The sequence below is a fragment of the Diceros bicornis genome, chromosome 14, assembly GCF_020826845.1.
Source record: "Diceros bicornis minor isolate mBicDic1 chromosome 14, mDicBic1.mat.cur, whole genome shotgun sequence".
In the NCBI taxonomy this organism is placed as follows: Eukaryota; Metazoa; Chordata; class Mammalia; order Perissodactyla; family Rhinocerotidae; genus Diceros; species Diceros bicornis.
The window spans coordinates 29,436,196-29,577,572 of record NC_080753.1 but is presented as its reverse complement, the minus strand read 5'-3'; the positions used below and the strand labels follow the sequence as shown (position 1 = coordinate 29,577,572).

Below are 141,377 nucleotides of genomic sequence, written 5' to 3'. Positions count from 1 at the left end.
AATTATGAAGCACACTCAAAGAGTTAGCCATTATAATCCAGGACAAACCCCTACTTTTCCTTCAGTAACTTTTAAAAATCTCAATTATTTGGTTAATTGTACTCCAAGTCAACTCATTCAGTACAAGAAACCCCATCCTCCTCTCTAACTTTTGATTCCCTCCACATGTTGAGTGCCCATTGATCAGTCAACGTGATTGGGCATCAGATACATGGACACAGCCCAGGAGAATGACCAACTTGTCAGTCTACCTGGGACTGTCCCCGTTTGGCACTGAAAATCTCATGTACCAGGAACCCCCACCCCCAACCCCCGGCAAACTGAGATGGTTGGTCATCCTACCAGGTCATCACGCTAGTTAGAAAGTGCTGGTTACCAGTTCCTGACAAGCAGCTATTGACCCAACATGGGCATATCATAGAAGAAGAGGCATGGCGATGTGGCAGAGGAGCACTGGTCAGGGAGTCTTACGACCTGGCTCTTGTTCCTGGCTCTCCCACTATCTATTGACTTCAGATCAGACTTGTGGCCTCAGTTTGTTCACCTGTAAAGGGAGGGTGTGTGATGCAATGCCTTTCTCACCTTTTCCTCTAGGAGAAATGGCCAGAAGACTTGCGGAGCAACTCGCCCAGACCCCTGAGGGATGCTGTGTGGTTTTTAGCAAGAGAGGCCAGTCGTGGGAACATGCTGGAGACCTAAGTCCATCTCTGCCTGTGGGATTCAGCTCCTAGTGCCCCTTGAGTCCTTTAATCCCCTTTCTGTGTGAGCAGCAAGCACATGGCTGGGAATGTGGCAGCCCTAAATTAACAGCTGAGTGCTGTACATCATTTTTTAGGTCACTTTCCTTCCTAAAATGGCCACATTATACCCCTGAGACTCAAAACTTTTCTTTTCCAAGGCTGGGTTAGATTCGAGTTTGGCAAAATGGAGCACTGAGTCCAAAAATTACAACAATTTAAAAGATCTGTGCTGCTTCCCTCATCACAATTTACTAAGCTATACCTTTTTTTGGTGTGGTTTTCTGTAACTGTATTTTATTTTACAATATAAAAGTAAAGAAAAATGCCTGCTGTTAAAGGAAGCGAAACCACTTTAATTATATATATGTTTTCACTTCGTTGTCCAGGTTCTTGAGCCGAACCACCACTGGGATCCCCTCTTTGTCTGACCCAGCCAGACAGGGGAGATCATGAGGGTTGGATTGTTTTGGTGGTGACGCTTCCTTTTGGGGGTTGATTCTTTTAAAGTGCCCATGACAGGAGTTTATGATAATGAAAGCAGTTTTCTCATGACAGATCAGAACCTGGCCTGTAGAGCATTTAAAAAAACAAAAATTTACATTGAGAAGAAATGGGGAACAATGATTGAATCAAAGCCGCCTCGGCAGCCTGCCCCCACTCCGCCCCCTCTGAAAACAGCCCTGTTTCAATTTCACTGCTGAGCTCAGCCTGCCTGCTCCAGACGTCCAGACCTCACACTCTATAAATCGTCTCTGCCCTTGCCCCGGAGTTGCTGACTATATGTATTTTTGGGCTTGGCATTAATTCCCTCATCCTTGGCTGGTGACATTAAGATTTGTAACTGATAGAATGTGTTTTTAATGTATTTCCTGCAGGTTACTATTAAAGAAATCTAATTCTTCTGAACTTGCAAAAGGTTCTGCTTCCATTAGAAAAAAAAAAAGGTATTACGGGAAGAATTTCCCTACAGCCTCCAGATGGACTGGGCAGCCAGCGGGCTCTGGGGCTCCGGAATTCTCTGCTTAGCTCTGCCACTCACTCTTCCTCCTCCCTCCCAGTCTGTTCTCCTCTCTGCACCTTTGTTTTCTTGGGTATGAAATGAGGATAAATATTTGTCTACGAGATGAGGGTGTTGTAAGGATTAATTGGTTGGTGCTTCAGGAAGCCTTTGAAGATGAAAGACGCTCTCTGCAGATGCTAAGTAAACTCGTAATGTGTCTGGTTTTAATGAGCCAGGTGAAGCCAGTGGGGAAGGCTGGAGATTAACTGTGCCTAGTCCAGAGCCTGCCTTGGTGGGCTGGGCTGAAGACTGGGTGGAGCTCCCCCTGGCTCCCTGGTTCCTAGCACAGGGCTGGCACACTGGTGTCTATCAATATATGCAAAAGGACCTGAATTGGGATTTAACCCAGACTCTCATGTCACAGAGAGCAGGGCCCCAGACTTCCCAAAGCATTCTGATTGCCCACCATTTTAGTACATGGCCTGGGCAAGTTACTTAACCTTTCCAAATCTCAGGTCCTCATTTGCCAATGGGGATTGTCAGAGTCCCCATCTTGTAGGGTTGCAGTGAGGATTTATTGTAAAAGTGGCTAACAGCAATTGAGCACTTCTAAATGTCAGACAGGCTGCAAGCACTTTACACTCGTGAACTCACTGAACTCTCACACCAATCCAATGAGGGAGGAACTATGGTTATCATCCCCCTTCTACAAGTGACAGAATTGAGGCACAGAGTGGTTACTTGGTGGCTTACATAAGGCCCACGTTCTCGAGCACTAGCTAGACTATTGTTCATGAAACACTTAGCAGAGTGCACTGGACACACCCTGAGTGCACAACAAACAGGTTGGTTGAGGAGTTCTTAGACTTTGCCTGACTTGCCCAGCCAGCAAAGAGATGCCCCATGGGGGTGTGACACAGGACAGGCCCTGGGAAAGCAGGAGCCAGGAGAGAAGGGCCAGAGTAGACACCAACAGGGGCCCAGAGCTACAGGAGGATGCCAGGTGTGTGTGTGCAACCAGCCAATTTGCAAGTTTCGGTAAGACAAGTCTGGGCCTGCTCAGGGTGACCACAGTTGGGACCCATGATACTTCATCAAAAACATTTAATGGCAAATCCTGGTACCTCAAAGGCAGTCTGAGCTATGAGCTTCGAACGCTGAAATATGGGAATTCCTGGGCAGGAGGTATCTTGGAAGGTGGGGGCTGTATTGCTACTATTCAGGCAATCAACAAACCAAAGGATCAGAATGAAGCAAAATAAGACCCTGGCCCAAGCAGTCCTTTGAGTCCATGTGAGGAGCCAGAAGGGGAAACTGAGGCCCATGGAAGAATGATTTCACACCCCAGTATATGACATCACAGCCCAGGCTCTGACACAGTAAGGGAACCAGCTAAAACGCGGGTTGGGGAAGCCTCTGGTTGGAACAGACATATCTTCAGCAACTGCTACTGGTGATGGAAAGGTGGAAATGGAATTTTGTTTAAATATTATGTTGTTTTGAAAAGTCTGACTAATGTGAAAGTCCCTATTTAAAAAGCAGTTGACTCTACATTGAAACTGGTTGGCGTCTCCACGCCCACATGTTGACTAAGGCCTTGGAAAACAAACTTCCTGGTAGATCCTGATTCAAATCACTCCGGAGTGAATGCTTCAAGGTACAATCCCTGAGCTGTGAGCAGAGGGGCCTAGCCAAGAAAAACCCTGTGTCTGTGTTTACGAAAAGGCAAACAGATCCCAAAGGGAGGCCCAAGTCCTAGCTGGCTTTGGGCACAGGCCCTCCAGGAAAGAACACACGGATTCAACGGAGGCCCCAGCACAGCTTCTCTGGGACCCCAGTTAGCCCCATTTCAGAGCCCTTCTCAGGAAGACAGAGAAAGGCAACATGGAGCCTTTTCTTACTGAGCACCCACTAAATGCTGTGTCATTCACCGCATCTTCAGCACAGCCATATGAAGCACGTGCATATTAAAATCGCAATGTCCATTTTCTCAATGCAGAAATAGGTTCCGGGAGGTTAAGCAGGGTGATTTATGTCCCAGTCTCCCTCAAATAGTCACGGTTTATGCTGTTGCCCCAGCATAATTAATAATAGCTTTCCCTTCTATTCTCAAAAGTGCCCCTATTTGGATGATAAATTATATGGACATCCTAGGTTAAGTGAATTGCCCAAATTCACCCAGCTAGTGAATAGCAGAGTTGGGATTCCTCAGTTCAAAAAGCAGATACTGAGGGAGTTACTCCTCACTCACAATACTAACAAAGACTGACAGGAGCGTTAACCACAAAGCACGGACAGCCCTTTGGGAGCTGCATGCTTGCTCCCCCCGCCCCCTTCACCTAGGGCCTCCCCGAGCCTGTCTGATGTGTCTCTGTGCAGGAAGGAGCACACCAGTTGGCGTCAGGCTCAGCAGACAAAACACACACCTTCACCAACAACCCCCCTTGGTGTGTTTGTCTTGTCTGCTGAGCACATTTCTACCAGCTCCTGCACGATAAAAATGCAAGAACTGGCTTCCGCATTTGGGCCACCAGCCCAGCTCCTGAGCCCTGACTGCCAAACCAGGACCACTTCAGCCCACCCCACTAAGAGGACCTCCTTTCCCCGGAAGGCTGCCTGGGGCCCACCCTCAGCCTTCCTTCCACTCCCTCTGTTTCTCCAACACTTGCCTCTGAGACATAATTAGGGTTTGTCTGTCATCCCACATTCCTCTGAAATATCTGTTTATGTTTCAGGACCACAGGACTGATCCAATCCAAGCTCATTTTTACCAGTGAAGAAACTGAGGTCCAGAGAAGGCACATGACTGGCCCAAGGGCACAGAGCTGAAAGTTGAAGCCAAAAGACAAGGTCTCCAGACCCTGAGGCCAGTGTTCTTTCGAGCCAGGTTAGTTCTCAGCTTGGCCTGAGGCAGCCTGGTAAGGGGTACCTCCAGTAACAACTGGAGAAGTCCTTTATATGATGAGACTTGTTGGGTGCAGAGACAAAGATGTGTCTGCTTGACTGGGTCCCTCAGCCCTGAATCTGCCAAAATCTCAGGGTTAGCAGCAGGGGCCTTCAACCACCTACTGAATCCACTTGACTGCCTCCCTGCCAGGTGCTTATGCACAAACACCCTCAAGGTCAAAGAAATCACTAGTCCTGAGGTGGCCTGCTGTCTTCAGACTCTGGCTGCTAGAAATGTCTTCCTTGCATTGAGTGGAAGATAGTGTCCTTTCACCCTTCAGTTTTAGTTTCTCCCAACCACCCAATGCAGGGCAAGTCTGATCCCCCTTCTCCCACATATTCTTAAAATAGTTAAAAACTCACAGCTACTAGTCTTTTGATTGTTCATCACATGGTGTTGTTTGGTGGCAGAATTGGTGGAGAGACCCAAGGTTGAAGCCCACTTCTGCCCTTTATCTGTTGTGTGGCCTTGGACAAGTCATTTAACCTCTCTGAACTTCAGTCTGCTCATCTGAAATATGAGATCACGATAGTGTTTACTTCATTGGTATTATGAGGATCAGATGAGATAATCCACATGACTGGCTCGGTCCAGTGTCTAGCACAGTAAGCACTTATAAACAGTAACTAATATCCTCACTTTTCTTCAACTTCGTATTATATTTCTCTAAGTGCAGCACCAAAGCTTTAGTTTCTCTGGAAGCCACATCACATGACTTTTATCATCAAGTAAAACCCATGTCCCTTTTTCACACACAAGGCTGCTAACGTTTCACCCATGAGCTGTCACTCACAAATTTGCTTTGTTCTCTCCCTCTGAGCGTGAGGCTTGCAGCTCCTCAGATTGTATTTCACCTTATTAGAGGCTGCCTATCTTTGTGGCCCATCAGGACTGTCTTTTTGGATTCGAGATTTGGAGATGAGGGGAAGACGATAACCACGTGAAAACTACAAAGGCTCAACCACGTGAGGTTCCAGCCTGCCTCCTTTTTCTTTCTCCCATCACGGGTCCGTAAAAGCCCGCCCAGCTGCCCAATGAGGTGACCCTTCCAAGCCTGACCTGCCGTGTTGATGGTCCTCTGGCAATTGTCTGCAGAGGAGCCCTTGTGCCCCTTTTGAAGTTCAGCGGAGTGAAGTGTGATCTAAGTGAGCTGGAACACATTTTGGTAAAGCAGCTTCCACAGCCGGGGGCTCCTTTCGGCAAAGCCATTAACATGGGAAGCTGAGCTGAGGCTAAGCTTTCCTGTCTGAGTCCTCCAGCCCTTCTGCTGGCCTTTGATCACAAGACATGAGGACATTAGTGCTCAAAGGGAAAGCCCTGTACAACCCCCTTGTTTTACAGATGAGGAAACTGAGGCCCAGAGAGAGGAAGTGACTTGCCTGCGGTCACACAGCTCTGAGGGCCAGAACCAAAGCCGGGACCCTTGTCCACACTGGCCAGGCCCTCCTAAGGCTGTACAAAATGGTGGGTGGTCAGTGAGGAAAAAGAGAGAGGACAATGCAGATATGGAAGAATCAGGATCCCTACTTGGAGAACACCAGCGGGCCCCAGCGTCTGCACGCAGGCTGGGCCAGCTGAAGAAGGGAGGAATAACAGTATAAGGCTGGTTAATACCCACAACCTCTTCAAAGCACCGTTACATTGCTGGTCTCACAACACCAGGAGGAACTCGTCAGGGCTGGTGTCTCGCTGATAGGGTGTCTGCCCGAAAGGCGAAGGGACCTGCCCAAGGCCTCACAGAGCAGGCAGGTGCTTCTGTGGGAGTGTTTTGCCCTGGAAAATGGCTTTACGATCCCTTGGATAATGAAGAGAGTAATACCAGGATCAATCTCACGAGGAGGTTGTGAGGATTAAATAAGTGCTCAGAATAGCGCCCGACACATCCTCGGTAGGGCTAGCTGCTGTCATCATCCCCAGTCCCACCACCACCAGGACATCTGTTGTTCTCACTCACCCGCAGGGCTGATTCAGCCAACGAGGCCATGTCCCCACCCTCCCTCACCTCGGGAGAAAGGAAGGTTATTTTGGCAAAGGGTGGACTTGCAGCTGGGCTTCTTGCCCAGATTCCAAACCCACTGGTCAGGGGGCCATAGGAGCACCCTATGGAGACTCTGGACCAATGGGTGGCCCCCCACAGTGGGGAGGTCTGGCTGTGTGTCCTGAGGTGTCCAGTCTGTCCTCTGGCTCTCCAGATGCCCCTCCTAGCTTCCAGAGCACCTGAGGAAGGGAACCATCCTGTCCTACATGTCCTCTATTCCTGGTTTCTGGAGAGGCTTCTCAAGGGTAGAGGGCTGGAGAAGGGCACCCCAGCCCTGAATGCCAGCAGGTCCCCCAGAACAAGACATACGAGTAATTCTTACCACGTGGGGGAGTCAGGGTAGAGAGGCAGGGGGACCTGGTCTTTCTTTTTAGCCTTGGAATCTCGGTGTGCAGCTCTCAGCAGCAGATTGTTCTTCCTAATTACGACCTCCTCAGGGTGCTGTGAGAATGAAGTGGCATTCCTAGGGACTGATGGGGTGAAGAGAGTCCAGAGCCTGCTGAGGGCCTCAGGAGACCCACTCGACAGATGATCCACAAACACGGAGTGTCCACAGTTCATCTCCTTGTATGTTCTATATTTGACTTCTTCTTAGGTTCCTCCTGGAGGCTTTAAGAACCAAACCCAGGACATTTCCTTTCTGTGAAACTTCTCACAGCAACTAGCAACTGATTTTCACCTTGGACACCTGAAGGGATGAATAAATTGTGAGCTGGTTCTCGCACTTTGCAGCATCTTTGCACCCTCTCTTTCCTCCCTTCTTCAGTAAGTACCATGTTGTACATCACATTGATCAGTGAAGAGACAGAGGCAAGGAAGACAGAGTCCTGTCCTCAAGGAGCTCCCTCATGTAGACACCACACTTCATATAGTGTGGGAGGTGCCATCACAGGATGGCACAGATGTGGAGGGAGCACAGAGCAGAGGGACCAGGTCTGACTGAGAAGAGTATAGTCAGGGAAGGCTTCCTAGAGTAGAAGATGACTGAGTGGAGTCCTGCAGAAGGGTTCTGAGCTGGCAGATTTAGGGGGTAGGGATTTGGAAGGGTGTTAGAGGCATCCCAGCCCCAGGGGGCTGCCTGAGCAAAGGTGTGGACGTAGGAAAGAGCAGGCAAGCCTGGGACCACCAGGAGATGAGCAAGGCTGAACGTGGGGTGTGAGGAGAGCAGAGACAGTGCTGGGTGGAGACAGGAGCAGGGCTTTGTGTGACAGGTTATCCTGCAGGTAGGGGCGTCCTTTTCGGAGCCTCATGTCTGCCTGGTCTCTCAATCAAAGGAACAGAGTGGTGCAGGGGAGTCTTTCAAGCCGAGGACTGAAACCGGGCTCTGTCCCTTGCTGGCTGTGTGGTGTGGACGAGTCACTCAACCTCTCTGAGTCTTGGCCTCCTCTTCTGGAAACACAGGGATAATAGTCCCTCTCCTGTAGAGTTACTCAGAGAATTAAGCAAATAAAAGCAGAAAACCCCTATCACAGTGCCTAGAACTTAGAAGGGGCTCCCTAGAGACATGTTCATTCCTTTTTTCCTTTATTTATGCATTCATGTTCTCCTCACTGCTGGTTTCACACTCTGTAGTCAGCAAAGGAGGTGATAAACTCCTTATGTTAATTAGGACATAGTTTGGCTGCTGTGATAAAAGCCAAAATAACAGTGGCTCCAACAGGACAGGACTTAATTTCTCTCTCTCACATAGCAGTTTAAGCATAAGCAACAGGGTGGATACGACCACTCCACATCGCTGGCCACCCACCCAGGCTCCTCTGTAGCTGCTCTGCCACCTGGACCCACAGCTTCCATCTCTCAGCTACTGGTGCTGTGTTCACATTCCAGCCAGTGGGAAGGGGAGAAGGGAAGTAGAGGGCCTGCTCTGCCCTTTAAGGGAACCCGGCAGTTGGTCACACGACACTTCTGCATGTTCCAAGCCACATGCCATTGGCCAGAACTTCATTACATGGCCACACCTAGCTGCAAGGGAGGCTGGGAAATGTAGTCTCTAACTCAGTAGCTCTCCACCAGGGAGATTTTCAATGCCAGGGGACACTGGGCAATGTCTGGAGATATTTTTGGTCACAACTGGGAGGGTGCTAATGGGTAGAGGCCAGGGATGCTGCTATATGTCCCACAATGCACAGGACAGCCTCCCGCCAGAAAGAATCATACAGCTCAAAATGTTTAACAGTGCCAAGGTTGAAAAATCCTGCTCTACCTGGGCAGCCAGAATTCGGGAGTTATATTACAAAATGAAGATGGAGAGCGAGGATCCTGGGGGATGACCAGCAATTTCTGCTAAAGTCACATACATCGAGGGTTACAGGAGTGAAGGGGATTAAGTGGTATCTTTTCCCAGGGTATCTCACTCCCGCAGGGATCAAAGCTTTAAGTCAATAGGCTTTGAGGACTATCAAGAATTAGGAGGATTTGTGGCTGGGCAGCCCTGAAATCTCACCCCCTGGGTGGCCCACCCAGAGCCATGCCACCAGGGAGGCCGGAACCCACAAGCCTCCCAGGGAGATGGGGCCCCACAGGTGGGGTTCACAGCCTTGCCCTGCAGCACTTCAGCCTCCAGAAGGTTCTTCTTGAGATAACCTGGGACCTTTTAAACCCCATTTCTGATTTGTTGTTTTCCTAGGAAGTGAAAACTGGGCTGAGCAAAAAGGAGACTGAGAGATAAGGGACCTTAATTTCCAGGAAAGATACCATAGTAAAATTTTCAGGGTATTCACCTGACAACACTAAATTACTTGTCTTAAACCCCAGCATGAGAACCTGGCCACCAGAGAGGAGTAAGGATTCGGATATATTGTAAAGAACTATCCCGCTGATACCCTATTCTACTGCACTTTCTCAGTATCAGTGGTTCACTGGGCATCTACAACATTCCAGACACTGTCTTTAGCACTTTACAGATGTTACCCCCTTTAATCTCTCCACCAATTCCTGAAAAAGCTACTATTATCCCCATTATACAGAGGGTCAGAGAGATTAACTTGTCCGAGGCCACACAGCTAGGAAGATGCAGACAGACAAGTTGTGGCCTTGGGAATGTCTGGCCCTAAAGCTCATGCTCTTTCCGCAGCCACCTCTCTCTCTGCCAGGATGGCCAAATGGGGATCCAACCTACTGTTAAATGTCTGCACCTCCAAGGAAGGAGGTTCACCCCATCTCGGTCACCTGCTCAATTGTCTAACCCATAAACAAACCTCAGTCTGTGGATAAATGCTGCAAAGAATGGTGTCATCCATTCTCTAATTTGCAGCTGGGAAAACAGGAGCACAGAGTGGTCAAGTGGCTTGTTCAAAGCCACACAGCAAGTCAAAAAGTAACTCAAAAGCCCTGCCTCATTCTGTTCTAACAAACAAACAAACAAACAAACAGCTATGGTGCTGCAGCCCCGGCTACCCTGTGGATTTTGCCGGGAAAACTGAGTTGTTAATGTGGGGAAGAGGTCCAGGAGAGAAGAGACTCCAGGTTTTCATAGCTGTGGGACTCCTGGGGGCTGCACAGAGGAAACCAGCAGGAGAAGAAAGGTTGTTTTTGCTGGTATAAAGGAAACAGCAATGACTCAAAGACACACGTGCTCCAAATCCATTGAGCAGAAAGGGCCCATTTTAGATAAATGCTCTTTTGAGCCTTAACCACACCCGATGCCACAAGCCGGCATTTGTCAACAGGAAGCCCATCCCAGTGATGGGTATTCTGCTCCCTCACGCTGGCTGCCAGGGGGTGACTGCTGGGGGTCGGGGAGAACCAGAAGCAAGGGGCTGGGACAACAGACGCAAGGAGCCAAGCCCAGGGAATAACCTTCAGGCCTCTAAGGAAGGCAGTTGTGTCCAGCAGCCAGGACCTCAGATTTTCCCAGGCCAGGTCTACCACAAAGGGGCCTGAAATAGCTCTGAGGTTCTGTGCCCACGGGGCAGGGAGGGCAGTGGCAGGGACTGTGGGCAGTGGGAAGGAGCACAGCACCGCTTTGTTGGGGGGGCAAGGAGCTCTGCCTCCACCAGGCTGTTCCACCTGCCAGCAGCATAGCTGGGCAGAGACGCCGGCCCATGGCTGGGCTCAGCAGAAAGAGAAAGCCATTTGTTAGGCCATGATAATTAATCATGAGAAGAACAATCAGACCATCCAAATGGAGGGACATTCTGCAAAATAACAGCCTGGACCCAAAAATGTCAATGTCATAGCAGCATTATGCATAATGGCCAAAAAGTGTAAACAACCCAAGTGTCCATCAACAAATAAACAGATAAACACAATGTGGCATATTCCTATAATAGAATATTATTCAGCCATAAAAAGGAATGAGGTACTGATCCATGTTACAACATGGATGAACCTTGAAAACATTACGCTAAGTGAAAGAAGCCACACATAAAAGGCCACATATTGTTTGATTCCATTTATATGAAATGTCCAGAATAGGCAAATCCATAGAGATAGAAAACAGATCAGTGATTGCTTTGGGCTGTGGGGGCTGGGAATGGGGAGTGACTGATAATGGATACAGGGTTTCTTTTGGGGATGATGAAAATTTTCTGGAATTAGGAAGTAGTGATAGTTGCACAACTTTGTGAATATACTAAAAAACCACTTTAAAAGAGTGAATTTTATGGCATGTGAATTATATCTCAGTAAGAAAAGTTTTTAAAACATAATAACTAAATACAATGTGTGGTCCTTGATTGGACTCTATACTGGAAAAAAAAGACAGCTACAAAGGACATTATTGAGAAAGGGACATTTGAAAATAAACATTGTATTAGATGATAGTATTGTATCAGTGTCAAATTTCCTGAGTTGATGAGGATGATGAGGTTATATTGGGAAATGTCCCTGTTCTCACTAGAGACATGCTGAAACATTTAGAGTGAAGTGTCTTGATGTCTACAAAGTACACTCAAATGGTTCTACAGCAACAAAAGCCACGTTTGGAGGATTCCTACCAGGGCTACAGCATGGGACCAGGAGTCCCATGACAACCTTGTCCTCATGACAAGGTTACATAACTTGCCCAAGGTTGCATAACTAAAAAGAGACAAAGTTAAGAAATTAGGTATCATCTAGTGTAGTGGTTAAGAGCGTGGGCTATAGAGCCAGACTGCCTGGGCAAACATGCAGCTCTGCGCCTTACCAGCTGTGTGACCTTGGGCAAGTTACTTAACTTTCTCTGTGCCTCAGTCTCCTCATTTTAAAAGTGGGAATAATGATGATAACAATAATAGTATCTACCTCCTGGTGTTATGTGAGTTAAAACATGTGAAGCCCTTAGGACAAGGCCTAGTACACTGAAAGTGCTCTGAACTTGTTTTGGGGAAAAATCTGAAACCAAGTCTAGTCTGTAGGAGAGACCAGATCTTCATGCCACCTCCTTTCTAGAGAGATGATGGAATCTCAAAGGACGCGGGGATAGAAAGCACTTTCAAAGGGGCAGGGTAACCAGAGGGCGGGGAACTGATGGGTCAACAGGCCGGAGAAAAGGAAGGCAAGCACAAGGGCAGGACCTCAGAAATCAAGTCTAGGGGGCACAGGGAGGGGAGCAGGAGTGCGGAGAGACCAGGCAGAGAGATGTCACATGAGTTGGGACTGACAATGGGGATGCCCTAAACTGAAGGAGAGGGGACAGTCTTAGGACCTTCTAGCCCAACCCTCCCATGTTCCAGTTGAGGAAACTGAGGCTGAGAGAGTGGAATAACAGGAGGAGGGGCTTACAGCAGACAGTGCAAAGCTGAAAATATCAGCAGGACTCCTGGCCCCATGCTCTAGCCCTGGTAGGAATCCTCAGAACGTGGCTTTTGTTGCTATAGAAATGAAAAACACCTGGATACTTAAATGATGGGCATTATTAAAATGCTCTTTGAGGAATTACCATTGCTTTCAATACTTGAACACTCCCCACCACCATCCCCTGCCCCATGAAAGGGAAGCTGTCACTGAAGAGAGACATAATATCCAGTATTCATCGTTTCTTACGAGGTGCTGAGGACCATGCTGGGAAACACACAAAACCCCACCAACTGGGCTCTATTCCTATCCCCATTTTGCAGATGAGGAAAGCGAGGCTTAACAAGACTAAGGAGTTAGACCAAGGTTGCAGCTAATAAGCAGCAGAGACAGGATTTAAACTCAGTACTTCTGAGAGGCTGCAGAGGCTGTGTCCTTTATGCTCCACCAGTGGTCTCCAGGTGGGTGCTTGTGCCCCGGAGTTGTGTGGGAAATAACGTCAGAATGTCTATTTTTTATCTCATCCCCTTAAAATCCCTATTTTTTAGTGTTGGTCTTATCATGTACTAATGCACGTGCATTGCAGACCCTATGGGGTGGCCACCCAACAGCCATTCTATTCCCACCTCCATCTTCTCTGGTTGCCTGATACTTTCCCAGACTCCTTTGTGACCCGTGAAGCCAGGTGACCCAGTGCTGGCCAATGAGGCAGAAGGACACACTCACCAGAGGTTTCTGGAAAAGACATTTTGCTTCTTAGAAAGAGGATGAGTGCCAGAGCAAGGCAGGCTGGCACTGCCCGCCCCCTTTTTCTGCTGAGAAAGCAGATACAATTTGAACATGTGACCTTGAAAAGACAGACTTGAGAACAAAACCAGCACATAACCTAATGACATCTGTGACCTGAGGAACAAAGCTGAGCCCACCCTCCCTGACCAGTCAAGGTGCCCAAGTTAGCCGTTACCGCCCAAGCCTTCAGTTACTTGCAGCTCCCACATCCAGATGAAGAGGAGTGAGTCTATAATTCCTACATCATTAAACATGCATCTATTAGGGGTGTATGCTCCAAATTTCTCACTGGTAAAGAGTCATGTGATAGGGATCATAAAAACATGGACTCGACCTTTCTCTGCTGTGCTTTGGGGGCAGGAATGCAGATGAGGAGTAGGCCCCAAATGATGAAACCTCTGTCCCACCCTCAGGAAGGCTGAGGGGAAGAGGGGGGTTGGAAGTGTGTGTGTTGGTAAACCATCCCTCAGAAGAATCCAATCTATGCAAACTGCTGAGTGCTTGGAATTCTCAGGTGTTCTCCCCGCTGCGTAGTTTCACCTGGCTATAGGAACTAACAGAAGAAACTGTGTCATATGTCATTCTCTAGAACTCTCAGCAGGTTCAAGGGACCCAGAAAGGTGCCTGCCTGGGATAGCTCTCGTGACTCAGGCCCAGCAGGTACATACTAGGAGAGCTGAGAACTATGAGGAGAGAGCCCCCTGCATTCCAAATGGGTGAGCAGGAAGGGGAGTAGGACAGACTATGTATCACCAGAAATGGGTCCCTGAATCAGGAGAGATTCAACTTGGCTGCAAACAGAAAACCATACAGCAGTGGCTTAAACAAGATAGAAGTTTATTTCTGTGTCATGTAAAAGAAGTCTGGAGGTAGGAAATCTGGGCTGATATGGTGGCTCTCTGGTCATCTGAGACTCAGGCCCCTTCTATATTTCTGCTCTACTCTCTTAGTGCATGGCTTTCTCCTCAAGGTCACCTCATTTTCCAAGATGGCTATGGAGCGCCAACCATTACATCTGAACTCCAGGCAGTGTGTAAAGGTAAAAAGGGTCCATGCCCCTACCCTCCCCATTTAAGGAGTTTCCCTGAAGTTTCTGCTTACAAATCACTGGCTGCAAGTGAGGCTGGGAGTTTTTCTTTTGCCTGGGCACAATGCTGCCTTGAATAAAATTGAGGTTCTGTTGCTAAGGAAGAAAGAGGAATGGATTTGGGGTGGCAACTGGCAGCCTCTGCCCCAGTCTCCAAAGGCAAGAAGGCATCTTGGGTCAGAGGAGAGAAGACAGGACCAAAAATTAAAAGATATGCTCTGACCTTTATGAGTCATGACCTTGGTTAAGTTCCAGAACCTCCCTGAGCCTCAGCCCCAAACAGAGGGCTGTGGGAGTGTCATGTGACCAGATGCTGTGAAAGGGCGTCATAAACCATAAAGCACTATTTCTGAGTAGGGAATTATGTTGCTGCTACTGCTATCATGAATACTAGGAGTGGCTGGCTGTTTGCTGCAGGGAGAAAGGCAGAGGAGCCTGGGGGGAGAGGACAGCATTTCCTGGGAACAATAGAAAGATGCTGCTGATACTCAGGCTGTGCACGACTTATACCCCTGCGAGCAGTCTGCTCCCCCAAGGCCACGTGCCCCAGGTCTCGTAAAAACCCAGGGACTGGCAAAGGCCCACGCTGCCTTCTCCAGCCCTCAGGGCCCCAGACAGGCAAGTAAACAAACACAATACCTGGGGGAGGCCCAGACACCCAGGAGAGAGGGGAAGGCCTCCAGGAGCAGAAACCGAGTTCTGGGTCTCCACAGGGCCAAAATAACTGGCCAACTGAGTCAATAGGCCAACACATTGGTCACACTGGCGGGGGAGAAACCAAAACCCCAGCCAGATCTATTATTTAGCAGTTTGTCACCAAGCAAAAATATAAATTATCCACTCCCCCCAATCCCAACTGCAGGGTTGTTTGGTGTCGGGAGTCACTTTGGGTCAGCCCAAGCCAAGTCAAATGCTTGGGATCAGCTCTCCCCACAGTGACCAGTAGGGCAGGTGGGAGGGGGACTCCCAATGTCGAGGGAAGGGGCAACCTCTTCTCCAGGTCCCCAGGCCCTCTGTCCTTGCAAGCAGCTCCCCAGGGGGATGCAAACAGCCCTTCGCTGGCTGGGGATAGTGGGATCCCAGGGGGGCACTCGAAGAATTTTTATGACACAGTCCACCCACAAGTATTTGCTGCATGCCTACTGTGTGCTTGCAAGCCCAGGGCAATGGTGGATTTTGCTCCAGAGGCTGTGAGCTCAGGGATCAGGGCCTCACCTTGGGGCTGGGGTGTCCCCCATTCCCCTCCAGATCCCTGGCAGTGTGAGCTGTGCAAAGTCGGCTGTTGACAGTTCAAAAGCTAATTGGTTACAGCTCACGGAGGCCTGGAGGGGTGGGGAAGCAATACAAATCACGAGCACCGAGCACCGTAGAGCATTATAAATCTAGTTTCATAGTCCCTCAGGCTAGGCGCAGATTAAGAGTGTAAATAAGGCTTCTGTAGCTTTACTTTCTAGTTCACCATTCCCTTCACTCAAGACTCGAACCCGAACCTTAAAAAAAAGTTTTGTTGAAGTAAAGATATATACAGAAAAGAACACACATGGTAAGTGTAAAATAGCTTGGAGAATTTCCTCAAAGTGAACATACCCCAGTAACAGCATCTAGATGAGGAACAGAACGTTGCCAGCCCCCAGGAGCCCCCTCGGCCCCCTTCCAATAATCACTCCCCAAGGGTAACTCTATCCTGACCTCTAGCACCATGGATTCGTTTTGCCTGGTTTTGAATTTTGTATAAACGGAATCATACAGGACGTCCTCTTTGGTGCCTGGCTTCTTGCACTCAACATCACGTCTGTGAGATTCACCCAGATCGTTGTGTGTGGTTGTCATTTATTCTCACAACGGCATAGCATTCCAGCGTGTGAACAGACAACACTTCATCCATTTTACTGTTGATGGACATTTGGGCTGTTTCCATTTGGGAGGTATCACAAAAGTGCTCCTAAAAACAGAACTTTCTTTTCACAGTCAGATCCCACAGCCTTTTTTCTGAAAAATGTTTTATTGTGGGAAAATATGTATAATATAAAATTTGCCATTTTAACCATTTTTAAGTGTATAATTCAGTGGCATTAGTTACAGTCAGACTGTTGTGCAACCATCACCACTATCTATTTCCAAAATGTCTCCATCATCCCTAAACAGAAAAATCTGCACCCGTTAAGCAGTAACTCTCTATTTCCCCTCCCACAACCCCTGGTAACCTCTATTCTACTTGCTGTCTCTATAAGTTTGCCTATTCTAGGTACCTCATGTAAGCGAAATCACAATATTTGTCCATTTGTGACTGGCTTCTTTCACTCAGTATAATGTTTTCAGGGTTCATCCATGTTGTAGCATGGATCAGAACTTCATTCATTTTGATGGCTTAATAATATTTCATTGTATGGATATACATAATACCACATTTTGTTTATCCATTCATCTGTCGATGGACACATGGGTTGCTTCCACCTTTTGGCTGGTGTGAAAAATACTGCAATGAACATTGGCATGCAAGTAGCAGTCTGATCCAGTCTTTTACTGAGGACCTGCTGTGTGTAGGGAACTGAGATCGGTACTCATCCATCCATTAGCAGACTACCATGTGAATGAAGTGGGATTATTATCCCCAGGCTACAGATGAGGAAACTGAGGTTCAGAGAAGCCAAGGAATTTTCACAGGGTCAAGGAGCTGATCTAAGCGGCTAAGAGCACAGCTCACATCCAGACCTTTGACCCCAAGTTCTTTCCTTCCTCCCCTCCCCCTGTTTCTCTCTTGCAACTTTCTGGTCACAGAGGAAGTTAGAAGATTTTGGGTTGCAGCCTAGTTCTTGCTTTAGTTCCAGGTAGAAAATCTTTCCCTTGGAGCCACTAAACCCAGACTTGGGCTTTCTGGAAGCATTTTCCTCTCTCCTGGCAAACAGCCCAGGGCAAGGGAACAAGAGAAGCTTCTTGGCCCCCTCAATTCAACCCTTAAACTTTGTGCTCTAGTTTTTTTTAAAAAAGCTACAAGTTTTGTCACACCTCTGCTCTCCTGCCACCAGGCCTCCTGAGCTGCCCAGGGTCAGTCTACATTTCTTAGCTCCTCTCTTGGTACAAACAACAGATTATCTAAGACCTAATCAGGTTTTTATTCAAGGGACATGGAGAGAACTGCTTAACTCAAAGTGTCCTCTTTCTCAGCCCTGCCACAGTAAATTTTGGAGAAAGACACCTACTCTGTGTGGGGCTGTGTATAATTTTGTTCTGGGAAGTAATCAAACGTGTCTGATACAGTCCCTGTCCTCAGGGCAGCCCTGTCTGGCTGGGGAGGGTTGCGGGGAGGGAGGCAGGACACAGTCCAAGAGCAACAAGGATGGAGCCCATGGAGGGGGATCCTGATGGTACAGGAATGCTGCCCAGGGTTCTGGAGGGAGCATGGGGACACCAGAGGGGACATCCTCAGACATCACCTGCTGAAGGCCCTTGTCATTCACCATGCAAACGTTGCTTGAGTGTATACAATGTACCAGGCACGGTGCCAGACCTTAGGGAAGGGGAGCCACAAACACGGACAGTTCCCAAGAGCTGCCCAAGCCACTCTTGGGCTCTAAAATGAGGCAGCCCTGTGCGCAAATCTTGTGGCACGTTGGGCATGAGCTCCCAGCCCCCCTTGCAGGTAATACTCGCCTCTGCGCTGAATAGGGGCTTCGGGCCTCTCACCGAGCTTCAGGAGAATCGAGCCGACTGGGCCAGCTGGGGGATCCGAGGCGCGGCCCTGGGGTGCCCAGCGGTGTCCCCCTACCCCCAGGCCTCGCTGTCCCCGCGCCGCGCCGGCCTCCCCGGGCCGACAATGCGCCTTTCAGGAGCCTCCGCCCCCACTGGAAAATCCCCGCGCGGTCTCCCCGGCCGGCGCCTGTTTCCCTCGAGGTGAGGGACTCCGCGCCCCCGACGAGGTGCAGCTGCAACGCGCCCACAGGCGCCGGGACGAGCCGGGTCTGCCCACGACTCCCCGCCCGGGAGCGCGCAGCCTCCCGCCCGCCGGCCCCAGGGGACCGGAGCCAGGAGCTGGGCGGCGGGAAACCCGCTGCCTCCTCCCCAGCTCGGCTTTGAGAATTAAATTTTTAAAATTTTAATTTAAACATATACCCACATATTTATAAATGTTGCATAAGTGTATACATTTTATATCACATAATGTTAAAGTCCGTTCTTTTCTTTTTCTTTTCCTTTTTTCTTGGCTCTTCCTTGGTCCTCCCCGCGGCATCATCTCCACTCCCAGGAATCCCATATTAAGAACCTATAATGAACTCTTCTATATTTTTCTCCATGTTCATATAAGCATATGCAAATATCTCCCTCTGTATTTACATATACACAAATACATATAAATGGAATCTTGTTAGACATATTTTTCTGTATCATAGGAACTGTTATGATTGTTAAGAGGTCTTTTTAAAAAATTATTATTATTATTATCTACATACAATAAAATTCACCTTTATTAATTTATTAAACTACCTCCTTGGGACAGGCATCCATTGTGTTTCCAGTTTTTTGCTACTGTGAGCAATGGTATGATAAAATCCTTGTTACATATCTATATGTATCCAGAAGTGGAATTGCTGAGTTGAGGTGTCCCTGGGTTTAATTTTAGAAGATATTACAGATTGCTTTTGCACAAGGTCTAACACCCCATATCCCTGCCCACAATGAGTGAGGATGTCCTTTCCCCTACACCCAGCAGCCATACATAGGTGGCACAGTGCTTGACGATTCCTACCAGTCTGCTGGGACCACCCTGAAGTATCTCGCTGTTACTTCAATTTTTACTTCCCTGACCCCCTAATGAACTTGAGCATATTTTCATCTGCTTGGTGGCCACTTGGCTTTGCTTTTCCAGGAACTGCATCCTCCTGGTACATCTTTATATGCTTTAAGCATTGAAATTCCCATTTGCCCAGAAGAGCTGGAGAAGGAGGTGCTAGGGTTAATGGAATGGTCTAGTTAGTAGAGAGTTCCCTCATTTGTCACACCCAATTATGAGCTTTCAAAAGATGAGACCATAAGCAGACATGTGTAGTAATAGTCTGTAACAAATATGAGAGGCTTGTGGAGAATGGAAAGTGAGTGGCCTTTGCTATTTGGCAAGTCACCTAACCCCTCTGAGCCTCAGTTTGCTCATCTGTGAAAGAGGGATAATGATGACTGTGCTGTCTACTTCTTTGTGGTTGTTGTAAAGCTTGGCAGTAATTTATGTAAAGAGTCTGCAGCGTAGTAGATGGTCAATAAATGGTAGTCAGTGATGATCAGCCTGGTTTAGGCTTTCCTCTGATGGTTAAATAGGCCTTTCAGAGGCCTAGGGTCAGCCTGAACGTCAGTGAACATTGCATGGATCTGACTGAAACTGGGATTAAGTAAGTTTCCTGTGAGCTCAGTGATCAGATCCACATAAACCAGGGTTTTGCAACCTCAGCACTACTCACATTTTGGGCTGGATAATTCTTTGTTGTGGGGGGCTGTCCTGTGCTTTGTAGGATGTTTAGCAGCATCTCTGGCCTCTACCTACTAAATGTCAATAGCACACCCTATTACCCCAGTCACAACAATTAAAAATGTTCCCAGACCTGCCCAAATATCCCTTGTGGGGCAATATTGCCTCTGGTTGAGAACCACTGATTTGAATCCTCTGAGAGAAACTTCTTGAGGGTCTACATAGCAATGGGAGAAGCCTCTCCCATATCCCTGCTCCCTCTCCACAGGGCAGCCTCCCACTTTTCATCTCCCGGAATTTCCCAGCAGGGCCTCAATGTCAGCCAGATCTGAGCAGGGTGCATCTGGGTGGGGAGGAGCAGATGGAGGATGTCTTCCCTATGGGCATCCTTGAAATGCTCAGCTCTCAGCTTGGGCACAGGACGGAACTGGGCATGCTGCACTTAACAGGTACCCTCCGAAGCTGCCCACAGGTTCGAGGAGCTGCGGTGCCCGCCCTCAAAGATCCTACAGACTGTCTGGGAGGCTGGGGGAGCCCAAATGAAGGTACAGAGTGATAACAGACAAACGATGGCCTGTAATTTTTTCTTTTGCAAGCTGCTCTTCCCTCTCTTCCCCCCTAGCTGTAGACTTGACCCAGGCTCAGCCACGGCCTTTCCCTAGAGCCACGGTTTGCTGACCTCTCTGGGGCTGACCAGAGAATCTATGTATTCGGCCCTCCCTTCACATATGTTTCACTCCTCTGTTTTGAAAAGAATGTTTCACGCCTTCAAATACAATTCCTTATCTCTCCTCCTGACCCAGTTCAAGTCAACACGTATTTATTGAGTGCCAGAGCCAAAACTGCTGATTGCTTCCCACTGTCAGTCCTTCCCTTCTTCACGAGTAACAGAGCCCTGGGCAACATGTCCTGCTAAAAACTACACTTCCAGGTCTCCCTTGCAGCTTGGTGTAGCCGTGTGACTAAGTTTTGGTTGATAAAAGGCAAGCAGGACTTCTAGGTAGGGTGGGGGGCATATATGCTTTTTGTCCTGTTTTTCTCTTGTTTCTGGATTCAGATGTAATGAGTGGGAGTTCCTACTCCTAATGAGTAGCTATTCTGGGGTATGAGGAGAATTTGCGGATGACAAAGCAGAAAGCTAGAAGGGTCCCAGTGACTATGGAGCAGCTGCACCAGCCCTGGAGCTATGGACTTGTACATGAGAGAAGAAATCCTTGTGTGTATAAGCCACTGTGACTGGACTTGTTATCAGCAGTGCCCTCCCAAGTCCATGCATCTGTCTTTGCCATTCTCCAATTCTCCCTGGCCTCAGGCTGAATACCTTAGAATTGTCATTGATTCATATTTCTCCAGCCAGTCAGCCACCATGATCTGTCACTTTTCTGCACTGAGTACCTCTTGTACCTGTCTTTTCCTCTTCATCATTCTCAGCTTGGTGAGGGTGGGCAGGATTCAGGGACATGTGGGACTAGTGGCTGGGATGCCCAGCTGGGCCAGGAGACACCACGAGGGGCAGGCACAGAGGTGATAACAATTGTTTTCTCAGTTACGACTCTTGCTTACCCTGTGTACCAGAGCTAGCATGGTGCCTGACACATACTAAACTCAAAAAAATATCTGGGAGATTAATTAATTGATTGATTGATTAATTGATTGGTTAATTAACTCGACATATGCACGTACATGCATAGATATGGCCTCTATTTTTGCCGTTCATGTGCATACACATTACCTTTCATTACGGAGACACCAGGTTACAAAGAAAACCCTCAAGAGTGTGCTGTTGACTTGAGCCATGTCACTTGTAAGAAGGACAAAATATGTATGCGGTCAGCTTGAAACCCAGGCCCACTACTAGAAATAAACTAACCCCTTGTTGAAATCGCACAGGAAAACTGGAGGGAGGTGGGAGAGACGGGTGGCAGGAAAAATGCCTGAGATCTTACACAACTTGTGCAAACAGAATGACAGGGCTGGGCAGCCCTGGGAGTCCAGGAATTAATAGCCCCGCTGAGGCTCCGGGGGCTCCGGAGATGGAGCTATTTAAAGCCAAGAAATGTCATTTCCACCCACAGAGGTTGCCCCAGTTGCGTTATCTGGACCCTCTTCAGCCCCGGTGTTCTGGCAACCTCCCTGGCCTGACCTCCCAGTGGCGAGACCACAGGGCTCACCGCCAACCTGTCGTCACTGTTCTGTGGGAGGGGGGCTGAACTTCACCTCTCCCGGATCCTCCTCCTCTCTGCTCAGGCCTCACGACAGGCTGAGTGGAGACTCAGGGCCCAGTTCACCCCTCTGCAAGGGCAGCTGAGAGCAAGGAGGCTGCTGCCCACACAGAGAGGCCAGCCAGCCCAGCAGGGTGGCCTGGGGTCAGGGTGGGGAAGATGGGGTCTGGAGACAGAGACCCTTGCCCACCAGAATCATATCCTTGTCCTGCTCTGTGACCTCAGGCCATTTGCTTACTCTCTCTGGGCTCCCATTTCCTCATCTGGACTGAGAAATGAGAGAATCTTCCCCTCTTTGCCCTGTTTCTGGAGTAGGCCGCAGGAGATCAGAGAAGGGGAAGTCTTTTGAAGTCTTTAGGAAGAAAAGCACCATAGAAATCCAGGTATTACCTGAAGCTCCTTCTCCCCTCCCCTCCAGTCAACGTAATCCAACACTTCCTCCGGAGGTGAGAAGGCAGGAGGCTCGTGTTTGAAGTGTCTGTGGGCTCCAGACTGTGTGAGAAGGCAGGAGGCTCGTGTTTGAAGTGTCCGTGGGCTCCAGACTGTGTGAGAAGGCAGGAGGCTCGTGTTTGAAGTGTCCGTGGGCTCCAGACTGTGTGACGGAGCCCCCTGGCCCCAAGCCCCTAGGAGCCCAGGCTCACGTTCTTGCCAGGCACCTAAGGCAAGAACTTCCTCATATCCTGTCTGCTCTGATCTCATGTATCTGCTCTGGCTGATGTTCCTGCAGCTTAAGGGAGGAGGAGGACTCAGAAGCCTGGAGAATGTGCCAACCTGCAGGTGTCTAATGCCCAGCGATGGCTGGGCTTGTTTCCTGAAGCTGAAGGCTGGCCAGGGGAAAGCACAGTGGTGCTAAATGGGTTCCTACGGATGGTGTAGTGAAATGCCGGGGGCATTCCAGCCTGAAGTCTCCCCGAATTCATTGCTGAGCTTATTCATCGCCACCACTCAAGGTGCAGAAGGGAGCCAGGAAATGGCTTTTTTTTTTTTTTTTTTAAGGAAACAGAAATGGAAACTAAGACTTACAGCCCCTTCTCTTCTATGCCCCCTTTTCTTGTCAAATCTTGGCACTTGCCTGAAAGGTATGGATGTTTTTCCTCATTTCAGTTTTTTAATTGAAACATTCTAGACACACTGAAAGGTATGTATCAGTCAGAACGTCTAGATTATGCTGCAGTAACAAACAACCCTGATATCTCTGTGGCTTAACACACTTCTGCTTCTGCTACTTGCTGCTTCTTGCTTCTGCCACACGTCCTTCAAGGGTGAGCAGGGGCCTCTGCTCACTGAAATCACTCAGGGACCCAGGCTGATGAAACAGACACCAGCTCAAACATTGTCAGAAAACAGAAATCTGGAGGGTCTCAGAAAGGCAATTTAATGCTCTAGCTCACAACTCATTGGCCAGAACTAGTCACAGGGCCCCTCCCAACCACAGGGAACCAGGAAGTGCCATCCTACTATGCGCTTAGAAGGGGAAGGAGCCACAAATGTCTGGTGAACAACAGTAATGGTGACCACGGAATAAAGAATTACATCACAAACACCATGTACCCACCACCACCCAACCTAGGATATATCACTTTGCCAATTCTGGTGAAACTTTCTGTGTACCTGACTCAAGTACATCTCTCTGCTCACCCCACCAAGGTGATCATTCTCCTGAATTTGATGTTTATCATTCTGTATACTTTACTATATATTGTTTCTATCAATACATAGTAAAATATATACATATATATATATACCCTTTGCAGAGGGGTGAACTGGGCCCTGAGTCTCCACTCAGCCTGTCCTGGGGCCTAAGATATGTAATTAACAATATATAGTATTGTTTTGCATTTATTTAAAGACTACATAAGTGGCATCATACTATATATATCGATCTGTAACTTACTTTTTTATTTTTTTGAGGAAGATCAGCCTTGAGCTAACATCTGTTGCCAATCCTCTTCTTTTTTCGCTGAGCAAGATTAGCCCTGGGCTAACATCTGTGCCCATCTTCCCCCACTCCATATGGGACACCGCCACAGCATGGCCTGACAAGCAGTGCATCAGTCCATGCCCAGGATCTGAACCAGCGAACCCCGGGCCGCTCAAGACGTGCACGCGAACTTCACCACTACGCCACTGGGCCGGCCCCTGTAACTTTCCTTTTTGATCTACTTTATGCTTCCGAGAGTCATCCGTGTCAATGAGTGAAACTGTGATTGATTCTGTCCTATATGTAGTCCCTTTTGTGACTACCATGATGTCCATTGTGGATGGACACACAGGTCATTTCTAGCTTTTTGCAATTACATATAACAATGCAATGAACATTCTCGTGCACATGCAAGAGGCAGTCTCTCCAGAGTAGAGACTTAGGAAGGCATCTATCACTTAACGAGATATTGCCAAACAGCTCTCCAAATGGTTGGACCAGGTCACACTCCATCAGCTGTATATAAGCCTTCTGGTCTCTCTGTATCTTCATCAACAGCTGGTACAGTCTGATGAGAGTGGAACACCTCCCCCATAGTTTTCATGAAATTGAACTCATTAATTAGTCCATAGACATTTACTGAACACCAACTATGTGCCAGGCACACAGCTAGGAATTGAGGATAATGAAGAAAGGTAGCATTTGATCCCTGCTCTCAGCTTATAGCCTGGTAGGCAAGACAGATGCACTCACTCAGGAATCATTAGAATCGACTGGAAAACATAAAGAGACAAATAAAAATCACCCCATCCTGCTACTCACAGGCAGCCACTATTTTCTTTTTTAAGGACATGCTCATGAGCTTGGGATAAAACAGAGAAGCTTGGGTAGAAGGACAGGGCCCAGCATCTAAGGGGCCCAGACACCTTGCGCCATAACTCGGCAAGATGGTTAGGACCTTAGCGCAGAGGCAGTAGCCCATCAGGTGGGACCACTGCCACGTGGCTTCTGGAACAGTGTGGCTGGGAAGCTCAGCCATGGTCTGGTGAATCAACCTTGGGTAATAGTGCCCCTGCATTCAGGGGTTCAGGGAGGAGCCTTCAACTCTCAAGGTGAGTGATTGGCAAGACGGGGCAGGGAGCTGGCGTATGAGGGATCTGTGATCATAGCAGTACTTAGTGATGGTAACAGTCATATCAAAGCAATCCTGCAAGATAGGCTGCGTGAAGAATCAAGTATGTCTCCTTGATTTGGGCCTGAGTCACTGGGTAGGGGGACCAGGTTGGAGGCAAGGCCAGAGAAGGCAGTTTTATTTTGGCCATGTTGTTTGAGGAGCCATGTCAAGGCTCCTCAACCCACCCAAGGTGGTTGGGTATACAAGCTGAGAGGGCTCTTGGCTATAGCTCTAGGTACAGCTTAACTCAGTAAATCAATCCACAAATGCATGTGAAACCAGGTGTGAGCAGGATGTGACTCTAGACTCTGTAAGGGATACAAAAACATTTTTTAAAAACCACATTCATCAAAGCATAATTCACATACAATAAAATGCAACCATTGTAAGTATATAGTTTGATGAGTTTCAATAAATGCATACATCTGTGTAAGCACCATCATGATCAAGATAGAGAACATTGATAAGAATACTTTAAGATCCCTGTGATTTTCCCCAAGGAGTTCTTCATTTGCTGCAAGATACAGATACTTAAGAAAGATAGTGACATATACAAGGCGGCAAAGCATAAGTTCCAACAATTGGCAAAGGTTATGGGGGATGGGGGCTGGAGGAGGCAACTCCTTGGGAAGTACCTGGTCCTAATGCAAATATACTTGGGGCTGGAAGCTCTCCATCATCCACAGAGGGGCAGGGGAGATGTAGGCCAGCCACCACAAGACTTGCTTGTCCCAAAATATCTCACCGGCCTGAAATGCCACCGTGAGTCACCCCTTCGGTTTAAAACATTTGGTATTCCTTTTGGAATACCTATATTAAAATGCACATAAATTATCTAAGAGACAGCCTTTGAGGTGTGTGGAAAGCCAGTCCTCTACTAACATGTAGAATAGTTGTCAGATTTGCCGGCTACCACCTCAGGAGAGCGTAGGGCTGCTCCAAGACAAACGGGGAGACAGAAAAAGTAGTTGTTCCGTGTCCTCTCATCTCCTTTTTTTTTTTTTTTAATCTGGTGAGAGTGTGGGTTCCTTCCTTTAGGACATCTCAAATTACCACACAGAGGCAAGCCCCATCTGTAAGATTATGACATCCATTTTGATCCAGAAAGAGGGGAAATTTTGTCATGTGAATGAGTTCAGCAGGGGTTTGGGGAGAGGCTCAGCATGGGGATGTGGGGGAACACCCGAAGTTCATGATAATCGGGGCATTAAAGCACTGGAGGTTAGGACAATAGGTGTTTCCCCCTGGAAAAGAAAAGGCCACAGAGGCAGGAGATTGCTGCCTTCAAATATCTGAAGGATGGCTGTGAGGCAAGAGGACTGGAATAGTGTTATGTGGTCTAGCTGGGTCCAGTGTGGGGAAAGCCAGAAGGTGGCAGGTATTAGCTCCACATGAGAAAGAACTTTCTTATGGTCAGAACTCTCAGGATAGGGAACGGGTTGCCCCTGGAAGTGGTGAGATCTCTGTCACTAGAGACACGTAAGCTGAAGCCAGACATCTTTTGGCAGGAATTCAAGCTCTGATCATTGGATTCAATCTCTTTGGTCATTGGATTAGGTCTTTTCCATCACTGAAATTCTCTAATTTGGCCCATGGCCAGCCCTTGAGAATCTCCAAACAAACAGATATTAATTGAGCAATTTCTTTGTACAAGGCATGGTGGGGGAGGAACCAAAGAACAAAAGCCTTGGCCTCTGTCCTCCGTGTCACCTGGCAGATGGTATAGAGGCAAGGTGTGTTTGGAATCACCAAAGGGATAGAAACACACACTTTTGGTGTTTAGAAGCAGGAGATTGTGCCAAGGGCTAGAGTGGTCCAGGGGGGCACCAAGGAGGAGGTGAGATGGCAACAGGCTCTGAGAGATACTTCAGAATTTAGACAGGTAGAAAGAAAGGGAAGAGTGCTCCAAGAGGGAGGAACGGTATGGGCAATGGCCAGGAGGTAGGAAATTACAAGGCACCACGCAGGCTGGAGGAAGGGAGTATGAAGGAATAAAATGAGATGCTGGAGCCAGAGCTGAAGAGGCTGAGAGGAGAAGATGGAGAAGAAACAGGCCCGGGAAGGACGAGGAGAGGCACAAGTCCCACAGAGAAGAGGCGTGTGGCCTGGGTCCAAGGTGCCCATTTAGGGCACAGAGGATGCTATAGGGGGCAGATTTCTCCCCCACTTCCAATTGTGCTGCAGACCACCAGGCATAATGCCCTAAGAATGCCTCTCACCCCCTTCCCTCAGCCCCACCATGGCCTCCGTCCCCGCTCCGGGCAGTGAGTGCTAGAGAAAGACGGGAAAACCCACAAAAATCTTCCAAATAAGACAAATATGTGGTGCAGACAAAGCCGTGCTGGGTGGGATGAGGTTTCAGTTGCTTCTCAATGGGGCGGACCCGTCAAAAGTGGCTTGTGGCCACAGAAAAATGCGTCATCTCCCGCTCTCAGTGGAGCTCACTGTCTCAACTACCCCCCAAAAGAGCCAATGCTGGGGGTTCCCACAGTGAGGGAACTGGGGGTCAGTCACTGGCCTCCAGGTCACCCACATGGTCCTGTCTACTCCTCAGCAGGGGGCTCCAGGGCTTCTCAAGGAACTTTAGAGTGTTGGTGGGGTTGTTTTAAGCTGTCCCCTGGTTGTGGTTCCTGGTCTTCCCAGTGTAGGGTGAGTGTCTGGGGTGCCACTGGGGTGGGTGAGAGGGCAGCCTGTGCAGCCTCTCGGGGCCCCACGAGAGCTTGAGGGGTGGGGGCAAGTGGTGTTCCAAATGGAAAAGTCAGCTGCCCCAGTAGGTGCCTCAGGGGGACAGGGGCTGCAGACGGGTGATGGGAGGAGGTGGTGGGGAGAGGCTCTCCCCAGATGTCTGCCCTGTAATCCCCTCCCCACCCCCACTCCCCTCTGGCTCCCAGACCCCTGGGGTTCATGTTCCATTTCTGCTCCAGTTCCGTGGCTGTTAATGGCCATTGTTCCGTGGAGAAAGACAAAAATGTTTTCAGTTTAGAGGCATTGTTTCGGACTTTCTCTCCGTGGGCCAAGGGCTGGGGATGGGAGGCCTCCCCTTGGCAGGATGGCCCCAGGCCAGGAGGAATTGCATTTGATGTGGGAGGGGCAGCCTGGGTGAGGGGATGAGTGGACTCATTTGTCTGTCTGTCTGTCTGTGCTGGGTGTGCACAGGGAAAGCTCTGAGAGGGGCCAGCACTGCCAAGAGGGCAGTGCCCTTGACACTGCTTTGGTTCCATCCTGCCTTCTGACCCCTCCTGGCCCCCAGCCCCACCCTAGCTACTTTAGCCCCTGCTGACTTGTCTACTTAGGCTCCCCCTCTTTGGATGAGAGAGCAGCTCTCTCTAGGCTCCAATTTCTCATCTGTAATATGAGAGGGTTCCAAGAGTCTTCCTGGTTCTAAGCCTCAGCACCAACAAGTCAGTCACACCAACAGCCCCTTCTTCACTCCAGGACTCCAGTGGTCAGAGCTGGCCTAGAATCTGGCTGAGTTGATGGCCACCTGGACAGTGGGCTTTCTGCCCCTGGTACCTTAAATATTTTTTAACTTATTTTGTAGTCTGGAATTCCACCAATAGAGATTCACTCCTTTGGAGTCTATTTCAAAAGCCATTTGCAATAAAATGAAGAGGATAACTGCTAACACCTTTTAACACTGACTAAGAATAATCCTTTGCTTATATATTTCTCTTCACAAGGTTGAAATCACTTTCAGATATACGATCTCATTTGGGACGGCAACAGCCCAGGAATTAGTTGACCATTGGTAGGTTAATAAGAGCCTGGACACAGGTGATCTCTCCCCAGGAATTACCTGCATTTTAACAGAGGAACGTCCTGAGGGTAAGACTAATCACAAAGGAATGCCTCTCTGGTGGCTGGAATTTCAAGCCGTGGGACACCAGGCAGCGGAAGGTGTCTAGTGTGGCTGGGAATGAGGATGTCACCCTCAAGTGACCGGTGGGTGAGTGACCGGTTGGTGTGTGCCCACTCAGCCTGGAGGTGGGCTGGGCTGCTCACCGGCTGCGCCTGCCCACTGTTGTCAAATCAAGTGACCAGCCCTCAAGGTTCACTGGACCCCCTGTGGGGGCAGATCTGTTGGACAGGTGTCTGGGTTTACAGGAAACACCCGGAGAACAGTAATGACTTGAAAAACAGAGTAAGAGAGAGTGTAAGTGCAGAGGGGAGGACGAGGGAAGCAGAAGTTAGGGAGGACTGGGGCTGGATGAGAGGTACTATGGAACCTGGAAGGCTACAGAAGGTAACTGCAGAAACAAGCGGGTAGGGCAGTGGTGGTCTTCTCCGTGAAGGGCTACCTGGGCACAAAAGCTCATTTGAAACTGGCCAGTAGTAACGGGAGACCAACCCTGGAACAGATTTCGTGTCCACAATGAAAAAAAATGACTATTTGTCAGGGCTCCTAGATCCTAGACAGTTTCTGCGCCCTGTCTTGTTTGAGCCTTGAACTACCCTAGAGGTGGACTTTATCATCCACAGTTTTACAGAGAAGCAAGCTAAGGTTCAAAGAGAGCATGGAACCTGCCTGAAGTCATACAGCTAGTAAGTGGCAGAGCTGGAAGTCAAACCCAAGTCAACCCGGGCCCCAAAGCCTGTCTTCTGACCACTTCTGCAAGGGTGACAGCTCTCTACTAATACTGCCTCCTCTTCCCCTAGAAGGGCATTCTTGAGGCACAAAGAGCATCCTTGCTATTCACTGCATAGGCCATTCCTAACCATTTATTTTTCATGCAGCTAGTGGTGATAGGGGTTCCTCTCCAGCCCTGGTTTGGTGATGACAACAAGAGGAAGAAAGTATCTCTACACTCTGAACTCTAGTGTTCAGCAAACTTTTTCTGTAAAGGGCCATATAGTGACTATTTTAGGCTTTGTGGGCCATGTGACCTCTGTTATGACTCCTCAACTCTGGGGAAAGCAGCCATAAACATTATGTAAATGAATGGACGTGGCTGTGTTCCAATAAAACCTTATTTACAGTATATGTAATTCATACATTTACCCATTCATTTATCTATTCATCTGATTGTTTATTCATTCAAAATATTTTTGCTGAGCACCTTCCATGTATTAGGCACTGTTCTAGGTGATGGGAATGTACTAAACAAGACAACCCCCTGCCCTCTTGGAGCTCACATTCTTTATTTGTACCCTTCAAATAGAGTAGAAGCTCTATTGATTACAGGTGGGGGGAGATTAGGTATTATTTTGTGTTGTGTTTTTTTCTCTGAGGAAGATTGGCCCTGAGCTTACATCTGTTGCCAATCTTCCTCTTTTTCTTTTTTCTCCCCAAAGCCCCACTACATAGTTGTATATCCTAGTTGTAGGTCCTTCTATTCTTCTATGTGGGACGCCACCTCAGCATGGCTTGATGAGTGGTGAGTAGGTCCGTGCCCAGGATCCGAACTTGCCAACCCTGGGCTGCCGAAGCAGAACGTGCGAATTTAACCGCTACGCCCCCGGGCCAGCCCTTGACTTGTTTTTGACCTAGAGGAAAAAGGCAAGTCACACCTGAGGATGAAAGACACACAGGACAGCGGTTAAGTACAGGCATGTGTTGCTTAACAACAGGGATATGTTCTGAGAAATGCATCGCTAGGTGGTTTCTTCATTGTGTGAACATCATAGAGTGTACGTACACACCTAGGTGCTATAGCCTACTACACACTAGGCTATATGGTGCTAATCTTACGGGACCACTGTTGTATATGCTGTCCATCATTGACCAAAACATTGTTATGGGGTGCATGACTGTATAGATTCCAGAGCCGAAATGCCTCTGCCACGTACTAGTAACACAAGTTACTTCACCTCTCTGTGCCTCAGTTTCCTCACCTATACAATGTGGATGATAACAGCAGTACCTAACTCCTAAGACTGTCTTGAGAGTCAACTGAGTAAAATTTACATACAAGTAAAAAACACATACAAGAATGCCTGATTTAGAGGAGGCACATTATAAGCTTCTGTTAAATAAAGGAGATGTCCATGAGAAAGAAAAAAACAACTGTTAGGAATTAGATCACAAGACGGTGATTACTAATTCCAATTTTACCCGCACACTACATTGGACAAATACATTAATCTTCCTTTGCTCCTCTTACCTCATTTTAAAGATAACTATAATAACATAAACTCCCACTGCCTCTTTCACTCAGGTAGAGTGAATCTGAATGACTTCCTGATCCCAGAAGACAGGAAAAAAACCTTTATTTATAAAAATAGGGGCCAGGCCAATTATGGCCCTTGAGCCGTAGTTCACTGGAGTACACAATCAGGTCAAGGAGGCAACATTTACACAGGTAGAACAGTTAAGGAAAAGGGCATGAGTTAAGCAACAGGATGAGTGTCACAGACCAAGGAGCATCCATTAGGGGGTGAGTATACCAAGAGTTTGTGGCATGTGCATGTTGGAGGAGAGTGGGAGGTGGGAGAGGAAAGGCAGGCTGGGGTCAGACTCTGGAGGGCTTTGAATGCCAGGCTGAGTTTACGTATAATTTTATTTATTTATTTATTTTTTCCCCCCAAAGCCCCAGTAGATAGTTGTACGTCATAACTGTACATCCTTCTAGTTGCTGTATGTGGGACATGGCCTCAGCATGGCCGGAGAAGCGGTGCGTCGGTGCGCGCCCGGGATCCGAACTCGGGCCGCCAGCAGTGGAGCGCGCGCACTTAACCGCTAAGCCACAGGGCCGACCCGGGGCTGAGTTTATTTAGACTTTACTCTCAGAAGCAGAGGTTCACAATAATGTTCCCCCCTTTGGGATACCATGACAGGTGATAATCACATGTGAGACTCAATCCATAAGTATACACTAGAATGTGCTGTAGCAGAGATATGCTATATTTTGAGTTCCAAGGAATTCCCTGTGAATGAGTTTACCTTTCCAAGTAGATATAGAGTCCCACTCCACCCCACTCCACCATTTTAATGTTAATTGCTTATTTTCATGTATTGTGGACAGAGAAAATGGCTAGTATAATCTGTTTTTTTCTGAATTTGTTGACTTTCTTGTGTGTGAATACTAAAAATGTATTTGGAAAAAAAATGTGTTCTCAGTTTGTAGGGTATAACATATATTAGTAAACCTTGTTAATTATGTCACTCAAATCTCCTACTCTTCTCATTATGACTTTTGTCTACTTGACCTGTAGATTTCTGAGCCTTCATCCACGGCCACAGATTTGTTCATTTCTCCTTGGTTTCTACCAGTGTTTGCTTTATATATTTTGAAACTGGATTGTTAAGAATTATAGAAATTATATATTTTTGTAAAATTATAACTTTTATCAGTATATCTCCTTTGTTTCTTCTAGTGTTTTTTGCCTGGAATTCCATATCGTCTGATGCTAATGTTACCTGCTCTATTTTTGTTATCATTTGCTTGGTATATTTCCCCCAACTGTTCATATTAAAAATGTTTTTGTCATTTGGTTTCAAATACATCTTTGTAAACAGCATGTAGCAGAATTTTGCCATTTAATAGAGGAATTTTCTCTTTTTTCATGTATTATTAGTGATATTTTTAATAATTTTATTTATTTATTTTTTCCCCCAAGGCCCCAGTAGATAGTTGTATGTCATAGCTGCACATCCTTCTAGTTTCTGTATGTGGGACACGGCCTCAGCATGGCCGGAGACGCAGTGCGTTTGTGTGCACCCGGGATCCGAACCCAGGCCGCCAGCAGCGGAGCGCGAGCACTTGACTGCTAAGCCACCGGGCCGGCCCATTAGTGATATTTTTAGACTTCTCCTGTCATTTTATTTTATGCTTCCTCTTTACCTTGCTTTCTTCTCCTCTTTTTTCCTGCTTTTCATTAGATTAAGTTTTCTTTGCCCCTCATCCCCTTTTTAATTCACTCTTGATTTGGAAGTTGATTTTCTAATTTCCCTTCTTCTGTTGGTTACTCTTAAATTTGAATCTTATATTCTTTAACTCATGATTTTCCATCAACGTCTAGAGCTAATCATGAACTTTTCTCCATTAATACACTTTAACCTTCCTCTTCCTCCCCTACTTGCCACCTCCCAAATTGAGATCCTCTGGGCAGATTATGGTTCCAAGCTGTTGTTTTTAAAATGTTTACATTATGCCTCAATAATTACTCAGACTTCACTAAGAGTTTTACCGGTTTCTTTGTTCACCACAGTTTCAGCATCCCACATCTTCCTCTTTCTTAACTTACTATTTTTTTTTTAATTGAAGCCCCTCTCCCAGGAATTCTTTAAAGAGTATGAGGGTGGCAAACTTTCTCCTTATAAGGCAAAAAAAAAGTCTTAATTTTTCCCTCCCACTTGAATACTTTATTTCCCTTTAGAACTTTGGAGATAGTGTTCCATTGTTTTTTAACATCCAGTCTGATGCCAATTTAATATTATTTTATTGATGACCTGCTTTTTCTCTCTGGAAGCTTCTAGGGTTTTATTCTTTATCTTTCTTGTTCTGAAATTTCACTGTAATGTGTCTAGGTGTGGGTATTTTTTTCCAGGGAACATTCAATCTAATGATTAATTTCTTTCTCCAACAACTGGGAAATTTTCTTTTATTAGTTCTTTAATTATTTTCTCTTGTCTATGCTCTGAAATTCTCTCTTTCAGTAATGGCTATTAGATAGATGTCTCTTAACTTTTTCTCTCAGACTTTCCATCTTTTTATCCTTTGCGCTGTGTTTAAGGAGACTTCTTCAGCTCAATCTTCCTGATAACCAGATCATTAAATCCATCTCAAACCATCTACTGTTTCAAATTCTGATTATCAATTTTTAAATTTCTAAGACTTCTGGTTGATTTTTAAAATGGACTTATTGGGCCAGCCCGGTAGCATAGTGGTTAAGTTCGGTGCACTCCACTTCAGTGGCCCGGGGTCGGAAGGGTCAGATCCCAGGCAAGGACCTATACCACTTGTCAGCAGCCATGCTGTGGCAGTGTCCCCCATACAAAATAGAGGAAGATGGGCGCAGATGTTAGCTCAGGGCCACTCTTCCTCAAGCAAAAAGAGGAAGATTGGCAACAGGTATTAGCTCAGGGCCAATCTTCCTCACCAAAATAAATAAATAAATAAACAAATACATGAATGAATGAAGGAAGGAAGGAATAAATAAATAAATAAATAAATAAATAAATAAAATGGACTTATTATTTTGAAGATAAATACTATTCTTCAACTAAACTGGTTTTTGTTGTTGTTTATTCTATTATCTCTATTTCTTTGGGTGTTAACTCTTCTATATGTTAAGTTTAGAGCTATGCTATCCAATACAGTAGCCACTTGCTATTTAAATTTAAATTAAAATAAAAATTAAAAATTCCGTTCCTCAGTTGCAACAGCCATATTTCAAGGGCTCAATAGCCACATGTAGTGTGTGGTTACATATTGGACAGCTCAAATATAGAACACTTCCAGAAAGTTCTGTTGGATAATACTGGCTTAGAGTTTCTCTGTACCATAGTTTTATTTTTCCTTAAATCTTTAGTGATTCTTAATGTTCTGCTCATCTTTGTGTTTGAGAATACCTATTTGCCAGCTTTGTGTTCACTACAGCCTGTCACTGGTTATTGAGTGGGAGGGAGATGAGTGGCCTGCTGGCAGCTTTTGTCCTGAATGAAGGTTCCCTCCCTATTTCTCTCTCAGAGTGTCAGTAGCTACTTGGAGCATTGCTCTGCCTCTCTAGCCCCAGCACGTTGGGGCAAATCCACTGTTGCCGACTACGGAACGCAATTTGTGTTCAGGAAGCAGCAAGGAACAGCCCTGGACCTCCTCTGCTTATTTTGAGTCTGTTGTCTCAGGCTTGGAGCCCCCCAAGCCCCTCTACCCTCCACAGCATTCTTCTTCTTCATATGTTTTAGCTGTGGTTTCTCCCAGTTTAATTTCTTTATAGCTTTGATGCTATTTGTTCTTTATCTTTCTGGGTTCTTTTTGATATGCTGACAGTTCTCTCTTGTTTTCTCATACTGTAATATAGTTATTATTCTCTTTTCTAAAGTTTTTCTGTCATGTTGTAGATTGGGGTAAGAGAGAGGGTCTTCTGCCAGCTTGACCCAAATTTCATTAAACCTTTGAATAAGAATCGCTCTGCTTCTTGTAGACACATTTCATAACTAACATTTCACTCAACCTGGTGATTCCCACATTCAGACAGGTGCTGGCTGGCTGCATGAGAATCACCTGAGAGAGGCTGGCTTGGTGGCACAGCGGTTAAGTTTGTGTGTTAAGTCAGCGGTTAAGTCAGTGGCCGGGGGTTCGCTGGTTTGGATCCCGGGCACGGACCTACTCACCACTCATCAAGCCATGCTGAGGCGGCATCCCACGTAGGAGAACTAGAAGGACCTACAACTAGGATATACAACTATGTACTGGGGGCTTTAGAGACAAAAAACAAAAAAAGAGGAAGATTGGCAACAGATTTTAGCTCAGGGCCAATCTTTCTCAAAAAAAGAAAGAAAGAAAGAAACACCCGAGAATCCGTGGGCCCTACTCCTAGGGGCTTTGAATGCACAGCTCAGTTTGGGAATCATCGGCCTACTTAGTGGGATGGGTGGAAAAGAGACTCAAGTGCTTAAGATAGGCCACCTACTTTGCAGTCTAGTTTGTGGCCAATACCCAAATGCCCGGGATTTCTAATAGCCAGATCACTATTTCCATGAATGAATGAGACACGGGTGGGTGTGGAGATGGGGAGTCTAAGGGACCTCTTTCTCCTTGGACTGAAGGAGGGTGAGAAGTTGCAAAACCCACTGGGGACAACTCAAGGACAAGAGAGAGACAATAAGTACAACTGAAAGGAATTGAAATGAATGATTGCTGTAGGCCTCTCTCCCTCCCACAGAGATATCAACTCTGCAAACCCCGAAGATCAAAATGGGGCCAGAAAATTCCCCTATCTAGAGATTTTTTTTTAAACTTTAATTGCCATCCTACTGAGGGGCCCAACTCCAGCTTTGAAGAGATATATTTACTGGTTAGATTTGCAGTAATGATTATTATTGTTACTGTTAAGAAGAATACACTCATTGTATCCAGTGAGCTCACAATGCTGCACAAACATGACCTCATTTCTCCTCTGAAAGGGGCAGGTATTGTTAACTCTGTTTTCTAAAAGAAGGACACGGAGGTCCATTGCAGTCCAACCCCTTGAGCAGGGCCACACATCAAGAGAAGGAAGGAAGATGGAACCAGGCCACAGGCCTCTTCCATTTGGGTCCCAGGGCTCCCCGCACTGATCTAGGCTCACATGTCTGGTCAGTCCCTTGACTTCCCTTATAGCCACAGAGTTAGTTCCAGGAGTCTGAGGGGATCAGAGCAGTCAGAGTCACCAACACGAGATACCACAAGAGGAAAAATCATTACTTTTCAGAGGTTCAGCCAGGTCTAGACTCCAGGCTCAGTAATCAAAACCTTCCCTGGCTTGGCCCCAGTTTCACTAGGCTCCAACCTGGCTGACTTCTCTCCCCATATCTTCATCAACGGACTCAAGTACCTCACTCCTGGATCCATGCAGACCCAAAAATCATATTCACACCAAATTTGTCCTTCTACCTAGGAGAAGTTTCTGCTGCCTGCATGTCCCTTGTGTCAATTGAAGTACATTTTGGCCACCGTGCTTTCTTTGGGCTTTTGCTTTCGCCATCCCCCAAGCCCTGTCCCAGAACACATTTTTCCTTTCCTTCCCTCTACCCTTCCTACCCAAGTTTCAAGCCTCAACATGGCCAAGAAACCTTCTCTTGACCTTCGAGAAGGGTCCCTCTCTCTCTCTGAACTCCTGCTGCCCTTATTCATTCATTCCACAGATAATTATTCAGGACCTACTGTGTGTGGCAGGCACTATGGGAGATGATGGGGATATAACAGTGAACAAGCCAGACAAGGTCCCTGCCCTCATGGAGTTTACACTCTAGTAGAGGAGACAGAAAAAACAAAAGTAAGCAATTCTGTAAGTCAAATATAATTTATGAGTTGTCATAAATGTGTATGAAAAGGCCACCAAAACATACCCCAAATCTGCCAATGTCTCTCTGTCTTCCACTCTGTCCGAGAAAGAGCTTGGCTTGTCTAGGTACGTCAAAAAGGTTCATGTGGCCAAAAGGTGAAGGGGGACAAAAGCAGAGGGGCACAAGTGGGGCTGCAGAGGGAGGCAAGGCTAGCCTACACAGGGCCTTGAAGGCCACACCAAGCTGAATTTCATGCTCAGAGCAATGGGAAGACATTGCAGGATTTTAACCAGGGAGTGACATGATTTCATTTTTTACTTTATGACAGAGATTCTCAATAGGGTGGGAGGTGAGGGAAGTGCAACTTTCTCCCCTCTCCCAGGGACGCTTGACAACGTCTGGAGATATTTTTGTTGTCACAACGTGGGGTTGGGGGGGTGACAGTGCTACTGTCATCTAGTAAGTAATAGCCAGTGATGCTGCTAAACATTTCATAATGTGCAAGACAGCCCCCACAACAAACGTCAATAGTGCTGAGATTGTGAAACTCTGCTTTAAGATGACACTGGCTGCTGTGTGAAGAACAGACTCTCAGGCTCAACTCATCTTTCCAAGAAGCTCTTTTATACTTTAACAGGGGCATTCTGGTGATAATGCCATAACCCACAAGAGCAGTCAGGCTGGCTGAGGAGGGGAGGAGCCATTCTGAGGCATCACTGTGCAGAGGCCACTGCTCTGGGGGGAGGATGGTGGGTTCCAGAGACCAGCTCCAAGCATGCCCTCTTCCCCTATAGTCACAGCTGCGACCTTGTCATGACAGCTGCTGCCAGAGTCAGTGCTCTCCTCCTCTCTGACCTCCTGAGTGCCAGGCCTGTACGGGGCTGCAGAGAATCTGGGCACCAAAGGTATGTGATGCCTGGCACTTACAGCAAGTTTATGAGTATTTACAACAGCATGTAAACCTATCATTTACAGCGTCGTCATAGAAATCAACATAGCGTTAAAGGGCTCTCCTCTTGCCCCTGCCTCCCAACTTGAGGTTGGTGTTAAGATTTAGGAAAGGCATGATTGAGCTGTGCTGACAATGGGAGGTCTGTGGAGGAAATGTCTCCAGAGGAAGAGAGGACCAGTACCTCCTCGGGGGTGGGGCTGGCCAAGCAGACGGCGCAGGTAGGAGAGTCTGTCTTCTGCGCCCCAGTTAGGGACCATTCGTCTTCCGCTTCTACAGAGGGTTTTTTTTAACCTTTTTTTTAACCCACTCCATCAGTGGGTTGAGACGTATTCTAAAGGGGATGGGAAAGCATCTCCTAACTTCTGAAGTCTTTCCACATCCTTGCTGTACCTACATATAAAACTTGGTTTGGAATAGGGGAAGCAACAGAGGGAGGAAGGGCAACAGGGGCTGTTTTTAGGCTAGTTTGGAATCAGAGGCCACCTGAGACTTGACCCAAAGGAGCTTGTTGGGAACCCAGTATCAGATATTCCTGGTCAGTCCAGAGGATCTAATCTTGTTAATGGGCCAATAAAAATTAGAGAGACAAAGGCCAAGCCCTGGCAGCTCAAATGAATCTTCTCTGCAAGAGGGAGCAATCTTGTAAAGAGTTGTAACTGAGCAAACAGAGGAATCATTACATTGTGTTTCATTAACTTTAATAGTGCTTGTTAGGTTGGCTTCCAAGGGATGTGGGACAGGAGAGAGAAAGCCACACTCATCATCAGGGCTTGAGAGCAGGCTGGCTCGCGTGGACTCTCCCTGAGGCCCCCAGCGCTGAGCTGGAAGTGGCTCCTCTTGCTACCCCTATGGGCTGCCCAGACACCCTGGCTACGTAGGCAAGGAGCCCAGGCCTCAAGAGCTCAGAATGTTTCCTGCCGGGGTGGGGAAAGAAAGGAACAAAGAGCTTGAGGCAAACCATCTCTGGGCTTGGGCAAGCCACCTGGCCCTGGGTGCCCATATAAAGGCCCTTCCCAGAGACATCAAAAGTCCAGTTCTGGGGCCGGCCTGGTGGCGCAAGCGGTTAAGTGCGCGTGCTCCGCTGCGGCGGCCCAGGGTTCGCTGGTTCGGATCCCAGCGCACACCGACACACCGCTTGTCAAGCCAGACTGTGGCGGCGTCCCATATAAAGTGGAGGAAGATGGGCATGGATGTTAGCCCAGGGCCAGTCTTCCTCAGCAAAAAGAGGAGGATTGGCAGATGTTAGCTCAGGGCCGATCTTCCTCACAAAAAAAAAAAAGTCCACTTCCAGTGCCCACAAGCTCCCACTACAGGATCCCACCAGCCCAGAGCCCGGCCCAGGGACCATTGTCAATGCCAGCCACGCCCCTGACCTCCTCCTTCTTCTCTACCCCAGACATGTCCACTACCAGAAAAACAGAAAACAAACAAACAGAGCCAGCAGAAAACACATCACCAAACAAACCCACCTCACATTGTCCTCTGTGGTCGGCCAGGGCCTGCAGCCAGAGGCTGCTGGCCTGGAAAAGCCCAAACAGGTCCCTGAGTACAGCCCTCAAGCAGAACCTCCTCCCAGTGCAGGGTCTGCTTTGCCTCTCCCCCTGCTGCCTCCTTCATTTTCTCCCTCTCTTCTTTCTCCGTCTTTCTTTTCCTTCTATCCATTCTTTCCCTACCTTTCACTTCTTTTTGTGTCCCCTTTCCCCTCTTCTCCTCTCTGTTCTCTTCCTGCACCCATGATGAAATAAATTTGCTAAATACTGAAGAAATCCAGCAGAGTACATAAAGCCTAGAGTATATAAAGCCAATTCATGACACGAGCTGGCCATGCTGCTGCCTTTCTTTAAAGTCATCAGGGGTCCCGGAGCCTATGCAACAGTGTCAACCCCTTATCATTAAATGGAAACAGGCTCTTCATCATCTGGCCTATCCCACCTCTCACATCTTCCTCCCCACCCCCTTAAATATTTGTCTCTAGTTGAACCACATTGTTAATTCCCTGGAGATGTTCCTCCCCCCAAGTCCTTGCTCACCTCGTTCCCACCACCTGGAACCCCCTTGCACTCTTCACCCAGCTCCATGTATGGGAATCCTATGTATTTTCTGAGGTCATCTTTAAACTCTCTCCTCCTCTGAGTCATCCTCAAGCTTCCAGCTGGAATTTACCTGTCTCCTTTATGCCCTCGTTAGAATTTTATGTTGGCACCTTCATATTTGGGCATTTACTATGTTCTGCCTTATATTCTAATCATTTAGATGCAAATTTCTCTCTCCTATCTAATTATGAACTTGGAACGGAAATCTTTGAATTCTCTTATCCTTTAAGTTCCTGGCACATAGTAAATGCATAATGAATGTCACTCATTAAAAATTGAATCTGTGGTTACAAAGAAACACACATACAATTAATTCCACATCTTAACTTCATCGATGTGGGTTTTATAATAATTACATCTCATTTATAATAATTTCATTTGCAAATTTGTTTGAGGCACTGCGTTCCTCAAGTAGGGTCCCCAAGGTCTGATTTCAGGACTTCACCAAGGGCTGCAGGATGGTATGTTAGACGGCGGCACCTACTGGTGAAGGGGGGCATTACAGCGTGGGTCTGCCAAAGAGAAGCAACCAAATTTCTCAATCCCCCAAGGCCTGAGGGGCCAGTGAGGGCAGAAGAGGACCAGGATGAGTTTCTCTCCCTCCTCAGTAGCCCTTAGGCTGATCAAGGGTAGAAGCATCCCTGAGTCAGAGTCAGGGCTTATTCTCCTCCAGTGCACTGCAGCCTCCTGCAGACTGATTTTTGCAGGACCAGAGTGGGCCAGCAAGGAGTCCCAGCCTGGCTGTGATGCCCCTTAGCTTTGCCGAGCCAGCTCGGCATGATGCCTAAAACAGCTTTCCACCTAAGACAGAGGAGAAGAGGTGGCATGAAGAAGGGAGAGCCTCTTGCTAAACAAGGGAGGCAAACTTTTGTAAGGATATAGACACTCAGCATAAGCACACAGCTGGCAAACATTCTGACCCCTTCCTCGCTGCGGGTTTTCTCTTCTAAAAGGACTCTCAATCCTATGGGAGCCCTTCTTGGAAAATATAATAGAAGCTATTGGGGAACTGAGTTTTATTTTATAGCAATTCATTTTATGAACTGGTTCATGAATACCTTGAACTCTGCCCCAATACCTCCACTCATCCTTTTTTTAATCCAGGATACCCATAGGAAATATACATCAGATGGAGAGGTCCTCCTCTGTCTCTCCATCTTTTTCTCTGGGGAGGGAACCCAGTGGGAATCTGGGGGAGGAGAGCCATAAGGAAATGGCAGGAGAAGCAAAGCCAAGTAGCTCTCAGCAAAGTTAGGAAGTTCATTTCATGTCCCTATAGCCCCCACTCTGGCACACCTTCATTAAGCCTTCAACTGATAACTAAAGTTTTAACTGGCCAAGGCTTAATCCTGTCACCCTCTCTCACAGGGATATTTGTTTGGGACCCAAGGAAAACAAAGTTTAGCTCAAAGGAGTGATCCTCTAATGATGGGATTTTAAGCATTAGTAAGAAAGAGCTTTGATGAAGGGGTGGAGATGATGAGGGTTCTGCCTCCTGAGTCCCTTCCTCAAGGTTTAGATGGTAGCTGCCTGTGGACCCCACCCCATACACTTTGGCCCCATGCCTCTGATCATTCCTCCTCTCTCCAGTCTCCTGCCTCTGGCTGCTTTATCCAGGCTGCCATCAGCCAGTTCTCCAAACCTTTGGGGAGATCCTGAGCTCTAGCTTGAAAGGTTCCAGCTCTGCTTCTTTGTCTTCCAGAATCTAAGAGTCTCTGGCCAGAGTCCCCTCCTAGGACCCCTGAATCTCTATGGTTTTTCTTCAGTTTGGCATCCACACTGCCCCTTCATTTAACACTCTCTGCTGCCACCAGTCTTTTAGGCAACCTGAAGCATTCTCAGGCTGGTGGGAGGCAAGGAGACAGGTCAGGGGATGCTCTGCCTCTCTTTGGGATTCCCATGAGCTCACCATTTCTTCCTTCATTCAACAAACATTCATTGAGCACAACTATGTGCCAGGCATATGCTTGGGGCTGGGGATACAGTGGTAATCAATATTGATCTTGCCCTCAAAGGTCTGACAGACTATTGAAGGAAAACAGCATAGCCAGGGCCGTCACAGGAGTACGTTTCAAGGACCACCGAGCTCCAAGCCTGCTGGGGCAGTAAGAAGACTTCATAAACAAGGTACATTTAAGCTGGATCTTGAAGGGTAGTAGTGATTTTCCAGCTGGCAAGAACATGGTATGTGCCAGGCATGGTGTGGCTTGGGCATAGTGATGGTGAGATTAGAAGAGAAACATGAAATGTCCTTGGAGAGAAGGGTTCAGGACTGACACAGAGGGCCACATATGCCATGCTAAGGAGTTGGAACTTAACCCTGTCAGGTAATGGTCCACAGAAGACACACTGAGTGCCTGAACTGAGGCAGCAGCAATAGAGGTAAAGAAGAATTGATTTGAGGGAGGTTTCAGAAATTTCACCCTCAGGATCTGGTGGCCTGTTAGATGAAGGAGGAGGAAAGAGTCCTTACAAACTCTGAGAAGTCCAGCTGGGGCCGCTGAGTGAGTTATGGGGCCATTAACGCCAAGGTGGAGATCACAGGAAGAGGACAGGTTTGGGGAGAGTGTTGAGAGGAACAGTGAGTTTGGTTAGGGGTTGGTTCAGCTTGAGGTTTTGAAAAATACCACTGGAGATGTCTATCAGTAGGCAGAAATATAGGACTACATAGAAAAGAGAGGGGGGAGCTAGAGATTTGTTGTTAGCGCCATTGAGTTGATCCTACTCCTAGTGACCCTATGTACAGTAGAGCGGAACCCTGCCCAGGCTTTTTGCGCCATCCTCTCACCTTCTGGCGCTACATCAGACAATGCTCCACGGCTATTCATAGGGTTTTCATGGCCAATTTTTTCGGAAGTGGGTGGCCAGGTCCTTCTTCCTAGTCTGTCTTAGTCTGGAAGCTCCTCTGAAATCTGTCCACCATGGGGGACCCTGCTGGTATTTGAAATACCATGCAGCCGCCACAGTATGACAACCAATAGACAGTGTGGTGTGGTTCCCTGACCAGGAAATGAACTTTGGCCGTGGCAGTGAGAGCACCAAATCTTAACCACCAGACTACCAGGGCTAGCTGAGCTATAGATCTGAAAATTGCACATATAGAATTAGAGCTAGAAGAAAAGTGGGGGCTAGAGATATAGATTTGGGAGTCATCACCACATTGGTGGAATCTGGAGCCATAATGCCCCATAATGTGGAGCAAACTGATCACCCACTTTGTGCTGGACCTTCCACACAACTTATCAGCGGTAACCCTCCAACCTGCCAGGTCAGAACTGTATCCTCCCCACTTTCTAGATGAGGAAGTTGAAGCTCAGAGAGGTGAAGAAACTTGCTCAAGCTCACCCATTGATGGGGGTGGGACTTAAACTTAGAACTGTCTGACCACAAAGCCAATATTCTTTCCAACACCCTTGCTGTCCTTGGGTGAGAGTCCCTAGGGAGGTCACATAGTGTGAGAATTGAGAAGAGCCAAGCTAGAAGCACCTAAGAGGCCAGTGGAGGGAGAGTGGCCATTAGGAGATTTGGGAAATAAAGGGCCCCAAGAAGGGGAAGGAAAATGTTCAGAGGCTTCTGATGATGCAGAGAGGTCAGGCTAGATGACTGGCAGGCAGTGCTGGATATGGAGATGTGGAAGTTGCTGGAGACCTAGCAGAGGGATGTCAGAGGGGGCCTGGGCCAGATTGCACTAGGGCGAGGGGTGAAGGGAAGCAGTGAAGTGGAGAGAGGGAGCAGGCGTACACCTAGGCAGAAGTTCAGGAGCCTGGAAGGACAAGAGGCAGCAGGGTCTGGGGAAGTTTGTTGTTGCTGCTGTAGGATGTTGCAGGTTATATTGTGTTTATAGGAGGAGAAGCTGAAGTGAGAGCCTCGAAAAACAGAGGGGATAACTGACAGCGCCAGCTTCTTGTAGGGGCAAGAGGGGATGGGATCCTTGCACACGTGTGTGGGATTGGCCTTGGCCAAAAGGAAGGACCCCTCTTCCAGTAGTGGAAGGAGAGGGGTAGGGGATTGAAAATTCATGCCAGATGGCATCTGGCTTCTCAATGAAACAGGAGTTGAGGGTGCTGACTGGAGAAGTAAGGCTGAGGTTGGCAGAGGGGAAAGAGAAGTTTGGAAGAGCAGCTGTGTGGAGGGGACAGGGCACAGGCTCAGGGCAGTTTGGAGACTTGCCTTGTGATGTGGAGGGGTCTGGAACCACACATCGGTGTTGATGCCAACTGGCAGGTTGGAGATTTTTGTTTCCTTCATAGAAGCAGCCAGGGAGCAGCAGGTGGGGAGGAAGCAGGTGGCAAAGTGACTCAGGTGTGCGAGTGGGCAGAGAAGAAGGGCTGGGAGGACACTGGGATGAGGGGGCAAAGAGGCCACCCAAGTGGCCAGAGGAGAGGCTGGAACAGGTGTGGGCAGCTTGGACCAAGCTACACCTCTCCCAAGTCCTGGCAGGGCTGCCAGTGGACCTCTCTGTAAAGGCAAGACTGAAGACATTGGAGCAAGTTACTCCTAGAATCCTAGGGCTGGAACAGACTTTGAGAGTGTCACTTCCAGTTCTCTCTATATATGGCCAAATGGCTCCTGAGCCATCCTGGACAAGTGGGAAACAAGGACTGAACAGGATCAACCTGTCCACTGACCTAGCATGATCCCCACCTCCCTCTTTTCTTCTATTTCTTTTGTTGTTGCTGTTCTAACTATTCTCTTTTTTTCTCTCTCCATCTGTCAATCACTGATTTTTGTTTATATTTCTATCTTGTCCATCTATTTCTTTCTGTTTGAGTGTCATCAAGATTCACCTCAAGGGGGCCGGCCCTGTGGCTTAGCGGTTAAGTGCACGCGCTCTGCTACTGGCGGCTTGGGTTGGATCCCGGGCGCGCACCAACGCACCGCTTGTCCGGCCATGCTGAGGCCGCGTCCCACATACAGCACCTAGAAGGATGTGCAACTATGACATGCAGCTGTCTACTGGGGCTTTGGGGAAAAAAAGGAGGAGGATTGGCAATAGATGTTAGCTCAGGGCCGGTCTTTCTCAGCAAAAAGAGGAGGACTAGCGTGGATGTTAGCTCAGGGCTGATCTTCCTCACAAAAAAAAAAAACAAAGATTCATCTCAAGTCCCTCCTCGTCCCTGAAGCCTTCTTGGATGATCGACTTCTATTTCCTCCGAGTTTGTGTGGCACTTTCTGTATGGATTGCTTGATGTCGCCTCCAAATGTTCTGTTCTGCTTGTACAAATGTTGCCTTCCCGGTAAGACTCAGGGCATTTGGGGGGTTTGCCTTGTGATGCGGAAGGGTCTGGAACCATACACTGGTGTTGATATATCTCTCTGAGCGGGAATCACGTTTTCTATTCCTTTTGTACACCCTAGAGGGCCTACGACAGTGTTTGTTGGGCGGAAGGTGTGAGATAAGTACCATATGCCACTTGATGAAAGGATTCGTGACTAACCAAATCATCAGGAAGAGGAAGAGAGGGGACTGGCAGCTCTGAGGGTACTGGCTAAGGAGCATTGATCCAGGAGTCAGAAGTCAGGGGAGACATGGATTCTGCTTCTAGCTTTGCCTCTTAAATATGTTGTGAGACCTTGGGCAAGTCATGTGACCTCTCATCATCGGACAAAGGTGACCTCTAAAGTCTGAATTCTACTCCTGTACGATCCTCCAGTGCAAGGGTACTGCCCTACTACCTCTTGTGTGTGAGGTGGCTAGTCAGTGACCCCCAGCCTGACACAAATGATTAAAGAGTAACAGTGACAAGAACATGTCAGGTCTCTGTGGATTCAGAGGAGGCAGTGTAGAGAATGAAGGAGGTACACAAGCTTCAGAATCAGGCCTGGGCCCACGTCCTAGCTTTGTCTCTTCTCAGTCAGTCATCTGGGTAGGTTGACCCACCTGAGCCTCAGTTTTCCCATCAACAAAATGGGATAACAATTCTTGTCTAATAGGCTTGTGGTGGAGTACCTGGCACATAGAAAGCACTCAGTAAATGGTAGCTATGAGCTTTAATTTGTGTCTCAGACTGTCTGTGGCTTCTGAAGGCAAGGTAGGAATGCAAGGTGGTAGGAAAAGAGGGATTCCAGATACCTGGCAGGTGAGTTTCCTTCTAACTCTCCAACTTGGAAGTGCTGCTGACAAGGGCAGTGCACTGGAATGCATGGCATTTTTGGAAGCTTCTTGGTAGGAATGTGTGACCGACAGGAACCTATTGGGCATAGGCTGTGCTCACACCTAGTGGCATCAAAGTCTGGCCTGGGACAAGACCCCTTCTTCCCAAGCACTACCATACCTTTACTATCACACACTGTGGGCTTTGTTCCTCCTCAGAAGTAGTAGAAATAACAACGATAGCCACCACCTATTGAATACCTACTATGTGCCAGGGGTTTTCATTCATTATCTCACTTAACACCATAACCCTATGAGGTGAGTGTTTTTATTCCCTTTGTCAGAAGGGAAACCTGAAGCTCACTGAGACTGAGAACCTTATCTGAAGCCACACAGCTGAGACGTGAACGGCAGGTTTATTTTACTCTAGGCCCCACGTAGTTAGACAGTGATGTATGCCTCACCTTTGAGGTCATATGACCATCCTCATTTTCTAGATGAGGACGCTGAGCCTCAGAAAAATGAAATAACTCATCAAGAATAGATTGATGGCTGGGAAATGGTAGGGCCTGACACTGGCCTTGGGGTAGTCCAGTTCCAACATGTACAAGTTCTGCCTGTCAAGGTAGGGTCACTGGACTCGTTTCACAGATGGGGAAGCTAAGAAGCAGAAAGAAAAAGAAAAGGATCATGGAAGGAGACTTGGTAGAGGAGGGTAAGTCCCTGAGTGTTGTGGAGCCCCGAAAGAGGTATCCCTAAGCAGCATCAGAATCGATATATTACCAGCTATGGGCCCTCCAGCCCAGTCCTCTCTCTAGACATTTGCAGGAGAAATTAGAATGAAATGAATGTTAGAAGCATCCCTGAAGGAAAGTGAAGCCCAAAAGCGAACTGCAGCCTGAGAGGTGAGTGTAGGAAGCCCAGAGAACCCAGGGACATTTTGCCCCTGCCAGTGAGGGTATAGTATGTACTGCTGCTTTTGTAATACCACTTGCAAGAGCCATCTTGTTATTCCTTCCTTGTCATCTTCTTGAGTCCAGTTGTGAGTCCCTGCAAAGTGGACAGGACATAGGGCAATGTGACCAGCACCCCAATTCACAGTGGCTCAATGACATAAGCCCTGCTTCTGCTCCTGTAGAATCCTCTGAAGGGCTGGGGGTGGGCTGGAACCAGATTTGATGGTGGGGAGCAGGGCAGGGAACTGTCTCTTCTGCCCAGATGTGCAGGAAGTTCACCTGGTCCTAGAAGATCAGAGGAAATGAACAGAGGAAAAGCTGACAAAATGAGAAAAAAAAGGAAACCAAAGTAAAAGATACTGAGCCTCCCAGAGACAGAGCGGCTAAGGTGGGGCAACCCAGCCAAGCCTCCCTCCCCCTACACCAGGGCAATGCCCACACTCAGAGGACCAGGAAATCACACTGAACTGGAGAGAAGGTCTGAGATAACCTATTAATCTGCCCCTACAGTCCTCCATGCCCACCTTACCTGTGGTTTAGAGAGTGGGCTGGAGCTCTCCTCCCTAGGGACCCAGAGGAGCTCACACCAGTGTCCAAAGCAAGGCAGAGACAAAGCAAGGCAAAGTGCAATCTCCCTTCCCTGTGCTGGGGGCTCCTCAGCTCTCTCTCTGTGCCCCCATGGGGATCAGGCACCGTCTGGCAACCTCCAATCTTTCTTTTTTTTTTTAAAACCACTCTCTTGTTTAGGGCAGAGAGGATGGCAAGTTTGCACTTGTCCTCCAGCCCTACACATAATTGGTGGCAGCAGGCAAAGCTGCTTCAAGGGGAGGGATTTGCCAATGGAATGAAGGAGGGAGGGAATCCTAGAGTGACAAGGGCTAGAAGGGACCTCGGAGATCATCTGACCCAAACATTTTGTGGCCTCCACACCATTCCTATGATCTATGTGGTCCCATCCCAACCATTATCTCTCACGCCACGCAGGAGTTCTCAAGGCCTCCTCCCCCAGGTTTCCTAAGAGCACTGTCTCCTTTCCATTAGCGAGCTAACCCACCCTCTTGTTTTCTAGATGAGGACACTGAGGCCCATTGAGATGTGACTTGCCCAAAGGTAATCTTCATCCCAGGATACAGTCGGGACAAGAAACCCACATCCCTGAGTCTGTTTCCATCCTCCTACTTTTCCACTCAATCCCTAGGGAAGAAAGGGCTCAGTTCTTCTCCCCAGGGCCTAAGGAGGCCTCTGACAAAGTCCACCTGTCACCCCAGCTGATGTGGGCTGCCAGTGTCAAGGGCCTAAGAACTGAGTTATTTTCAGAGAGATTCTGGTCATTGTGTCTTCCCCCTTGGTTCCCTGAAGGCTCTGTGAGGTTAGTCTGGGTGTCTTCCCTGCAGAAAATTGGCTCTGAAGAATAAGTAACTGCGTGGAGCCTGGCATAGTCTCAGTCTGACCAAAGCTGCATACTCCAAGAAAGCCCTCACTGCCTTTCAAGAGGTCTTTCCTCATTCCCCTAGGATGGAAGCAGAGAAGATGCAGAGCTGGTAAATGTGTCAGGTTCAGGCACACTGCTCCTTTGGCACACTTTGCCCCTATTTTTTAAAGTATCGTTTATCTTTCCTCTGCTGCCCCTGCAGTTGGAGGGATGAAGGCTTAATGGACTGGTCAGGACCACCTCTTGAAGCTGTGAGGGCAGGTTTTGGAGGAGTGTGTTGTGCATATCTTTTGTGTTTACACACATAGGCATGTTTCTGTGGGTTAGTTTTCGCCCCTGTGCTGAGCTCATAAGAGTGTTTTACATGTGAGCCCAGGTCTATACGGGTAGGGTGGCTCAGTGGGCTACCTCCAAGGCCTTAACTGCAAGGGAGTCTGCCCTGGAGCCAGCAGTTTTAGCTAGCGGAAGGCTGTTTTCTTCTTGGTCCTCAACTAAAGTGGGCTCAGCACTGGGAATGGAGATTGAGTCCAGAGGGTAGGGGTGTTGGTGGAGGTAAGAGTTCGGAGGACGTTACTCGGCCGGTTGTTGGAGCCGCTCTCAGTTTTTCGAGGTCCTATGTGTCTGTGTCCCGCGTGTCAGGCTGTGTCGGCAGGCATGCCTGAGTGCCAGTGCGTTCCCGTCCGCCCCAGCCTCCCTGACACCCTGCGCTCTCTTTGTCTCCTCGTGGAGGTGTGCGTGCAAACCTGCGTCGCACGGCCCTCATCGCGTGCGAGCGCGGGGGGCGCACCCTAGCTCCCCCACTCTTTCCGCGGCGAGAGAGGACGAGCCGCAGCCCGGTGCTGTTTGGTCTGGAGCCGAGCGGGGCTTGCATTGATCCATTGATTGTGCGCGGTCTGCGCCTGACCTCCCTGCTCCCGGGGAAGCCGTCTCCATGGAGACTGGGCCCGCTCCCCCAGCGCCGGATTGTAAATTCCTGCAGGCAGCGGCCCGGCAGCCTGGGGAGGGGGCCGCCGCGCCCGGGCGCGCAGGGGGAGCGGCCGCCGCGCCGAGGCCCCATTTGAAAGAAAAAAGGGCAAGAAAAAGGAGGTGGTGGTGGAGGAGGAGGGGGAGGAGGAAGAAAACGAAAAGGAGCGAAGAGAGGAGGAGAAAGAGGAGGAGGAGGAGAAAGGCGAAGAAAAAGACGGAGCCCGAGAGACGGAGAAAGAGCGAGAGAGGAAGAAAGAGAGGCAGAAAGGGCGTGTTTCTGGCGCTGCGTTTCCCCTCCCCTTTCTCAGGTCCCTCGCTCGGGCTCTGCGCGCTCTCCGGCTCCAGCTCTCTCCGGGCGAAGCTGGGAATTGGGTGGGATTATACGAAGCAGCCCCGCTGCCGCCGCTAGCAGAACCCGGCTTGGAGAGGGCGGGGGTTCCCCTCCGTCAGCGGCGCCGGGCGCCCCCAGCCTCGTCGCTCTCTTCGCCTCGCTCTCCCCGGCGTCGGGCCGGGAGAAGCCGGCAGCATCGGGAGTCTCCCGCCGAGGGCGCCGCGGTCCGTGCCCCGCGCCCGCAGCCTCCGGCCCGGCCCCAGTGGGGCGCCCCCTCCCCTCCCCCCTCCGGCGCGCGGGGGCCCGGCCCGCTTCCGCCCTCCCCGGACTGCGAGACCGGCCCCGGCCACCGGTAGCACCAGCCATGGGCTCGGGGCTCGTGCCCGGACTCTGCCTGCTCGTCCTGCTGGTCCACGCCCGCGCCGCCCAGCACAGCAAAGCCGCGCAAGGTAAGGAAGGAAGGGCGCGTGGCCGCGGGGCTGCAGGGGCTGCGGGGCCCGAGGGCGGGGGCGCGATTTCCGAGGGGTAGGGCAGGTGCCGAGAAGCGTGCTGCTGTCAGGACCGGGCACTTTGCACCCGTACTTCCCGGGTGGGGACCTGACCTCTGGGCGCTGCGCCCCGGCCGAAAGGCTAGAGGAACTAGGGGCGGCACGGATGAGTGAGAAGGTTGAGGGGCCCTGGGCAGAAGTGACCACGCATCTCAGAATTCTGCCCGACTTCCCCTGCCACCCCAGCATCTTCGAAAGACTTCTTGTCCTCCAAAAGTATGAGACAGTCTTCTCTCCAACATTGCCAGAAACTTAAGTTGTGGCCTGGCGAGACTGGGAATGAAAACTTTTCAGCCATGCCATATATTTTTTTCCCCTGACCTCCAACCCTCATGCAAAGTGAGAAGTTTCGAAGTTGTCTTATCAGTAGAAAAATAGAATCTTTTATGTACAAACCAACTCGTCTCTCACTGGATAGTAGGGCGCTGAAGAAGAGAAGAAAATTTCTGTGACTCTGGCTCCCAGCAAGAATTTCGCGTTTCTCCCTCTTTGGGGGGAAATCTCTTTCGTCTTGCATGGCTTTCATTTCTTATCATAATATTTATTTATTAAGGCCTCGGGTTTCCAATTCCATTTAAATCCAGGTCAGAATTGCATTAAAATAACAAAGTAAAATTCCAGGCCGGAGAACTCTGACAGATTCCTCTAGGAATTAAAGAGAGAGACAGAGAGGCCCTCCTGCCCCCATCCCTGACCCCAGGCTCATTGCCTGGCCAGTCCCAAGGCTGTGCTGGCAGAAACCAGGCTGGTGGGCTACAGTACTCTTGGGACAGCCTCCCCTCCCCCTTGACCTCTTGCTACACCCTTCCCCCATCATGTCCTCACCCAGGAAGAGATTTATGTGGACAAAAAGAAAATTCCTCTTGGCAAGGCTTTGCCCAGGAGGATATGATTCTGCCTATTGTCCCAGGGGCTCCTGAAGCCAAGCTGGGATGTGGAGGTGGCTGGGCCAGAAGGGAAAGTTGAACTTGGGAGTTGGGGAAGCCTGAGTCTCTGGCAGTCAGGTCACTGTGTCCTGGAGCCTGAGCGCTTGGCTCTTAAGCTGCTCTGGGTACTGGATGGGCTTCCACTCTGTTAAAAGAAAGGTGCTATATCAATTCTATCTTCTTCTCCCAAAACACTGCCTCTTTAACTACCCCCTTCCTCCTCCAACCTGTCCTTCAACAGAACCTAAACACTAGAGACCCTCAGCTGTCAAATACCAGACCCCACCCCACCCCCTTCCAACCCCAAACTGCCTCTTCTCCAGTTCTGGTCCAGACAGCCCACTCCCACTGCCACCCCTAGACTGGGAGCAGCCCCTCTTCCCCTGTGGATTTGCTTGTGTTTTCATAAACAAAGCTGGCTTTTGTAGTGCGTGCTGACTTACTCATAACATGGAATTAGCTAGGGAGTTTAGTCTGAAGGAAGGAACAGATTTCATGCAGTAATCTAGAGACAAGATAAGGGCCTCTTTCAAGTTGGAGCCAGTGTCTGTAGTGGTCTAGTGAGACTAGGGGGTTGGGGGCAAAAGGGGGAGCAAGCAGTATATTCAAGGGGATTCCTGGGGCAGATGGAGACTCCTAGGAGGGACAGGTGCCATCAAGCCAAGGCTTTCAAGCCTGGGAGATCAGCCCATGGTTCAGGGACAGGACTCAGAATCCCTCCAAGGTACTCCAGAGCTCCCTCTGTCATCATACACCCTGTTGGGTGCTGTGGGGGAAATGCAGCCCTAGTGGAGGTCCCTGCCCTCAAGGAACTTACAGACTAACAGTTTTGTTCACTGCTTATCCCATATTCGGGCCACACTTGCTCTGATTGGGCTGTAATTAGCTTTGCATCTTCCTTCTTTCTGATCCCTGAGTCTAGCGGGGCATAGAATTGAAGCCTGTTATTTCAGCTGCCTTTGACCCTGCTATTCAGGAAATTTATCAACCTGGTCTGCCGGAAATTGCCTAACAACAAGTTTGCTGGGTTAGAGGGATGTCTCTGGACCTAAATCTGCAGGCCAATGCCGCAGAAAGGACAAGTACTGACCAGGCAGGGCAGCCTTACCCATAGACAGAATGCTGTGGACATCCTTTGCTCCCAAATGTATCTCCTAGGTATCACCAGTGCCAGAAAGTGTGCCTCTAACGCCACATGCTTTTAAATGAAGGTCTTTAAAATACAAAGACCCTTGGCAAGTATCTTGCACAGAGTCTCTGTCCCTCTTCTGCAGAGATTCCCCAGGGGTGAACAAAGTGGTATGGCATGGGAAGGAGGGGAGGGACAAGGAAGGGAGCCCATAGTGCGCATGTGTGTGCATGTGCGCGCGTGCGAGGTTCACCACGATCACCCACAGGTGACATAGCTGGGTGTCTGTGTCTATTGTTACTTAGTTGTTAAGCATGAATACGGATGTTTTAGTGTCTTTGAGAACTGTGTGTGGATGAGTGGGTGGGTAGGCTTGTGTAACTGGGAGTGAGTGAGCGAGCATGCGGGTACATGGTTTTGAGTGTTTTTCAAGTGCCTGACTGTGTATTTTAAAGTAGACAGACTGGATAACCAAGATAATTGTTAACTTAAAAGCATTAATTTGCTTTGCTTTTTTTGGGGGGGGGGGGACGTGCAGCAGTGGTTAAAAAGACCTAATCCTCGCATAGGGCTCAGGTTACAGCTGAATGGAAAGGTCCCGGGGAAAATTTGTCCCCAGGGTAGGCTCAGGGAGAGCCAGCCTGGCCATTTAGTTTACCTGGTTGTTTTCTCTCCTCATTAGGGATAGAATTTTGATAAAGTCGTGTATTTAGAGTTTCCAAGTAACACCATCCCTGGGACTGAGAGTGTCCATCTAGCAGCAAACAGTGTCTCTCTGTCTTGGTGCGTCTCTCCGGGTCTCTGTCTGGGTATATGTGTGTCTCTCTCTTTCTTTCCCCCACCCCTCTCTTCCTCTTTAATGTGGCTGTTTCCTCTCCTCCCCGCTTCCCTGGGCTCCTGTGGCCAGCTCTTACAGTGAGGGGACTGTTCCTCCTAGCCCCTCCCTCCAAAATATGAAATGAAAACCATAACCGTGTCAGCGGGTAAGGGTGGCCCCGTGGGCAGCTGGCTATTGCCCGTGCCCCATCCAGGCCACACTGGGGAGAGAGAGAGAGAGTCAGTCCCCACTCTTTGGAGCCTGATCTTCAATCAGTTCCCTCTAAGCCCACCCCCCCCTCATTTTTCCAGAAGGGTGGAGAAGTGGGGTGGACTGCTTAGAAATTCCTCAGGAATCCCTTTGACCTCTCTTCTCTCAGTGACATGTCCCCCAGGGGGTGGGGAAAGCCTGAGGCCGGGGCAGAACTTTTCCACTTCTTACCCCTCATCTCCTTGAGTCTCTGCAGGGTGGAATGAGAAAGAAGGGACTAGAAGACACGGAGGCCAGAATTACTACAGGCAGAGAAAGAAGAAAGTTATCAGCAACCCCTAAATGAGATTGCTTTCTGAAACCTTCAGGAATCTGAGAGCATGAGAACCGGTTTGAGATGTGAGCGGCTGGGACCTGTTGTAAAAGGAGCTGGCCCTGGGTGTGAGTTTGAGAATACGAGATGTGCATTCACTGGGGCATGTGAGCGTGCGTGTGCATGACTCAGGGTGTGTGTGTGTGTGTGCAGTGCTCCAGTGAGAGGAAAAAGGAAGCGGGGCAATGTGCGTTTTGTTTTCGTTGGAGAAGTAAAGAAGTGGAATGGCTTGGTCCAGTGCCTTGAACTGAGGGTGGGGGAAGGGAATGGATGGGTTCAGACCCTCTTAAGAAGATGGAGGTGGAGGAGCTTGCTGCCTGAACTCACCCCAGTCCCTGCCCCCAGCTCTGGTCCCTGAGTGTCAGGGTGTGGGCCTCCTTTGACATCCTGTACCCCTAGCACATGACCACTTCTAAGAAAGAGTCCCTGTCAGCGCTGGAAACTGCGGAGCTGCTCTAAGGCTGGCAGTGCCCACAAGAGGCCCAGACCTGGGGACAGCTTCTTCAGGCTGAGTTATAAGACAGGAGTCTGGAAACAGAGGGACTGTTGGTCTTTGCAGGGCAAAGTGATACAACTGCCAACCCAGGGATGTTTGAGGGGTAGAGGAGCTAGTCGCCTGGGCTAAGAGGGGACATGGACCCTCCCCTCCTCCCGACCCTCCCCTCCTCCCCATTGGCCCCTCTATCACCAGATTGGCCACTCCCCTCTTCCCATGCCCACATACTGCTAGCCCCAAATGGCATGGGGTAGGGAGTATGGTGCCAGCGGGTTTAAGTAAATGCAGAGCCTAAGGATTGGGGCCTCTGAGGAAATAACTGAAATTCTCCTCCTCACTTGTAAAATGGACTAGAGTATCAGCAGGTCCCTTTCAGCTCTGAGATTCTGCACATCTCATCAAAATCCTTCCTGCTGAAGGCAGGAGACACTATAGCACGCCTCAGTCCTGCAGCCAGGCCTGCCCAGGCTTCCTACCTGAATCTCAGGACCTCTTGTCCCTGGGCCCTGCTCCACTACTCCCTGCCCAAGTCTGTGTCACTTGGCTACTCTTCCTGTCTTCCCCTACCCCAGTATCCTGGGGCCCCAAGTACCTGATCATTCTTACTGTGTCCTTAAGTGGGGTATTTCCCCCTGGCAACAGCCCCTGCAGAACAAGTGTTTCTGTGTGTGTGAATGTGTGTGTATCCAACAATGTTGGGAAGTGGACCTGAAATGTTTGTGTTCTGGGAACTGAATACTATCTGGGTGAGGCCCCAGGGCCCCAGTCCTTGGTCCCACACCATATATTCTCAGCTCCAAGACTAGCCCTCTGTATTCTGTTCCCCTTTCAGAGGGACATCTCCCCTTTTCTGACCAAGGCACTGTTTTGTAGTTGCCATTGGATGCTGTGATTTGGTCCCAGAGGCGGGATGGTGACACCTAAATAGGATGCTGTGACCCTCACTCTTACCTATGGTTTCCCTGTGGCTGTAACCATAGCCCTAGAGAGCTGTGGGATTTGGATTTCAGAGCCCCAGGCCAGGAGCTGTCCGCATCTGGTCACTGACGGTGACAAGCTGAGGAAAGACCTGGGCAGGAGCTGCTGGGCTGGAAGGAAGATCCAGAATAAGGAAACAGATCTAAGGAATCCCTGGGTGAGGGTGGAGTGTCAGGATATGTGGGCATGGGGGCGCTGGGAGAAGGGGAGCCACTTAAAGGTTAGACCCTGGGGAGCAGGTTTACAGAGAGGACGTTTTTACAAGTTTCTAATTATATTTATTTGGAGTTTTCCTCTGGTGGTTTGAAGCTGTTAACAGCAGGAACCTGTATCCCTGGTGTTTGTTTTTGTTTCTAACCAGCTGCTTGGACCCGCATAGTGAATCCAAGGGCAGGAGACACCTGCCCACTGTTGCGCTGTCCACCCCTTTCTCACTGCAACTCTGTCTGCGCCCATCATGGTGCACCGCCCTCCTTCCCTGCCCACCACTCAGCCTGCCCTCCTCCCTGCTGCCTGCACACCCAAAGCCTCAGAGCATCCTCATGTCTACTGTTGATTTCCTACCAGGAGCATCCAAATGTCAGTTCCAGGACATCCCAAGGTTATGTATTGGATGCTTGCGTCACGCTGAACTAAGTGCTGAGTTGGGGGGGGCGGGGCACAACAACGAGTAAGGCATGGATTCCTCCCTCAACTGTTTATAGAAGACAGTGTGTAGTGAGAGAGCACTGGACTGGGAGTCAGAAGACCTGGGTCCCGGCTCTGCACTAGCTGTTTGCTCTTCCCCAAGATACCCTCTTTGGGCTTGTTCCTCATCTGTATAATGAGAGACAGGACCATTTGTGGACCAAATGAAATAACTTACCTGAAAGAACTTTGCACATCTAGTGGAATTATACATCAGTTGACATTCATCGAAGGGTACTTTTTTTAAAAGAAGAACATGCTCCGTCTCTCCTTGGGATCATCTGTGCAGTTTCCTGGACTCTCTCCAGGCCTCTCGCACACCTGCCTGGCTTTGTCCAGGATGAGGATGGGCCCAGGCTCCAGCTAAGGTCACAGAGTCTCAGTCCAGTTCCAAATCAGGAAGACAGCCTGAGAAGCTGGAGCCAGGAAGCCAGGTTCCACCAGTTTCCCTCGTTGCCCTTTTGATCTAGAGGTAGAGCAGATGTGCACAAACGTAGGTACATGTGCACATGCTGCAGGTTAGGGTGTCATGGCCAAAGCCTGGGCTGGTTCTACTTTGGATGTTACTTAGATGTGGGAGGCAACATCAAGGAAAGGATAAGGGAACCGACAAGGAGCAGCAATGGAATGCTGGTCTCAATTGGCCCCTGGTGCCCTGTCATCAGGTGTTAGTCAGCATTGAGGCTGGGGAACATCTATCTGACAAGGATGATCTGAAGAGATGCCTGAGCAGCCTCAGATAACGTCTGAAGACCCTAAGATCCTGTGGATCCCATAGGATTCCCTAGGAATCCTATCCTAGATTCATTGGTCCCAGTCTCTTCTGGCCTCAGCATCACCAAATGGATGCCTTTAAGCAGGTATCTTCCCTTCCCTGAGTTTCCTGTCTCTCTACCCTTAAGACTAAACTTCCTGGGACTGCCCTCCCCCTAGAACAGTTGTGGGGTCACAGGAGAGTAAAGAAGTGGACTTTTTCTCTGTGGTAACAGAAAAGAGAGGATGCCACAAATATGGACCTCATCCACTCACGCACCAACCCATCCATCCATCCACCCATCTGTTTAACAAATATTTACTAAATGCCTTCAACATATTAGTCTGTCTTGTTCACTGCTAAATATACAGCACCTAACACAGTGCTTGGCATGTTGCAAATGCTCAATATCTATTTGTTGAATGGTTGAATGAATATGCTCAACTCTATTCCCTGCTGTATAGGTTTCAAAGATTCAGAAGCCATGGCCTCAGGGAGCTTATAGCTTCAGTAGGAAGATAAGAAACATAAATTAAACGTTAAATAATGGTACAAGGTAGCATATAAAAGGCATCACAAGATAGTGGTTGGTCAGGCAATCAGAGAACTTGACAGTAAAAGCCATAAGAGTTAGAGAAAGAGTAGATCAGAGAAGGCTGGAACAGTCACAGGTAGCTTGCCACCCAGCAGTGGCACCTGAACTGGGTCCTCAATGATGGATGAGATTTGAAGGCATTTAAGGAGAGGAAAATAGAGATAGACACACCAAACATCCTGGGTTAACCTGGCCGGGCCAAGAAGGATGTCACAGCCATGTGGACACATTAGGACACCAGGCAGGCTGCTTTGGACCTTTTCATTGGGCCCAGCAAATTTGCCCACAACTATCCCCACACCCTGTGACGGGTAAGGTAACTACTGTGGTAATATAATGGTGGGCTAGACTCTATCTAGGAGTGTCTGCTTATCTGCAGCCTGCATTCCTGCTCATTTCCATTTGTTGTTATTCCTGAGCTGCACCTGGGCAAAATTTTGAAGTAGATGAAGTGTTTACTTGGGACTCCTCCTGCTTGCCTTTTAGGGTACACTTCCCCATCCTCAGAAGGGAATCTTAGGAGTGCCTATGTTATAATAATCCACCCTTTCTGGTCTGCCCTCTAAGGCTCACATTCCCCAACCCCCACCTCAACCTTCCTCCCTACATTTAGCAGAGTTTATGGAGCGCTCTGCTAGGCACTGAAGCAAATCCAGAAGAAATGTCAGATGGCGCTGGGAAAAGCTGCTGCAGCTACAGACCTGTGCATTCATGCCAGGAGAGGGTGAGGCAGGGAGGTCTTGCCTCATCTGTGGTATCTCTGTAGCTGCCACTCTCCCCCAACTCAGCTTTTGATCTAGCCCAGTGCCTGGGTTGGGGGTAAGGGCACAAAAGGATAGCCTTCACAAAGGATTGTGGAGGGCAGCTTTTTGGTTCCCAACTGGCCTCTCACCCACTTCCCCCTCCTCCTTGGGCAGTTCTCAGCATGGTGGAATAGGCAGTGGAGCAGGTACCTTTAGGGATGTCTCCCCAAAATTCCCTGTACCATCACATGCTCCCCTGGTGCTGCATTTCCCTACACCAGGCCTGAAATGGGACTTTGATAAGGGGAAGCAGGGAGGGGAGAGGAGTTCAGAAAGGATACTGGGGAGAAGGTTGGAGAAAAGGAATAAAAATAGCAAATCTTTATTGAGCACTTACTATATGCCTGCATTGCAATGCTAAGTACTTAATAAGTATTCACTCATTTGAATGTTCATGGCAGCCCCATGAGGAGGTGCTATTATTATTATTCCCATTTACAGAGGAGGGAGCAGGTAAATTCAGAGGCTGGCTCAGGACCACACAGACAGGTGGAGCTGGCATTTGACTGACACAGTATCACTTCAGAATTCCTTTTCTCAAATACTCTGTCATGTGGCTGCCCCCAGTCTCTTCCCAGCTTGGGCAAATAGTCTATTCACATTACTTGAGTTGGGAAGGGAAGACAGACAGCAGCCCAGCCTCACTCTGGAGATGCTGATGCAGCTCGTCTAGGAGAGTGCCTGGACAGTCACAGTTTTTAAAAGGCCCCCAGGGAACCCCAGTGTGCAGCCAGGGTTGAGAACCACTGGTCTAAACCAGTCCATGCCCAACAGCATCCACTAGTTTGTGAGGCCAGTAGTAGATACCTGCATCCTGAGAGAATGAGCTAAGATAAGACTGTGCCCATGGGTGTTGAACGGATCCCTGCACGGACAAATTATGGGTGGGCAGATGTGGAGGGAGGGAGCTCTGAAGGAATGAACTGGAAAAAAGAGGAGATGCTGGGTATAATTTGGGGCCCTGTTTCAGAGCTCTGTTTTAGGCCTGTTTTTCTTTGAAAGATTACATCCAAATAGTTGAAGGGTCCCTTCCTCAGCAAGTGACCAGCCAAGTGAGGAAAGCTGCACATGCCACATGATATGGCTTTAGAGCATTAGCAGAGCAACTCAGCAATAGCTGCAGGTGAGCTGAGGCAAACTGAGGCCCCAGGGCCAGGAACTCACCAGGAATAAGGGCTTACCAGGAAGAGCTTTTGGGAAGACTTTTTTTTTTTTTTTTAACTGAGGAAGATTAGCCCTGAGCTAACATCTGTGCCAGCCTTCCTCTACTTTGTATGTGGGATTTGTATGTGGGTTGCTACCACAGCATAGCTAACAAGTGGTGTAGGTCCACACCCGGGATCCGACCCTGTGAATCTGGGCCGCCGAAGCGGAGCATGCCAAATTAACCACTAGGCCACGGGGCCAGACCCTTGGGAAGACAATTTTGAGCCAGATTTGGGAAGCTGGGCACAGTGTGGCTAGAAGAGAAACGAGAGGACTGCATCTCAAATGTGAAGAATGAGATGTGTGTGAATGTGTGGGAAGGGGTAGTAGAATGGTTAGGTGTTGTAGAGGGAATAAGGAGAAGATAAAGTTTTCCAGAGCAGAGACTCTTTGGTGAAGGAGGATAAGCGTAGTGAGCAAGGGAGAGGGGTAAGATGGCGGGAAAAGCCCAGCTGATGGAAGGGTCTAAAGGCCCTGCCAGGAAGCCTGAGTTTGCTGCAGTCAGCATCAGGGTCTACTCTAGTACTGGTGAGCACTGAATTGGAGGCAGAGGAAAGAACTAGGAACCCAGATAGCCTGATGCAGACCCTAGTGAAGCACTGGCTGGTTCAGAGACGGGCGAGTATACCCCTGAGATGGCCCTAGAGGAAGAGCTTCCAGATTAGTTTCCAGGTTGCCCTGCTGGCTTCTGGGGAAAGGATGGAAAGAGACAGAAGGAGAAGAGAGCTCAAAGCAGGATGAACAGGATGATTATTAGTCACTAGCATTCCAGTGAATCCGTGAGGTCCAGTGCCTCAGGCTGCCTCTAAGACTCACAAGGGTTACCACAGAGAAGGGGGTGATCATCCAGTCCCTCCTCCAGGGACCCAACATGAACATATAAACCTAAGCCTTAAGCCATTCAGAAATTAGAATTAGTTGTTAAGAAATATTTTTCCCCACCGTGGAGGGCACATGTAAATGTGGGGGCAAGAAGGACTTGGACCTCTGGGTGCCTTGTCTTTCTTCATGCATTTAACCACACTTGAAATTTCCTCTTTCCTCTTCTGACTAATGCTTATCAAACCTCCAAGACTCAACTTGAATCCCAATCCTCAGGAAGTTTTTTTTGGTCCACCCAGGCCCAGAGGTATCCCTTATTCAGAACTCCTGGAGCAGTACTGTCCCATAGAACTTCCTGCCAGAACTTCCTGGAAATGTTCCAGATCTGTGCTGTCTACTATGGTAGCCATTAGCCACGTATGACTATTGAGCACTTGGCCTGTGGATAGTACAACTGAGGAACTGAATTTTAAATTAATTTAAATTTAAATAGCCACATTTGCCTAGGGGCTACCATCTTAGACAACACAGTCCTAGAGCATCTGTTGTCTGAATCAGTGATTTAATATTTATCATCTCACACTTCCATATATTGGAAACCTACTATTTACCAGACACTTTATTGGGTTCTTTACACAAATTATCTCATCAACTGTTCACAGCCTCTTATGAGGAGGTTTTATCACTCCCATTTCAAAGAGGAAGAAATAAGGGAATCAGAAAAGTTCTTATGAACTAGTCTTCCATGGCCCCTTTTCTCCATTCTTTCACTTTGGGATAACTTCCCAGAGTGGGGCAGCAGGCAGACACCATGACTGCAGAGCCTGAGTGAAGTGGAGAATAAGTGTGAATTACAGCAGTTAGAATCACTGGGCATGGTGGACTGCTGCAGAGGAGTCGGAGAGAGTTGGAGGGTAGAGTGCAGAGCTGAAGAGAAGCCTGGGAGATTTGAGGCAGAGTGTTTGGGGGCACTCTTCCAAATTTCAGTTCTCTTCATAGCCCCAGGAAGCTTCAGTCCTGACCCCAAAGTACTTCTTGAAATATGAAAGCAGAGGACAGTTAACTGTTTCAAGCTAGGACTCATGGGTGTCTATAAATTGGAGCAATCACTGGTCCACTCATTCATTCATTCAGTAAAAAATGTATCGAGCACCTTAGGATTTGGATTCATTAGGTCAGTGATAAGGCCTAAAAATCTGCATTTTAATAAAAGCCAGGCAATTCTACAGTCCACAGATCACACTTGGAAGTTGGTCTTGATTTCAAATCCCTTTTCTTTTACTTGCGGATTGCTACTATGTTGAGTTTCCCAGTTCACAGCTAGAAGTAGTCTCTTCCTCCTCTGATCTTCCTTTTAACAAAGATTCTGAAGCCTCGCTGCACATTAAACTCACCTGGGGAGCTTTAGAAAAGTACTGATGGCCAGGACCCAGCCCAGACTAGTTGACCAGAATCTCTGGGGGTGGCACTTGAGCATCTCCTAGGGGAGTTGACTGATGTGCAGCCAGCGTTGAGGACCCCCTCACCTTATCTCTAATGCCTTCTTGGCACTCAACCCCATCCTGCTTCATGTTATTTGTCTCTTCTTTTGGCTGGGCCCAGCCTCCACAGCCTTCAGTGTAGCACCTTTCACAAACACACTTTACAAAGCATTTTCAACTGAATGAAACATTTTTCCTTATTTCAGTTCAGCTTTCTGGGCATCATAACATTGCCCCAGAAGTTGGACTCTTGCTCAAAGATGATAAATGATTCTCTTTCCTTTCTCCTTTCTGAACCACCTGTTTTGCTAGACCTTGGGAGACCTCTTCTTTAGCATAGCTCTGTGAGTAGCACCTGGTGTCAAAGCAAGGGCCAGGAGAGAGAGCACCTGGGGTTAGATGAAAGCGCTCAGGGCGGCGGGATGGGTGGGCTTGCCTGAGTCAGCTGGAGAGCCACAGGGCTGCACTTATCAGGCTTCAGGTTGCTAGTGCCAGCCCTGCCAGCTCCTGGTCCCTCTGATGTTGACAGCATAGGGGCTGAGGGAAATCTTCCAGCATGGAACTTCTTTCCTCTAAAGATTCTTGGTGCCATGGTGGGCAAGTGAGAGCAAGCCTGGTCTCAAGCAGAATTGTGAAGGAGATGAGGATTCCTCAGATGCCCCGTCTCCCTTCCTTCCTCCTTTAATTATCAATGGCTGGTGGACTCTGCCACTTTCTCAGAGGCCACTGTCCCCATGCCTTTTCTCTTCCCCCTCCCCCTAAGCCTCCTCCTAAGAAAGGAAAACTAATTCACACTAGGTTGAATATTTCTAATCAAGTTAAGTGTGCTATCCAGTCCAAGGGTTTTTTTGTTTGTTTTTAAATCAAAGAGGAGTGTTTCAAATGATGGAATTCTAGCTGTCATTGTGGATTAAGTATTTTTGAGAGGAGTAGGGGTTCTTTCTGAATTCCTGAAATTACAAAGTCGGCCCACTCTGAAATCAGAGGGGAGTGGAAGAGCACCTGCTTCTGGAGGGGATTTTCCCATTGGGGAACCACCTTCAAGACACCCCTTGGGAGGCACCAGCAGGGGGTCTCATGTGTCTCCTCTGCCCCTGCCAGATGTGGACGAGTGTGTGGAGGGGACCGACAACTGCCACATTGATGCTATCTGCCAGAACACCCCGCGGTCGTACAAGTGCATCTGCAAGTCTGGCTACACAGGGGATGGTAAACACTGCAAAGGTGAGGCTGGGAGGGAATCTGGAGAAGGTGGACCTGCCGGAGAGGGGAAATCCGTGCCCTCAGATGGCCACACTGCGCCGGCATGGGGAGGGGAGTTGGGGGGCAGCTATTTCTTCCCAAGAGGGCGCTATTTTCTAATTAGCACAAAGGCACTATATAGGCTCGCTGAGGCCCTGGTGGGAGTAGTTCACAGCCATACAACCTGGCTGGGTGGGGGGATTAGAATCATGGGACTAAGGCCTGAGGTTCCCTGACATTGGAACTTCCATCTTTAGACTCTTACACCATGCCCATAAAGGATGAGAACAGACTGTTTACCCCAGGGGAAATTCATACAGTATACAAACACATCTTCTCATAATTAAAGCAATGCAAATGAAAGCAGTCTTGAGATGTTATTGTAAATTTCTGACCTTCGGTGTTGGTAAGATTTCAGTGGACAAGGTACACTCGTAAATTCCTGGTGACATTATAAATTGAAAAGTGGTTTTGTCATACCTAGCAGGGATCTTAAAAGGTATTTATACCGTTTAACCCAGGAATTTTACTCTTAAAGATTTATTCAAAGGAAATTCAAAGAAACAAAATAATATATGGGAGATGTTCTTTGATGCATTATTTATGATAGTAAAATAAATGGAAGAAATCTAACAATAAAGAAAAAGGATTAATAAATTATGACATAGCAACACGATGGAATATTCTGCAACCATGTACAGTGGTAGTTAGACTGAGTGGAAACGTGAAAATGTTTATGACAAATTTAAATGAAAATAAAATGCAAAATGATTTGTAGGCTATGAAAGCAACTATGTAAACACACACACACACACACACACACACACACACACACAGAAGGCTATGTTTTTTTAAAAAACCACCACAAGGAGGAGCACGGGTGGACAGTAGGGGGCACGCAGGTGGGTCCAGCTGCCTCAGCTCCTCTTTGCCCACAGATGTGGATGAGTGTGAACGAGAGGATAATGCAGGTTGTGTGCATGACTGTGTCAACATCCCTGGCAATTACCGATGCACCTGCTATGATGGATTCCACCTGGCACATGACGGCCACAACTGTTTGGGTGAGCAAGGGAGAAGGATGTGGGTGGAGGTGTCTTGTGGGGAAGGAGGTGTTTTCAGCATTTCCCATTTCCCAGGCAAGGAGAGGAAAGTGATCAAAAAGCTGCATTCCCACAAAACAGAGAACAAGGTCAGCCTCCCCTTTGAGACTGGGCACTGAAATGAAATAATCCTGCTGCTGGATGAAAAACATCAGAGGAGATGCTGCTGGAAAGTGCTCCCAGGGCAAGGGCCAGGAGATGACATTAGTAGGTTTAGCCACAGGGGATGGAGTGTGGTGGGAAGGTGATTTGGCTCCAGACAGATCCTGGCTCTCTCTGCTGCTTACTAGCTGTGGGGCCTTGGGCAAATCAACTAATCTCTGGGAATCTCAGCTTCCTCATCTCTAAAATGGAGATGGTAATATCCCACTCAGAGGGCTGCTGAGTGAATCACTATGAGAGAACATGTGTAAAGAGCCCTGTACAATCCCTAGCACACAGTAGGTGCTCAGTAAAGGAGAGGAATGTTGTCGATGCTGCTACTGCTGCTTCCCTGTACTCTGTGGAGCCTCTGACCCTTAAAGGCTGGTTTTCTCCCAGCTCCTCCTGCAATCTCCAGGCGCACCCTCCTCACTTGTGAGGCGTCAATCTGACCTCATCTCCTTTGTCCCAGGAGCTGGATAAGAGATAGGAGAATCTCTAGGGAACTAAACTCAACTTTGGTCTGTGTCATTTTGGAAAATTACTGGGACCATGTCAGATTCTTCCCCAAGTAGAAAAACTGAAGCCCATAGCAGAAAAAGGTTTGAGATGAGAACCCAGGGGTTCTTTCCCAAATTCCTTCTCTCTGGTGCCAAAACAGAAATATGAGACTGGAAATAGAAGACCAGGAAAGGAAGAGAAGCAGAGGAATGATGCCTGGAAAAGCAGGCTAGGCTGCTCCCCCACCCACCACCTGACCAAACAGATGAATTATCTGAGGTCCCATCGGCCTAGGAGAGCCTCCTTACTAGAGATGCCTCTGAACCCAGTCATATTCCATCCTTGGACCTTATAGGCTTATAGGTTTCTGCTCCCAACTCAGGCCTCTAAACCCTGATCCCTGCTGGGCCCTTCCCCCCAGCCCTGGCCACCTCTCCTACCACTGTAGCAGTCAGGGAAGGACCTTACTACTCATCTGCCCAGTCACCTGTGACGGCCTCTTTGGGGACTCCTTTGGAAAAAGAAGCTGTGAAACTTGGACCAGGACGGCAAACATCAGCTTCTGAGTTCTTTGGTTGCCTTCGACCTTTCTAGGCCCCCAATTCTCACCAAGTCTAGTTTTCCTATAAGTGTTTTGGGGAAAACTAACCAGAGGGATAAGAGAATGGGTAGGTATGGAATGGGGAGCAAAGGTCTATCTAACCCTAACCCTAGGGTTGGGGTTCAAAGTCTTAACCCTACCTTTGGTTTTTAGGGGAACCTTGCGTAAGTCATCTATGCCCTGGGCATCAGTTTCCCCACTGAGAATTGGAAGGAAGAACTTGGCTAGAATAGCAAAGTCACAAGGTTGGAATAGAAGGGAGCAAACAGAAGGATGGAAATGTAGGATGGGGTAAGAACAGGAAGACGGATGGGGAAAAGTCAGGGGTCTAGTGAGAGATGGGACAGAGACAGGAATAAGGCAAAGGAAAGTATACCTCCTTAGCTTTCCCAAAGGTGCACCTCTGTTAGGCAGGAGCCTGCTGGATCTGGGCCCCTCTGCCCTTGGCAGAAGGGGAAAGGACAGGGTTTCAGGGCTCAGCAGAGAGGATGGGAAGAGAGGAGCAGATGAGGCCCTCAGAAGCCCAGATTCCAGCTGCTCCATTTGGGGACCAATCTCCATGATACCTCCTGGGCCAAGGAAAATTGAGAAGGGCTGTGGACTTGGGAGGGCAGGAGGTAGCATAGAGATGGAGTCAAGGCATTAAAGTGGGAGCCCCAGGATGAGCTGGGCTCTGGGACCTGGGGGTGGTGATTTGGGGTGGTGATTAGGGTGTGGCCTGGCAGCTCTCTCCTCACCCCTCCCCGACAAGCTACCAGACTTTGTTTTGTTAAACCAAAATAGGAGAAAGTCTAGGGAATATGGCAGCAAGCCCAGGCATGGGGGGAAGGGAAGAAGGACGGAGCTGTGGCCTGTCCATAGAAATGGTCCCTGCCCCGCAAGGAGTTGAAGCTTGCTGCCTTTCCCCACCCTGCTCCTTTGACCTCAGCACTATGGCCATAGTTCTCCTTGCACATGAAGTCTTTACTGAGGTTCTCTGATTCCCTAGCTGCTCATCACAACTACCTGCCCCTAGTACCTCTCCCCGACCAATCTCTATTCTTATCTTCATCTCTGTTCCTCTTGCTCTGGCTCCTTTCCTGGTTTCCTCTGCCCTCAGACCCAATTTCAACAGGTTAGGAAAAGGGAGACAACTCTTCACCTAAGTGAGCCATGCTCAAATGTCCTCTCCCCACCAGCTGCACACCTTTGCCCTCTTAGGGTGGCCTCTTGTGAGCAGTGGAACATTAGCTGATTAGTGAGTGAGAACTGCCTGGCCTAAGGCTGGGTGTTCGACTCGGGGGATGGGGTGTGTGTGCTAGATTCTTAAGACTGCTCTCGGCCCTTGCTGCTGAAGTCTCAGGGCATATCCTAGACCCTGACCTGCACCCCACGGCCTCACCAACCACCTATCTTGCACAGATGTGGATGAGTGTGCCGAGGGCAACGGCGGCTGTCAGCAGAGCTGTGTCAACATGATGGGCAGCTATGAGTGCCACTGCCGGGAAGGCTTCTTCCTCAGCGACAACCAGCACACCTGCATCCAGCGGCCGGAAGGTCAGCCCATGACCTGGGAGGGTCCAGCCCTGCACTCCCAGGCTTCTCTCTCAGTCTGCTTCGGAGCTTTCCTTCAATACCCCCTAGGTCTCACCCTCTGTTCTCAACTCTGCTAGCTCCTCCTTCTCTTGTCCCTCAACCCAATCACATTCTAAGGGCTCCATGGACAGATGGTCTGTGTTAGAGCAAAATCTGGGAGAGTTCATTTGGGGTTGGGGTCAGTGTGGGACTGAGGCTACTATGGGGCATCCTCTGTGTCCATACCCAAGGTGGATGTTGTACCTAATTGTAGATGGCCGAGCTCTAACCTGCTGTTATCTGAGAGGGCCTCACTGATGCCTCATTCTTTGGATTGGATTGGGAGGGTCAGTCAGGAATAGTGGAGTATGTGTTGTCTGTTTCTGTGACTCTGCTCTCTTCCCCTCTGAGGGCAGGGACTATGTCTAATTCATCTTTGTATTCCAAGAACCTAATATTCTTCCTTGCATGTAGTGGGAGTTTAATAAATATTTGTCAAATAAAATCATATAGTAATTATCTGTACCAATTACTCCTCACTCACATTATAAATGTTATTTATCTTCTTCCCAGTTTGACTGTAAGCTCTTTGAGGAAAGAGATCATGTCTTCTATTTTTCTGAGTCCTTCCTAAATCCACCCACTAACACAGTACCTAGACACTATTTTTTGGTTGTTTGAAGGATAGGGTGATCATATGGGTTTTCTTGGGGCTGGGTATCAATACCTATACATCATTCATAATGGCACTGAGCTCTGCTCCTTAGCACCCAGCTCTCTGGGCAGGACAGGGGCCCATGAGGGGAAGAGTCAGTCTCCTCTCTGTGTTGCAGCCTCAGTGGAATTCTCTCATTTCCCTAGGCCCAAACTATCCCTTCTAGTTCCTCTTCTTCTAGGTGTCCAGGACTACAGAGCATTCACCACCCACGTCTTCCCTTTTAGAAGGAATGAATTGCATGAACAAGAACCATGGCTGTGCTCACATTTGCCGAGAGACACCCAAAGGTGGTATTGCCTGTGAATGCCGCCCTGGCTTTGAGCTCACCAAGAACCAACGGGACTGTAAATGTGAGATAATTGGGATGGCAGTAGGGGAGAAGGGGAGACAAAGAGGAGGGGAGTGGGGGCTCAGCAGCAAGAGGTGGGAGGAAAAGGGAGCATGGGAGAGGCAACTAGATAAAAGGGCCAGTATCCGTGTTATGGAGAACTGTGGTACCCAGGGAGAAGCAAGCTGACAGGCCTCCTGCCCTCTCTGCACAGTGACGTGCAACTATGGTAACGGTGGCTGCCAGCATACGTGCGATGACACAGAACAGGGTCCCCGGTGCGGCTGTCACGTCAAGTTTGTGCTCCATACCGACGGGAAGACATGCATCGGTGGGTGAGGACAGTGGAGAACTCAGTCCACCTGGGTGGGGGTGGGGGTAGGGACCTGTGGGAACCAGGGGAGTGGGGAGCACATGGGTCCCAGGTGCTGGATGCAGAGTGACTGGTGAGTGAGTTGAAGACCCAGACAATGTCAGATCTAGTGAGGGACAACTCTGAGAGATTGAAGGCCTCACCTGACCCTCTTCTCCTGCCTCACCCATTGGTTCTACTGCCCTCCCCCCAGGAGCCTCACCATCCTCTTTATCCAGGATAAAGTGTTGTCAAACTGGGAATAATTAGCAAGGTGCTTGTTGACTAAGGCTGTGGTTGAGAAGGGGGAGGAGAGCTGGGGCAATGCAGCGGATTAAGCCAGACCAGAGGCCCTGGTTGACCAGTGTGGTAGATGGGAGCTATCACAGCCCACTGTCCCCACTCTGGAACTGAGGGTGGGACAGTGCTCTTTCCTTGAACAACCAGCCCTGAACTGAGAAATGGGGTTTCCTGACTCCAGGTATCTTTTTCTTGTTTATCCTTTCTCTCCTCACTCTCCTCCTATAAATCCCCTTTCTGCTCCCCTCGTCCTAACTCCCATTTCCTTCTTTCTTCTCCACATTCCAGTGGTACTCCCTCTCTGCTCTGCCTGTAGCCCTCTCAATTCCTCCCCAACTCTAGCTTTCCATCCTTCTTGCCCTGGTTTGGGGCCTTCTTAACATCTGGATCCCTTTTCCTGAATTCTTAGGCCTTACCTTATGTATCTTCAGGTACCATAGATGAGTTTAATTCCTTAAGTTTAATTCCTAATTCCCTAAATCTTTAGGTCTTTCATGAAGGCCAATTACTATGTGCTCACAGGGTGCTGAGAAAGATGATGGGATAAGGTGTCCCCTTGGAGAAGTGGAAACTGAAAGGGAAGTGTTTGGTTAGGGGGAAAGGCTATGTCTTGAGCCAGGCCGGGGGCGAACTTGTTCTGTGGGCACGAATATTTATGGATGGCCGTTCATCTCATGGGCTACAACATGCTAGGGATGAGGAGATGTGAATGCAGTCAGTCTGTGTGTATTTTAGAAACATGACATTCAGCCTAAGAACCAGACTCTCCCCCATCTCACTCCAGAGACCCACCCCATCTCTGCAGACAGCACTGAATTTCCCCCAGACACAAGAACAGGGGAGCAGTTGATGCTCTTAAAGGTCTCCCCCAGGTACCTGCTCGAGGGACTTGCACTCATGGTTCTAAAGTTCCGTAATTAAAATCTCTCCTGCTACATGTTTCCCTCTAAACTAACTCTTCAAATATCCTGGAACATTTTTAGGTCTTTATGTTGCCTTCTCCAGGCTGGTTTGTTCCAGTTCATTTTTCCTCATAAGTCTAATTCTTCTGCTTTCTAAACCTCCCACCATCCCCTGGACACACTCACACATCCCCAGAGTCTCCCCCAAAGAAACTGCATGCAGTCCCCAAAAAGCTGCATGTATCAGGACAGAGCTTGGGGCCCATGGATGTGGGGCTGGGTCCCTCTCTGGTTTCTTTCTGTTCAGATAGTCCTGGGCACGGCTGCTTTTGAAAATATCCCTATTAAGCTTGAGCTTTTCCCTAATGCAAGACCCATTCTGCCTTCTAGGCCACGGCCAAGTGAGGCAGAAGAGAGCAAATGAGGCTGTTCTAGGGTTCACAGCTATGTTCTTTCTGAGTTCCTCTCCCTCTTCTCCAATAAAATTTATTTTACCTTGCCCTGTATCTCATTTTTCTCCCCAGCCCTGGTAGGAGGAAACTTCATTGTTCGGGGCCATCAGGACATTCAGAATTAGTGGGGAGACTGAGAGGGCAGTCTAGTTTAGCAGAAAGGGTGGGCACCCTTTGGGATTTGGCAGCTCTGCCTTTGGCATGCTGTGTGGTACTGGGCCCATGACTGCCCCTCTCTGAGACTCAGCTTCCCATCAGTCACTTGGTGGGAACCCAGCTTCTTTGAGGATACCAGGCAGGACAAGGCTGGGGAATGAAATGTGGGAGTCTCAGGACTCATCACTTGGGGCTAGTGGTTTGGACCTGCAGGGTGGAGGAGGAGGGCGGGAAGGGGGCTGGGGCACAGTGGGCCACAGTGGCTCCTGCCTAGCATCTAAACAGCTTTTTTACAATGTCAAACAGGGGAAAGGCGGCTAGAGCAGCACATCCCCCCTCAGGCCGTTTCTAATGGTAAATATGTCTGCTCTCTCGGCTTGCTCTCACTGGCTTGCTAGGGGAAGGGCTAACCCGCTGGGGCTCCCACTAACTGCATGCCCATTGGGCCCAGCCTGACTGGGCTCCAGCCTGCCAGCAGGGCTCGCCTGGCAGCCTGGGTACTGGGCCCGTTGGGTGACAGGAAACCTGCATCCCCATGAGCTGGCCCAAGAGCCTTCATGTTGGTTTTGTCTTTGATCCTGTCACACTCCTTCTCTCCTGCTGCCTCCTCCCACCTTCTCCCTCACCCACCTTCTAACACCTCAGCCCTTCCCAACCACATGCCCCCTCCCTCTCTCTGCTTTCTACACAGCTAAAGACCCAGCCAGCTCCATCTTACCCATCGTGCCCATTGTGCCACCTGAGATAAGGGTGGGATAGGGTGAGATGCCATCGCCTCCTTGGGGCTTCTTTCTTAGATTCTTACCCACATTAGCTCACAGTCCCAGCATCACTCACCATTCTCTCCCACCATAATGGTTAAGAGTATCACATTTGAGTTCAGACAGATCTGAGTTTGAATCCTGGCTCTGCCACCTTCTAACTATATGATCTCAAGCAAGCTACTCTCTGCTCTGATCCTTAGTTTACTTTTCTATAAAATAGGGAGAATAAGAGTTCTCCCTGGGGTTGCTGTGATGATTGAGATAATGCGTGTAGAGCATCTAGTAAGCACCTGCCACAGAGTAAGCACAGAGTAACTTGTGGTTTTAACACTGTGACCTGAAGAACAAAGGGTTGAGGCCAGGCCATCCTGCTGCCCCAACCTGCCCTGGAGAACACTGCCCTACAGGGGTGGGCAGCTATGCTCAGCTGCCTGGTCCAACCTGGGATGGACATTGTGCCAGCTCTGCTGCTCCCCATCCTGCATTCCTCAGAATCAACCTAGACTTGGCGCAGGCTGTCTGTTCCCCTCTCCCTGCTCAGGGCTTGAGGGACCTCTTCTCATGCTAAGAGCACTCTTGGGTGGATGGCTGGGCTTGGGGCCTGAATTCAAGGTTCCCTCCCAAGATCCTTCCATGGTCTTGGGGAACCCCAGGAGAGACAAAGGTGGGAGTGGTACATAGGAGATCCCACTGTGGCTGCTCCCAAACCTGCGCATTTGTGGGACCAGGGCATGACCAGGGACCCACTGGCAGAGTTGGCCTTCTCCTGGATTCTTTGCCTTGCTGGTCTCCTCAGTGACAGGGTTGGGCATGAGTTTTAGGAGTCAGAGATTCAAGACGATGATAGTACTCTCCGCTGCTTTTCTCATTCAGCTCCCCTGATTCTGAGAACCACTCTCCTCTCTTCCCTAGCAGAGGCCTCCAGATTTTGTCTCTCTAATGGGAGAATTCTAGGCCCCCCAGAGGATGGCCTACACCTCCTCCACAGTCCCTTTGTCAGGGCCTTGCACTATTGGAGGTGGTGGTTTTTCCCTGGGCTCCCCTGACTCTCCTGAGCTACAGTTTAAAGCTGTTTTTTCTCCTGCTCTGAATTCAGAAAATAGGGAGAGTGACCCATCCATACTCGCCTCACTCTGACCACTCAGCAAAGGGAAAATCTTACTAGCCAAGAGGGGTTTCGGAAGAGATTTAGGTCTGAGGTTCTCTAATTCTTTCACCTACCTTCTTATGCTGTTCCTTCTCTTCTAGATTCTTCTTCTCCTTTTGCCCCTTACCCTACCCTAGACAACATCTCCCCAATAGGAGAGTAAAACAACAACAGAACAGCCAGCTTATCTCCATCTGGAACTAAAAGGAGGGCCCGGGAGGAGTTGGAGGTAGCTGGGAAGGGGCTGAGAAATGATCAAGTACGTGCTGTCTCCTCTGAGGATGAGCAGTGAGTCCTGGAACTGGGATCTTTCTTAAGACAGCTGGGCAAGGAGGAAGGGGAAGATGAATTGATGGCCATCCCTCAGCTGTCCTAGGAATCACCAGGCTCACTCTTCCCGAGATTGTCTCACCATGACCCCCCACCCACCAAAGAGATAGTTGGTGTAAAGAGGAGGAAACTCCTATCTGTCCCTTTTCATTCCCTGGCAGCGAGAACCACCCTTACTTAGCTCCCATTCCTCCCTGCGCCCTCCCCTCTCCACCTCCTCCACCCCCTCAGCACATTCCTGCCTGACAGCTCTGGCTTGTACCTGCCTCACTGCTGTCCACCTTGTTTCAATCAAGTAGGGGGCAGGGAAGTGGACTGCTTGGCTGCACTTGTGAGGGGATGGGGGCTGGGAGTGATGGGAGGAAGGGGGCTGGGAGCCTCTGCTTAATGCTCCCTCTAAAGCACAGCGAGGCAGCCAGGGCCTTCCCTCGGGCCTCTGTGCTCTCCACTACCCTCAAGTTTGGGACTCCTCCAAGCCAATAACCCAGTTACCATCCCCCACCTCCCTCCTAAACAGAGACCTGTGCTGTCAATAATGGGGGCTGTGACAGTAAGTGCCACGATGCAGCGACGGGTGTCCACTGCAGCTGCCCCGTGGGCTTCATGCTGCAGCCAGACAGGAAGACCTGCAAAGGTAAGGGATTTCAGAGGACAGGAGCTTGAGGGTAAGGGGCTGAGGTTGGGACCAGAGATAGAGCACCTATTATGGGACCTCCTCAACCCCCTGGAGGACACGATTATAAAGAACTGAGGACATTGTCTCCTGTCTACCTTTCCCATCTCAGTTCAAGGGGCACAAAAGTCCAGCCAGTTCCTTAGTGCCCCCTGCCCCTACCCTACCTTGTTTTCTCTGTTCTCATTCCTGTCCCGCTACGGGTCCCTAACCTTCGTAGTTAATGAACATGCCATTCACATTTGTCCCTGGGTCTAGAAGGATATTTGAGTCCAGATTGTGTGTGCACGAGGTCACAGGTGTGTTTCATAACCTTCTTAACCCACATTCCCCAGACCTTCCCAGTGGAAAGGCTATACTGGTCAGAGGGACCATAGGATAGCAGCTGGGGGCACTGATGCTGGAGCCTGGCTACCTGGGTTCAGATCCCAGTTCTGCGATCTGGGCAAGTTACTTAGTATCTCTGTGCCACAGTTTCACCATAATAATGGTGCTTGTCTCATAAGAATGTTGTAAGGATTAAATGAGTTATATATAAATTATATATAAAGTACTTAGAACAGTGCCTGGCAAATGGTAAACACTTTGTGTTAGCTATTATTATTACTATTTCCCACATTACCCATTCTATTTCCCCTCCTTTTAATTAGCCAGGCCTGGGGGAAAGGTGGAGTGGAGGGAGGAAAAAGGGAAGGTGGCCATACTGAAAATAATGATTCATCAGGTCTATGTCCCCTGGTCACAAGGAGTGGGGACTAGAAGGAGGACTGGACTTGCTCTTTGTGTCTTTTGGCCCAACAGCTGGCAGCGAGGACTAGGGGAGGGCTAGGGCAGTAGGTCAGCCAGCCAGAGTTGAAAGGTTTCCTGCTGGGAAAGACTGTTGACAGGTATGCTAAGAGTGAAGTGGAAGGCTGCCCTCTCTGCCCCCTCCCCCAAGTAGGGGTGAGTAGCCTGGGTCCTGTCTGCCACCAGTTTGGGGAACTTGACCTCAGGAAGGAAGCCGCTTACCCGCCCCCCCTTCCCTTCTTAGTGCTGAAAGCTGCCTCAGGCCTGAGTCTCTCCAGACCTCTCCCATTCCAGCCCCCTGCCTGGCCCCCACCCCTCCCCCATCAGCTACCCAGCCTCACTGGCTCTCCTGGAGGTCCTCCCTGCCTGGCCTCTCTCCCAGCTCCTCCTCCCTGAAGGGCTGCCCCTTCGAATCTCCACCTCTCTGTGCCATACACTCCCAGGACTCCTGTGACTGGCAGGGGTGGGGGGCAGGAAAGGGATAAACCTATCCACCAGCCTTTTGGGGAAGGGCCATCAGTGGCAGAGTGAGGGACATGGACTAGCCCTGTAGGTCACATGCCCACCTACTTCCTGCTCCAGGCAATTCCCTGAGGGCCTGACTCTGGTTCCCATCTGTCTCCTAAGAGGACTCGGTCCCAGAAAAGAAGGTATTACTAATGGCACAGATCCCCTGAACAGGGAAGAAATGGAAATGGGAGACTGAGAGGAGTCAGAAGGGGCAGATCCAGGGCTCGACTTGATTTTCCCTGGCTCTGTGAGGGAGGGAAGGATCTTGTCTCCTTGTTGGTCCCCAGCCTTCAGTATTACCTTTGATTCTCTCTACTTTGTCCTGCTTCCCCAGACATAGACGAGTGCCGCTTGAACAATGGAGGCTGTGACCACATTTGCCGCAACACAGTGGGCAGCTTTGAATGCAGCTGCAAGAAGGGCTATAAGCTTCTCATTAATGAAAGGAACTGCCAGGGTGAGCAGATACGGGCCAAGGGGAAAGCCGTGGGAGAGGTTCTTGGGATAAATGAGCTTCAAGTAGGCCAGAGGGCCAGAGTCTGAGAAATTCAATAGACACTGTGGTGAGTCTCCACAGATGGTCATGCTGTGAGTTAACACATGTACCCCTTCCTCTTGGTGAACCAGCTCCACACTGTGGCACGTGGCTTGGGAAGGAATGAGGGATGGATTTCACCCCAATTCATATCCTTTGCAGGGTTTGACCTGCATAACCACACATAGTGGCCCTGAACCATAGGCACCAGATCTCGTAGTTCCTCACTCCAAGGACTGACTCCAAGTGGAGGGGGAGGGGGCACAGGGGATGGTATGCATTGATCCTAGGTCTGGGCCATGAGTAGGGACTCTTTCAATTTAAGTGAGAGAGCCAAGGCCCCTCACTTGGGTCCTTCACCTGAGCAAGGGGTCCCAGAGTCAAGTCCCCCAAGACAGATTGAGTGGCTTGAATCCTTGCTCTTCCAGATATAGACGAATGTTCCTTTGATCGAACCTGTGACCACATATGTGTCAACACGCCAGGAAGCTTCCAGTGCCTCTGCCATCATGGCTACTTGCTGTATGGTGTCACCCACTGTGGGGGTAAGCCAGCAAATTTGGACCCTCAGCCACTTGGCCCCTCTCAGCTCCTCACCCTTCAATTGAACAAGTCCCTGATTTGGCTTGTGGCTATGGCAATCAATCCCCAGGTGCATGTGCCATGTCTGCATCCATTGTGATGAAATGGGAGGAATTAAGAGAACTGGGAGACTAGGGTATCAGGGAACAGCATCCTGCCTCCAAAATTTGTCTCGCATCCCTATCACTGCCCCTTGACTCCCATCCTTAGTTCCCAAATTACAGGCCCACTGGTAGGTAGGAGTGGAAGGCTTTAAAAAGCTCATCAGCTTGGCCCCTTCCCAATCATTCTGTTGATTAGGGTCAGAGATAAGGGAAAGAGGTTCTAGGTTTGAGCTCTTCTCAGGCCAGTAGTCATCTTGGAGTGCCTGGAACTCTAACCAAAGGTCCTCACTCACTGCCGGCTCCCTGGCTCCTACTCCTCCCCCACCATTGTTTGTCTATGTCTCACTACTCCTTTCCCCAGATGTGGATGAGTGCAGCATCAACCAAGGAGGTTGCCGCTTCAACTGCATCAACACTCCTGGCAGCTACCAGTGCACCTGCCCAGCAGGCCAGGGCCGGCTGCACTGGAACGGCAAGGATTGCACAGGTGGGCAGTGCCCTCTGCTGGCTGCAGCTGGCACTGCAGTGTCAGGGGGATGTTGGGGTTCTACGCTGAGGAAGGTATGAGGTAGTGGGGGATGGACAACGTAGCCATTTGAGTTAGAGACATGAAGTTTCTGGTAAATAATCCCTTCATCAGTCTCTGGGTACAATTACAGTTCCGCATGTAGTTAATTCTCTTCCTCCAGATTACCCAACTGAGGGGGAGAGGGTGGGAGAGGAAGGCCCTCTCCTCCTCAGGCCTCTCTCCCCTTCCTAGAGCCAGTAAAGTGTCAGAGCAGTCCTGGTGCCTCAAAAGCCATGCTCAGCTGCAACAGATCTGGCAAGAAGGACACCTGTGCCCTGACCTGCCCCTCCCGGGCCCGGTTTTTGCCAGGTACATAGAGGCGGTTGCTGGAGGGCTGGCAGGGAGGAAAGCTGGCTATTCAGGCAGCTCCTCTGCTCCCCTTGGATTCCTCCATCCAGTGGGGGCTGGGGAGCAGGTCAGATCTGTGACAGCCCTCTTCTCTCAGAGTCTGAGAATGGCTTCACAGTGAGCTGTGGCACACCCAGCCCCAGGGCCACTCCAGGCCGAGCTGGCCACACCGGGAACAGCACAAATTCCAACCACTGCCATGGTGAGCACCAGCCTAGAGGCCTTGTCTCTTGCTTATTAACCTCTATTTCTATTCTTCATTAATCCTCCTGGCCTTACTTTTTCCTGGATCCCTTCTTTGCTCTGTAATTCTCCAGCCCTGCTGCCTTGCTCCCTCTGCCCCTAACGTTGATTTCCTTGGCTTTCGTAATCCCTCTCCTCCAGCCAAGCCCCTGGCTTATTGCCCAGCTTCTCAACACCCTCCACAGCAGCCCCCACCCCCATGGGACCCCCAGGCTGTGCTGAGCTTCTACCATCCCTCTAGAGGCTGCAGTGCTGTCAGTTAAACAGCGGGCCTCCTTCAAGATCAAGGACGCCAAATGCCGTTTGCACCTGCGAAACAAAGGCAAAACAGAGGAGGCCAGCAGAATCCTGGGGCCAGGTCTGGACTGGGGACCCCACTCCAATGGGCCGTCTGGCCACCAAACCTTCCCACCCCTCAGCTTCTCTGCTTAAGGAGATCTCCAAAAACCCATGGGTACCCTGAACTCTGGATAGAGCAGGGGAGGAAGCAGTTGTAGGGATAGGGCCCAAGGAAGTCCTAGGATATTCCCCGCCACCCAACTAATTAGTGTGCTAGACTCAAAGAGAATTGAAACAGTTGTAGTCAGAGATCTGGTGAGGTCTGTCTGGGTTGGAGGAGAAAAGTGAGAGCTGGGAGTGAGAACTTTCCCTGTCCCCAGGGGGTGCCCCTGAGGTTGACAAGGCCTCTCCCCCAGGTGGTGCCCCCTGCTCTGACTGCCAGGTCACCTTCATCCACCTCAAGTGTGACTCCTCTCGGAAGGGCAAGGGCCGGCGGGCCCGGACCCCTCCCAGCAAGGAAGTCACTCGGCTCACCCTGGAACTGGAGGCAGAGGTCAGAGCCGAAGAAACTACAGGTGGGACTAGGGGCACTCCTGGGAGGAGGGTGGAAAGAGGAGGGCAGAGGTGGGGAAACCACAGGTCTCAGCAGCAAAGGAAAGGGGCAGAACCTGTACTAAGGGCAGACGCTGCCTAATGCCAAGCCCAGGAGCCAGTCCCTCTTACCACACCCCTCCTAGCTCCTCGCTTTGCTCCCTTACCCTCCTGCTCACAACCACTCTTTCTTTTTCCTCCTTCCCTGACTCAAACCACCATCCACCACCAGCTAGCTGTGGGCTGCCCTGCCTCCGACAGCGGATGGAACGGCGGCTGAAAGGGTCCCTGAAGATGCTTAGAAAGTCCATCAATCAGGACCGCTTCCTGCTGCGCCTAGCAGGCCTTGATTATGAGCTGGCCCACAAGCCAGGCCCGGTAGCTGGGGAGCGAGCTGAGCTAGTGGAAGCCTGTAGGCCTGGGCAGCACCGCGCCGGGGCCAAGTGTGGTAAGGGAGCTTGCTGGGGAACATGGGAGCAGGGGAGAGGGGAAGGCCCAGCTTGGGCCTGGCTTAGAGCAAGACACTTTACAGCCTCAGTTGCATCTCTCAAATTGTGAGGCAGCCAAGACCTTCCTGCCCATCACTCTCCCCTCACTGGTCCCAGGCTGAAATCTAGAGGGACATCATGTGGGGCCACCAACCCTCCTGCACATGGGTTTGGCCCTTGGTCCTTCCAAGCAGGATTCTGCCTGTTCCCAGACAAAGAGATTCTCCTTGAATCTGGGGGAATGGGAAAGGGAGTCCCAGGCCTGGGTGGTGGGAAATGAGGGCAGGGGGGTGGGTGGCTAGCGCGGCCGACTCTCCCTCAGTCAGCTGCCCGCAGGGAACGTATTACCACGGCCAGACGGAGCAGTGTGTGCCATGCCCAGCGGGCACCTTCCAGGAGAGAGAAGGGCAGCTCTCCTGCGACCTTTGCCCTGGGAGTGATGCCCACGGGCCTCTCGGAGCCACCAACGTCACCACGTGTGCAGGTGCCAGGGGAACAAACAATACAGAATGGGGTAGGGTGGGCACTGGGATGCCCATGGGCATGGGATTTCCCAAGGGCAGGCCCAGGCTCCAGGCCACTCTCCTAGTCAATGTCCTGTTTGTATGCCTCTGTCCCCTGAGACTGGGTGACCCCATGGGGATGACCAGGACCATCCCCATCAGAGTTGGGCCCTTGGTTCATTGCAGGTCAGTGCTCACCTGGCCAACACTCTGTAGATGGGTTCAAGCCCTGCCAGCCATGTCCACGTGGCACCTACCAACCTGAAGCAGGACGGACCCTGTGCTTCCCATGTGGTGGGGGTCTCACCACCAAGCACGAGGGGGCCATCTCATTCCAAGACTGTGACACCAAAGGTGAGTGGGCTACCCACCCCACTAGGGGACTCCCCAACCCCAACTATTTCCAAAAAAACTCTCCAGGTCCCCAGAGTGGACCCAAGTATGTTGCCCCACCCTCTTCCTCAAACCCGATAAGGCCCAGCTGCCTGACCAACCATACTATCCTGCTTACAGGACCCATACTGATCCTCCACCAATCCCAAGCCTGGGAATTGGGGAATGAATAACAGTCACACTCACCCCTCTACTTTGGAGAACTGGTGGCACATTCCTCTCAATACTACAGATGAGTTTCTGTACAGGTTTGGCACAATGCTCAGTGCCTGAAGGAAAAGGATTGGCACTGTAGCCAACCACTCTCTCAAGTGTGTATTTCCCTGGACTTAAATTCTGGCCTGACTAGGAAAGTTGGGACTCTGGAAGGAACTTTGGTGTCTTCAGTCTCCTGATTCTCCATGATGAATGCATCCTGCTCATTCCATGCCCCAGAACTCCCACTTGCCTGCCATCTTACTCCTACCTTTCCCCCTTGCCTGCAGTCCAGTGCTCCCCTGGGCACTACTACAACACCAGCATCCATCGCTGTATCCGCTGTGCCATGGGCTCCTATCAGCCTGACTTTCGTCAGAACTTCTGCACCCGCTGTCCAGGAAACACAAGCACTGACTTTGATGGCTCCACCAGTGTCACCCAGTGCAAGAGTACGTGGCAGGCCAGGCTGTGGAAAAGGGGGTAGAGAGGTCTGGGAGCAGTGGGCATGGGAAGAAGCAGGGGGTGGGCAGGGAGGAGTAAACCAACAGAGAGCAGGGCTGGGGAGTGGATGGGCAGGCAAGTCCCCCCCTCAATCTCTTCCCAACCCATTCAATCTCAAGACCAGTTGCTGGGCTGGGCCCTTTAGTACTCTCTCCCTGGAGTGAGGTAATGGGGAGGCAGAGACAGGTGAAGTGAGATGAGAAGGTACTAAAAGGGTAGGAGGGAAGGTGGACCCAGAACTTGGAGAGTAGATGATAAACTAGGAAGACAGCTATCTACACGTGTCTGATTTCTACTTAAGAACTCTTCAATTTCCCCAACCCATTTCCCCACTGACTTCCTTTCTCTTTCTTGCTTTGTCCACTGGGGCTTGGCTACAGATCGCCAGTGTGGTGGGGAGCTGGGTGAGTTCACTGGCTATATCGAGTCCCCCAACTACCCAGGCAACTACCCAGCCGGCGTGGAGTGCATCTGGAACATCAACCCCCCACCCAAGCGCAAGATCCTTATCGTGGTACCCGAGATCTTCCTGCCATCTGAGGACGAGTGTGGGGATGTCCTCGTCATGAGAAAAAACTGTGGGTGGCTGCAGAGCTGGGCTAGGGACGGGCAGTCCAAATCTGGTTGGGAGGGAGAGGGAGAGAGAAGATTGGTACAGAAAGAATTGGGGCAGTGACAAGGGAGGCCTTGGGAGGAGAGAAGCTAACAAAGGAAAACAGCAGTGAATGCTACATATTTGGTGGAGAGCAGAGTTAAGAAAGCCAGCATTGGTATTAGAACTCCAATAGTGTTACATGTGTCACTTTCCTATTCTAGCATTTTTGCTGTTCCATTCATGTAAATATCAAATTTCTTATACTATCTGAGTTCCTGGATATCAGAAAGGAGTTGTGGAACAAGCCCAGGGCAGTAGGAGAGGATATGTGTATGTTGGGGGTAAGGGAGGTGCATGCAGTGGGGAGAGCCTCTGTCAGCATGACTCCTTCACCCGACAGCCCTCACCCCAGGGTAGCTTGTTCTGCTGCTCTCCTAACCTACTGCTTGCCTTCCCAGCCTCCCCATCCTCCATTACCACTTATGAGACCTGCCAGACCTACGAGCGCCCCATTGCCTTCACGGCCCGCTCCAGGAAGCTCTGGATCAACTTCAAGACAAGTGAGGCCAACAGTGCCCGTGGCTTCCAGATTCCCTATGTTACCTATGATGGTGAGCACGGGCAGGAGAGCCAGGGAGGTGGGTGAGAAAGGGAAGGCTCCTGGGTCTTGGGAGGGAGCAAGGGGAGCAGGAAGATTTCCTACCCCTAAACTCCTCCCCTTGGTTGACTTTGCAGAGGACTATGAGCAGCTGGTAGAAGACATTGTGCGAGATGGCCGGCTTTATGCATCTGAAAACCACCAGGAGATTTTAAAGGCGAGTGAATATTAACAACAATAATGATACCCAACATTTAATGAGCATGCAACAATGTGCAGGCAATATGCTAAGTGCTTACATGAATATTCTCATTTGATAGACACAACAGTTCTATGAAGTAGGTACTTTCCTAATTCCCACATTACAGATGAGAAAACTGAGGCACAGAGAATTATGGAACTTGCCCAATGATAAAGCTGGGGTTTGAGCCCAAGCTCATCTGACTGCAGTGTCACCCATACTATCTTATACCTTGAGGGAAGAGAAAGGGAAGATGAGGAAATGAAATGACCTCTACCTCTTCCACCAAGAAATATAGGGAAATTGAAGTATAGAAAGATGCTTTTGCATAAGTTCCTTCCTTCCCTTACTCCATGCTGCAGAAAAGCAGCAGATCTAGCATAGCATTTCTCAGAGTTAACTTAGTATAGCCCTCTTTTAAAGGTAAAGAAATGTTTCCAACATTGAAGAATGGACTAGATACCTGGGTGTGCAGATCCTAGTTTGAGAAAATCTTAAGAAACTATAGTCCTAGTCACAGTATGATCCTTCACAAACTATCAATGCAAAAAATTTTATCTTTATGATTAATAAAATAATTTTTGTATTATCAAAATAAGAGACAAAATAATGACAAAAATCTTCTAGAACTTGTAGATTGTAAAGAATATAATATCAGCAATGCTTTTCAAACACTTTTTAAAGCATCTGAACCCTCATTTCAAATGTGCTGTGGAACTCCAATGCATAAAGTAGTAGAACTGTTCTGATTAAAGTGCGGATGAGAGGCTGGAAGCCCCACTTCTTATTTTAAAAATCTGCTGATGCAATGGAAAGAACATTAGCCTAGAAGCCAGAAGATCTGAGTCCTAATGCACAGAGCCTGGCACCTAGTAGACTCTCCACATATCATGTTGCTGTTTCAGACAGGGTCGTCAGGAAAGGACTCTGAGGAGAAGAGATCTGAATGAGGTAAAGGGCTACCCATTAGAAGATGAAGAGAGGAGCATTCCAAGCTAAGGAGCATGGAAGTAGTGTGGCATGTTCGAGAACCTTGAGAAGGCCAGTGTGGCTCAGCAGAGTAAGGAAAAGTCAAGGGGGGATGAAGGAGAGACAGCAGGGCACAGATCACATTCAGCCTGTGGGCCATGCAAGGGACTTGGCTTTGCTGAGTGACAAAAGAAATCAGAGAAGTGTTTTGAATAGAAAAAGGACACGATCTAATTAAAAACTTAAAAAGTCACTCTGGCTGCAGTAAGGGAGAACATTCTGTAGAGGGACAAGGGTAGAGGGAAGCATGGAGACCAGTTAGGTCTATTGCAGTAGTTCAAGTGAGAGATGGTGGTAGCTGTGGAGACAGTGAGAAGTGGTCAGACTCTGGATATATTCTGAAGGTAGAATCAACAGGATTTGCCGTGGTTGTGAGCAAGAGAGAGGAGTCAAGGATGGCTCCAAGGATTGGGACCTGAGCATTGGAAGGATGAAGCTGCCATTGACTGAGCTGTAGAATTCTAAAGGAGGAACACATGGTGGGGATGGGAATCCAGAGTTAACCTCAGGGTATGCCTATTAGACATCAAGAGCCAAGGCTGGTGTTCCTCTTTCCCACCCACAACACTGAGGCTGATGTTGCCGCCTGCCGTACTCTGCAGGACAAGAAGCTCATCAAGGCCTTCTTCGAGGTGCTGGCCCACCCCCAGAACTACTTCAAGTACACAGAGAAGCACAAGGAGATGCTGCCAAAATCCTTCATCAAGCTGCTCCGCTCCAAAGTTTCCAGCTTCCTTAGGCCCTACAAATAGTGCCATAGGCCCAAGACCCAGGTTTTGAAGCCCACAGACTCTTTAGCCCTCAGAGCTGGCAGCCCCCACCCTCAGATGAGAAACTCTCCTCTCTCTTTTTGGAGAAAAAAAAAATATCACTATATAGACCAAACACTTTCCCTTTCTGTCTCTCTAGCTTTGTTTCCTTGTCTCTCTTTGCCTCTCTCTCTCTCTCTTTCGCTTCACTGTTTTCTCTTTTCCTACGTGCTCCCTGGAAAAGCCATTCAGTGCTGGCACTATTCCCCGAGGGGGGAAGGAAGAGTAGCCCCCTCCCCTTCCCAGCCACACTGTCCATTTTACAAGTTCACATCCCTGGCCCCATCAGCGTACAAGGGTGCTAGAGGCCCCACAAACGAAGTGTGTCTAGTGGGGAATGGGGAGGGGGAAGAGGGGTTTCTGCCATTTTAGGGTGTGCCTTGCTAGTCAGGAGCCAAAATGTCCCCTGGCTGTGCCCCCCAGGGTGATTCTAACAGCCCAGAGTTCTGCCAAAGAAGCCTTTGATTTACAGGCTTAATGCCAGCACTGGTCCTCTGGGGCATATGGTTTGAGCCCTAGACCGCCCACATAGCCGGCTTTCTTGTCTATACAGCCCCTCTCCTTCTTCCCCCACATGTCTGCCTGAGGTCCAACCCATGAGGGCTTACAAAAGGCCCACACCACCGGGCTAGTGGACACTGGCCGAATGAGAAAGAGCAGCAGACATTACCATGTTGAATGTGCTGCTGTTGCTCCCTGAGAAAAAGACTATGGCTCTGCAGGTCAGAAACCAGGTTTTAAAGCATCGCGAAAAAAAGAAAACAACAAAAAAGAAAATGTATCATCTAAAGGACTAGACTACAGAACAATCGGGAGCCAGCCTGAAACACTAATCCCTTTTCTTTTTTGTCTTCCCTGGCCCAGCCATCCCCTCACACCCACCCGAGTGCTCCCTGGGGGAGCCCTACTCCTTTTGTTATGTGTTATCCCAAAAGAAACATGGCTGCTGACTGGAAGCCAGCCTGGGCCTTGCCCCAGAGTTGTCTTTCCCTTGTAGCCCCAGATGGCTCGTGGGCTCCACCAAAGAGGACCCTGCTCTGCAGCCAGCCCAGAGCCACCTACCTCTGGCCCCAGGCTATGGGCAGCAAGAGGAATGTGTGTGCACTTGGCAAGCCTTCTGCCCACCCTGTCCACATCTAATAAGTGCAATCATTTTGAGTCTTTCTATGTTGTCTAAAGGGAGGGGTTTTTGTTTTCTGGTTTTGTTTTTTGTTTTTGTTTCTTTTTCCTCTATTAGAACAACCCTATTTATAGCTGCCCAAGAGAGAAGAGTGTATGTTTGGAGTGGAAGAAAAAAATATTTTGAATCTCATGAACCTTGAGTGCTGGAGCATCTGATCTGTCCCTACTCCCCCACCAGTGGCCATCTAGACCTCTAGAGCCCTCTGCTGGGGTAACCCAGGGCTGTAGCTCAGAGGCACCTGATGTGTAGGACAGTAATTCTGGGGACTTGATGGAGCAGGAAGGAGAGGGACCTGTGTTTGCTAAACCAATCCTGCCAACCCTGTGCCCCTCCATGGATTCAGCATGGACCTTGTGATTGTAGAGGCCTATGGAACTGGTCAGTGATTCTCCACCCCAAGTAGGGAAAACCTCCATCTTTTCCCTGCCTTCATGCTGTTTTCCCCTGGGATCCACATGGAAGAGGACCAGGACAAACCCCGTGGGGATGGGCTGACTCAGGGCCCTGAGGCCAGAGGCAAGGCTATAAGAGCCAAGAATAGGACAGGTATCCAGGCATGAAGTTGTTTGCCTGACCTTGTGCACTCTGCCTACTCCTATCTGTTCACCATTCCCTCTCGGAGCTGACTTCAAGCCTAGCTTCCTCAATTACTGCTTTTCAAAAGGAAGAAGAATCAAGTCCATGCCCAAGCCCAGATCCTGCATACACTCCACCCTCAATCCACTGCTGCCTGTAAAATTATTTTCCATTTGCTCCTAATTCCCCCCAAAACTGTAGTCCTATTCAATCAGAGGCTACCAATTGACTCCTAGGGTTCACTTCTAAGTGACAGTCCCAGGCCACTGCTCCCCCAGGAGACTCAACACTAAAAGGTGTCTGGCCTTCCTGCCCGGCCCCCTAACCCCCGCCCCCAACAGTAGCATTCACCAGCCAAAACAGCCTTAGGCAGTAGGTAGCCAATGTCACAGCTAGATACCCTGACATCCATTAGCCAACACCATGGCCTTTGGGGGTGGAGTGCCTGGCTGCCTTTGTGTCTCTGGGTCAAAGAGGGCTCCAAGGTAAAGATACAAAATGGCTGCTTCCAAGCAAGGAAATGATCTTTTAATCGAAGTATCCACACTTCCCAGGAAATGCCATGAAAACTGCTTTAATCAACTTTGACCATCCTAATTTTCCACGAGAAGCTAGGATAACTTTCTGATTCCTCTCTCCCTACCATTTTGCATATCTCTTAGAAAGCCAAACAGTGTTTCCCAATTTATGCCTTCAGGGTCTGGCTTCTCCTTGCTCTCTTCTTTTCTTGTCCCCCCATATATACACATAAACACACTTCCTCCAATAATTTATTCTATGGTTTCTGGGACCTGCAAATGACTTCCACAGTATGGAAAGTATAGACCACTAGGCTTCTTAACTGATGTCAAGACAGATCTTAGTGAGCAGGTGAAGACCTGCTAATGTCCAACTTTAATTTAGATCTTCCAAGTTGGGGGTTAAGAACCCAGGCAAAGCTGCTGCTGAACCTATGGGGGAAGCCGGCCCTGGGGCATCAAACTAGGGGTTAAGTGGACTGAATGAGGAGTCAACACTCAGGGACTCTCTAAGCCTTTACAGGCCAGACAGAAAAAGAGGTTTTTACCAGTGTGGGAAAGTGGAAAGATGGTGTAAACGGGAACCTTTCATGAACCAACCCAGAGGCCTCTCTGCAGGATGGGGTATTTACAGGGCCACAGTACTGTGAGGCCTCATTTATCTTAGTACAAAACCTGTCCTGATCTGAGTTTGGGGATGGGAAGCCATTTCTACAAGGGCTCCAAGCGCCAAATGATGCATATCAGAAAGGCACTTATATCCTCAGCAACATGGCAGTTCCTTTTTACTTCTTTGCCTTCCTCTTTCTGTATTATTAGGCCAGGCCCATTCCCTAAACCTGAGGGAACTCGCAGAGTCAGGAGAAAACTGACCAGAGCCTGGACTTGAGCTGCCGTGCCCCAAGCCTACAAATCCCCAGAGGTTGACAGTGAGCTGTGACTGCTCTGACTTCCCCAGGATTGAGTTAGTTTGAGGTGGTGGGGGCTCAGATTTGTTGCTGAAAGTTCAGTAATACAATCCTGGTCATTGGCCCTAGTGAAACTTTTTATATCTGAGAAGTGTTCTCCATATGTATGTTTGAGGTGACTCTGGAGTGGATTAGGAGGTCATATCTCAAAATGTCAGAAAACGTTATAGAGTATTCAAACTTTTGTATTTGCTGCTTAACTTGAACATAACAGGCTCAAACTAAGGGAAGGGAAACAAAGTATAACTGACCATAAGCAGAAAATAAATAACCTGCTTGGCTTGCTTTCTTAAGCAAAGTAAGAGAAAAGTGAAAGCAAACAACACAAGGATATCTTTAAATTTACCTGTCTCAAAGGTAGCACACCCTGCCCTTGAGCCATTATTTGGACTAGGAACCCTTAAAGAAAATATACGATTAGAGGGACTAGAACCCCCAGTTCTGTTATCAGCTTATCTAGACAACACAGATTGTAGCAGTTTGGACAAACTGAAAACTTTATTCTTCTGTGTGAGTTGAACTGAAGTTTCAAAGAATAATCATTACCATGTGGGAGGCTTTCTTTTTTTTTTAATGCAGAAGAAATCTCAAAATATTGTATTTATATCTGCCTTCCACTGCTGCCAATATAGTAAGCATCTCCTACACAATCAACAATAAACAGTAAATGATGCAGTTCATAGAGTATTTTGCACTTGGGGAAAAAAATGTATCTGAACTTGTAAAAAGAAATGTTTGGATTTTGTATTTGTTTTTATTATTATTATTATTAAAATACTGAATGAAACTCCTTAGCCTGGCATCTTTTCCTCTGTCTCAATAGCTTATCCTAGAGCTGGAAAAACCTTTGAGGAGACAAAGTGTCTTCTGGCTACGAGATAGGACTTACCCTAATTTTTCATTTATCCATCTTATTCCTAATGATTTTGGAATTTGAAAAGGCTTGTCTCTTTGTCTATTTTTAAAAGCAGTATCAAGAATTATCCCCTGAGGGGGATCTAAAGAGTGGGAGAAATTTAGGGAACTGTTTCTCCTCACCACAGTACAATTCCCAAGTTAAAATGTCCCACCTCTAGCAAAGTACCAGCACTGAGAGTCACCCAAGGTTGTTCTTTTTACGCAGTACACTCTTAGCCACCAAACAGAATTCTGAAATACAGATCATCCAGCCACTACCACCATTACCACTATAGGGCATGGGAAAGCAATCTCCAATCTCTTATAAATGAACAGTTCCAATTTCTAGGCTCAGAGATGATAGATAAAACTTAATTGTTGCAATTATATAATTCCCTGACATGAAATTTTACTGGATTTAATATGTACATGATATAGCCATTTAAGAGGAACAAGGAAAAAAATCTACCTGATCAAAAAATATGTTGGGTTGGCCTACCAGAATCCTGAACTTCTCTGTTAGCATCTATAAAGGAGATAGAGGGCCGGCCCCGTGGCTTAGCGGTTAAGTGCGGTGCACTCCACTGCTGGCGGCCTGGGTTCGGGTCCCGGGTGCGCACCAACGCACGGCTTCTCCGGCCATGCTGAGGCCGAGTCCCACATGCAGCAACTAGAGGGATGTGCAGCTATGACATACAACTGTCTACTGGGGCTTTGGGGGAATAAATAAATAAATAAAAATTAAAAATATATATATATATATATACAAAGGAGATAGATGCATTTGTTCCACAATTACTGAGCTCTTGTTATGTGCCAGGCATCGTGCATCAGGATGTCATAGCTTGATAACAATAGCCATGCTCAAGATCCACACTCCTGGGCCGGCCCCGTGGCTTAAGTGCGCGCGTTCTGCTGCTGGTGGCCCAGGTTCCGATCCCGGGCGCGCACTGACGCACTGCTTCTCCCGCCATGCTGAGGCCATGTCCCACATACAGCAACTAGAAGGGTGTACAACTATGACATACAACTATCTACTGGGGCTTTGGGGAAAAAAAAAAAAGGAGGAGGATTGGCAGTAGATGTTAGCTCAGAGCTGGTCTTCCTCAGCAAAAAGAGGAAGATTAGCATGGATGTTGGCTCAGGGCTGATCTTCCTCACAAAAATAAATAAATAAATAAAACTGTTAAAAAAAAAAAAAAAGATCCACACTCCTATTTGAGATTCCCGGGTCCTGGGTGCGGACCTACTCACCACTCATCAAGCCATGCTGAGGCGGCGTCCCACACAGAAGAACTACAAGGACCTACAACTAGCATATACAACTATGTACTGGAGGCTTTGGGGAGAAAAAAGGGAAAAAAAGAGGAAGATTGGCAACAGATGTTAGCTCAGGGCCAATCTTCCTCAAAAAAAAAAAAACAAACCCTATTATATAATTTTAATCATGACTGATTTTTAGTAATCTATTATATAAGCTAAAGTTAATTTATTTCCCAGTGACTTTTATAATATTCTTTAAAATGAATATTAACATATTTATTTGAATTGAAAAATGAAGTCTGACTTTTTCCTGACAGAAAGTAAGTCTGATTTGGCTGACTGGTTTGAAATGAAGACTGACTTTGCTAATTACACAAATGGCAGGTGTTTTCCATACTGAAGTGAATCTGCACTTCAATATGTTAACAAAAAGATCCTGAAAACATGTAATAAGATAAAAGAATTTTATCAAAAAATTGTGTTGGCAAAGGAGTATGAAAATCAATATCTGATTAACAAAGTTCCTCTGAGTGAAATGGTAACAGATAGTTAATAATCATTTGTTTATGACTGAAACTAAGACTCTAATGAGTAGATAACAAATCCTTTCACAAGTTCAGTGGTTTCCAATTCTTTGCTTTTTATAAAATGAAAGAACTCTATTTGATAGTACTTGCTAATAGGACACCTTGTGATTGTTGGCATATAATTTAGAAGTAGTTCAAAGACTGGAGGAATGTCACCGTAACAAATCTCTTCCTTTCCCAATTACTATGTGAACAAGTTTTCTCAGTGCTTATGTCTATAAAAATAAAAAACAGGTGCAGAATTGATGTTGCACCTTATCTCCTTCTAATATTAGGTAACATGCATCCATAAATATCTGAACTAATTGAGGAGAAACACCATTCTTCTCATTAAGAGATGCATTTTCAATAAAAATCATACTTTTTAGGTTTCACAAGTTATAAAAATGTATAATATATTTATGCTGTTTAATAATTGTGTACTAGTAACAACTGTAATGACAATTCAATTCAGAAGAAACTTTTTAACAATTAAAGCCTATGATCACAGACAGTAAACTTAAATTTATACTCATTTTTGTTGCCAAGACGTTATGACAGTGATCAATAAAAGACTTTAAAGCATATAATATAATAATTAGGATAAAGTTCTATAGGGGAAGTGTATGGAATTAGGAGTTCAAGAAGAAAGGGAACCATATAAAATTTCTGTTAAAGAAGAGCTTGTTCATATATTTTTAAATGGATGACGGGGGGCATCAAATATTTAGAGTATTTGGGGTCCACTGGATACATTTAAGAATGATGTAATGGTTTTAGTTTAAAATGTCAAAATTGACAATAAGTCAGAAATTATAGTCTTTATATTTGAATTTATGATGGAAAATTTAGATATCAACTTGAACATGAACAAGGGGGTACACAGTTCTTTAAAATTCTTTTATGGAGTCTATTTTTAAAAAAATGTCTGAAGACTACTAGCCTATATGGTATATTGCAGGGGTGGGGCTCAAAGGCAGAACAGAAGCTGCTAGAAATAATCTTCAATCTTCTACTGCAAAGTATCTTCCTCATCAGTTCTCCTGAGTACCTGAAATTACCCACCATCAGAATCTTATTACTTCAAATTCAGACACTGGTTTCCCAGAGTTTTTGTTAATTGTAATGGGAGAGGCGATTAGCCAATCAGATTAGGATCTGCAAGGAATGTGAGAAAGGACAGAAGTATTTTGTATTATGGAACAAAGTGGTGGGGGGACAAACTAGGACACCTATGTTCTATTCCCTGCTCTGTTTCTAACCAGGAGTTTATGCTACAGAACAATGTACCTATTCTCTCTCTCTGTTCTATGTAAAATTAACTTGTCAAATTTCCATCAAAAAGGAACAGAGGGGCCAGCCAAGTGGCCTAGTGGTTAAGTTCATGCGCTCCACTTTGGCACCCCGGGGTTCCTGGGTTCGGATCCCAGGCACAGACCTACACCACTCATCAAGCTATGCTATGGCGGTGACCCACATACAAAATAGAGGAAGATTGTCACGGATGCTAGCTCAGAGACCATTTTCCTCAAGCAAAAAGAGGAAGATTGGTGGGGGCCGGTCGGGTGGTATAGTGGTTAAGTTCGCACACTCCGCTTTGGCGGCCCGGGGTTCACGGGTTCAGATCCCGGGCACAGACTTATGCACTGCTTATCAAGCCATGCTGTGGCAGGCATCCCACATATAAAGTAGAGGAAGATGGGCGCGGATGTTAGCCCAGGGCCAATCTTCCTCAGCAAAAAGAGGAGGATTGGCATCGGATGTTAGCTCAGGGTCAATCTTCCTCAGGAGAAAAAAAAAAAAGGAACAGAAAGAGGGCACCATAGTGCCCAGGCCACTATTTCTATACCAGTAGGTATATAAAGGATTAATAATTAACGATAAGAATGAGCTACTGATTGTCACTGCCCACCTACACTGAGAACCTGCTGAGAATTCTGGCCCCAGTCCCGCCTGTGGAAATGTTGTGCCAAAACAAATAAGATCAGGAGGAGGAGACATCTAAAATTGAAAGGGGGGCTTTCTGGTTAAGCTCTTCAGACAAGGGAGGAGAGGAGCAGGATATCAGTACTCCCGATGGCATCTTTAGCTACCATAGGCCCCAAACTCAGTACTTTGTAAATGTCTCTAGTTTATCGGAATACTTCCTTTTAAAAATTTTTTCTTCAGTTAAATTGTTTTTTGAGGGAGAGCAGGGGAGGATACAAAAGAAACGAGTTAAAGTCTAAAAGAATAGAGGGAAAAGTTTCTCACCTCATTCCTCCAAGAACCCAATTCCTCTCCTAAGCGGCAATCTATACTAGTTTTCTATCTAACAGCTCTCCTTTATTTTTAACTTTTTACCAAAAATCTCACTCTCTTTTAATTTTCCCTTGTTTCTGAAAATTCCCTCCCTGCTGGCCTCCCTGCTGGGAGGGGAGAATGTACAAGAAAGGGCTTGGTTTTGTTCACCCCGAAGCCAGCCTATAACGGGGCAGTAGCTGGTTTTGAGGCTGGGGGTGGGGCTGACGAAGGAATGAGAGTGAGAGAACCCACGAAGACCGTCACGGCGCCCTCCCTAAAGAGGCAAGTCCCCCGGGCTCCTCAAGGTCCTCCTTGTCAATAAGGAGCTATTAATACCTGCAATTGCTGCCTTCAGGGGGTTGGCTCGAAGATCGTAGGCAGTGCCTGCGGACTGCGCCCGGTAAAGTGCTTCGGGACCGTAGGGCGCAGGAGGCAGCCTGGGGGCTCTGAGCCCCGAGGACAGGATCCGCAGGCCCAGTGCGGGCGGCGGGACCCGCGGGAACGGCTTCCCGCACAACCTGTTCCTCCTGTCCTCCCTGGCTCCCGAAGCGCACGTTCTCCCCCGCAGGCCTCCGACGAGACGGCGTGGAGTCCTCGGGGCCTCGGGCTCCTCCTCGCTCCCGCCTCAGGCCTCAGGTGGACAGAGTCCCTGGGCAGGACACGCGGCGGCTTCTCATTGCTATAGCGACGACCCCCGGCGGCTACCAGCGCCCGGGCCCTGACCGGGGCGTCGTGACGTCATCACGCCCTCCCCGGGCGCTCGGCCTCGCGGGCCCTGCGTCACCCCGGCCGGGGGGCGGGGCGGGATCTGAGGGGCGCTCTTCGGCCGCTCGGGCTCTAGGGGCCCGGGAACCAGGATAAGTAGGACGGCGGCCGATGCGAGTGGGAGTGCGGGGTGGAGCGTGTCCTGTATTTTGTATACGGGTTCCGGGGCCCGGTAGAGGCGCGCCGAGAGGAAAGGAAAGTGCGGCGGCCCTGGAACCTGGATATCGCGCGAGGCAAGCTGCGCGCGGGCGGGCGGGCTATGGCGCAGGCGGGTTGCGGGGCCGGCGCTCGTGGCGGGGCCCGGTGCATGGCGGTCTGTCGGCGGAGTCGCCCTCGGGGGCTGTCAGGTTGGTGGCTGCGGGAAGAGTGGGTCCACCGTGCCCAGGTGGGAGGCCGGGCGGGCGCAGAGCCCCGGGCAGGTCCCGAGCCCGGCGTGCCCACCCTCCTCCGGCCCTAGCCCTGCGGCCGGGAGGTTGGGTGGCGGCCTGACCCCTCCCCCACCCGGGGTCCCGGCTCCCGGCCCCCGGCTCCCATCCCTGCCCCTCCGTTCCGCCCTGCGACTCCTCCCCCATGACTCCCAAACCCCACCCCGTGTCTGCGCCCGCCTCCACCTCTCTGACCCCCCACACCCCACCCACTGACCCTAAGACCTCACCAGATAATCCTCAATTGTTATTCATTGACTCTGCCAACCCAGGAATTTCCCCAGCACTGCCCGGGGACCCACCAACCCAGTGACTCCCTCAATTCTAATCCAGTGACTCACGACTCAAGATCCCAACACCCCTTCTTGGTGGCCCCCAGACCTTCTCAGTGACCCCACTGGTCTGGTAACCCTTCCACTTCTACCCTGTGTACCCCCACAAACTTGGTGACTCCCCTCAAACCTTTCCTGGTTACTCCTAAGCCCTACTCCAATAGTTTCCCACCCAGTCATCATCTACATAACCCTCAATATCTGATAATCCCTTCTTTGCCCTGTAACTTCATGATCTTCATTCTATGCTCCCCCTTCATCCTCAGATCACCCCCACTGACATTCCTCTCTGCACCCCCAGCACCCCAGTGTCAATCAGCACATGACTTAAAAATGTCTTAGCACCATACTGGTGCCCAGGAAGATACAAAGATGAATATGAAGTAGTAATAGTTGGAGGCATCAAAGAATTCTGGATTGAGTGTGTGGTCCCAGATTCAAGTCCCAGCTCTGCCACTGTTGTGCTTTGGGAACCTGGGAGAAGTCCCGTCCTCACTCTGGACCTCAGTTTCTCATCTGTATTGTGATAGGTTGGATTAAATGATCTCAGAGTTTCCCTCCAGCTGTGAAATTCTGCAATTCTCAGTCAAGATAATTTTTGTTTGTGGGGCCGGCCCGGTGGCGCAAGCGGTTAAGTGCGCGCCCTCCGCTGCGGCGGCCCGGGGTTCGCTGGTTCGGATCCCGGGCGCGCACCGACGCACTGCTTGGTAAGCCATGCTGTGGCGGCGTCCCATATAAAGTGGAGGAAGATGGGCACAGATGTTAGCCCAGGGCCGTCTTCCTCAGCAAAAAAAAAGAGGAGGTTTGGCGGATGTTAGCTCAGGGCTGATCTCCTCACAAAAAAAAAAAAAAGATAATTTTTGTTTGCAATCATTTTTGTACCCCTTCCTAGAGGTTTACCCTTGTAACCTCACCCAGAGGTCCACTTGCTTCATGAACCTTGTTCCCTCAGTCCCCTGACCCCCTACACTCTTAATAGTCCATACCCATTTCCCTTGATCAGGCCTCATGAGTTAACATGTTTGCAAAGCAGTGTACTAGAGTGCTTCACTTCAGGGCATTGATGTAATAAGAGACCTGAGTTCTGGTATGATTCTGGCCCTTCACCTATGGCACCTTAGGCATACCATTTAGCCTGTCTGAACCCTCAGTCTCCACCTCTGCTAAGGGAGGATAATAGTGCCTGAGATTAAGCATGCAAAGCACTTGGCACCATGCCTGGCCCACGGGAGCCATTAAGTATAAGCTAAGAAGCTCCTATGGGTCTTACTCTGTCCTGGGTTCTAGGGATTCAACAGACAGTAAACACAGGGCCCATACTTTGCATTATCTTTCTACCACTGAGTTCTTGGGATCCCCGTCCTCTTATCTCTGCTGTGGCCTCTTCACTTGTCTGATTCTTTACCCTGATATTTCTTTAATAATGATTACTTACTACCAAGTACCTATTGTATGCCAGGCTTTGTATGTATAAATTAAGTTTACTTTCAACAACCCCAAGAGGTGATTATTATATCCATCGCCATTTCCCATTTTTGTTTCTTTTGTTTTGGTTTTTAATAAATGAAGAACCCGAAACTCACATAGATAAGTAGCAGAGCTGAAATTTGAACCTATAGTCTTTAAAACCCACTTGCTCCATTGCCTCTCTTGCCCCCAAACCTGCCTAATTTTCTAGGTCACCCTCAGCCCATTGTTCCTTATTTTCTAATAATTCCTAAGCCCAACATCAGTTTATTCCATGACCCCCCAGGTTTCTATTACCCTCTGCCCAATGGCTTGGTGACTTCCTCAACGCATTGTTCATGGCTTTTGACCCCACGTTCCCTGAGACCCTTGGACCTTAATACCTCTCTCTATCCTTTGTCCAGACATCGTCTCACCCTGAGTCCTTGGAGCTCCCAGCCCTCGCTCTGTGATCTCACTCACCCTAAGGTGTCTCTCCCCTCACTGGCACTTTATCCCAAATCCTCTGATCCTTTTAATTCCCTTACCCCCAGGAATTCATATACTAAAATCCTCTAGCCCAATAGTCTTTCCTCATATGATTTCTTCCTATTTTCAGTCTTTTCTCAGTGTTGTAGCTGCCTGCCGTCTACCGTCCTCGGCTACATCCTGTTACCTAAAAGCTTCATCTAATTAGCCCTTCATCTAGTGGCCTCCTTCACCCAGCTTCAGTGAAATGAGCCCTTCCATCCCTTCATGAACCCATCCTTCATAACCTATACACCCTCCCGTTCTAAGATCCCTTGTCTTCACACCCTGTCCAATATCCTGTGAGATCTGCCTTTCAGATTCCAGGATTTCATGGCATCTTCCTTATTTTCATCAGTGATCTTTTCAAACTGGAATTGTGTTTCACCTTTTCCCTCTCCCTGTGTCCCTGCCCCTTCTCACAGTGCCTTTTTCCTGCCTTCCTCTTATTTTTCTCCCAGCCATCCTCTTCTCACCAATCTTGATAACAGTGATTATGATATAAACCTCCCTCCCGTCCCAACTCTGTCTCTTCATCCATTTTCCTGTGCGTCCAACTCTAGGGCCACATGAATGACCCTGCCACTCTCAGCACCCCTTCCTTCGCTCACAGCACTGTCCAACCAAACTTCATTGGCCTCTTTGGTTTGTCCAAAGAACTACACTCTTCTCTGGGAACTTCTGATAATAGATCACCAAGATTACAGTCCTTTAGGTAGTGTCGGGGCAGGGAAAATTCCCTTTCTTCCCTTCTTGTGTTCTTGTGGCTGGACAAATAGTAAAATTGACACAAGACCAGATTAACCGGAGTAAAACCCAGTTTAATACGTACGTATTGGAGACCGTAAAGAAATGATGCTCAGAGAGTGAACAAAACAGGCAGTATATATATATATCTTTTACACAAAGAAACATAAATTTGTGAAAAATTGACAGGACAAAGAAATTTAGGTTTAGGGTACATAATTAGTGAGGAATTTAAGCAGAGTTTAGGCTTGAGGTAATAAATTAGCAGGGTTTGTTTATTCAGATTTCTCAGCCTTGAGTTCCCTAGCTCTGGTGATAAGGATGCAGGGAGGGCACCTTTCACATGGGAGATTTATTTCCTGCTTTCAGGGGAACAGAGACAGGAGGGTCAGAATGCCCTTTTTGCTTTTCAAGTAACTTTAATTCTAAAAAATTAATATGCTATTGTGGGATATTTTGGGGTTGCCTGCCCTGGGCCCCAACAGTAGCAAGGAGAGAGACCTTGGAAATCCTTCTGAATCAATTAGCCACGTCGTCTCCTTGACCCTCGCAGGATCCTATCCAGTTTATGAGGCTGCTTGCTGTATATGCCCTCAGGGTAGAATGCTTTGCGTGTCAGTTTCTGCAGGCATTGAATTAGCCCCATTGTTTTCCAAGCTTTGGGAGGACTTTCCACTCCCCTCCCACCGGAAGACTGGATGATGAGTTGCAAAAGGTAACTTTAAAGATCCACATCCAAAAGTCTATTCCGTGGGTCACCAAATTCCCAGGTGTCCTATAGTGTATTTATTGGCTATGCAGCAATAAATACAGCAGAATAAAAACTAGAGTTAAGGAAGAGGTAAATCCTGGGGTCTACAAATTCCATGGCTTGATTTTTAAAAAGGAGCTTTTGCCTTGGGCTTGTTTAATCTTTCTTAGGGCACAGAACATATTCTGCCTTGTATCTTAGTTGTTTATATACTTTTCTCACCCAGCGCCTATCCCACTGTGATTTCCTTGAGAACAGATGCTGGGTTTTCTTTATCTTCTATCATCTTAATCCCGTCCCTCATATTTAGGAGGTAGTCAGTACTTACTGGATTGAATGAACCCATTGAGAAATTCTGCATCAGGTGCAAACAAGTGAAAACAGCTTGTATCTACATTCATTTTGTACCCACAACAACCCCCTCCCCAAACCTCTCCAAAGGGATAATGGGCAAGTCCCTTGATTTAAATAGTCTGGAATTTAGACACTTCCTTTTTTAGTCATTGCTCAAGTCGGGGAATGGATGTAAGTGCTTGTTTTTACTGTATTTCTGGTGAGAGTAGAGACATTGGTTGACATAGTTCCTAGAATACAGTGGTAACAAGGCCAGGGTCTGTCACATATAGACCAGTTCTCAAGAAAACAGCTAGATGAAGTGTTCATTGGGGGTTGCAGAGACGGTCAGAGAACAGAGGAAACTGGTAAAATGTTGGTAATTGTTGAAGTTGGGTAATGGGTTCATGGGGTTCATTATACTATTCTTTCTACTTTTGTGTATGTTTGAAATCCATAACAAAAAGTTTTAAAAAAAAAAGGACAGCTAGATGAACAAGTGCAAATTTAGCACTCTTCCCTGGAAAACTCCTCAAAGCAAATGAGCCGCTGTTACTGAGTCAGTACTATTATCTAAGTTAAGTAGTATCTTTAGTCCTAACCTATTTCTGACCTCTTCTGTTTGTGAGATATCAGGATGCTAAATACAAAAATTAGCACCCTGAAGAATTCTGTACCTGGTGGCCTGGGAATTGTAATGTCCTGGCAACAAGCACCTGTTGCCATGGTCTTTCCCTGCTTCAAAGCCCAGGTGTGGTTTCTGGTGGTGAAGGGCTGGACTTGACTGCAGTAGGGAAGATGAGGGAGAAACCATAGCTCAACTAGGGTCGTCCCCTTCTGGCCTAAAGCCTTCAGATTACTGGTAGATCCTAAAGATATGGCCATTCATTCATATACTCATTCATTCATTGATTCATTCCACAAATGTTTGATGACTATCTCCTAGAGGCCAGGTACTTTTCTAGTACCTAGGGATAAAACAAAGTTCTACGACTTATGGAGCTCACCTGTTGGGGAGTGGATGAGGAAGAGACATAGAATAAATAAAAAAGTAAAATATATATTGAGAAAATTAAGCAGAGAAGGGAGATAGAGAATACCAGCAGTCAGGGAGTTAAATTTTAAATAGGATAGTCAAGGAAGTTCTCACTGAAAAGATAACATTTGAGCAAACACCTGAAGGAAGTTAAGGAGGGAGCTGAGTGTGTATCTGGGAAAAGTGTATTCTGGTCAGAGGGAATAACAAGTGCAAAGGCCCTAAGGTAGGAGTATGCCTCATATATTTGAGAAACATGAGTGCACTAGCCAGTATAGTTGCAATAGGGTGAGAGAGGAGAAACATAGCAGGAGATGTGAGGGTGGGAGTGGGTTGGTGGCAGATCATGTTGGGCTTTATAGACCACTGGATTTTATTGTGAATTGTGAGCTGGAAACCAGGGGAGGGCTGTAGGCAAATAAGTCACATGATCTGACATAAAGGATCATTCTAGCTGCTACGTTGAGAATAAGCTGTAGGAAACAAGGGTGGAAGACCATGATTAGGAGGCTACTGGAATAGTCCGGGCAAGAGAAGTTGGTGGCTTGGACCCAAAGTAAAGCAGTGAAAGAGTGAGAAGTGGTTGGATTCTGGATATATTTTGAAAGAGGAGCCAATAGGATTTGCCGATGGATTGGATGTGGCATGTGAAAGAATCAGAGAAGTTGAGAATGGCTCCCTCATTTTTGGCCTGAGTGACCAAAGGATGGAGTTCCCATTTACTGAAATGGGGGAGCCTGGAGGAGGGGCAGGTTGTGAGAAGGGAGAGATAAGGAGTTCACTTTTGAATGTGTCAAGTTTGAGGTGGCTTTTGGACATGGAGATGTTGAGTAAGCAGCTGGATATACAATTCTGTTAGACATGAGTAAATTTCTGCTCTCCTGGGAACTGAAGAAACACTATTACGCGGGTAAGAGACAAAGGAGTATGGTGGGAAGAACACTCGCAGTTCAGGTGTGCAGCCTGGCTCCCCACCAGGTAGCTGTGTGATCCTTGGGGGACTTCTCTGGCAGCTCTGGCCTCTATATCTTCATCTGCAAAATGACTGCTTTACATTAGCTTTACATACAGCTAGAAACAAGCTGTCTTCTCAGCCTCTCCCATTGTGAGAGTGGATGAGTTAGTGCTTAGTTAAGATGATATATCTGTATGTCTGAGAGCATTTTGGAAACTGCTGAGCTCTATACATGGGATAGCGGTGTCGGTAGTAAGATTCCTTCCTTCCTTCCTTTGCTAGAGTAATACCTAGTGAATGCCTGCCACATGCTGGGTGCTGTGCTGGACACAGAGGATACGATGACATAGAAAATGCCTCCGTGCCCTCGTGGAACACTACAGACAAGCTGCCTGGTGTAGCTTCACTGCTAGGTGCAGAGGGACCTAGGCTGAATTCTGATGGTCTGGTGTGACATTAGCCAGGGAAAGCTTGTTCTTGACCTGGGTTTGGGAGAAAACAGTGAACATGGATGTCAGAGATGAGGCAAGATGGTATTCCAAGTGAGGAAAATGTGGTCATCCTAGCTGGGGCTGGGGGAAGAGTTGGGGTGATGAGACTCCGTTCCTTCTCTCTTGCATTCTTGCACTCAACATTTACTGCTCTGCTACGAGCTCCTCTTAAGGAGCTCATAGTTCTGTAGTAGATGAAGGGTTTCAAATCAGATCTTCGGAGTTGCAATTACATCTAATTCACAGTTAAGTGGAGCTGATTTAGGATTCAAATTTGAGCTAAAGAGCTCAGTTAGCTATGTGACCTAAGAGTATTACTCATTTAGTATCTGTGGGCACATTCTTTGTTAGGTGCTGATTAAGTTGAAATGCGTGCTCGCCAGGAACTTAAATTATAAGCAGTACAACAGGAAGTAGGAGTGTGTTATTTTCCCCCCAAAAAGAGTTAAGTTTAAGGAAAACATACTGTGGCAGAGTAATCCCCTTCACTGCATCTGGAAGCACAGTCACTCTGTCATGTTTATCCTTGTGTCATTTAGATGTCAGTGTTTATCTTGTAAGGACCATCTCTGACCAGCTGAACAAGAATACAGGATATAGCCCCTCTTAATTGATAGGTCACCCACAAAATTAGTTTAGAGTGGATGTGTAGTCAGCATCATTCACTTAACGGAAGGGGGAATTTTGCCCTGGTGAGGGAAAAAAAACAGATACAAATCCAAGTGCAGCTGAAGCCGTTGTCTTTAACTGGTGGCCTTAAGCTACTGACAAAACCTCAGATGCCTCTTGCCCTGGCAGCTATCAGTCAAGGTATAGAAATGTGAGTGTCCACATGAAGGTCCACAAATCCGCTGCAGTTGTCTTTGTTTTGCTGGTAGAAGTGCAGAGCCTACTCAGGCTCCTCACTTAAAGCTCAGCATCAGAAAGATCTGTGATGTTGGATGCAACATCCAAAGCCTCACAGCACATCAGACTCATCTGGTCTGAAGAGCACTTCTTCTAGTGCCTCCTGGTTAACACTCGCCCCACGCTTGCCCTCAGTAATTGGTTCATCTCTGAGAAGTCCAGGTATAACTTGTTAGCTTGGTACTGTTTCTCGCTGCGTAACTCTTCACCTGTTGGAAGTCCCTGCTGCTTTGGGATTAGTTGATAAAGCATATGACCCAGGCAGTTAAGATAAGAACCAAGGAACTGAGGGCTCCTTGAGTTGTAAACTGACCTGAGCCTTAGATGCGGAGGGTGTGGCAGGGGTACCCGAGGCCAGAGTTCTTCTCTCTGTCTGAGAAGATCATCCTCTAAACCTAGGAAGTACTGTCCTGAGGCCACAGAAACAGGGAGAAAGGCAGCCCCTGCTTAGCTGTCACCTCAGCCGACTCACCCTGATGACCAGGGTGACACACATGTTGGGGCCAGCATATCCTCACGTCCTAACAGGTTTGCTGTTGTTTCATGCTCAGCTCGATCAGCTTTCCATATGATACTCCAGAATGGCATCCGTGAATTTTGAAGCTAAGTTTTCAAATGTGGTTTTTCTCCAAACCTGTAACATCGTAGAATCTATCCTGTCAGCACTGGACTCGCTGTGCCTCGTGAACGGAACATCATAGATATTCCTATAGCTAACAAAAGGAGTGCAAAGCATGCTTTTAGACTTTGTTCTTTTATTCACTTATTTTTATTTATTTTTATATAGGTAATACATTCACAAGGCTTAAATTTTTTTTTTTAAGTATAAAAGGTACACAAAGAAAAGTCAACCCCTACATCACAGGGCCCCAGTCACTCAGTTATCATTCCACAGGCAACCCTGGTTAGTAGTTTCTTGACTGTCTTTCCATAGATTTTTTTTATGCCATTGGCAACATACAAAAGGCACTGTTTTATACCCTGCCATTTTTATTTAATATATTGTGGAGATCTTTCCATGTCACTATATAAGGAACTTTATCATTTCTTTATGTCTACATAGTATGGAAGTTCTATATTGGTAGACATTTATGCTACTTCTAATTTTTTGCTATTACATACAGGGATGTGATGAATAACCTTGGACATGTGTCATTTTCACACATGTACATCTGCCTGTAGACTAGACGTGAAATTGTTGGGTTGGATGGTATGTACATTTGTAATTTTGATTTATGCTGCCAAATTGCCCTAGATAGAGCTTGCACCAGTGTTTTCTCCCACCAATGTAAGACTGTGCCTCTTTCGCCACAGCCTCATGGACATTGCTTTGAGTTAAGAATATACAGATTGTCTAAAGATCAATGTAGAATACTGAATCATGAGGCCCTGTGGTGACACTCTATTCCACAGGACACACAAAGCACAACACAGCCCAGTTTGAAGAATATTATATTTAACGTGTCCAAAAGAGGTTAACTGGACCTCTCGTGGTTATAAGAGAAAAAAGGAAGGAAAATCCTAGAGAAAGAAGTTCCCTACCTCAGTACTTAAACTGGCATAAATTAGAGGAGGAATAGATGTCTTTCTTTGCAGGACCTAGGAAGGATGAGGTACAGGTGGTAATAGGAAGGCTGCAGGAGAATAAAGGAAAACCGAAAGAGGGAAGAGATGGCAAACAAGCAGACGAGTTTGGTGTCCACTGTAGAACTGCGTCTGAGCTCAATGCTGGTATCTTTTTATTTCAGTGACAATTTTTTTAAAGATTATACCACTTCCTTTTAGCCTAACTTTTCATGTTTGTTTCTTTTTGGCCTCTTCTGCCTTCATCTCACTTGGAGTTAAGATTTCTGTGAGTTGAAACTGGATGAATGTTCAACCTTATGTCTTTTTTCATTTAGCGTTAATTTGTTAACCCTCCTCCGTCACTCCAGACAGTCTTCATGGTTCTTGTCTAAAACGTTGAAACAAGCATCCTGTGCAAGTAGCTCTTGTTTTCTGTGCATTCTTTTTGTGGGATGAATTATGAAGATGAGGTTATTAGATCTCAGATCTTGAACCTTTTTTTCCTTGTGGGGTTAAGCATAGATGGATTGTTCTCTGGAGAGCCTGGAGCAACCTCTAATGCTGGTCAGCAGTGCATGATGTGCCTGCCTCCTGGTCTTGCCAACGTCGATGGTTGGTTTTTGTTTTTTTTTGATTAATAGACTTTATTTCTTAGAGCAGTTTTAGGTTTACAGAAAAATTGAACAGAAAGTACAGAGAGTTCCCATATATTCTCCCTCTCAACCCAGTTCCCAGTTTCTCCTATTATTAACATCTTGCCTTGGTGTGGTATATTTGCTACAATTGATAAACCAATATTGATGCATTATTATTAACTAAAGTCCATAGTTTACATTAGGGTTCACTCTTGGTGGTGTACATTCTATTAGTTTTGACAAGTGCATAATGTCGGGTATCCACATTACAGTATCATGCAGAATAGTTTCTTTCACTGCCCTAAAAATGCCCTGTGCTCCACTTGTTCATTCCTCCTCCCCTCCTCCTGTACCCTTAGCAACCACTGATATTTTTGCTGTCTATAGTTTCACCTTTTCCAGAATGTCATATAATTGGAATTATACTGTATGTAGCCTTTTCAGATTGGCTTCTTTCACTTAGCAAAATGCATTTGAGGTTCCTCCGTGTCTTTTCATGACTTACTAGCTCATTTCTCTTTATTGCTGAATAATATTCCATTGTATGGGTGTACCATATTTTGTTTATTGAAGGACATCATGGTTGCTTCCAGTTTTTGGCAATTATGAAATAAAGCTGCTATAAACATCACTGTGCAGGTTTTTCTGTGGACCTAAGTTTTCCACTCATTTGGGTAAATACCTACAAGTAGGATTGCTGGATTGTATGGTAAGAATATGTTTAGCTTTGTGAGAAACTGCCAAACTGTCTACCAAAGTACCATTTTGCTGTACCATGTTGCATTCCCACTAGCAATGAATGTTCCTCCACATACTTGCCAGCATTTAGTGTTGTCTGTTTTGGATTTTGGCTATTCTAATAGGTGCATAGTGGTATCTCGTCTGTTGGATGTTAATAGTTTTACTTTGATTTTTTGGTAATTCAATAAGTATAATATCATCATAATTATTCTTTATTGTTCTTTAATTACTAATGACAGTGAACTTTTTTTGTATTGTTTATTTACTATTAGTGTTTTTTGCTTGTGTGAATTCATATTGTAACCTTGTTTGTCCAGTGGGAATTTGATATTGTTCTTGGAGGTTTGTATGTGTCTGCGTGTGTTTGTTTCCCAACCAATTTTTTTATTGTTGTAAAATACACGTAACAAAATTTACCATTATAACCATTTTAAGTGTACAGTTCAGTTGCATGTGTTTTTAATATTATATTTTATTTCTTTGATATTTTCCCCTAATGTTGATTTTTTTTTTAAACCAATTCTTCTTTTGATTTGATTTTTCTTCTGCTTCAAAAGTCCAAAACTACCTTCTCTTCCTAGTTGAGATCTGGATATTGTTCCATTTTGATGAACTGATGAAATAAATTTAACCTTTTTGTCCCAGGGTGATGTTTTAAATAACATAATGTTTCTGAATAACTGTGAAGATGCAGTCCCTCCTGATGCTGATGGAATGCTTCATTTTCAAATAGGCTTCTCAAGCCAGCGGTGACCCTAAGCTGAATTCCAGAAACAGTTCAGATGTAACTTCATGATATATGTACTGATTTGCTTGTTGGTGTAAAGCATATCCTTAGGATAACCCTATCAAATGCCTTTATTTTGGACTTTTCTTTTCACGGACTAACGGTGGTTTGAAACTCGTCCATGATTGCTATGTTGGGTGTTTATAAACCAGGGTGTTAAAATTCCCTAAAATGTATGGCTGAAAATCAGATTTTTAAGTTATCTGTTTTAGTTTAAATGAATCCTGTTCTGCAGTAAAGCAGACTGCATTTTCATTGCCTTTTTGAAATTGAAAATAATCTACTTTGCCTAATTATTCCCTTTTCTGTGACTAATTCAAATCTATAAAATTGTAGTAGCCAAATAGGAACCATACTAAAAAGTGATTTGGGCTTTTAACATCAGTGTGCTTTTGCAAAGAGATGTTTAGCTGATATTTTAAATGTCTGTTATGTTAACGTAAGTTTCTGTTATTAATTTCCTGTTTTCTCTTTAGTATTTGGAAACCCACAGAACTAAGCCTGTTTCATTAGGGTTTTTGTGTTTGCATTGAAGTCTTTTTCTATAATAACAAATACTGAATCATTTTACAACAGCTCTTCCAAATCTGGTTCTAATTTGTTTGCCATTTGACTCCCTCAGCCTTTGTCCCTCCCAACCTAGTGTCACTTTGTCCTCTCTGAGAAGTTTTCCATATTTCCAAATGAGGAATTTTCTGAGTGAAAACTAAGTCTTTTTTCCCCCCAAAGTTGAACATTCTTCTCTTTCCAAGCAAATTTGTTTTTGTTTTTTTGTGGGGTTTTCTTTTTTTTTTTTTGCTTCTAAATGCAGTTGCTCTCTGGGCTGGCTGAGGCAGAGTACAGAAAGCCTTGTTCAAATGTGCAGGAACTTCTGGTTGGCAGAAAATGATGGAATAGCAAACAGGTGCTTGCAGTCAAGGCAAGGGCCAGCTTGAGTGTGGATCAGATTAGATCCAAACCTTGACAAAGTGGAAAAACACAAATATGTGGCTACTCTTTAGTTTCCTCTCTTTCATATCCCTTATTTTTCTTCTTTGAGGAGGCAGTTTAAGTACATCTTGTTTCATAGAGAGACCTAAAGATCCAAAGTATCTGGAAAGTTTTGTCTAAATGTTGTTTCTCCCCAATAATTATAATTTATGTTTTTACATGAGGAAACACATTCATATATTTTGAAGCCACAGGGCTATTTCCTGCATCAGAACCAGCAAAATAGGTTAAATTCATTTAAAATTGCAACAAACAGACTGGACTTGCTGCTAGTTCTGAGAGAATCAGGAGTGCTCCCTTTTTTCCCCTACCTTTTGTCATGGCTTGTATCTTCCCCCCGTCTGTCTCTCCCTCATACCCAGCTCAGGTCACTGGGGAGCTGGTAACTCTTACCCTCCAAGGAGAAAACAGAGCAGCTGCCTCTGCTCCCCCTCCGCCCTTTCTCAGAGGGCCACGGGAGTTATGAATCTGAAATGTCACGTGCAGGCAGGACCTGCTCAGACAGGCATCCTGAGGCAGGGACAAGCCTCTTTTTGGCTCTGCCAGTGTCACTGTTGTTAGTTTAGTACCGGCACAGGAGGATTCAGAGTAAACCATCATTTAATGAATGAAAGGGAAAAAAATGGCAGTTAGACACATGTACATGCCTGGCAGCCACAAAGCACCTTCTCACCAGCTGCAGTCAGGCTGTGTTGGAAGGCAGCTTCCCAGATGGGGAAAGGTTAGATAGCAAGAGTGGACTGTTGTAAAGATTTATATTATGAGGCTTAAGGAGGAAAATTGAATATTTATCCTGGACATGAGAACACATGAAGGAGTGGAGATGTGTTTTCTTTGAGTCTAAGAAGCATTATTTTAGGAAATGCGGCTATCAGCTATTCCCTCTGTCCATTGTGGTCAGGTCAGAGGGACTGGGTTTAAGTTGCAGTGGGTGAGATAAAGTTAAACAAGCGATATTCAAGTGTTGTGAGTGTTAATGTTGTGTCACAGTGGATTAGCAGAAGGAAGAAATGCCCCAGATATTGAGTATGGACTCAGGCCAGCCAGCCTGGCTTTGAATCCTGGCATCAGCTCTTGCTAGCTGTGGGACCTTGGACCAATTACTGCACCTCTGAGATTCAGACGCCTCATCTGTAAAATGTACCCACTTCCTCATAGGGTTATTTTTAATATTAAAAGAGTTAATATAGGTCAAGTGCTTTGAACAGTGGCTGGCACATATTAAGGGCTATATATGTGATAAAAATAATCATCATGAGCAATGGAAAGGATTTTAGAGTCATCTGGGCCACTACTTCATTTTACAGATTAGGAGGCAGTCACAGGAGGTGGGACCAAGATTAGAAGCCATTTCCGCAGACTTCTAATCCAGGGCTGTTGCCATTACTCTTGGCTATGTTTTAGAAATACCCATTGGTTTAAAAGCATTTCCCTTTAAGTTCCTCTTCCATCCCCTCCTCCTCAGAGCCAATATTTCTAGAGTACTTCCTTTGTGCCAGCACAGTGATAAATGCTGACATATGTGACCTCATTTTATTCTTACAGCATTCTGTGAAGAAGGTGCCACTACTATCCCCATTTTTTTGGAGTGGCATCTGAGGCTCAGAGAGGTTCAGTTACTTGCCCAAGGATACACAGCCTCGAAGAGGTGGAGCCTAGATTAGAACCCAGGCTGTCTGACTCCAGAGGCTGTGTTCTTAACCATGCTACACATTTTCCTCAGGTTAAGTCCCAATGGAGTACATATGAGCTAAATTAAACCAGCCATTGCTGCAGCAGCCACAGGGCCCAGCCATAAAGATTTGAGGCCATTTTGTAATCCCTTTTCAACCTGCAGTTAGCTTTGTTTTCAGACCTAGGTGTCTCACATGTGTCCGTGTTTCTGACACAATGCTGTTAACACAAAAACAGGTTACCAAAAGAATTTCACTCCCTGATTAAGAGAATGAAAGTCGAGGGTCATGGAGCAGACCAAGAGAAGCCGCAACCAGAGCTTTCTTGCGAGAGGAATCATGTGGGGGTTATCAAGGCTCTGGGCAAGGTTGGGGTCACTGCCAGGATCCTAGTAGACCAGAGAAGGTGGGTCAGATGTCAGAATTCTCACCTAGACCAGTGGTTCTTTACCTTTAATCCCTGTAAGACTCTGATGCCAGTCTTGGACTCCCCCCTCTTTAGAAAAATGCACAAGCTCACACACCAAAGAAGTATTTTCAGGTGGCTTCAGGGTTCATACACCCCCAGCTAAAAACCTCTGTACAAGGCAGCATAGTAGAGTACTTAAGAGCACACTCTGGAGTCAGATGCCCTGGCTTGAAATCCTCCTCTGCCTCTTATTAACTCTGCAACCTTGAGCAAGTTATATGTCTTGGGCGTCAATTCCCTCAACTGTAAAATGAGGATAATAATAGTATTTAATTGCAGGATCGTTGTGAGGATTAAATGAGTTACTAAATGTAAAATGCCTCATATGTGGTTAGCTCTACAGCAGTGTTCACTATTAGTGGTAGTGGTATTGCTGTCCCCAGAGCTTAGCCCATGCAGTAAATGTTTATGGACAGATGAATGAATAATTCTAGTGGAGATGCCAACAGTATGTCACAAATGGGCTATAGTTATGTCAAGATATTAATCCACTCAGCCCTTGGAACTGCCAAAGCCCCAGCTGGTTGCTCCCAGCTTTAAGCAACAGCATCCTCAGTGTGACATACAAATATCATTCTCTCTAGGTGCCCTGACGTGAAAACAATTTGGGTAGCACTTATTGAGAAGATCGGCTGGCAGGTAGTGAGAATCAAGTAGGCAGTCTAGATTCCAAGTCCAGGAGAATTCTGTGGGTGGGTGACAAAGAGAATCCTAACTGCTGAGCAGAGCAGAGGCTTCACAAGTGTGGGCTTTCTGACTCTAATAGGCTCTGTGCCACGGCAGATGCAGAAGAAGTCCTACCACCTGGACCCTCTGGCACTTTCCTCCTCTCACATGAGGACCCTGTGAGTTACTCTGCAAGGATTTGTGGAGAGCCTACAGTGAACCAGCAACCAGGCTGGAGCCCAAAGTGTTGTGTAGGCAACAGATGTTAAAGAGGTGGTGATTAGTACTGAAGTAGGTGACTCCCAGAGTGTAAGGCTGGGCAGGGGTAGTGCCCAGGCTGCAGGGACTTATAGCGGGACCCCGCCCTGCTTGCAAGGTGGATTCTAAGAGCAATAGGAAGCCACTGAAGAGTTTTAATCAAGGAAGTGGTAGGTTTAGGTTTGTACTTGTTTTTTTAAGTCACCATGACACAATATTACAAAATGAATAGGAAACGGGCAAGAGTTTGAGGACATACTTTAGGAGGCTCTTAACAGTAGTCAAGAGATGAGAGGTGATACTCACCTGACATAGGTACCTAGACTTTTTAAATTTTTTTTTATTGAGATCATAATAGTTTATATCATTGTGAAACTTCAGTTGTACATTATTATTTGTCAGTCACCATATAAATGTGCCCCTTCACCCCTTGTGCCCACTCCCAACCCCCTTCCCCTCTGGGAACCACTAATCTGTTCTCTTTGTCCATGTGTTAGTTTATCTAAAAACATATGAGTGAAATCATACAGTGTTTGTCTTTCTCTGGCTTATTTCGCTTAACGTAATACCCTCAAGGTCCATCCGTGTTGTTGCAAACGGGACGATTTTTTCTTTTTTTATGGCTGAATAGTATTCCATTGTATATATATATACCACATCTTCTTGATCCCATTATCAGTGAGTGGGCATTCGGTTTGCTTCCATTTCTTGGCTATAATGAATAATGCTGCAATGAACATGGAGGTGCTTGAGTCTCTTTGAATTGTTGATTTCAGGTTATTTGGGTAAATACTCAGAAGTGGAATTGCTGGATTATACGGTAGTTCTATTTTTAATTTTTTTAGGAACCTTCATATTGTTTTCCATAGTGGCTTCACCATTTACATTTCCAACAGTGTATAAGGGTTCCCTTTTCTCCACATCCTCGCCAACACTTGTTATTTCTTGTCTTTTTGATAAAAGCCATTCTAACAGGTATGAGCTGATATCTCATTGTGGTTTTGATTTGCAGTTCCCTGATCATTAGGGATGTTGAGCATCTTTCCATGTACCTGTTGGCCATCTGTATGTCTTCTTTGGAAAAATGTCTATTCAGATCCTCTGCCCATTTTTTAATAGGATTTTTTTTTGCTGTTGAGTTATATGAGTTCTTTATATGTTTTGGATATTACCCCTTATTAGATATACGGTTTGCACATATTTTCTCCCATTCAGTAGGTTGCCTTTCATTTTGTTGATGATTTCCTTTGCTGTGCAGAAGCTTTTTAGTTTGATGTAGTCCCGTTTGTTTGTTTTGCTTTTAGTGTCAAATCTAAAAAATCATCACCCAGACCGATGTCAAGAAGCCTACTGCCTTCTGTTTTCTTCCAGGAGTTTTATGGTTTCAGGTCTTACATTCAAGTCTTGAGTCCATTTTGAGTTAATTTTTGTGTATGGTGTAAGATAGTTACTTACTAGACTTTTGAGGGAAAAGGAGAAATCAAGGATGACCCCACTGATTCTTGGTGGCTGGAGATGCCATTCCTGGGATAGGTGATACTGGAAGTGGAACAGTTCTACGGGGGACGTTGTGAGTTCTGTTGGGGACTCATTTCATTTGTGATGCCCATGGGATGTTCACTGAGGATGGTCAACAAGGCCGGTAGATGGATGGATCTGAATGTAGGAGAGATGTGGGAATGGGCAGAGAACGATTAGCAGTGGGGGTTGGCTGCCTGCCTTCAGAATCTCCCTTCCAAGAGGAACGAGTTTAAAAGTGGGTTTTGATCAATGAAATCTTTACAACCATTTTGGCTGGCATGCTTGCTTCTCTTGTATGCTCAAACTTTAGAATTCTCAAATGTGTATGTTTTGAACTCTCTTCCTGAAAACCAGCATAGTTCTCTGCTTTGAAGAATTTGTCTCTTTTTCTTCTTGGCTGGCCTCGTTCACTCTTTCCCTGTGTGTCCTTGCAGTAGGAGGAAGCTGCGCAATTCATAATGTGACACTGTCCGTTTTCTCAGATTTGTGACCCAGAAGGAAGTCTCCCACCTCAGCTGTGGCTCTCGGTGCTGGCCAGAAGCCAACTTCATGTCTGAGTGCACGAGCCACAGTTTGCTATGGAGAGCTTGGGGCTGCAGACGGTGACCCTCAGTGATGGGACGACGGCCTACGTCCAGCAAGCTGTCAAAGGTGAGTATTTCTGGGGACTTCAGAATCTCGCCCTGTCTCCCAGCTTCTGGAGAGGAATATCCCCTTCCAAGAGTCTCACCACCACCCTGCCCTCCCCACTGCTTGCCACAGCTTGCTCTGCGTGAGAATCTCTTGAGGTGATTGATGAAAAGGGAACTCTTTAAAATAAAATGCCATCTAGGCAGCCTAGAAAATCAGACTAGCCCAGCTGTAGGAGCCAAGACCTCCAAAAGGCAGAATTCCTTACATGTGGTGAGTGGATAAATATTTCTAGAATGGATGAACACAATGCTGGTTATGGCTTCCCACTTCTTAGATATTCCCTTTCCAGTTTCTCAGTGCTTTCTAGAAGCAGTTCATTTTAATTCAAGCAAGTTTCAGCACTCAAACTATCTACTGAGCATCTACCATGTACAACATACTCTTCGGGTTCGGAGGGGGACACCCAAGCATAGATCTCATGCCGTAGGCCCCACTAGGGTTACCAGAAATAAAAATACAGAGCACAGGGCCGGCCCAGTGGCTTAGCGGTTAAGTGCACGCGCTCTGCTGCTGGCGGCCCGGGTTCGGATCCCGGGCGTGCACCGACGCACCGCTTCTCCGGCCATGCTGAGGCTGCGTCCCACATACAGCAACTAGAAGGATGTGCAGCTATGACATACAACTATCTGCTGGGGCTTTGGGGGGAAAAATAAATAAATAAAATCTTTAAAAAAAAAAAAAAAAGAATGGTAAATGAGCTAAAAAAAAAAAAAAAATACAGAGCACACAGTTAAATTTGAATTGCCGACAAACAACAAATAATTTTGTAGTATAAGTATGTCCCAAATACTGCATGGGACAGACGTGTGAACATGAGATTAAATACTAAAAACAGTAAAATAATAACACTAAAAAAAGTACTAAATACTAAAAATAAAATTCATTGTTTATCTGAAATTTAGATATATCTGAAGTTTAGATTCTCAAGGAACTTAAAATCAAGGTGGGCGTGGAGTCAGAACAGAGTGTCATTGAAGGGCACGGTCTTCAGGCCAGGGACATTCACCGTCACAACAGCCACCTTCTTTCTCGCCAGCGTTTTCAGGCATGCCAGATGGCATGCATGTCTTCCTTGGACAGCAGTGGGCAAGCACTGCCTCATTCTTACTCTTTAGTTTGCCTTTTCTGGGCTCCATGAATGCCACCATCCACATGACTGCATTGTCATTGCAACATTGCCCTCCTTCATTTCAACACATTATCAAAGTGTATTTCAGTTCTCAAGTTTACAGATAAATTGTTTGTTGATTTCATTTTAAATTGTCTGCTTCCTCATGATGACAAAAGAGGCCCCTTAATCTCATCAGTAAGCTCTTTCCATATGACAGTGTGGGGGCTGTACCTTCTGGAAAGGTTTCTTGTCAAGAGCTGTCTGTGATATGTGGGTCTGGCTGGCTTCATTTTCTCGAGAATGGAACTTCTGTAGAATACTTTTGAAGCCTGAAACGCTGTGTTTTCAGACTTCAGATCACAGGTCTTCCCCCTCTGCTATAGTCTCAGTGGGGTGGAAGAACTTAGGAACTGTAGATAAGGCTGTGTTTACTCCATGGACCCAGTTGTTTCCTATGCCTCAGTCTTCTGCTGTGAATTAATGGTTGAATGAATGAATAAAAAGCAAGGGGCTACACTTGGCCTGAGAAAGCCACACTCTTTTCTTAAGTCTTGCCTTCTTATGTCTGTCTCTCCCCCACTTCCCCATTTATATCTTTCTCTCATCACTCTTCCTGGCTCTTTTCTCTGCCTCCTCCACAGTGCTGCAGTGTGTGCTTGCACACATGCGTACACACTCGCACACAACAGATTTCACACTGCTGAGGGTAGAGCTGGCCTTTGGGAACCAGAACCACACTATGCTGAAAGGCTTCTTTCTGGTAAGCTCCTCTGAAGCCCTTGATGAGGCACTTTCATCTCGGTCAGCAGGCAGCTCTGTCTGGGCCCAGCTTAGCCAGCAGGAAGCCCTAAAATTTCATGAGAGTTATGTATAGTTAGGGTAAGCATAAAACATGTTGCTCAAACCTGACACTTTTTAGAGTGTAAGAGTGCACTGGGACTGTTCCAGGCAGACAAGAACATATGGTCACCTCTCTGTAATGGGCTATGAGGGCCGTGTCAGTCAGCTGTTCTCCCCACCTGCCTCTCCCCGTTTAAGTCTCTGGTTGTTAGAGGAAATTGTAGGTTGAAATTTTTTCTCAAATAACTCTCCTCAACGTTTTGTTTCCTGCCTTGAAGCAATACACACTTGGCTAGCAGAAGCTTTGCTGAGGCTCTCAAAACTCCAAGCATTGGTGCTCTTGCCAGGACAGATAAAGTGTTAAAATGCAGGGTAGCCTACTGCTTGCTGGGTGGGAAGGAAGAGAGTGGGTCCCTCTCCCCTTGTCTCAGCTGCCTTTCTCTCCTACTTCTTACCTTTTGTCTCTACCTTACCTGCCCTTGGCTGGGTTGTAGAACTGTTTGTTGCTCACCCAAGATGACTCAGTTTGGAGACGAGTTTGGGAAGTCTTCTGAGGGGGAGACATCAGCAGAGAGCTGGGCCAGAAGTAGCTGTGGTCCTTTTCCCACATCATAAGAGCTCGAATTCCTAAACCTGAAACTTGTAAAGAAAGGAACAAACCACTTGTCATTAACTCTTCAGTCTCCCTTTCTTTCCTCCCTTGCTCATGTCCTTTCCCCTTTCTCCCCTCTCAGAGTCACTGGACATAGGCAGAGGCCTATCTCATTCAAAAGCTAAGAGCCTTTTGCTCTTAGAAGTGCTTTCCAGTAAGTATCTGAGATAAAGGAAGGGTAATATCTTAGGAACTCTGGAGTCTTGTTAATTTTTATACTGCTTGTTGTATTGCCTTAAGTTAGTCGATTTTTTTATTAGAAAATTGAAATGAGGGTGCTGGCCCAGTGGCATAGCAGTTAAGTTCACATGCTTGGCTTTGGCGGCCTGGGGTTCGCCGGTTCGGATCCTGGGCACGGACCTACGCACCACTCATCAAGCCATGCTGAGGTGGCATCCCACATAGAGCAACTACAAGGGTGTACAACTATGACATACAACTATCTACTAGAGCTTTGGGAAGAAAAAAGGAAAAAAGGAGGAAGATTGGCAACAGATGTTAGCTCAGGGCCAATCTTCCTCAAACAAAAAAAATAAAAATAAAAAAATAAATTAAAAAAAAAGAAAATTGAAATGAAATGTCAGAGATCAATGAAGGAAACATTACCCAACAGTGGCAGTGGAACAAGACCCAGATGGACACACACATCATAGCATAGTTGTTGCATTCACATAGCTCCCTATTGCTTTACTTTCTGTTTCCCCTCAAGTGCAGATTGGGCTTACTATAATAGAAGCTAAGCATGTTATTGAGGGCAGACCATGTACCTGGCACTGTTTTATATTCATTAACTCATTTAACCCTCACAGCAACCCAATGAAGAAGACATAATTTTAATCCTCATTTTAAGAAGAGGAAACTGAGGCACAAAGAGGTACATAAGCTGTCTAAGATCACACAGCTAGTAAGAGGTAGAGCTGAAATTCAAACCCAGAAGGCCTGGACTGGTTCCAGAGCCCATTGCTTTTACCACTAAGCTGTACAACCTTATCAGAGGGTCTAGGTGTTGGCATACTGCCACAGTGGGAGACAAGGGACTGTATTTTGATTTAGTTTGAGCCATATCTGAATATTGACCCATTGGGGCCTTTCCAGGTTTCAGGGCATCCTTTGTTCTCCATTTAGTTCATCTCAGCAATGTACTGATAGGTTAGAAGTCCCCACTTTGCCAGGTGTGGGTAGAATAATAAATGAAGTTGCTCCTCCTGTGAGCGACAGGAAGGGACTCTGTTGGGAGCTGTACAGTTCCTCATGGCAGGGTATCTTCACCCCCAGTACTTCTGAGGCCCAGGCCTAGGGAGGCAGGGAGCGAGGTAACATGGAGAATGTCACCTGTGCTTAGACACACAGACTGTGCCCCAAACAGGCCTCTGCTAAAAACAGGCAGGTGTCCCTCAGCCCTCTTCTAGGCCTGGCCTGCTTCTCTCCATTTCCACCTCTACAGGGGAGAAGCTGCTTGAAGGGCAGGTGATCCAGCTCGAGGACGGGACTACTGCATACATTCATCAGGTGACAGTGCAGAAAGGTGAGGATACCTGAGACACTCTTGCCTCATGGAGGGAGGCCAGACAGCCCCCACCAAGGGACCCTCCCTCCGCACCGAGCTCCAGAGAAAGACAGGCCTTGCTGTCATTACAGAACCTCTTTCCTTTGAGGATGGACAGCCTGTGCAGCTGGAAGATGGCAGCATGGCCTACATACACCACACACCCAAAGGTAGGGTCACAGTCATCATGACTGGCGAGAAGGAAGGGAGGCAGAACTGGCAGAGGTTGGGGCGTGGAGTTGCACACCCCGGGAGCTGGGGCATAGACATGGGAGCTGTGGTCCCCAAGCTCACCTGGATTAGCAGTGTCACCTACCTTCCCTGGTATGGACCACAGGAGCAGCTGTTTCTGCCCCCAGGAAGCTGTGCCTTGGGGGTTGATAGCATGGGCCTTGATGGCAGCTTTGACTTCAGCACAGCCACAAAGTCTTAGGGCTTTAAATGGAACCCAAGGACATCATCCGAGACCAGGAGTAAAAATTTACTAACATTCAAGAGCGAAGCTTCTAAGGTACTGAGGAACAACGATTTATTCCTTCTACAAGTAGTTTCTTAAGTGACTACTGTGTGCCAGGCATTGTGCAAGGTGTGGAGTATTACAGAGAGAACAGAGGCAGACACAGTCTCTGCTCTGCTGGAGTCTAGTGAGAAAAATAGAACTGAAATGAACCATGACTGAATCACTGATCATTGCAAACAAGGATTAGGCTCAGGGAGGGCTTCTCTGAGGAATTGACTCTTAAGCCGAGAGCTGAAGGATGAAGTGAACTTAGCTAGGGGAAGAGGATGGCAGGGAGGGTTCAGTACACCAGATAGAAGGAAAAACACGTGTGGGCCCAGAGGGGCGAGGAAGAATGGCACATTCAAGGAACTGCCAGGAGCTAGAGTACTGGGGGTGAGGGCAGAATGAGGAAGATGAAGCCAAACAGAGAGAAGCAGGGGCCAGAGTGCTGGGGCGTGAGTGTCAGGATGAGGGTTTTAGTCTCTATCTTGAGACCAAAGTGAAGCTGCTGAACTGTTCAGGTCATCAAGTAACACGATCACATTTGTGTCCTTCAAAGATTCCTCTGGATGCTGTGCTTCCTGGAGAGAACTAGAAGGGGCGAGGGGCTACCAGTTAGGAGGTTCTTGTGGTCATCTAGGCCAAGATGATGATGGTCCCCTCAGGTCCTCCAGGACCTTGTAAGTTCCCAATTAGTGCTCCATGGGAGACCTTGTCTTTAGGAGAGGCAGCCCCGAAGGAGGACCAGACAGAGTGAATCATCAAGGTGAGGGCCAGGAGAAACCCAGTGCTGAAACCCTCCTTGGTATATGAGCCTGTCATTACCTGAAAGCCAGGGTCCCAGCCATATCTCCTGCCCTTGTGCGGCGTCTGGACTAACCGCGTGTTCCCTGTAGAGGGCTATGACCCCAGCGCCCTGGAAGCTGTCCAGCTGGAAGATGGCTCCACTGCCTTCATTCACCACCCTGTGGCTGTGCAGTCAGACAGCACCATCCTGGCCGTGCAGACAGAGGTAGGCTTGGAGGACCTGGCCGCAGAGGACGATGAGGGCTTCAGCACAGACACAGTGGTGGCCCTGGAGGAGTATGCTAGCAAGGTGAGCTCGCAGAGCCTGGTGCAGCCCGTCAACTCTCTTGGCCCTGCCAAAACTGCCACCTCTCTAGAGGACAAGACCCTTTTCTTGGGTATGGCCTTTGCCCCTCCACCTCCACTCCCCCAACTCATCTCTCATACGTCATCATCCAGGGCATGCATCACAGCCTGGCCAGGGCTTCTGACAGCTGTTCACACTCACCCTTGTTTATGCTGTCTCTGCAGAGGGAAGGCAGCTGTAAGAAACAGTGACATCCGTATGGTGGGAATATAGGCCCAGCTTCACTTTGGCTGTTGTAATGATCCTCTGTGCTGTCTGAGAAAGCACTTGCCAGTGACTTTTATTAGTTTTCCAGTCCACTGAGGTCAGATGTTCTTGTATTTATTTCTTCTTTGCAACTCGTTTAGTCATTTGGGAAAATAACCTCAGTAGGCAGTGACGAGGGTAGATGCAACAGAGCAGCTGGGATTCTTGGAACATAAGGCTTGCACAGTAGCTTGGCCGCAAAGGAAAAGGATCTTGATTCTCCAAACATCTATCAATCCAAGCTCTCTGTGCTGGAGCCGTGGTCCTGTCCACAGGGGAAATGGGTGCAGAGATCTATGAGCTTTCCAATCCAGGGTGCTCCCTCCCCAGGACGAACTGCAGAGCCTCAGGGTGGATGTGGCAGGGCTTCCTGGAGCACTAGTTTTACCCAAAGATTGGAGGGAGTTGTTTTACAATAAAACTAGTGTGGCTGTATCATAGAAGAGAAGAGGAAACCCTCATGTCTTCAAAATGAAGCACAAAACTTGACAGCAGGCCACTTGGGGCTGTGCCTGCTCCCTGTGCCCTGAGGTGTATTTTAGAAGCCAAATTTTAGACTTGCTCTGTTGGAAAGGCAACTGGGCTTTAAATCAGGAGCCCTGAGATCTGTGCTGGCTCTGCCTCTACTAGTCTGACCTTGGGTAAGTCACTCCCCTCCCAGGCCTCAGCTCATTCCTCTCTAGTATGATAAGATGGAACCAGATGATCTCAGAGGTCACTTCCAGCCCTGAAGTTCCTTGATTCCCTCAATTACCTTGAGAGCTAGTGAGACATGGAAATGAAATCCAAACGCCTGAGTGGGTTAGGCCGCAGAGCAGGCCCGGCTACCTGTGGCCCTCCCCCGCCATCTACCAGCTGCTTAAGTGTCCAGGAAACTTTGTCAGCTGCTTGATCCCCTGACCTGGAGCTGCCGTGGTCAGACCTTGCCATGAATTTGGCCTTAACTCTTTGTCCCCTAGTCAGCATGACTTCTGGAGATCTGTTTCAGGAGCTCCTGGGAAGGCCAGAGTGTCCTAGAAACAAAGACTAAGGGACAGTCCTAGCAGGACCCTGCCCAGGGCTCCCTGAAGCCAGAGGCTGGTGTGAAACAAGTGGCTCTAACAGTGTTCCCAGGAGAGACAAAAGGGAAGGATTTGTCAGTTAGCTAGCGCTGTAGTTAGAGCTGAGACTTCTGGTGGTGACCTGCATGCCCCTGCCCTGGGCGCTCCTGCAGTTTGCTGGTTGTGGCTGCCTCACTCTGGTGAACCTAGTGAGCTCATCTGCACAGCAAGCCCCTTGTTGATGCCTCTTCTGAGCACAGGTTTCCCACAGGGAGGAAGGGGTCTCCTCCCATCACAGGATAGAGGAGTGCAGAGTTTCAGCCTCCTAGGTGTGTGTGGTCAAAAGGGGGGTTGCTGGCTCTCAGCCTAACTCAGGTGTGACCATTCAGACCACCTGCCTCCCCACCTCACCTAGCTGCCTGGAGATACCCTTTCTTCCATAGCTGTCATAGCCCCTGTGACATTTAGTCCTCCTATCCTTTAAAGATGGGTGGTGACTCCACATGCCAGCCCTGTTTCTTCTGCAGTGTGCCCCAGTGTCTGTTCCCTGTCTCTCTGGCTCTGTCACCCCAGGTTGCCCTTCTCCCCTAGCAGGTTTAACCTTGTTTATTGGGTCTTAAGCTACCAGCTGGGCCCTGTGTCCCACCTCTTTCCTCCGTTTATTGAAGAGAATACATATAGGAAACCCAAGATTTTTTCCTCAGGTTCTGCATGACAGCCAGGCTCCCCATAACGGCAAAGGGCAGCAGGTTGGGGACAGAGCATTCCGCTGCGGCTACAAGGGTTGTGGGCGTCTCTACACCACCGCTCATCACTTAAAGGTAAGGTTGATGCAGACAGCTCTCAGCCTTGCCATCTTCGCCACCAGGCTGTGCTTCTACCTTCCGGCTTTGAGTAGAACTGGTCCCTGCCCTCAAGTTGCTCATTGCCTACTGGAAGGAAGAGATGAGTGTACAGAAATGTCAGCACAGGGGGCTGGGACACCTGAAGAGTGCACGAGGGAAGAGAATCAGGGAAGGCTCTCTGGAGGAGTGGCCTCTCAGCTGAAGAGGAGGCAAAATAAAGGAGATGGCCAATACTGATACTCTGGGCCCTAAAGAGAACCAACGAGTCCTTTTATACCCTTGTCCCTCTGAGTTATGTGATTTCTTGTCCTTACAGGTACATGAAAGAGCTCATACTGGTGACCGTCCATACAGGTGTGATTTCCCAAGCTGCGGAAAGGCCTTTGCCACAGGTAACCTACCTGCATGGAGTCCAAAGGTGGACTGCTTCCAGTTGAGGGCAGAGGGTTCTAGATTAGCTTTGGGAACACCCTCAAAGGAGCCCAACACTGCTGTCCAAGTTTTCTTTTTTTTTTTTTTTAAAGATTTTATTTATTTATTTTTTTCCCCCCAAAGCCCTAGTAGATAGTTGTATGTCATAGCTGCACATCCTTCTAGTTGCTGTTATGTGGGACGCGGCCTCAACATGGCTGGCGAAGCGGTACGTCCGTGCGCGCCCGGAGCGCCCGGAATGCAAACCCGGGCCGCCAGCAGCAGAGCGCGCGCACTTAACCGCTAAGCCGTGGGGCCGGCCCTGTCCAAGTGTTCTGACTTGCAGGGCACTGTCTCTGGAGGAAGCCTTGGTGGAAAGTGAGAGGCAGCATGGTCCAGGCCAGCAGAATGAGCCTGGGGGGTGGGTAGAGACACCCTGCCTCTGTGTCAGCTCTGGCACCGACTAGCTGTGGGGTGTGTGGTGGGCCATTGTGTCTCCCTGGGCCTCATTTTCACTCTGATCGAGGGTCTGTAGCCATAGGTTCTCTAGCTTCCCTCTCACACTCATGTTTGGAATGGTACTAGCTGCCCGTGGAGAGGGAAGGAGAGCAGAGGAGGCTTTTCCAGCTCCTCTTATCTGCCCAGGCAGGGGTGGGATAGAGACAGACACAGGCTTCTTGTGCCAAAGGAGGTCTGGAGTCTCACACCTTAAGATGGAGAGCCTCTCAAATAGGAAGAGGAGCTGGTAGAGGATGAGGCCCCACTGAGTGCTTTTCTCACCCCTCCCTCCCACACGCGGACAGGATATGGGCTGAAGAGCCATGTGCGAACCCACACTGGTGAGAAGCCATACAAGTGCCCAGAGGAGCTGTGCAGCAAGGCCTTCAAGACCTCGGGAGACCTGCAGAAACATGTCCGGACCCACACCGGTAGGTGGGCCCTGCTCTCCCCTGCCCACTGCAGACTGGGACCTGGAGCCTGGTGCTGTCCCTGCTCCTTGCTCCAGCATGACCCCTCTTCCTGAGCCACCCCTCACACACCCCATCTCCATAGGTGAACGCCCGTTCCGGTGCCCCTTTGAGGGCTGTGGCCGCTCCTTCACCACGTCTAATATCCGCAAGGTACATGTGCGCACCCACACAGGGGAGCGGCCCTACACCTGCCCTGAGCCCCACTGTGGCCGTGGCTTCACCAGTGCCACCAACTACAAGAATCACGTGCGCATTCACACAGGTGGGCCAGCTGGCATGCGAAGACTACCCCCTCTGAGGCCCCAACCTCCTTTACCATAGGTGTCTGACCTGAGACATGTTCTCAACTCCCAGCCCAGAGCCCTTCTCTGCTGGCCATTACAGGCTGGTCTGCGGGCAGGACGAGGGGATTCTGTGGTTCTGGCTGTATCCCCGAACCACTGTTTCACTTGCAGTGAGCAGTTCCTCCATTCCATTAGGGCCAATCTGATGGGTGTTGCTAGCCCTCTCAGCTCCCTGCCATCTCGCTGCACCCACCCTGAATTCTCCCCCTCCAGCTGAGCTCCCAGAATAAGGCCAGGGTCAGGCACGATGGGGAAAAAGCAGAGTGAAATGTCACCTTCAGCTCCTCACCTCACCCACTGTCCATATGACTCCTGTGTATCCTCACCCTCCCCAGTGTTAACGTCCCTTATCTAGCCTTCTGTGTCATCTCTCAGCCACATGTCCCCCACTCTCCTATCACACTGACACGTCAGTCATCCCTTTCTATCTCCTGCCTCTTCTGTTCACAATTCTCAACCTTACAAGCCCCCAGCGTCCCCACCAGCCCCTTCACTAGCCCCAGCCTTGCCCCGTCCCCTCATTTTTCTCTCCACCTTGTCCCTGGGCTCAGTGGTCCCACTCTCACATCCCCTCTTGTGTTCCGCTGGCCATCTTGCCCATCTCTGTCCATTCAGAGTCCCAGGTCTCAATCCCTCTCCCTCCCTCTGGCTCTCCCTTCACCAACCCTATCCCCCACCCCTGTCCCCTTAGTTTCCCCCTTGCCAGCCCCAGTTCCCACCCCCCTCACAGCCCAGTGTCCCCAGGGGAGAAGCCATATGTTTGCACGGTGCCAGGCTGCGGGAAGCGCTTCACCGAGTACTCGAGCCTGTATAAGCACCATGTGGTGCACACACACTGCAAGCCCTACACCTGCAGCACCTGCGGCAAGACCTACCGGCAGACCTCCACCCTGGCCATGCACAAGCGCAGCGCCCACGGCGAGCTGGAGGCCACGGAGGAGAGCGAGCAGGCCCTTTATGAGCAACAGCAGCTCGAGGGTGAGGGGCGTGGGCAGGAGGTGAGAGTGGGGACAAGCTAGACCTCCCCGTGGCCATCCAGTAGCAGGTGTCAGCCTGGGCTCTCCTCTCCCAGCCGCCTCTGCAGCCGAGGAGAGCCCTCCACCCAAACGACCCTGCATTGCTTACCTTTCGGAGGTGAAAGAAGAGGGTGATGACATCCCAGCCCAAGTGGCCATGGTGACCGAGGAGGACGGGGCCCCCCAGGTGGCTCTCATCACTCAGGATGGTGCCCAGCAGGTACAGGCCTTGGGGCTAGTGGTGGGATGGACCTTTCTGGCTGGTACCCTCTCCTACTCTTATCTGGGGAGCCCCAAAGTTCTAATAGCCTCACGTCTACCTAGTTTCTCCTTTTAACCTTATGGATCTCGGAGAGCTGAGACTGAGGGTACCAAATTTTGTAACATAGCCCCTCCTCCTCATGCTTCCAGCTCAGTCTCTGGGACTTCTGGAGCACAGTTAGTAGTTTCCCTCTTTACTTAAGAGGCTGACAAGTCCCGATCATCTGAATGAGACACTTGGATGTCCTTCTCAAGAGAGGCATCTTGGTGTAGGGGGCAGAGCATGGTGTGAGGTCTGGAAGCCTGGGGTTTGTAGCCAGCAGTATAACCTGACCCCTCTCAGCACCTCACTGTCAAGTGCACCTTTTCTTTTGGAGTTCACATGAGGATGAAATTAGGTGGAGACCCTGAATGGCATGGGACAGAGCCCTGAGGCAAAGTGGTAGTAAATAGAAGTGGTCAGCAGAATTCTTCTAGTGTAGCCTCTCTTTGCAACCTAGGACCTGTTTCACTTGCTTGTCCCTGACCCCCTGCACCCCAGTGACATGAAGCTAATCTTCTGGTTTACCAATAAGCTAACCTTGTCTGGGAGAGCAGATACGTCTGCCCAGCAGCTTTCAGACAACCCTCTGCTGTACTCCCAGCTCATCTTCTTCCTTTCTGTCGGCAGGTCAGCCTATCCCCAGAAGACCTGCAGGCCCTGGGGAGTGCCATCAGTATGGTGACCCAGCACAGCAGCACCACCCTCACCATCCCCAGTCATGATGATGACCTTGCCACATCTGGCACACATACAGTCACCATGGTCAGCGCCGATGGCACCCAGACGCAGCCCGTATGACCAGGCGGTTTGCTTGGGGTTTCTTGTTCTCTTCTCCTTCCTTTCTGTGGGGTGGGTGTTAAAGTGCAGGCTAAACCAGTCCGGCCTTCTTACGAGGTCCAAGATTCCCCCACAGAAAAGGGTCTTCCCCATAGCTCCTCTGGGCCATCAGCAACTCTCCTCTTAAAAAGCATTTCACTGGGGGTCAAGAGACAGTTTCTAAAGCTTGATCTACTCCTAATTTGCTTTGCTACCAAAGGCAAGTCACTTTTCCATGGTCTTCAGTCCATTTTCAAATGAGAGGATTAAATTATCTCTGGAGCCTTTTACAGCTCTGTCCTTTTATTATTCAAAAATCCCTAAATTAAGTTCTGTAATTTAGAGAAAAACACAACCTCATTTAGTTCTGAGCCCCAAGCTAATTAAATCTGACCCATAATGGTTTTATCCATTCCCGTCTGAATTGTTCCCAGCCACCCTGCTTGGAAGGATTTTTATTTGGATTGAGAGGAGGGAGAGTAATGTAGGTGGGTTGGAAAACCTCCTTCTGTGTTTCAGGTCACAATCATTACCTCTGGGGCTGTGGTGGCTGAGGACTCAAGTGTAGCATCCCTTCATCATCAACAGGTGGCGTTGTTGGCCACAGCCAACGGAACACACATTGCGGTGCAGGTGGGTAGAGGCCTGGAAGGATCCCACTGCCAGAGAGGGGAACAAGCAGGGGAGGGGAATTAGATGGAGATCTTGAAGAGAAGGGCATTTTGCTCAAAAAGAGTTCATTTCAGAGGACAAATCCCTTTCTGCCTACTTCCACACATCTGTCTCAGGCTCTTTCTTGACTGAGGCAGACTGGTAAAGCCCCTTCTGGCCTTCAGAATAACTTCAATGGCAGTCTACCTGGTGGTCTAAGCCCTTCGTCTCTTCATGTCTCCATTTCTTCATCAGGAAAATGAGGAGGCTGAAGTAGATGATTACTAAAGTCCTCTCCAACCAGTCATTCCCTTCTGTGAGCAAGCCCGTCTCTCTGACCCTGGACCATTCTGTTGCTCCCTGGCCATGCCCAGCCTAGTAGGACTGTTTATCAGTGAACTTCCTGTTTATTGGGACCCGACTAAGTGCTCAGCGTGTGGCACTAGGTAGATGGAGGGGATTCAACAAAGTAGGCCACATACTACTAGAATGTGGCCTCCTACCCTCCTAGAGGAGGGTCTCACTCCTTCCTTCTCCATCCCTTTTGCAGCTGGAGGAGCAGCAGACCTTAGAGGAGGCCATCAGCGTGGCCACTGCTGCCATGCAGCAAGGGGCCGTGACCCTGGAGACCACAGAGTCAGAGAGCGGCTGCTGAGCCCAGGAGAGCTGGTTCCCACACCATGTTGGAGGAGGTGCCGTGCCTCAGGCATCCTTGCCTCCAAGCGCCCAGGCTGTGGCTGACACATGGAAGGTGGCCACGTAGGTCTCCCGGGCAAGAAGGCAGCAGGAAAACGGCCTAACTGAAGGGGACAGAGGCCTTGCCCAAGAGGAGGGCTGGACAGCTGGAATCAGAGCGGTGTGTCATCCTCAGGAGCTAAGGAGGATGAGCTTGATCACCAGGCTGCACTCGGTCCTCCTTTCAGAATCAGCTGGATGCTCGCTCTCCTCCCTCCAGACAACACCCTTCCCGCCCTCAGTCCACTCCCCTTCTCAGGTGGCGATTAGGGCTGCTGTGGGGACTGGTCCTCCACTCTGACTGGTCACTGCCCACCAGGGGAGAGGGCAGATAGCTCTTCAGCCCAGTAGGGGCAGAGTGGACCCAGCCCTGCCCCTCCCAGCAATAACCACCTCCCCAGAGGCCAGCTGAGATGCCTGGCCACTTGGCAGCAGGGACTTTCTGCCGCTGCAGTCAGAATTGCTCAGGGGCCTGTGGCTGGAGAAAAGGTGCCCACCCCCCACCCCCACCCCACCCCCGGCTGCCCCAAAACCTCTCTGGCAGAGAGGCAAGGAGCAGCCTTGTACATACTGGGGATTGGGTTTAATTTGTTTTGTTTTGTTTTTTAATTCCATTTTGATAATTTTTTTTCCTGCTCTGGGTGGTGGTGGCAAACGGGTGAATGAGTATTTAATAAAAGTTTCAAGTTTCTGCCTGGGTCCCTGCCTCCCTCCTTTCAGCTTTGGGTGCTGGTGGCAGGGCTGGTCAGATCAGGCTCTTAGCCCTGTATCCCTGGGCACAAACGCCACTGAGCCTCAGAGCCAGACTGGTGGGACTGCCCAACCAGGAGCACAGGTGGGAGGAAGCCTGGGTGTAAGATGAGTCCTGAGGAGCTGCTGGTGGCTTCCTACCCACAGCTGGGCATGTGGGCTCCAGGGTCGCCAAACAGGACCAGTGTGACCACTGCTTCCAGGTCTGGTTGGATTTCAGGCCTCAGGATGGTTGGGCTCGAGCAGTCTGGTTTTTTCCACCTTACTTTCTGTTACGTAGTCAGAGCCCCTCCAGACTCAGCCACCCCTTGCACACACTGCAATCGGCTACTTCAAATAGACAAAGGCCCAACTGGAGTGAGGGTCGGGGATGCCTTTGCCCAGGTACTGAGGATCTCTGATGCCTCTCCTGCTCTGGTGCTGAAGTCCTGGCCCCCAGCTGGTACCCAGCTCTGGTGGTGCCCACCTAGGTGTCTGGGGCCATGCTATGGAATTCCAAAGCCACGGTTGGACCTCACTGAAAAGTGCATGGTAGGACCAGACCAGCCCCGGCGGGAAGGAAGGGATGCAGGGGAAGGGACTTGCTGGAAAAAACTTTAGGTTTGCTCCCTCCCACACAGGAGCATTGCAGGAAGTGGAGGTGCCTCTTTTCCTCTCTCCACTGCGATGAATATGCCCCAGGCCCCTTCCTGCCACCCAGGAATGGAACCTCTCCCCCAACCCAGGCATCCTCTCCTGGGATGCCTAGCAAGCTCCTGTTTATTCTTGCAACCAGCTCCTCGAAAGCAGAGGGGCTGGGGCATGCCCCCAGGGAGGGGATTGTCTCAATTGCCTGAGCAGGGTTCTTCAACATCCATGACCACTGAACCTGGCAGGGGTGTGTCTCAGCCCTCACAGGCATTGGCTCTAAAGAAATGGAAGCACTGATGTCAAGGGCCCTGAATCCCAAGCCCCCTGCTGCCAGCACCCCTGAAGCTGGGCCCCACCACAAGGCTCACCTTTGTGTGCTTCAGAAACAGTCTCCAGGTCTTCAGGGTCAGTGGGCCCTGGAGTGGGCAGTGCTCTGAGTGCCTTTTATAGCCAGAGCCCAGAGGATGAGGAAGCAGCACATGTATGTGCCAAGTCCGCCTGACCTGGAGAGGTGCCCTGGCCCAGTTCCTCCTCCAACTTCGTGTTGTTGCCTTTGTTTTCTTCGACTTGGGAGGAGCCCCACCACTGCAGTCATGTTAGATGGCTTTATCCGGGGCCTGTTCTGTGTTTTACATCCATTATGACCTTACAACTCTGCAAGGTGGTATTTTTCCCGCTTTACCAATGAGGAAACTGCTCAAAGAGGTGAAGTAACTTATCCAACGGCCCCCCTGGAAGTGTAGAATTGAGACAGGGACCCCCCCCTCCTACTGGACTCCAAAGTCAGGATGGGCTTGCTTTTTCCCTCAGTGAGCCACCTCAGGGATCCCAGGAAGCCCCAGAAGACTCTAGGATTGAGGGGGCTTGTAAAGGTCCTCTTGCCCAGGGAACCAGACTGAACAGAACTGGGGCTCTAGCTCCCTGGGGCTTGTTCCCCAGTTCCCGTGCAGGGAGTGGAGCCACTGAGCACTGCGAGAGCAACAGGCCAGTTCTGCCAGCATGGGGAGCCCGTGCAAGCAGGCAGGTGGAGCTCTCGCTCTGCGCCATGGCCTCTCTGCGGTCTCGGTCTCTGCAGCCGTTTGCATTTCCTGAAACCGGATCTCGGTGTCAGAGCCGCCCCCGGCCGGGCGGGCGCCTCAGCCATGGCCCTGCGCAAGGAGCTGCTTAAGTCCATCTGGTACGCTTTCACCGCGCTGGACGTGGAGAAGAGCGGCAAGGTCTCCAAGTCCCAGCTCAAGGTGAGGGGCAGCTGGGGCCAAGGGGAGGTGGGCAGGCACACCTCACCAGCCCCTGCCGTCTGGGAGCCGAGCGTGAACACTGTGCTACTCCCCGGGGCACCCAGCCATCCAGAGGCCTAGGCCTGGGGTGGGGGCCAGTACTGGGTAACTGGGGCAGCAGTGCCTGGTGGATGCTACTGCCCACCCTCCAGAGGCCCCAGGGAGGTACGTGCAGAGCCATTGCCCAGAGTCCTACCCCCTAACTGCCGGCGGGGTGGAGGTGACATCATGGGTTGGTTCTGAGGGCCACGAGCCAGGCTACATCCCAGACTCTGTGTGATGAGCACGCATGTCTCCCCAGAGTCAAGCTCAGGCACGCACCCTGCTCCTTCCTGCTGCTTCCCCCTGGCTTTGAAGAGAGACAGTTAGCTAGTCCTTGTCAGTCACTTCCTCCCGGAGCTGAGAGAGAGTCTTAAAGAGCCTCTCCCCGTCCCAGACCAGGCTGGCTCGGTCACCCTTGGCAGGAGAACAACTCCTCTGAACCCTGTCTCCTATGTGGGACAGACTCAGTAAGGGACAAGGACTGAAGACCCCATTATACTGCTGCCCAGCTCACTGTCCCCCTCCCCCACATGATAGGTTGGTAACAGTTTACCTTAGGCCTTGAGACCTTAGGTGGGGAGGGGGTGGAATCTGAGCCAGAAAGAGCCCTGTCAGTGATTGCCCTAAAGTTCATTACTTGGCCCCGGACAATTCCTGGAAGGCCAAAAGCTTCTCTCCTTCTTCCTCCAGTCCTGAGTTAGTGCTGCCTTCTCCACCCTAGTTAGTGGGGAAGAAGCAAAGGCCTAGGCCATTAGAAACAGGGAACGCTGGGAGACAGGGCAGGGTAGACCTCAGCTCTCTGGGACCTGCCTTAGGGGTTCATTCATTCACTCTACAAATATTTATGGAGCACTGACTGTGTACCTGGCATGAGGTTAGGCTCTAGATTCCTGGTGTCTCCCCTGGGTACCCCCAAAGGAGGGATGCAGTCTCAATTCTTACTGATCAAGGTAGAGGTAACTGGAAACCTGAGAGAGATGAATGGGACAGGATAGGCATTATGCACCACCTGCATTCCAACCCCTCACTTTGCTGAACTTGGACGCAAAGAACTTGCATGTCCCAAACTGGTCCTATCCCATAATCTATCCCTTACCTATACCTATGAGTATCCAATAAATGATTCTTGACTCCACCAGGAAAGAGAGTTGACTACCACCTTTGATCATCTAGGAGAACTTCCCAACAGACCGGTTCTTCCTTACATTGTACTTAAATTCTTTTATTGCAGATCATGTCATCTAGTGGGGTCTTCAGTATAGACAGAAGAAAAGCAGAACATCCAAAATCCATCCCTGCAGAAACTGTGCCCCACATCCACCTCTTACTCTGCCCCTTTAATATCTTACAGGAACAATCCCAACCTCCATAGTTTGTTGTCTCCAAAGTACCATTTTTTACCTCTCCATTACCTGTGGCCCCTGTGACCTCTCCAGGCTCTCTATGCCCCTTACATATGGAGGGTACAGCCCTCAGGTGGTTTCTGTTTTCCTGGTACCGTCAGCCAGTAAGTCTTCCTAGCTTGAGCCTGTGTTTTGGCCTCTAACCAGGTGGATGCCCACTCCTCACTCCCACAAGTTGAGTATTTGCAGAGAAGATTCCATGGGGAGCTGGCAAACTTGAACTGTCCGCTGTCTCTACCACATCACAGCTCAAATTGAGCCCACTGCCAGCAGCCTCTCTGGTCATACGGGATCAATGGTAGATTTCTCTTGTCCGCTCTGGGAATCTGAACTAGCAATGGGAGACTTGGGCCAGGTGGTGAGTGGGGCAGAAATGGTAGGGCCCTGTCATAGGAGGGAAGGACAGGGAAGACAATTCTCCCCCAAACCCATAGTGTTGGATACTAGAATGGGAGGAAGTAGTGATAGTGTTGGGGGTGGGGATGCCGGAAAGGCGAAGGAGCAATAGAGAAGTGGTCAGAAGTCAGAGGAAGAAGCAGATGAGAGAGATATACCGGCAGGGCCACCCCCACCCCTGAAGAAACTTGGGGAGAAGGGAAACGATCTTGAGGTTAGCTTGTCCTCATTAAAACTGTCCATGGCCTGGGGGTCCTCAGTTGGGACCAGGCAGGAGACCTGCACCAGCCCAGAGCAAGCTTATGTCTGTTTGTGACAGTCACCACGTCTCCCCTGATGCGTTGGTAGAAGGGCTGCCACTGGCAAAGCCATGATGAGACCAGAGGGAGGGGGAAGAACAGCAAGTCCCCTGAGAAGTAGCCCAAGGAGTCAGGATTGTTTTCTCTGGAGAACAGAAGGCTTGGGGGAGAGATCAGATGAGTTTTCCTCTCTTTGAATTCCTATAGAAGGTACAATGGCCTTTGTCCAGTTGGTTTGAGAAAAGTAAAAATAGACCAATAGGAATGGCATTTCTGACCAGGATGGATTTAGGTTGAACACAAAATTTCTCAAGAGTTGAGAACTGTGAGTTTTTGCAGGGTCCCCAGAACTTCCTTCTCCAAGGAACTATAGGAGTGAGTAGCCATCCTGATAGAGGGCTGCAGGGCAGGGAGCCTTGGGAATGATGGGTTTCCTAATGGCCACACCCTCTTCCCTAGGGGAGCAGCTTTGGTTTATAGGCCTGGTGGGGGATCAGCTGAGAATTTGGCCTCCTCCCTCCATGACTGGTACACACCGGGGAGGGGCCTGGGATTGGGGATATGGATGGAGCAGTGTGTCTCCAGCTCATGAGATCTTAGGAGGCAGCAGGCCCACCACTTCCCCTTGACTGGCAGGAGCAGACGGAAGGCGAACTGGGGCCCCCTACTTGGCTCTGTCAGTTCTCCCAGGCTCCTGAGCCTCTAGTCGGCACTCAGGGCAGTCCTGGGACCCAGGGAGGGTCTCTTGCCCACCGAGAGGGACAACAACCTTCTCCTTGGTGGAGGGGAAGTTAAGAACAACTCCAGTCCAGGAATCTGCTGGCTGGGGTCATCAGCTTTGCTCTGACCCCTACCTGCTGCTGACTTCCTCAGGCTAGGATCGGGGGGAGGAAGATTTAATGATGTGCAGAGCACGTGACTCAGAGCCACACAGGCTTAGACCTATATTGCTCCCCAGCTGGGTGAACTTGGGTAAGTCACCACCCATCTCGGAACCTCCAGTTTCTCAACTGTAAAGCTAGAGAGTTGAACTGGGGATCACCAAGCTATCCAGCTAGCCTACGAAAATAAATTTTAACAAAGTACCTCAAATAGGTGAAATTGATCTTTGATGCAGCCTCTCCTTCCCTTTTCTGAGCCTCTGTCTTTCCTTTGATGCCCACATCCAACCCTTCCAGCCCCTCCTTGCTCTCAGCAGGCACACAGCTAATCCAGAGATTCCTACCTTTGAAAATTGCCCTGCTCTTCCTTCATGATAGTAGTTATGCTTTAGTACCTGCTGGTTGAGAAAAATAGCTTCAGTAACTCTTAAAAGGATCTGTAGGGCCGGCCCTGTGGCTTAGCGGTTAAGTGTGCACGCTCCGCTGCTGGCGGCCCAGGTTCGGATCCCGGGCGTGCACCGACGCACCACTTCTCTGGCCATGCTGAGGCCGAGTCCCACATGCAGCAACTAGAAGGATGTGCAACTATGACATACAACTATCTACTGGGGCTTTGGGGGAAAAAATAAATAAATAAAATTATTAAAAGGATCTGTATATTTTAAAAGAATCACTTAGCACCTAGCGCTTAGCACATAGCACTAGCACATTTAAAGACTTTAGTCCATCTAGGAGAGAGAGAGATTATTCATTCTCTCTGCAGTTGTTGCTCAGTGCTTTTACAGATTCCCAAACCCCTGTGTTTGCATCTACTCCTGAAGGCTGGGAACTAGAGAACCGTGGGCCTGGCACCCCATCCCATACTTGAGTTTTAGGGAACTTCCAAGCCCCCAGAGGAGAAGGACTCCCGCTACATGCCCCCAGAGGAAACAGTGAATAAATGAAGCCTCTCAAAGATCAATGGCTGCCAACCCAGATGACAGGCCTGCCTGGGTGGGGGGGGGAGACTGTGGGAGTCCTCTTTAGGGGACCCCAAATGGCAGCTTGTGAAAACTACAGACACCTGGACCCACCCCTGGAAACTCTGAGTCAGTAGGTCTGGGCGGGCCCCAGCGTATTTCAGTTTCACCAGCTCCCCAGGTGATTCTGATGCTCAGCCAGAGCCAGTGTAGCAGAGAGATCAAGAGTGGGGCTTTAGAGTCAGGCCTTGGGAAGACACTTGACCTTTCTGAGCCTTGACTTCCTCATGTGTAAAATGAAGATAATGAGAGTCCCTGCCTCCAGGGCTGAGGACTGATTGAAATCAGCTGGTGAGGTCCTGCCCATGCTGGCCTCCACCCTTGCCATTTCCTTTCCAACATGACCCTCCTCTTCTCAGCCCTCTCCCCACCCCCAGCCCCATCTGCACCCAGGCACAGGAAGCCTGGCTGTCTGAGGTCTGCTGAGCCCTCTGGGGAGAGGCCCTGAGCCCTGAGTGTTGGGAACCTTTCTTTCCTCCTAGTCCTGACACTTGATGGCTCACAGGGGTCAGAGCCTCTGCCCTGGGCTCCTCAGATTCCACTGGCAAAAGGTACAGGTGAAGAAGGTAGGTCTTAGAGAATAGCATGGGCCAGTGAGCCAAGGAAAGGAATAGCTCAAATAACAGTATGCTGTGCGGCAGGTTCTATCCTGGGGCAGGAGAGGGTTTGTACATTATCTTCTTGAACCCCGTTTTTAGAGATACTGAAAACTGAGGCCCAATGAGGTTAATTTGCTCAGAGAGATTCAGTCCATGTCTGTCTGACTTTCGTATTTTTCCTCCTTCTCCCCATGAACTGTTTAAGTTCATTCAACAGATATTTATTGAGTCCATTATGTGCCAGGCCCAGTGATACAACAGTGCATAAAACAGACAAAAATCCCCACCCTTGTGGTGCTGACATTCTAGTCAGAGAACACAGATGATTAACAAAATAAGTAAAAATGTATCATGTGATGGAAGATGCTGCATGACATGGAGGAAAATAAAGCAGAAATAGAGATAGGAGCGTGGGGTAGAGGGCGTGGGCTTATAGATTTAAATGAAGTGGTCAGAGAAGCCCTCACTGAGAAGGTGACATCTAAGACTGGAAGGAGGAGAGAGTGTGACCGGGGAGAAGAACGTTCTGGGCTGAAGGAATAGCAAGTGCAGGGCCCCTGAGGCAAGGGTGTGCCCGGCCTGTCTGAGGAATGTCAAGGGGGCCAGAGTGGCTGGAGAGAAGTGAGTAAGAGGGATGAGGTCAGAGGAGGTACAGCAGGCCAGGTCACAGGGGGCCCAGGCCTCTGGAAGGACTGGAGCTTTTACTCTGAGGAAGAAGGGAAACCATTGGAGCATTTAAGTTAGACTTGAGGAGTCAGTCCAAAACATTCAGCGTGTGGGGGACATCTTACTGAGCTCTGGAGTCAGGATTGAGCTTAAAGTCCTTGCTGCCCTCAAGGAATGTGGAACACCCAGAAATGCTCACACAAACAGGGAACAGCAAGGGAATGTTATTACAGCGCAACCTAATAACAGGGTACATTAATAACAGTGGTTAATGGCACCCTTTGTTTTTATCTCTATAGTTTTAAAATTTTGTCATCAAAACAATATATGCTCCTGGTTAAAAAAAATCTGAGTGCAGAAGAATATAATTTTTAAACTACATTTTTTTAATTTATTTTTTTATTATTATTATTTTGTGTGTGTGTGAGGAAGATCAGCCTGAGCTAACATTCATGCCAATCCTCCTCTTTTTGCTGAGGAAGACCGGCCCTGAGCTAACATCTATTGTCAATCCTCCTCCTTTTTTTTTCCTTTTTCTCCCCAAAGCCCCAGTAGGTAGTTGTATGTCATAGTTGCACATCCTTCTAGTTGCTGTGTGTGGGACGCCGCCTCAGCAAGGCTGGACAAGCGGTGCATCAGTACGCACTCAGGATCCAAACCCGGGCTGCCTGTAGCGGAGTGTTCGCACTTAACCTCTAAGCCACGGGGCCGGCCCCTATAATTTTTAAAAAGATAAAATTTATTATAAAAGTAAAACTCGTTCCTGGTTAAAAAAATTTAACAAAAAATATAATGTTAAAGAAGATGCAAGTTCCTCCCTTCCCTGGGGAGGGGTGGTGGGGTGACAGCCATTAACAGTTTGCTGAGTCTTCTAGACTTTTTCTATGTGCAAATAAACATATCAGGTTGAACCATATAAAATTGCTGACATTTTATTGTTTTGACCTACTAAAATAGCAGTTTGATATGGTTCAAACTACTCTCTGCATACATATTTATTTTGCAAACATTTCATTCTACAGCTTGCTTTTTTCACCTGCCAGTATATTATGCATATCTTTCCATGTCTGTTCATATAAGTATAACAATAAAATAGCTTACAACTAGTAAGCAATGCACTATGCACCAGGTGCTGCGCTAAGCTCTTCATTCTGAAAAACCCGGTGGAGTAGGCCCCCTGATTATCCTCACAGAGGAGGAGACTAAGGTCTTGGAGAAGATAAATCACTTGCCCAAGAGCACACACTTGGCAGATGTAAAATCCTTCCAACACACATAGGTCCATGACACGGTGTCCCTGTTTGCTCCTGAAGGAGCCTCCAGCTGTCTCCAGTTCCTCACATTATAAACAATGCTTCTGTGAACATTCTCATACTGTACATGTAGCTCTGTTCCCTTGAGCATCTGTAGGTTGGATGATTAGAAATGCTGAGGTCATATCCAATTTAAGTTTGATAGATTCTGCTCTCCAGAAAGACTACCAGTTCACACCTCAGCAGTAGGCTGTTTGAGTCCCCTCCCTGTTTCTCCACAACCTCCTCAGTACTTGATATTATCAGTCTTTTGCTCCAATGTTAATTTGTTAGGTAAAACATCGCACTTTCTAGCCAGGAAGGGAACTAACATTTCCTCTGTGCAGACCTAACTGGCTCTCTACGTATATCATCTCACTCAATCCTCACAGCCCCTCTGCATGGAGGGTATTATCCCGTTTTACTGACAATGAAACTGAGGTTCAGAGGGTGAAGGAGTTTATCCAAGGCCCCACAGCTAGAAAGTGAAGGTCCCTGACCTTCCATGTCCCCCTCCTCACTGGAGTGTAGCCATTTGGCTAGGCTATGCCAGAAGCTTCCTCAAAGAGGTGCTTTAAGAGGCTTAAAGGAAGATAAGGACATGGGTAGTTTGAAATGAGGCCAAGAGGCAGCAAGTAGAAATATGTAAAACTCTTAAAATAACACCTGTTGCTTCAGAAGTGGATATTTCTCTTGTGTCTGTCACCCTGGATTTTAAGTGCTAAGCACTGAGCCAGCGGTACTGCTTAGAGTGGGGATTGGTACCCTATGATCACAGATGTATTAGTCGGGTCTTTTCTGGATATAAGAGATAGAAACCAAACTCCAACCAACTTAAGGGAGATGTTATTTATTGGCTCACATAACCAAAACTCCAAGCACAGTATTGGCTTCAGGCATGGCTAGATCCGGGTCCTCAAATGATAACTCTCTTTATCCCTTGACTCTGCTTTTTTCACTGATAACTTTATTCTTAAGCAGGCACTTCCCACACAGGGACAGCTGTGTGTCCCCCCACACAGGTCAGCTGCATCTACCTTCAAACAGCTTAACAGTCCCATGGAAAGAGTACACCTCTTTTCCACTAGAGGAAGCAAATATCCTAGGGCTGCTTCTCATTGGCCCAGATTTGGTCATATGCCCATTCTTGAACCATTCACCATGACTCCAGTGTGCCCACCCCTGTAGCCAGGGGTGCAAATGGTCGATACCACAGATATTGAGAATGGGGGAGAGGTACTTCTCAAAGGAAAGTCAAGGCTCTATTACCAAAATAAGGGAAGGGGGCAGAGTTCATCAGAAAGAAACTTCGCATGTCCTATAGAACAAGAGAAAGCAAAGCCAAAGAAGGCGCATAAGATCACTTGAAGAGCATGGGAATGAGAGTCGTGGTGGGGGTCAGGGATGGCTGCCCAGAGGAAAGTGAGGGAAAAGAGAAATGGTCACCCTCTTGCTGGGCCCCTCAACTTCCTACTTTGCTGAGTTGAACCTGAGGCCCAGGAGAACACTGGGGAGACGTCTCAATCCTTTCCTCCCCTCTGCTCACAAAAGAGAATAAAGAAATGAAGACTTGGGGCCGGCCCGGTGGCACAAGCGATTAAGTGCGTGCACTCCGCCGCCCGGGGTTCGCCGGTTCGGATCCCAGGTGCACACTGACGCACTGCTTGGCAAGCCATGCTGTGGCGGCATCCCACATAAAGTGGAGGAAGATGGGCACGGATGTTAGCCCAGGGCCAGTCTTCCTCAGCAAAAAAAAGAGGAAGATTGGCATATGTTAGCACAGGGCTGATCTCCTCACAAAAAAAAAAAAAAAAAGAAATGAAGACTTGACACACATGCCATCTCTGAGATGTTGCCAGCTCCTGCCTCAGAGGCACTGACTCCAAAGTTAACTGCTGGTGGTGGCGGCAGCCCTTACAGACGGCATTTATTGACTGCCTTTGGTGTGCAGAAGAGGACATAAGTGCCGTGGGACATAAAAATGAATAGAGACCTTGTCTCCAGAGTTCACAATCTAGTTGGGGAAAGAGGCTCAGGGTCAATATTTTAATAGGAAGCCGAGCCAGCTGTCAGAGCCGGGCATCCTGGTTCCAACCTCAGCTCTGCCATTCACTCTTAACCACTCCAAGCCTTGGTATCTTCATCCGAAAAACAGGGATAATGTCTGTGTATCACGATTGTTGTGGAGTTTAGACATGGGGCATAGAAAGCACCTCGTACAGTGGCTGGCGCATAGTAGGTGTGCAGTGGTGACTATTTTTAATCATGCACTCTGTGATAAGTGCTAAAACAGAATTACCCCAAGGCAATTTTATTTTTTCCTGATCTCCTTGTTCAAACTTCAGCCTCTTTGTCCTAATATCACGTGTTTGTTAACCAACCCGTGTTTCCCCTCTACACTGTCATGGCTGTGTTCAAACTTCAGCCTCTTTGTCCTAATATCACGTGTTTGTTAACCAACCCGTGTTTCCCCTCTACACTGTCATGGCTGCCATCCCTTCTAGGCCTTGTTCTCCATATCCCGTGAACCATTTTTCATGGCACTTCTTTGAGCCCTCTCCAGCTCCCTTCCATCTTTAGAGGGGCAGTGACTGGAATTGCACATGCCCTTCCTGGAGCAGACACACCTGGGTGCTAGGCACACTGCAGCCTGAACACTGAGTCTTTGATGGAAGTGACGATAAATTCGGGGCTGCTGCCCTGGGGTGACAGGCCGCCTCCCTGTGGAGCCCAGCATCATAGGAAGCACTTGGGCTTTGGGATCTGTGGAGCTGGACTTGAATCCCAGGCTCTTGCTCACTGTGGGTCCTTGGGTAAGCTACTGAATCCCTTGAGCCTCAGTGTCCTTGTCTGCAGAAAGAGGACACCCCTAACTAACGAAGTGGCTAAGAGCACGGCTGCCTGGGTTTGAATCCCAGCTCTGCCAGCTCTGTGACCTCTGAGTTATTTAATGTCTCAGGGCCTAGGGGGTTTTTTCATCTGTAAAATGGGGATATTAACAGTTGTTGGGGGTTAAGTGAATTATATGTAAAGTGCTTAGCTCAGGGCTTGGTGCATAGTAAGTGTATAAGTTTTAGTTTTTTTGGTTGTATTGAGGAATAATTGACATATAACATTATATTAGTTTCAGGTGTACAGCATAATGATTTGATATTTGTATATATTATGAAATGATCGCCCTGATAAGTCTAGTTAACATCCGTCACCACATGCAGTTACAAAAATTTTTTTTTTAGTGACGAGAACTTTTAAGATCTACTCTCTCAGCAACTTTCAAATATGCAAAAAGGTATTATTACTTATAGTCACCATGCTGTACATTATATCCCCATGACTTATTTTATAACTGCAAGTTTGTACCTTTTGACTCCCTTCACCCATTTTGCCCACCCTCCACTCTCTGCCTCTGGCAACCACCAGTCTGTTCTCTGTATCTATGAGCTTGAGAGTTTTCTGGTTTTTTTTTTTGAAGATTCCACATATAAGTGAGATCATATGGTATTTGTCTTTCTCTGACTTAATTTCACTTAGCATAATGCCCTCAAGATCCATCTATGTTGTCAAAAATGGCAAGATTTCATTTTTTTATGGCTGAATATTCCTTTATATATATATATATATATGTGTATATATATATATATATATATAAGTTTTAGTTATGATTGAGTTAAGTAATGTATGCAGAGGACTGAGCCAGGGTAGGGGTGGGGACAAGCAGGGAGGTGGGCGCAGTCCTCTGCCCAGTTTTGGTTGGGCCGCAGGAAGGCAAACTGCCGCTCTGTCTCAGGTGCTGTCCCACAACCTGTACACAGTCCTGCACATCCCCCACGACCCCGTGGCTCTGGAGGAGCACTTCCGAGATGATGACGATGGCCCCGTGTCCAGCCAGGGATACATGCCCTACCTCAACAAGTACATCCTGGACAAGGTGGGGCCCAGCTGGGGAGGGGGGTGCCTCTAATCTCTCTCCACATCCCAGCCTGGCCAGCACCCCAGTACATTGCCTCCCCAACTCCTCCCCACTATAAACTCCCACTTCTGTCCCCTCTGTCCATCCCTGCTTTCTCATCTCCGTCCTTCACATGCCAGCCACTTGCCCCCTCCTTGCCCCTCTTAACTCACCCTCAGTCTCCCTCATCTCTATCCTAGCCTCCACCTTCCCATAACCTTCTACCCCATCTCTGCCTGGGCCCACCTCCAGCTTCCAGCTATAACATTTACAAAGGGTTCTGCAGCTTCTCCCCAATACTGTCCCCCCATGCTCCTTCCAGCTGTCACTGTCTTCTCGGGTTCTTCTTGTCTGTCTACTCCCTCTGGGGCTTCTCCTTCTTTCTCCCCTGGGCTGAGGGACTAGAGTTTCTCTGTTGGCAGGATACTTGGGTCAGTGTGGATGTTGGGGGAGGGGAGGAGCAGGGTGGTTGGAACCAGCTAGTTACATGATGATCAGTTCAGGGATTCCCCAGGTTAGAGCCCCAACTTGGCAGGGTGGGGAACAGGGGAATGGATAACCTCAAGAAACCAGCTGGAGCCTAGTTTGGTGGTAGAGCAGGAGTGGGGCAGCCTCCTTGGCTGACTTGCAGGCCTGGTGGCAGGTGGAGGAGGGGGCTTTCGTTAAGGAGCACTTTGATGAGCTTTGCTGGACCCTGACGGCCAAGAAGAACTATCGGGTGGATAGTAACGGGAACAGCATGCTCTCCAATCAAGATGCCTTCCGCCTCTGGTGCCTCTTCAACTTCCTGTCTGAAGACAAATACCCTCTGATCATGGTTCCTGATGAGGTGAGGGTGATGGCAGCCCCAGGGACTGAATCACTTGGGGCCAGGCCTCAGCAAAACCATGAGGGAGGCCAAATATTGCCTCTGTGCTTTCCCACATCCCCTTCCTTTTTGGTCTCCCCATGCTGGTCCCTTTCTACACCCAGCTACAGATGCCTAGAACTGCCCATATCAGAGCAATTGTGCCTTCTCCCAGGAGAACCAAAACTACACTTCCTTCAGGGCTCTGCTAGCCCTCATGGTAAGAAAGTGATCTGCAGATTCTGTTTACACAGAGGTGTAAATGCCTAATACGTTACTGGGCATTTTAAAATGAAAATATTTGAGATAAAATGGCAGGATTTCAGGCACTGTGACAATCTGAGCAGGGTGCTCTGTGAGGGGAAGGGAGACATTCCTGGGACATCTCTCCAGTTACTCCAGGTGGGCAACCAAGTCTGGCCCTCATTCCAGATTTTTCCCTTCCTGTCTTCTACAGCAGAAGGGAGAGCCGGGCAGACTCAGCTCAGGGCCTCAGAGAGGGCATCCTGCAAGTAGAGGCCTGGAATTCGGCCCCTACCTCCTCAACTCGTGTGAAGCCAGGGCAGGTGCCCCCCTTTTCAGTCAGCCTGCACCCTCCCTCTATCCCCACCTCTCTCCCCTGTCCATTCAGCCTTCTCCTGACCCTTTAGCCCTTTTGGTGGCTGTGAAGATGCCAGGGTGAATTTAGGTCTTCAGAGTAGAGTATACAGGGGAGGGGTCCTCTGCTTACAAGAAGTCCTGGCATGTCTATTGCACTCACATTTGTGTCTTTGCTTCTGTTTGTGGGAAGGGTAAGGGGAGCCACCTGAGCCCTGACGTGGTGCGCCCCACCCCACTCCCGGCTGAGCCCAGTAGCCCCCAGAGTGCAAGTCCCAGAGACAGTTTCCCAAGAAGCTGCTGGGGCAGGAAAGGAACATGAGTCCATCTACACAGACACCCGGCTGGGTACCCTTGTCAGACCCCTGCCAGTCAGCGCAAGGTGGCCTCTCAGAGGCCAGAAGGCTCCTTGCTGCTGAGATCAACATGCAGTGTGAACAAACTGCAGCAGGATGTACCCCACCACCACTTCCTGTTCCTCTGTAATGGGTTTCCTGTCCCTGCCCTGTTTACCCCCACCCCCAATACCCTTGCCTTCCCATGAGGGAAGGATCCCCAGGGTCCGGGCTTGGAATAAGGACTCAGATGGGATTCAGATCTGAATCGAGTTCTGACTGCCACCAACTTGCTGTGTGATTTAGAACATGTCACTTCCCCCTTTGGGCCTCAGTTTTGTCATCTGCAGAGTGAGAGTGTTGGATGAGAGGGCCCTTGCACTCCCTCTGATATTTTCTATCATTTGCTGCCGCTGCCTCTGCCTGGCCGCCAGCCCTCAGCTCCCACCTTCACCCTGCCCTTAATTTAAGGCAAGAAGAAGTGAGACTGGAGGTTGGAGACGGAAGAGGATGCCTGAATTGGAGTTGAGGCTTCAGGATCCCCTCCCAAATCTCTACTCTGGTGTCCACCAGCGTGTAGTGCTCTGGGCCCCCCAAAACCCCTGTCGCTGGTCACCTCTGCCCAGGCTGGGGAAGCCAGATGGGAGCGCCCCCTGGTGTTGGCACCAGCAACACTGCCTGCTGCAGTCACCAGGCCTTCCTTCTCCCCCTGCAGGTGGAATACCTGCTGAAAAAGGTGCTCAGCAGCATGTGCTTGGAGGTGGGCTTGGGTGAGCTGGAGGAGCTGCTGGCCCAGGAGGCCCAGGCAGCCCAGACCACTGGGGGGCTCAGTGTCTGGCAGTTCCTGGAGCTCTTCAACTCCGGCCGCTGTCTGCGAGGTGTGGGGCGGGACACCCTCAGCATGGCCATCCACGAGGTCTACCAGGAGCTCATCCAAGATGTCCTGAAGCAGGTCAGGCCAAGATGGGAACTAGGGGAGGACCCTGAGGAGGGGTGAATGGGGGGCAGGTGAAGCCTCTGACTTTGCTCTGGCTGGCAGGGCTACCTGTGGAAGCGAGGGCACCTGAGGAGGAACTGGGCAGAACGTTGGTTCCAGCTGCAGCCCAGCTGCCTCTGCTATTTTGGGAGTGAAGAGTGCAAAGAGAAAAGGGGTACTATCCCGCTGGACGCACAATGCTGCGTGGAGGTGAGGGGGACAGGTGAAGGGGCAGAGCACACCTCAGGGCCCAGAGGGTCTCCAGTGTGGTGTGCAGGCAGGGGGTCAGGAGGAGGGCCAATGGAGAAAAGCCACATCGACAAATTTCTGCTTAGATGGGTGTAACCCAAACATACCTGCATGCCTCAAGGCCATTCTCACCCATGTCAGCACTTTCTTCAAAAACCAAACTGCAAATCGAATACTCAAGTCATTGGTGAATAATGTGGATTTTGCTAAAGATTTCAGAGGAGATGGCTTATGTCTCACACTACACAGCAAAACTTTCTGAAAATCCTCTTTAAAGGTCTTTCTCCTTCGCCCAAATTCCATTCCCTTTGGCAACCCTATACCTCCCTATTCTTTTTCCACACCCCTCTCCTCTCCCTCTCCTCGTCCCTTCCCCTGCCTTGGCTCTGTCCATTATTATTTTAGAGGCTTAAAACAATTTTTTAAATCGTAGTAATATATATATATAACATGAAATTTGTCATTTTAACCATTTTAAGTTTACAATTCAGTAGCATTAAGTACATTCCCAATTGTTGTGTAACCATCACCATTATCAATTTCCAAAACATTTTCACCATCTCAAACAGAAACTGTACCCATTAAGCAATAACTCATCCCTCTTCCCTCCAGCCCCTGGTAACCTCTATTCTACTTTCTGTCTCCATGAATTTGCCTATTCTAGGTATCTCACATAAGTGGAATCACGCAATATTTGTCCTTTTGTGCCTGGCTTCTTTCACTTAGCATAATGTTTTCAAAGTTTGCGCATGTTGTGGCATGGGACTGGACTTCGTTCCTTTTTATAGCTGAATAATATTCCATTGTGTAGATATACCACATTTTGTTTATCCATTCATTCGTTGATGGACACTGGGTTGTTTCCATCTTTTTACTATTGTAAATAATGCTGCTGTGAACATACATATACAAGTTTCTGGGTGGACATATGTTTTCATTTCTCTGGGTACACACCTAAGAGTAGAACTGCTGGATAATGTGGTAATTCTATGTTTAACTTTTGAGGAAGAATCAACCTGTTTTCCATAGTGGCTGCACCATCTTACATTCTCATCAGCAATGTATGAGGGTTCCAAGTTCTCCACATTCTCATCAACATTTGTTATTTTACATCTAAAAACATTATTATAGCCATCCTAGCCTCTGTCCAGTTTTTTATGCTTGTTGATATTTTTATTTATTTATTTTCTTGGTGTCATAATAGTTTAGAACATCTTGAAATTTCAGTTGTACATTATTATTTGTCAGTTACCATATATATGTGCCCCTTTCGCTTTATGCCTATCCCCCAACCCCCTACCCCTCTGGTAACCACTAATCTGTTCTCTTTCTCCATGTATTTGTTTATCTTCCACATATGAGTGAAATCATACGGTGTTTGTCTTTCTCTGACTGGCTTATCTCACTAAACATAATACCCTCAAGTTCCATCCATTGTCCATTTTTGTCACATAAGGAAAGAGGTGTCACTGGGGAAAGAGCACAGAGAAATCCCAGCTCCACCACTAACAGGCAGTGTGAATTGGGCAAGTTCCTGGACTTCTCAGAGCCTCAGTTTCTTCCTCTGTAAAGTGGGGCTAACAATGCCTGCCTGGCAAGGTTGTTTGGGAGGAGTGAATAAAACGATGCCTATAAAAAACTAGTAGACTCTAGAACATAAGAAGGTTAACACGTGGTAGCTATTATTTTCCACTAGAATGTAAGCTTAGGGAAGGCAGGGCTTTGGTCTATTAGGCACGTCTCAGTATCCCACATGCCTAGAAAGAGTGGCACTCATTAGACACGCCAAAATATCAATGGAATGAATGAATGGAGAACTTTCTCAACCCTCATAACTAACCTCCAATCCGGGCCACGCAGGCTCCTGGCAGAGCGGGAGGGGTGCCCAGGGAAGATGGTCAGCCGGGAGGGGTGGGAGCTGGAGCACCCCTGGGGCGGGTGTGGCCCTGACCCCAGTGAAGCCAGCCTGTCTGGGGCCACCTGCTCTCCCAGGTGCTGCCCGACAGAGAGGGGAAGCGCTGCATGTTCTGTGTGAAGACGGCCTCCCGCACGTACGAGATGAGCGCCTCAGACACGCGACAACGCCAGGAGTGGACGGCTGGTAAGTGCCCGCCGGGTGGCCTGGGTCTGGCTGGGCCTCAGTCGCCTCATCTGTGTAAAGGGGGTGATAACACTTTGTCCAGCGGGAGGC

The 141,377-nt window shown here is 48.6% G+C and overlaps 3 protein-coding genes and 1 long non-coding RNA gene across 13 annotated transcripts in view; 3 read left to right on the top strand and 1 right to left on the bottom strand.

Moving 5' to 3' along the window:
- The first annotated feature begins 49,672 nt into the window (after positions 1–49,672).
- SCUBE3 (signal peptide, CUB domain and EGF like domain containing 3) lies at positions 49,673–86,860 on the top strand. Of its 6 annotated transcripts, none has more exons than XM_058554535.1 (23): positions 49,673–50,287; positions 62,765–62,887; positions 63,844–63,969; positions 66,653–66,787; positions 67,748–67,873; positions 68,066–68,182; positions 70,320–70,367; positions 72,772–72,888; positions 74,558–74,680; positions 75,187–75,303; positions 75,806–75,931; positions 76,205–76,321; positions 76,458–76,562; positions 76,845–76,961; positions 77,299–77,457; positions 77,706–77,921; positions 78,284–78,445; positions 78,651–78,818; positions 79,343–79,504; positions 79,937–80,134; positions 80,610–80,762; positions 80,887–80,966; positions 82,622–86,860. In XM_058554535.1, exons 1-23 carry the CDS (start codon positions 50,203–50,205, stop codon positions 82,769–82,771), a joined length of 3,030 nt encoding a protein of 1,009 aa, XP_058410518.1. In that variant the 5' UTR covers positions 49,673–50,202; the 3' UTR covers positions 82,772–86,860. The 6 variants fall into 6 exon arrangements, with proteins under 6 accessions (XP_058410518.1, XP_058410517.1, XP_058410520.1 ...); XM_058554534.1 differs by having other exon boundaries at positions 80,610–80,789; XM_058554537.1 differs by lacking the exon at positions 70,320–70,367 and having other exon boundaries at positions 80,610–80,789.
- Positions 51,170–91,800, bottom strand: LOC131413739 (uncharacterized). 2 transcript variants are annotated; one of them, XR_009222015.1, is made up of 4 exons: positions 91,419–91,800; positions 56,181–56,468; positions 55,289–55,425; positions 51,170–51,457 (listed from the first exon to the last, which is right to left on the bottom strand). It is a non-coding gene; the product is annotated as an uncharacterized LOC131413739 (long non-coding RNA). The 2 variants fall into 2 exon arrangements; XR_009222016.1 differs by lacking the exon at positions 55,289–55,425.
- A 287-nt stretch (positions 91,801–92,087) lies between these two features.
- Positions 92,088–123,670, top strand: ZNF76 (zinc finger protein 76). 4 transcript variants are annotated; one of them, XM_058554530.1, is made up of 14 exons: positions 92,088–92,194; positions 109,586–109,754; positions 113,844–113,924; positions 114,038–114,115; positions 115,344–115,543; positions 117,591–117,707; positions 118,048–118,123; positions 118,946–119,071; positions 119,196–119,375; positions 120,202–120,435; positions 120,530–120,693; positions 121,405–121,569; positions 122,113–122,226; positions 122,795–123,670. In XM_058554530.1, the coding sequence occupies exons 2-14, from the start codon at positions 109,682–109,684 to the stop codon at positions 122,897–122,899; spliced, it is 1,713 nt and encodes a 570-aa protein (XP_058410513.1). In that variant the 5' UTR covers positions 92,088–92,194; positions 109,586–109,681; the 3' UTR covers positions 122,900–123,670. The 4 variants fall into 4 exon arrangements, with proteins under 4 accessions (XP_058410513.1, XP_058410514.1, XP_058410516.1 ...); XM_058554531.1 differs by having other exon boundaries at positions 120,202–120,455; positions 120,592–120,693; XM_058554533.1 differs by lacking the exon at positions 120,202–120,435.
- A 1,787-nt stretch (positions 123,671–125,457) lies between these two features.
- Positions 125,458–141,377, top strand: part of DEF6 (DEF6 guanine nucleotide exchange factor) — a 20,227-nt gene continuing 4,307 nt past the window's right edge. The window contains exons 1-6 of the mRNA XM_058554529.1: positions 125,458–125,597; positions 136,021–136,161; positions 136,826–137,011; positions 138,677–138,913; positions 139,001–139,147; positions 141,179–141,287. Coding sequence (XP_058410512.1) covers positions 125,502–125,597; positions 136,021–136,161; positions 136,826–137,011; positions 138,677–138,913; positions 139,001–139,147; positions 141,179–141,287 — 916 coding nt within the window. The 5' untranslated portion in view covers positions 125,458–125,501. The remainder of the gene's footprint in view (positions 125,598–136,020; positions 136,162–136,825; positions 137,012–138,676; positions 138,914–139,000; positions 139,148–141,178; positions 141,288–141,377) is intronic.

What these genes read in the sequence shown, in the direction of transcription:
- ZNF76 (XM_058554530.1), top strand. Translation starts at nt 109,682, where the DNA reads ATGGAGAGCTTGGGGCTGCAGACGGTGACCCTCAGTGATGGGACGACG. An exon ending in CGTCCAGCAAGCTGTCAAAG is followed by an intron (nt 109,755 to 113,843) that starts GTGAGTATTTCT and finishes CCACCTCTACAG; the next exon opens with GGGAGAAGCTGCTTGAAGGG. An exon ending in TCACGTGCGCATTCACACAG is followed by an intron (nt 119,376 to 120,201) that starts GTGGGCCAGCTG and finishes CAGTGTCCCCAG; the next exon opens with GGGAGAAGCCATATGTTTGC.
- SCUBE3 (XM_058554534.1), top strand. Translation starts at nt 50,203, where the DNA reads ATGGGCTCGGGGCTCGTGCCCGGACTCTGCCTGCTCGTCCTGCTGGTC. An exon ending in GCACAGCAAAGCCGCGCAAG is followed by an intron (nt 50,288 to 62,764) that starts GTAAGGAAGGAA and finishes TGCCCCTGCCAG; the next exon opens with ATGTGGACGAGTGTGTGGAG. An exon ending in GAACGGCAAGGATTGCACAG is followed by an intron (nt 75,932 to 76,204) that starts GTGGGCAGTGCC and finishes TCCCCTTCCTAG; the next exon opens with AGCCAGTAAAGTGTCAGAGC.